The 117,237-nt window shown below is 47.6% G+C and overlaps 1 protein-coding gene and 1 long non-coding RNA gene across 14 annotated transcripts; both read left to right on the plus strand.

Moving 5' to 3' along the window:
- The first annotated feature begins 2,282 nt into the window (after window positions 1-2,282).
- PAPOLA (poly(A) polymerase alpha) lies at window positions 2,283-68,380 on the plus strand. 13 transcript variants are annotated; one of them, XM_070065625.1, is made up of 23 exons: window positions 2,940-3,158; window positions 4,238-4,442; window positions 22,090-22,263; window positions 22,684-22,750; window positions 24,535-24,616; window positions 26,482-26,591; window positions 27,008-27,061; window positions 28,375-28,486; window positions 29,140-29,229; window positions 29,319-29,457; window positions 30,974-31,046; window positions 32,329-32,449; window positions 33,394-33,478; window positions 38,901-38,954; window positions 39,993-40,112; window positions 42,853-42,962; window positions 47,416-47,537; window positions 54,188-54,330; window positions 58,351-58,451; window positions 58,684-58,904; window positions 62,324-62,386; window positions 64,161-64,235; window positions 66,261-68,380. In XM_070065625.1, exons 10-23 carry the CDS (start codon window positions 29,372-29,374, stop codon window positions 66,354-66,356), a joined length of 1,470 nt encoding a protein of 489 aa, XP_069921726.1. In that variant the 5' UTR covers window positions 2,940-3,158; window positions 4,238-4,442; window positions 22,090-22,263; window positions 22,684-22,750; window positions 24,535-24,616; window positions 26,482-26,591; window positions 27,008-27,061; window positions 28,375-28,486; window positions 29,140-29,229; window positions 29,319-29,371; the 3' UTR covers window positions 66,357-68,380. The 13 variants fall into 13 exon arrangements, with proteins under 13 accessions (XP_051691885.1, XP_051691888.1, XP_051691883.1 ...); XM_051835923.2 differs by lacking the exons at window positions 2,940-3,158; window positions 4,238-4,442 and adding an exon at window positions 2,284-2,546 and having other exon boundaries at window positions 58,354-58,451; XM_017338077.3 differs by lacking the exons at window positions 2,940-3,158; window positions 4,238-4,442 and adding an exon at window positions 2,285-2,546.
- On the plus strand, window positions 55,788-58,239 carry LOC138847285 (uncharacterized). The gene is made up of 2 exons (XR_011385044.1): window positions 55,788-56,705; window positions 58,189-58,239. It is a non-coding gene; the product is annotated as an uncharacterized lncRNA (long non-coding RNA).
- Window positions 68,381-117,237: the final 48,857 nt, after the last annotated feature.

Raw genomic sequence — 117,237 nt, forward strand, 5'->3', positions numbered from 1 at the left:
GCCCTTGACCTGTCCATTTACTAAACCCTAACTTTTTTTTTTTTTTTTTTACAGGCAGAGTGGACAGTTGGAGAGAGAGACAGAGAGAAAGGTCTTCCTTTGCCATTGGTTCACTCTCCAATGGCCGCCGCGGCCGGTGCACTGTGCTGATCCGATGGCAGGAGCCAGGTGCTTCTCCTGGTCTCCCATGGGGTGCAGGGCCCAAGCACTTGGGCCATCCTCCACTGCACTCCTGGGCCACAGCAGAGAGCTGGCCTGGAAGAGGGGCAACCGGAACAGAATCCGGCGCCCCGACCGGGACTAGAACCCGTGTGCCGGCGCCACAAGGCAGAGGATTAGCCTGGTGAGCCGCGGCGCTGGCCTAAACCTTAACTTTCTAACAGGACACATCTCAAGCCACCTCTTACATGAAGTCTACCTTGACCGCATCTGCAAATACACTGTAGTTCCTTTTAAGTGCTTTCAGCAAGTAGCATGATGCCACCCAGAATTCTGTGTATCATATAAATGCTCCTCACTATGCCGTCCAGCTGTCTCACCCTATGGAGGGCAGAGATAAAGAAGGGATGGAGAAACTAGAGACTGAAAGCTTGGAGCTTCACTGTCCATCTCTTCATCACTGCCTTCTCACATGCCCGACACAGGCATGGACTGGGAAATCATCATTCTTTAATTTGTAAATTTCATCATCAGTGCAAATCTTTATAAGTTTTCTTTTGAAAATGTCATGTAAAAATGGCTTTCTCTGTCTCTCTAAAGATTTATTTAATTATTTGAAAGGCAGAATTAGAGAAAGAAGGAGGTGGGGGGGGGAGAGAGAGAGAGAGAGAGAGAGAGAGAGAGAAAGGTCTTCCATCAGCTACTTTGCTCTCCAAATGGCCACAAGGGTTGAAGCTGGGCCACTCTGAAGCCAACAGCCAGGATCCTCCTCCTGGTCTCCTACGTGTGTGCAGGGGCCTAAGAGCTTGGGCCATCTTCCACTGCTTTTCCAGACACATTAGCAGGGAGCTGGTTCGGAAGTGGAGCAGCCGAGGCTCAAACCCAAGCCCACATGGGATGCCGACGCTACAGGCGGCAGCTTTACCTGCTACACCACAGCGCCAGTCCCCATGAGTAAATGGGATGGGTGTTGTCCCTGCCCCCATGGGAGATCAGGATAAGTACCTGGCTCCTGCCATCGGATCAGCACGGTGCACTGCAGCGTGCCAGCCGTGGCGGCCATTGGAGGGTGAACCAATGGCAAAGGAAGACCTTTCTCTCTGTCTCTCTCTCTCTCACTGTCCACTCTGCCTGTCAAAAAAAAAAAAAAAAAAAAAAAAAGATACTGCTTGGGAAACCACACCCCATATTGGAGAGCCTGGGCTTGAGCCTCAGCTCCACTTCCCATATCAGTTTCTTGCTGATGCACGCGCTGGCTGAAGTCCTTGAATCGCTGCCAAGCACGTGGGAGACCCAGGTGGAGTGGAGTTCAGCCTGGCCCAGCCCTGACTGTTGCAGACATGGAGGGAATGAACCAGCAGTTGGGAGTGCTCTTTCGGTCTCTCTGCCTCTCAGATAAAAATTTAAAAAAAAATTCCACACTCGATGCGATATCGATTTCTCTGAATCCCAGGTTTGCTGCAACCTTCTGAAGATGCCCTTGTTTCCAGGGTCCCAGGAGCCTCGGCGGCAAAAGGATCAGGGACCAAGGGGACCACCGGGGCGTCACACCGGAGTCTTCCGGATCTTGGCGCGAATAGAAACGATGCTGTATACTACAGCTTCATGTAGAAAGATGAAAAGCGGGTGAAATTATTTTATTAATACGCTTTCTTTGATGCGTAACAGAAGCAGGATTTCCACACAGAATTTACAGATTTCGTGCTTTTTTGGTGCGAGGAGCTCGGGACTCCGCGTGTCCCGCGCCCACAGCCCGTCTGACGCTCGCGGCCCTATGGGGGCTTTATTTTTCTCTGAGTTCCTTTTCCTCCGGCCAGGTGTTGGACTCGCCTCATTTCCAGGCTGGGTGGCCACCGGCGGCCACGGCTCTCACCTCGGGGCTGCGCACACGCTCGCGCTTCGCCCCGCGCCCTTGAACTCGGGAAAGCCCCGGCGCGACCCCCGAGCCCCGGCCCCGGCCCCGCGGGCGGCTTCCCCGCCTTCGTCCGGCCCCCGCCCCCACGGCCTTCCGCGCCGCACTTAGAACTCGGGGCGCGTTCTGATTCCGAGAGGAGGGGGCGTCCGAGGCGCGGCCCCAGGCTCGCTCTCCGACTCTTTACCGCGGGGCTGGGGCCACAGCCCGGGGAAGCTATGACTCGCACGGCCCTGCCGAGAGCCCCCCGGGCCGCCGCCGCCCCGACTGTCACAGGGCAGAATTAGCTCGCGTTCCAGACCCCCTGGCCCCCCAGGCCCACCCTGGTGCAGGCCCCCGGGATGCGGGAGCGGACGAACCCGACAAAAGCTCGGGCTCGGCGCGCCCGGGCAGCCGGGCGTTGTGCTAACGTTTTTCGCGCCTCGGAGCCGGGCTCGCTCGCGCCCCGTCACGGGACAGTCGCCACACCCTTCAGGTAGGCGTCCCTCCTACCGAGCCGGAAACTAGAAAAGCGGCCCGAGGAACTTGTGCGAACCCGGGCCGCGCAAGGTGCACGGCGAGCGCCTCAGCCTCCGGGACGCGCCGCCCCGGAGACGCCCTCGGGAGCCGAGCGGCCGCTGCAACCGCGGGCAGAGACGAAGGCGGAACCTCCCCCGAGCCGTCTCCTGCCGCCCGCCGCCCAGGGCCTGCCCGATCGCGCCCACCCACCCACCACCCCGCACCCGCCGCCCGGAAAGCGAGAGGGACCCGCCAGGCATCCCGGGGCTGCCGCCGATCCCGCGAACTACACTTCCCGTGAGGCCTCGCGGCGCCGGGTCGGGCTGCTGCGCAGGCGCGCGCCGGCGTGCGTGGCGGCGTCAGCGGTTCTAGAACGTTGCTGTGGTAGCGCTCGGGCGCCATGTTAGGACGAAGGGGAAGGAGGAGAAGCGCTTAAAGCGGCGGGAGCGGGTGCGGGAGTGGGGTTGGACCCAGGGCTGAGGCAGGCCCCCCCTCCCTCCCGCCTCAGTGGATCATGCCCAGGGCGGCAGCGGCGGCGGTTGCGGGGGGGAAGTGACTGGGCGGTGCCGGCGCAGGAGACGATGCCGTTGTAAGTGATTTGTGTTCTGTTTTCTCTCGCACGCCGGCTGGGCCTCGGGGGCGTCGGGGGAGCGGGAAGCGGGTGGCGCGCGAGCCGGACGCCGGCCCCGTGGGAAGGCGGGCGGGACCGAGGCCCTTCCTGTGAGCTCGGCCGCTCGCCGCCGCACTTCCCGGCTCGCTCGCTCCTCGGGCCCCTCGCTCGTGCCCGGCTGGGTCTGCAGCCGTCGGGCCGGGGGCCTCCCCCTTCCGGGAGAGCCGGAGGCGCCCCTGGCCCGATCACTCCCGCTTCTCCGCCGGGGCCGGGGGTTTGGGATGGGGGGGGGACCCAAACAAAACAATGCCCGGCGGCGGGGACCGGGCGGCCCAGCTCTCAGGGTCTGCACCGGGTTCGGGTCCGCCTCCGCCTGGCCCCTGTGCTCCCGTCTTCAGGCTGTGCAGAGCGTGCGCCCGAGTTCCCCTGGCCCGCTCGGCGTGTCCGCGAGTTACAGGCCCGCTGCCCGGGCCCGCACGGCCGCCGCCGGCCTCCCGCGCCGCCAGGCCCGCCCCCGACACGCGTGTGCGCGGCGGTGCTCCCGCGTGCCGGCGTCCGGGGGGGAGCCGGCTCGCCTGCCGCTCCCTCCTCCGGCCTTTTGTTTTGGGTTTCTGGCCGAAGCCCTGAAGCCGGCCCGTCCTGCCTCCGGATCCCACCAGGCCTGCGTCTTAGGGCCTCTGCCCCTGGGGAGGCTGTTGGGAAAGTTTTCTCTCCCTGCCCTCCTGCTCCGAGTGAGGTGCAGCTGGGGCGCCCGCTGTTAGATCGGGGCGAGGCTGGCTTTTCCCGGGGGGCCCAGCCGGTGGAACTCTTAGATCTTGGAGCAGAGAGGCCTCGCGAGTGCCCCGTGGACGCGGGGGCCGGCCGCGCCGCCCCTTTGTGGCGCTGGGCAGGTATGCAGTTTAGACTCAAAGTTGCGCTCCAGGTGACCCCAAGATGCGGGTTTCAGGGTCCCAGCATCTCGTGCAGCGCTCAGATTGAGTGTCTTTTTGAAGGCTTCCGCAGATCGCGCACTCGTGGTTTCGCGATTTGTCTGTGTCCACGTGTGTGTCTGCTAACAGGTGAGAGCCTGACTGGTGCAGACCCTCGAGCCGGCCGGTGCGCTTTGCAGTTTGAAAGGCTGCTTGAGGGCGCTCCTCAGACGCCAGCCCCCTCAGCTGCTGCTGTCCCAGGGCTGCCGCGTCGGGGTTTCTGCGACGGGAACGGTGGTTAGGCTTCACTGCAGCGTGTGGACCTGAAGTCGTAGGATTCGCAAGGCGCTTCTAAGTGAGTCATCTCCCGTGGAATGTTGAAAAGAGGGCTAGGATAACTTAGTTTGAACAAGAATTTTGGGACATTTTCAGTACATGTTGCAGCGGTGTTGTGGTCACGTTGTGTTAGCTCATATTTTATTGCTGTTTTTAGAGACGACTTCTGATAATAATGTCAGTATTGAAAGTGATAGGAAATGTACACCTTAAAGAAAAGTCTCAACTGAAGAAATACCATAGGTAATTCGTGTCTTATTTTTAGGACCTAAAAGTTCCTCTGTTCCTCCTTTTGCCTCCATTCTTCGAGAAAGGAAGGTATAATATGCATTAAAGACCTTAATTTCTTCACATGTCTTTGTTCAAATGAAAAAATGGAAGAGTCAGGATGGCCAATTTGTACATAGATAGTTCCTTTACACTGTGTTTCTTGAAATTTGAACTCTGGCCAGTTTTTCATTAGCTATTCCTTTCATTTTAGCTAAGTATACTGTAGTTCTTCTCTAGTAAATAGATCAGAGATTTCCTAGTTGATGAAAATAGCTTTCTTTCTCATTAATTTACTTGGTTTTTCATGTTCTGGAATTGCACTGTCTTTGATTTTGTTTCTCTGATGTGTTGAGTTGTGACTTCCTAGCTGTATTGTGCTTACTTCTGTAAGCCCGTGCTGCCATTGGTGTAGGTGGACGTGCAGGACTGGGGTGTGGACCATAGGTGGATATCAGAGGGGGCTGAATCAGTTACTTCCCAGTCACTTCAACAGCTTCCTGTGAATGTGCATGAATGCTAGGTCATGGATGCTGACTTCTCTTAATGCCTTTCTTTCTTTTTTTTAAGTCTTTCTCATCTACTTGAAAGGCAGAGTGATGGACGGTGGGAGAGATCTTCCATCTGCTGGTTCGCTTTCTAAGTGCCTCCAGCAGCCGGGCTTGGCCTGGGCAGAAGCCAGGAGCCTAGAGCTCAGTCTGCGTCTCCCACCTTGGTGGCGGGGAGCTGGCTGGGAAGTGGGGTAGCTGGGACGCAAGCTGGCCCAGGTGTGGGACCTGTGTGCCCCAGCCTAGAGGACAGAGGCCTGCTGCAGCACAAGGCCCACCCCTCCTCTGTGTCTTTTATTATAGGGGTGCTAGAACTCAGCTGATGCAAGTGAGGATCTGACCAGAACAGATATGTCGGAACTAGGAATACAGTTTCCTTAAGAGTAGATTAAATAAAAACCATTACAGTTAGGTCATTACAAAACGTTGCGATCAAGTGGCCATATTTTGTCCAAACCTAATAGGTAAGTATTCACCTGGGTTTTTTTTTTTTTTAATATTTATTTTATTTATTTGAAAGACAAAGTTACACAGAGAGAGATTTTCCATCTGTTAGTTCACTCCCCAAATGGCCACAACTGCTGAAGCTGAGCGGATCTGAAGCCAGGAGTTTCTTCTGGGTCTCCTGAGTACATTACCAGGGAGCTGGATGGGAAGTGGAGCAGCCAGGACTCAAACCAGTGCCCATATGGGATGCTGGTGCTGCAGGCCAGGACTTTAACCCACTGTGCTACAGCGCTGGCCTCATTACCTAATTTTATTTTTTTTTAAATAGATATATTTACTATTTATATTTACTTCTTCTGGGTCTCCCACATGAGTGCAGAGGCCTAAGGACTTGGGCCATCTTCTACTGCTTTCTCAGGCCATACCAGAGAGCTGGATTGGAAGTGGAGCAGTCAGAACTTGAACCGGCATCCATATGGATGCTGGACCTGCAGGTGGCAGCTTATCCCACTGTGCTGTAGTGCTGGCTCAGTATACAGTTTTAAAGACAAAGCCTTGGTAAAGCATTAGAAAATAATTTTATTAAATCTTGATCCTTCTTTGTCTTGTTTTTAAAGGTTTATTTATTTATTTGAAAGGCAGACACACACACACACACACACACAGATCTTTTGTTAACTGGTTCACTCCCCAAATGGCTGCTACAGCTAGGTCTGGACCAGGCCAAGCCACAAGCCAGGAACTCTACTATACGGGTAGCAGGGGCCCAGTTACTTGGGCTGCCTTCTGCCTTCCCAGGTGCATTAGCAGGGAGTTGGCTGGAACTGGAATAGCTGGGACTGGCACTCTGATACGCGATGCCTTAATCCTGTGTGCCACAACACTGCAGGGTTTGTCTTTTTAATATGCTGTGATAGTGGAAAATAGAATTATTTTGAGAAGAGCATTTGGATAGCTAAAATGGTGCTTTTTTCATTTGCATCTAAAAGAATTTGTTTTTTTAGGGCCGGCGCCGTGGCTCAATAGGCTAATCCTCCACCTTGCGGCGCCGGCACACCGGGTTCTAGTCCCGGTCAGGGCGCCGGATTCTGTCCCGGTTGCCCCTCTTCCAGGCCAGCTCTCTGCTATGGCCAGGGAGTGCAGTGGAGGATGGCCCAGGTGCTTGGGCCCTGCACCCCATGGGAGACCAGGAGAAGCACCTGGCTCCTGGCTCCTGCCATCGGATCAGCGCGGTGCGCCGGCTGCAGCGGCGGCCATTGGAGGGTGAACCAACGGCAAAGGAAGACCTTTCTCTCTGTCTCTCTCTCTCACTGTCCACTCTGCCTGTCAAAAATAAAAAAAAAAAAAAATAATAGAATTTGTTTTTTTAAATCATAAAATACTGGAGGCAGCCTAACTGTATTAAAGGAGAAGTTTTGTTTGAGCGCATGGTTTTGGAGAATCACAGTTGAAGGACCAGCAGCTCCTGGCGGCGGTCTTGTTGATGGCAGGGCCCAGGTGTTGCAGTGCATCACACAGAAACACAGCGCGTAGGCGGTGCAGCGCGTCACCTAGAAACATGGACACCGGAGCTTGTCTGTGTGGTCTCTTGTCGAGCAAGAAGGATTTCATCATGGAGGCTCCACTCTAACCTCCAGATGCCACAATTAGAACCATCAGCGTAAGATTTTGGGGACCAAACCTTTAAGACATGGGCCTTTGAGGGATAGTCAGCATACAAATTAATATCCAAACCGTAGTGATGAACTATAAGTATTTGTACTTGAGGGTTCAGACATTTACTTGAGAATGAAGTGAGCCTGTCAGTTTAAAGAAAGTAACTGCTAATATTTGCAGCCAGTGAAAAACTCAAGTTTTCAGGGCAGGTGTTATAGTGCAGTGGGATAAGCTACCACTTGGGGATACCTGCGTCTCACAAGGGATTACCTGGTTCAAGTCCCTGCTACTCTGCTTTTCACCCAGCATTCTTGCTAATGCTTACACTGGGAGGCAGCACATGATGGCTCAAGTACTTGGGTTCTTGCCACGCACGGAAAACCCAGATTGAGTTCTGGACTCCCGGCTTTGTCCTGGCCCAGGCCTAGCTGTTGGGGTTTTAGGGAGTGATGCAGCAGTTGGAAAATTCGCTTCTCACTCATATTCTTGCTTGGTCACACTACCTTTTAAATAAAAAAAAAACACAGTTTTTTTTTTTTTTTTTTTTTTTTTTTTTTTTTTTTGACAGGCAGAGTGGACAGTGAGAGAGAGAGACAGAGAGAAAGGTCTTCCTTTGCCGCTGGTTCACCCTCCAATGGCCGCCGCTGCAGCCGGCGCACCGCGCTGATCCTGGCAGGAGCCAGGAGCCAGGTGCTTTTCCTGGTCTCCCATGGGGTGCAGGGCCCAAGCACCTGGGCCATCCTCCACTGCACTCCCTGGCCATAGCAGAGAGCTGGCCTGGAAGAGGGGCAACCGGGACAGAATCCGGCGCCCCAACCGGGACTAGAACCCGGTTTGCCGGCGCCGCAAGGTGGAGGATTAGCCTATTGAGCCACGGCGCCGGCTAAAAAAAAACACAGTTTTAAAAGCAAGTTTTCAAGTAAAAACTAGAATTTTGGAAAGCTTATTTCTGCCACTGTGAATCTGACAGCTTTCTACTACTTTAAGATATTTCTGATGGAGATCGATGATTATATTAATGAATATGGTTTTCTGATACTGTGTAATGTGTTCAAAAGGTGCACATAATTCAGTGAACCTGTATGTTCCAAATGATGAATCTTGATGTAATAAAATATGCAGGTGAAAAGTGCATTCAAAATACACAAGGTACACAAGATTTTAATGCATTATAGTTTAAGGTTTTAAGTTGTAACTTTTTTTCTAAGATATTATTTATGTATTTGAGAGGTAGATTTACAGAAGGGTCTTCCATCCACTGGCTCACTCCCAAGTGGCCACACCTGAGCTGATCCGAAGCCAGGAGCTGCTTCTGGGTCTCCCACGTGGGTGCCAGAGCCCAAGTTCTTGAGCCATCTTCTGCCAGAAGCAGAGAACTGGATAAAAGGAGACGCAGCCGGGACATGAACTGGCACCCATTTGGGATGCTGGTGCTGTAAGTGGAGGCTTTAGCCCACTACGCCACAGTGCTGGCCCTTGCATTAAACTTGTGCAGCTTTGGTGTAATGTCAAAGCTGTCCGTCCATAATTATTTGAGAAAGGCTATAAAATACACTCTTTTCTAACTTTAGTGTTGATATGATACCAGGTTATTTTCATATGTTTTAACCAGAGCAATTTTGTTTTGCAACAGATTGAATGTAGGAGCAGAGAGGCCATCATTGTTTTAGCCTGATTTAAAAAGCTGTGCAAAATTGCAAAACGGTGATTTTTTTACTAAATTTTTTGAAGTTAACATATAATGAGTTTCTTGTTACTTAAATGAATAAATGCTTCAAAATTTCTGTTATAATATTCAATGCAATAAATATTGGCAGCCATAATCCATGTAAATACATTTTTTTTGGTGTGCTCAATAAATTTTCAAGAGTTGATAAGGGCTTCTGAGACCAAAAAGTTTGTGAACTGCTGCCGTCTGTCTGTTGCCAGGGTGAATGGACTTTTGCAGCAGTGACGCAAATAGCTCAAGTAGCTCGTGGTGGGTTTTTGAACACAGGCTGGAGGGAAAGGACACACATGCCCACTCTTGAGGTGGGTTTTGTTTGTTGTTACTGAAAAGCAGTGTGTTAGATCACCTTTAGGAGGTGACATCAAACCAGATTTTGATTCTCAGATTTTATTTATTTTTTAATGTATTATTATTATTTATTTGAAAGTCAGAGTTAGAGAGAGAGAGGAGGAGAGGCAGAGAGAGAAAGAGAGAGAGAGATCTTGCATCTGCTGGTTCACTCCCCAGTTGGCTGGAATGGCTGGAGCTGTGCTGATCCAAAGCCAGGAGCCAGCAGCTTCCTCTGGGTGTTCCCATGTGGGTGCAGAGGCCCAAGGACTTGGGCCATCTTCTGCTTTCCCAGGCTATATCAAGGAGCTGGGTCAGAAGTGAAGCAGCCTGGACTGGAACTGGCACCCACATGGAGCTTGCCCACTACACCATAGTGCTGGCCCCGATTCTCAGATTTTAATATACAGAGAATTTTTTTTTAAGTGAATTGCTTGCCGCTCAGTAAATATTTCTGGTTTTGGAATGTGGTGTTAGACCTGGAGTATGTTTTGTATTCATGCTTTTTTTGACAGAAGTTGGGAGGGAAGACACAGGTTGGCTAAGTTATAGGCATATTTAGTTCCTATTCCTGGATTCCCACACCCCAAGACAAATGTCTTCTTGCTTGATAACATAACTTTAGCATCTTCTTGTTCATCAGAACATTCCATTCCTTCATAACTAAGTCAGCTCCAAGTTAACATTGCAGTTGCACATGTGGTTGCGTCTAGGCAAGTTTATAAAAGCTTCTGGTGAGACGAAGTAAGACCATTTGGATTGTTAGCTCTTATTTGTGTGTGTGTGTCTTTATGTTAGGTGTTCTAATTGTCTAGCAGTTTTTAAACAATTGTACAATCTCAGTTTAAGATTTACAAGGCAGCAGCATTGCAGGAGGCGTTGGTTCCTCTTAAAGTTGGTTAAATTGAGACTCAACGTAGTTCCTTGACTAAGGTGTTCAAGTTGCTGAACTGTCGGATGGAGCTTAAATCAGCTCTAGATCCCATGTTTTGTTTTCCTTCCTGGCTGTACTATCTCCTGTGGACTCTGTTGAGTTTGTTCACATGTAGAGTAGAGTTAATTTCTTTTTTTAAGATTATTTATTTATTTGAAAGGCAGAGTTAGGAGAGACAGATCTTCCATCTGCTGGTTCACTCCCCAAATGGCTGCAGTGGCTGGGGCTGGGCCAGGCTGAAGCCAGGAGACCATCCAGGGCTCCTGTCAAGCACCTGGTTCGCCTGCTTTACCAGGCACATTAGCAGGGAGCTGGATCAGAAATGGAGCAGGTGGTGGCTCAACCCGCCGTACTATGATGCCAGCCACTGAGTAGGATTTTTTTTAAACTCAATTTTTTTTGTACATAGAGCATTTAAATCTTCCATTATTTACTGGTAACATAAACACGTATGCACTATGTAGTTGTAATATATAGAGTGTTTAATATACTGTAGCAACTAATATACTCTAGAAACGAGGCCTTAGTATGTGTTTTTGGTGACTTTGTTGACTTAGTTAAAATCATGTGCAGATTTGCCACTTACCTAGCTTGTGGCCACTACTTTCAAGTCTTTGGGTTGTAGGCCTGCAGAAATGTGTAGCATTGACATTTGTGGAAATTTGAGAAAAAAGTGGAAGTGTATTTCATAATGAAAAATATGTTGAGATTTTGTTGGGTATCTTCCTTTTCTATAACAGGATTGTCTTCAGTGTATATTCTGTCTTTTCTAGAAATTGGCTTCTTATATTTAATGGCAATTTTCATCGTTTTTGGGTGGTTCAAGAATAATGTTTCTGTTATTTTGGTAATCAGAAACATTTAAATTGCATTTTCTACAGGTAATATACATAATATGATTTAATACATTTTTGACCATTTTTATGACACATATTTATACTTTTTCAGTTCTCTGCTTTTCCTTCATTTTCAAATTGATGCAGGAGTAGGTGATTTTTTTCCTAGATTTTCTTTTCTTTTTTTCTTTTTTTAAAATATTTATTTTATTTATTTGAAAGAGTTAGAGAGAGAGAGAGAGAGGTCTTCCATCCTCTGGTTTACTCCCCAGATGGCACAACAACAGGAGCTGAGCCATTTCAATCCAAAGCCAGGAACCAGGGCCTTCTTTTGGGTCTCCCACATGGGTGCAGGGGCCCAAGGACTTGGGCCATCTTCTGCTTTCCCAGGCCATAGCAGAGAACTGCATCAGAACTGGAGCAGCCGGGACTTGAACTGGTGCTCATATGGATTGCCAGTGCTGCAGGCCGGGGCCTTAATCCCCTGCGCCACAGCTCTGGCCCCCACACTCTCCTTTTTCTAACTTCTCCCCACTGATCAGTAGAGAGAGGCAAGGGAGCAGTTGAAATACCCCTAGGAAGGGAAGAAAAAAAAGAAGCCTGGCCATTGTAGTAACTGAATAACACCCTTTCGCTGCGTGATGAACCCTGCAGTCCCAAAGTTTGACCTTGGCCTTCATCATGCTTTATTCTTCTTGAGCATAAATTATTACATCATCTATGTTTGACCTTGTGCTGCTGTTTCCCAAATACTGGCTAGTTCATTCACCTGAATACATTTTTTTTTTTTTAAAAAAGATTTATTTATTTTTTCATTTATCTGCCAGACAAAGGGAGAGACAAGGAGAGAGACATCTTAATCCTCTGATTCTCTCCCCAAATGGCCCCAACAGCCAGGGCTGGACGAGGCAGAAGCCAGGAGCCTGCAGTTTCATCTAGGCCTTCCTTCTTGGATGGTAGGGGGCCACACCAATTGGGCCATCCTCTGCTGCCTTCCCAGGAATATTAGCAGGGAGCTGGATTGGAAGCACAGCGGTCGGAATTCAGACTGGCACTCAGATATGGGATGCTGGCCTTGCAGGCTGCAGCTTGGAGCTTAACCCACTGCCCCACAAGTCAGTCCCAGAAATACATTTTAAAGAATGTAGGAAGGGCCAGTGTTGTGGCACAGCGGGTAAAGCCTCCGCCTGCGGTGCCTTTATCGCATGCAGGTCCTGCTTTCGGGTCCTGCTCGAGACCTGGCTGCTTCACTTCCATCTAGCTCCTTGCTAATAATGTGCCTGGGAAAGCAGTGGAAGATGCCCCAAGTGCTTGGACCCCTGCATCCACGTGGGATGCCCTGAAGATCCTGGTTTCTAGCTTCTGCTTGACCAGCCCATTGCTGCCATTTGGGGAAGTGAACCAGCGGGTGGAAGACAAACACTGGTCTCTATCTTTCTCTCTCTCTCTTTTTAACTCTGCCTTTAAAAAAAAATGTGGGATATTCACTGAATGCGTTTTGGTGGGCCAATTAGCTGTTCTTAGAATAATTTCTTAATGCACAGACACATTATCTTGGGTATGTGCTTTCCTCTAAGGTACTGTCATTATATACTAAGCACCTGTAAAAGAGATTATATTAGTTCTGCTAGGAATTAATATTTAATATGCATTGAGATACTGTAGAGAGATCCATTGTTTTTTTTTTCTGTCCATATCTTTTTCTGTGCTAAAGACCCTTAGACAGCAAATTATGTATACTTACACTGAGTAAGTGACTATAGTGTGTCTGATGGCTTCTAATGTTCATCTAGCAAGTTAAGCCTTCAGTTTTGACCTTATAGGAATCATAAAACATTTTCTGTTGGGTAATGGTTTTTGGGGAGTTGACTGTTAATAGCATGAGACACAGTTTGTTCAAAATACCCAATACTAGTAGGCAGGGATTTATCAGTGGTCTGAGCTTTGTATGAGTTGGTATGCAAAGGACAGATGTTAACTTTGGGAAACAGTGCTGGTATGTGATGTCTCTACTGTGTTAGCCATCTGCATAGACCTCCTTTCTGTCTCCTTGACAGTCATTTAGTGTGTACACCTCATTAACGTTGTTTGTCCTTCTAGCAAAGTCAGGATTCTGGTTTATTTCAGTAATACATTCTTCAAGCTTTTACAAACTTGGATGTACATGTTGTTAAGGATCTGACCCTCATACTAAATTTGAGATTGCCATTAAGAACTGAGACTATCTTAACATCTCGGCATTTCTGATTTTAGTTTTGTCTTTCAGATATATTTGGTGGCTTGGTAAAGTTCAGAGTAATAAATACTTTGTTTTTTCTGTTTTATTAAACACTTTTTTTTTTTTTTTTTTGACAGGTAGAGTTATAGACAGTGATAAAGAGAGCCAGAGAAAGGTTTTCCTTCCTTTGGTTCACTCCCCAAATGGCCCCTTTGGCCGGTGCTGTGCCAATCCGAAGCCAGGAGCCAGGTGCTTCCTCCTGGTCTCCCGTGCGGGTGCAGGGGTCCAAACACTTGGGCCATCCTCCACTTAAACACTTTTTAACACTAAAAAAAATTTATTGAAAGGTAAGCAGACAAACACCCACCCACACACCTATTGCATCCACTGATTTATTCCCCAGATGCCTGCACTGGCAAGTGTTGGGCTAAGTGGAAGCCAGGAACCGAGAACTTGGTCTGACTCTCCCATGTGGGTGGCAGAGACTGAACTACTTGAACCATCACCTTCTGCCTTCAAGGGTAGGCATTCGCAGGAAGCTGGAATCAGGAGTGTTGTAGAACCAGCGGGAATGTGAGCATACCATAAATACTATACTTTCAGATAAATATAAATTGGATGACAAAAATGTGCTTTTAGAAAAATTATGGGGGCTGGTGCTGTGGCGCAGCGGTTTACTGCCTTGGCCTGAAGCGCCGGTATCCCATATGGGTGCCGATTCTAGTCCCGGCTGCTCCTCTTCCAATCCAGCTCTGCTATGGCCTGGGAAAGCAGTAGAAGATGGCCCAAGTCTTTGGGCCCCTGCACCCACGTGGGAGACCTGGAAGAAGTTCCTGGCTCCTGGCTTTGGATTGGTGCAGCTCCAGCCATTGCGGCCAGTTGGGGAGTGAATCAACAGATGGAAGACCTCTCTTTCTCTCTCTCTGCCATGCTTTGCTTTGAATTTACTGGTTTTTTTTAGGATTTTTATTTTAATTATTTGAAAGTCAGAGTTGCCCAGAGAGAGGTTTTCTATCCACTGATTCACTCCCCAGTTGGCTGCAATGGCTGGAGCTGTGCCGATCCGAAGCCAGGAGCCAGGAGCTTCCTCCAGGTCTCCCATGTGGGTGCAGGGGCCCAAGGATTTGGGTGATCTGCTTTCCTGGAAAAGTAGAGAGCCGGACAGGAAGTGGAGCAACCAGGACTCGAACTGGTGCCCGTATGGGATGCTGGTACTGCAGGCGGTGGTTTTACCTGCTATGCCACAGTGCCGGCCCCTGAATTTACTATTTCTAACTGCAGACTATTGCACTCAAAAATTCACTTACAATTTTTGGTTTATTTTACTTCTTTATACTAATAAAAACACTATTTTAAACTTTTTAAGCTAATAATCAAAGGCTAATTACTATTTTTAATTGCGGAATTGTTTGTTGCTTCTGCTGCCCAGGACTTTTTGTAGTGTTGGTGGGTTTTACTATCATTGTCTGAATTTATTGGTGAATGAATAGCAGAACTAGTTGATCTTCAACTTTTGTTTGATCATTAATATTTACTTTAAACGTAATCTAACAAATTGAAAACATTTATAATAGATGAAATGAAATTCTTCCATCTCAATTCTACTTGGTGGTGTTTTTAATCACACATAAATATAACATGCAAATAGTTTAATGTAACGCTACATATTGTGAAGTATGTACAGAGGTGCCCGTACCTCTGTATGTATGAAACATGTACAGAGGTGGTGATTAGAGGCCATGGAGTCAAATACCTAGGTTCATGTCTTGACCCAGTAAACTTAGGCAAGTCTGTTTTCTCCTCTCTTCTGTAAGATAAAATAGCAGAATTGTTAGGACCAGTTGGGAATAATATAGAGTGCTTGACTCACTACTTGGAATATGTTGACTTCAGTAAATGCTAGTACCATGATTATATTCTGCAGCTTTTTTTAATTTGGTGCATTTTGGGCATCTTTTCTATTATGTCTACTATGTACTTAATTCTTTTCATACGGCATAGGAAGCATGTGCTGTAATTAACCAGCACACGCTTACTGTGTCTTCTATTCATGGACTTTTAGGTGATTGCCAGTTTGTTTTACTGTGTTGCATCTAACATTACAGTGAGCAACCTTGAGTATCTTTTTGTGTTATTTCCATTGTGAAGGTCACATTCCAGATACTGTCAGGTCATGAGAGAATGGAGTGGGTCCCAAGCATGCTGCCTTCCCCCTTTTCTTCTGTGGATAGCTCTGGGGTACACACTGCTCATTAAATCTTATGCTCATTTAAAGCTTATTGTTGACCCATGTATTGGCCTGTTTTCTTTTTTTATGATTTATTTATTATTTGAAAGGTAGAGTTACAGAGAGAGAGAGGGAGAGAGGGAGAGAGAGAGGGAGGGAGGGAGGGAGGGAGAGAGAGAGAGAGAGAGAGAGAGAGAGAGAGAGAGAGGTAGGTCTTCAATCCACTTGTTCACTCCCCAAATGGCCGCAACAACTGGAGCTGGGTTGATCCAAAGCCTGGAGCCAGGAGCTTCTTCCAGGTCTTCCACACAAATGCAGAGGTGCAAGGACTTAGGCCATCCTTCACTCCTTTCCCAGGCCATAGCAGAGAGCTGGATCAGAAGTGGAACAGCCAGGACTTGAACTGGTGCTCATATGGGATACCAGCACTGCAGGTGGTGGCTTTACCCCCTAAGCCACAGTGCTTGGCCCCTGGCCTGTTTTCTAATTCTGTGTTACCTATAACCCAGGAGTGACCAAAAATGTGTATTTTTATGTAGTTTTTATATTTTAAAAATGTGTTGTCAAAAAAAAAAAAATGTGTTGTCGATTAAAGAGAGTATGCTTTCCAGCTTCAAGGAATCTTCTTTTCTTGTATTTTTAAATTTTCTTTTTAAAAATAATATTTATTATCTGAAAGGCAGAGTTATGAGAGAGAGAGAGAGAGAGAGAGATATCTTCATATGGTGGTTCACTTCCCAAGTAGCTGCAATGGCTGGAGCTGGGAGGGTCCAAAGCCAGGAGCCAAGTGCTTCCTCTGGCTCTCCCATGTGAGTGTCGGGCCCAAGGACTTGGGCCATCTTTCTCTGGTGTCCAAGCATTTTTGTGAGGTTGATTGCTGGAGGCGAAGATGCTACAGATAAACTTTTAAAATTGATGTATGCATTTTTAACTTTGAATATTGCTGGATTACTTTTTTAAATGATGCACCTGGTTCACTTCCATTGTAAGAGAAAGAGTGCTGATTTTCTTACACCTTGGCCAGCATTGGAAGTTTATAATAAATATTTTGTTTTTACCAGATGTTTGTCATTTTTGCATTTTCCAATCTGATTGTCTGAATTTGTTTCCCTGAGTTGCAGTGAAACTATTTTTTAGTGATTTCAGAATTCTGAATGTATTAAGACCTGTTTTGGCATTAGGTAATACATTTTTTCTTTTATTTGCTTTATTTTTCCTTATGTATTTTTGCTATTAAAAGTTAGAGCTTTTTATATAAGCAAATGTTTTTGTGCATGGCTTTTGTGTTTTGTGTCTTACTTAAATATGGTTCTGAAAATAGTGCTCATTTTTTAAAGGTTTGGTTGTTTGTTTATTTGAAAGGCAGTTAGAGGGTTTTTTTTTTTTTTTACTTTGTTAGTATGCCAGTAAACATTGATTTTCAAGAGTTAAACCAGCTTTGCATTCTGTAATAAAATCCATTTTGTCATAACACATGATTTTTTTAAAAGATTTTATTTATATGAGAGAGTTACAGAGAGGGAGAGACAGAGATCTTCTGTCCATTGGTCAGATCTGTAGTCAGGAGCCAGGAGCTTCATCCAAGTCTCCCATGTGGGTGCAGGGTTTCTCAGGCTCATTAGTAAGGAGCTGAATCAGAAGTGGAGTAGCCAGGGCTCACGCTGGCCCCCATACTCATTTGCTTTTACTACCTCTGTAATTCTCAAATATTTGGAAATCATGGCATGATTTAAATTTTACTGTAATAGCTGACATTATTTGAATATTCCATCTTTTCCTCATTGACTTGTTATTTGCAAACATTCATAATTTGATTATTTGGGTATATGGCTTCTAAACTAGCTAACAAATCGTAGGAGTTTGTACTATTTCAGTTAATTTCATATTTATACCAAGATTTTTTTAAAGATATCAGACACTTTTAATGAAGTTGTTTTGCAGCATGCCCACCCCTACCCCAACTTGTGAGTGCAGAGCGTACATGTTGGTAAACTTGGATGCCTAAACTTTCAAACAAATTATCTACCCAAAATAAATAGCCAGCAGTCATATACTGATTTTACAAAAATGTTACATTTTTTTTTTTAAAGATTTACTTATTTGAGAGGCAGAATTACAGAGAGTGAGGAAGAGATCTTCCCTCCACTGGTTCATTCCTGATACGGTCACAAAGGCTGGGGCTGAGCCAGCCGTCAGCCAGGAGCCTGAAATGCCATCCAGTCTCCCACATGGGAGCAGCCATCTTCCACTGCTTTCCCAGGCACATGAGCAGCGAGCTGGATTGGAAGTGGAGAAGCTGAGACTCAAACCAGCAGCCACATGGAATGCTGGCATTGTAGATTTTGGTTTAACCTGCTGGCTCCTGTCACTATTCTTTCTCAGGAACTAAATATCCTAGTTAGATTCAAGTCCTGGACCAAAAACTTTCCATGCTTGCAAACTGCTCTTTATTGTTACAATTATATTATAGTTTAAAATTCTTAGTCTGTGATCTAGAGTAGAGATGCAATAAATTCTAAGGTAAATCCATAGATATACAACTTACCAAGAGTCACATGACTAGTGACAAGTGAAACCAGAGTTGTCTGACTAGTAGCAGAAGTAAAATCAGGCCTCCTCCTCTGTTTATTACATTCCTTCTGAATTGAGACCAGACCTTGTAGACAAAATCTTGACGGCCATTACCAGAATTTAGAGTTTTAGGGAGATAACTTGCTAGTTGTTTGCATGGTGGATCTGTGTAAAGAGAATAGAAGGAAGGAGTTGAGCCAGGATGTCCAAGAGCCAGAACTTGTAGTGGGATTGGAATTGTTACATAGAATGTTGTTAAAGATTACAAGGAAAGGTGGGTGTTGTCTTGTGCAAGTGTTGCCTCGATGAAAGTATAAAGGAATCGCTCCATATTCTATGGAGAGAAGAGTTCTGAAAATACACTTTACACATGAGAAGAAAAAGGGTGGGGCACAGAGGGTTTGACTGTCTTATGATGGCGGGTTATGTACTGTATGTGTTTATAAATATATTACCTGATCCAGAAGTGATGCAGACTTCTAAGAGTGCTTCAGTCAATCTGTATATGTAGCAAGATGTTTACATTAGAGAAAGGTGGAAAGGGAAATACAGAAATCAGCAAGAACCTTGGACACTAAAAATAGTTCAGTGAAAATGTGAGAATACTTTTAAAAAGTTTGTGGAAAATAGAATTAAAAGGTAAACTCTATTTGGTGCAAACATTTTGAAACCCGTGGCATAGTTATGTTTATTTTTTTCCATAATTTTCTATGCACTTTTGGGAGATCCTTTTTTTATTTTTGTAAAGAAGATGGCCACCAGTTTCACTCTGGGAATGCTGGCAATATCCTAAATGTACATACAAATCATATTCATGAGATTAAGGTAAATTAATGGCTCAGGAAAAACATGAGTTTTTTTTTTTGTTTTTTGTTTTTTGTTTTTTTTTTTAAGATTTATTTATTTGAAAGAGAGAGAAAGAAACCTTCATTTGATGGTTCACTCCCCAGATGACCACAGCAAACCAGGTGTGGACCAGGCCTAAGCAGGAGCCTGGAACTCTGTACAGGTCTCTCACATGGGAGGAGCTGAAGTACTTGGTCCATATTTTGCTGCTTTACCATGGGCATTAACTGGGAGCTGGATCAGAAGTGGAGCAGCAGGGACTTGAACTGGCACTCATTTGGAATGACAGCATCACATGCGATGGCTTCATTCATTATGCCACAGTGCTGGCCCCAACACAGTGTTCCGTATATTGAAAATTGGAAGGGGTCTGCACTGTGGCGCAGTGCCAGCATCCATATGAGTCCGGCTGCTCCACTTCCGATCCTGCTCTCTGCTGTGGCCTGAGAAAGCAGTGAAAGATGGTCCAAGAGCATGGGCCCCTGCACCCGCATGGGAGACCCAGAAGAGGCTCCTGACTCCTGGCTTTGGATGGGCATAGCTCTGCCCATTGCACCACTTGGGGAGTGAACCAGCTGATGGATGACCTCTCTCTCTGCCTCTGCCTCTGCCTCTCTGTAACTTTGCCTTTCAAATAAATAGATAAATCTTTAAAAAAAAAAAAAGCCAGAAAAAAATGTTTTTGAATCAAAAATACTGTAACGCTACTATTCTTTTCTTACTGTCTTGTATGAGTTGTAGAAGTTTCCTAAAGGAAGTCGGTGCCGCGGCTCAATAGGCTAATCTTCCGCCTGTGGTGCCGGCACACTGGGTTCTAGTCCTGATCGGGGCACCGGATTCTGTCCCGGTTGCTCCTCTTGCAGTGCAGCTCTCTGCTGTGGCTCAGGAGTGCAGTGGAGGATGGCCCAAGTGCTTGGACCCTGCACCCGCATGGGAGACCAGGAGAAGCTCCTGGCTTCGGATCAGCGTGGTGCACCGGCCACAGCTGCCATTGGGGGGTAAACCCACGGCAAAGGAAACCTTTCTCTCTGTTTCTCTCTCACTGTCCACTCTGCCTGTCAAAAAAAAAAAAAAAAGTTTCCTCAAGGAGAATAATGTCTGAAGAAAATTAAATATAACAAAAATATTTCTAGAAAGTGGGCAGATATCTAATATTAGTTTTCAAGAATGGGAGGCAGAGCTTTGCATTCGAGATCTCGTGTATGGTGTTCCAATAGATTGTGTATGTAAAGAATCCTTACTCATCTGAAGTTTGTGTTCCATACTGCCCAATATTGGAGTATATATTTTTGTTAAAATGGCAACAAAGTTTCTTTTTTAATATTTTAAAGGCTCAACTCTTAATTTTTAAAAATATTTATTTATTTATTTGAAAGAGTTACATGGAGCGAGAAGGAGAGGCGGGGAAGGGGGTCTTCCGCCAGCACTGTAGGTGGCAGCTTTGCCCGCTGCACCACAGCTCCGGCCCCCGATTTTTTTTTTTTAAGATTAATTTATTTGAAAGGCAGAGTTACGGAAAGAAACAGACAGCTCTTCCATCCACTGATTAAGTCCCCAAAGCCAGGCTGTGAGGAGTCTGGAACTCCAGCCAAATCTCCCTTGTGTGTTGCAAGGGCCCAAGTAATGGGGCTGTCTTTTGCTGCTTTCCCAGGCGCTTTTAGCAGAGTGCTGGACTGGAAATGTCGCAGCCCAGACTCATGGAAGCCTCTGTTGCAGGCTGCTGCCTAACCTGCTGCACCACAGTGCAGAGCCCAGCAACAAAGATCTTTGAATTGCTTTATTACTCTTACTTAATTTGTGCTGTTAAAAAGGAAAAACTTGACTTTCTTTAACATACCATAATGATTGATGTTTACTTGGGACATTATGGACATTGAAGGCACCTGAAAGCCATTCTTGTTTTTGGCAACCATTTTTATAGGAAGCACAAATATCTTCTTAGAAAATTATTTGGGGGCCGCCCCAGTGGCACAGTAGCTTAATCCTCCGCCTGCAGTGCTGGCATCCCATATGGGCGCCGGTTCTAGTCCCAGCTGCTCCACTTCCAATCCAGCTCTCTGCTATGGCCTGAGAAAGCAGTAGAAGATGGCCCAAGTCCTTGGGCCCCTGCACCCATGTGGGAGACCCAGAAGAAGCACTTGGCTCCTGGCTTCCGATTGGCACAGCTCCAGCCGTTGCAGCCATTTGGGGAGAGAACCAACGGAAGGAAGACCTTTCTGTCTTTTCCTCTCACTGTCTGTAACTCTCTCAAATAAAATAAATAGAACCTTAAAAAAATTATTTTATTGGAAAGAGAGATAAACAGGTCTCCTCTCTGCTGGTTCACTCACCATATGCTCAAGTCCATAAGCTAGGGCTGGGCCAGGTCAAAGCTCTGAACTCCATGCTGATAGGGGCCCAAACACTTGGGCCATCATTTCTGCCTTCCAGAATGCATTGGTAGGAAGGTTGGTTTAAAGAGGAGTTGCTGGGACTGGTGCTGTGGCGCAGCTGGTTAAAGCTCGTGGCCTGCAGTGCTGGCATCCCATATGGGTGCCAGTTCAAGTCCCGACTATTCCGTTGCTGATCCAGCTCCCTGCTAATGCGCCTGGAAAGCAGCGGAGGATGGCCCAGGTGCTTAGGTCCTTGCACCCACGTGGGAGACCCAGAGGAAGCTGCTGGCTCCTGGCTTTGGATCAGTTCAGCTCTGGCTGTTGCAGCCATTTGGAGAGTGAACCAGCAGATGGAAGACCCCTCTCTCTGAGTTGCTGCCTCTCTCTGTAATTCTTTCAAATAAATAAAATAAATCTTTAAAAAAAAATAAAGTGGAATTGCTGGGACTCAAGTCATCACTCCAACATGGGTCGCTGGTGTTGGAAACAGTGGCTTGACTGGTTGTACTGCAGTGCTGTGTCCTGCTTTTTGTTACTTTTAAGAAAATGTTTTTTGAAAATAAAAATTTGGGGTGTATGGCAGGGAACCAACTGCTTAGAATTGCATTTTACTAAAGTAGTTTTCTGGCCATGCTGGTTGTTTGAAATTAGATTGGGGGGCAGTAATTATATCCAATTCCATTTTTAGTCCAGTTACAACGCAGGGATCACAACAAACACAGCCGCCGCAGAAGCACTATGGCATTACTTCTCCCATCAGCTTAGCAGCCCCCAAGGAGACCGACTGCATACTCACACAGAAACTGGTTGAGACCCTGAAGCCCTTTGGGGTTTTTGAAGAGGAGGAGGAGCTGCAGCGCAGGTAAATAGATAGATGTATGTTTGTGTATATACTTTTTAATTTATGATTTTAATAATGTGGAAATTAACTTATTTTGAGGCCTTTTCTACTCAAATAAAAGTTCTGCGTTATTCTCCCAGATTTGTATGTATGTTCCAGCCGGGGGATAAACCTTTACTTTTTTCTACATAGAGTTCTAAAGCCTCTTAAGTTTGATTTTTGATGCTTTTGATTATTACCGTACAGAATTGTCAGGGGAACGGTGAATGCTGTACCCAGAGTAACAGGCCTTACAAGCTGACTAATTAAATACTGTGCTTCTGATCACTTAAAAACTTAGATTTTATGAACCACCTGTTAAACACATTTTTCATTTAATCAGTTTAACAATGTGGAGTAATAATCAACTTGATACTTGATTGGTAATTGCTTTATCAACAGGATTTTAATTTTGGGAAAATTAAATAACCTGGTTAAAGAGTGGATACGAGAAATCAGTGAAAGTAAGGTAAGGTAACTTTTTTGTATATGAAATAATTTGCCATCTATAGCCAGCTGATAAGATATATATGGCAGTTACCTTACGTGGCATCAGCTCTGATTTGACTGGATTTGGAGTCTTTAACATGTAATCATTTTAGACTGTTGATAACAGATACTATATTTTACTTATTTTGACAGCAAGAAAAACTGAACTGAGTTTAGTACTCATCGTAAGAACTTTTTGTTGTAGTATTTCAGAACTGAAACTCACTAGTAATAAACTGCCTGTATACTCTTCACAGAAATAGCAGATATTACCCTGAAAAGGTCCCCTAAAAATGTATACTTGCCTGAGAATCCTGCTGCTCTTTAAGGAATCCTGCAGTGAACCCCATTTAGGTTTTTAAGTATTAGACGCTCACATTGAATATCTTTGTTTAGTTTTTCATAAGAACATTCTCTGAGTTCCTAGTACTTCATTCTGAATACTTACAGAAACAACTCCTGCATCCTTGGCTGGGCTTCTGGTGAAGGAAATGTTTTCTGTATGTGGAGTTTATTTGACCTACTTTTGCAAACACCATAAATAGTGACAATTTTTCCAGAGTGGTACAGAATGTGTATTTACTCTCTAACACAACTGAACAACTGAGACAAAGAGAACCAAGGGTAGAAGAAAACCTCATGGGGTGCCAAGAGAGGGTATCCGCATAACAGGAAAGTTAAAAACCTTTTGGTTTTAGCCAAATTTATAAAAATCGCTTGCTTAAAACAACGTGTATATTGTTCAAACAACTGACTGAAACCTGAGCAACTAGGATATTCTGTAATTGACTTTATGAACCACATGTTTTTTATTAGAATTTTTGATGGAAAGGAATTTTTTGGAAAGGAAATGATTTTAGCTGAGCAGAGGATGTGTAAGCCTAACTATTTAAATCATTGTTTGAACTTGGTGTTCGCTCTGTATAGAAAACCGAGTTTTGTTAGTGGATGTCAAGTAGACAAAGCTTGATTTTTCATTTCGTTGTTGTGAGACGAGAGTGCTGCCCCGTTGACAGTTCCGTTTCAGGTACTTGCACTTGTAATTCTTGACAGTTTTTCCTTTTTTTTCCCCCCTGAGAGTAAGAAAAATTGTTGGGATTGACAGATTATGCTCATTCCTGTTAAAGTTTGCACTGCGCTATTGGCTGCAAGGTGATTGGAAAATGGGGATAAAGAGATTGTGCTTCACAAATTTTGATCTTCTATGGAGAGAATTTCTTACTAAATTGTTTAGTTTTAAAGTCTAATATAGGATTTCTTGACATTGGCACAATTGGTATTTTTGGATCTGGTAATTCTTACTTGTTAGGGCTTATCCTGTGCCTTGTAGGTTGTTAACCAGCATCCTTTACCCACTCGGTTCACTGCCTCTCCTCCCAGTGTGACAGATATCACTTGACGATGCCAAATCAATCTCTAGTTTAGAACTACAGATCTAAGAAGAATGTGTAATATTTTAGGGGCTGTCGGGGGGAAGAGAAGGAGTTACCACAGTCGTCTTGATAGCAGTTTCCAGAAATGTGAGAAAATTCTAAAATAGTATGAGCCTTCAACAAAGAACACTAAAAGTTGAAAATTGCTTTAATTTCAAATTAAATTGTACTGTTTCCTTAGAGCTTATTGAGCTTGAATACTGTATATAAATTTGCACTATAATCTTAGTTGGGCTTTTTGTGTTGCCTTGTTGTTGTTTTTAAAGGACAGTATCATTTGAAGTTATCCCTTGTGCTCCGCTGGCAAAATAACCATTTTATGTTTCAATAGAATCTTCCGCAATCTGTGATTGAAAACGTTGGAGGAAAAATTTTTACATTCGGATCTTACAGATTAGGAGTACATACAAAAGGTAAATTTGTAAAATTTAATGTTGAAGGGAATCTTTTTTTATTTCCTGAAGTTATAGTATTAGATCCATCTTAGTTACTTGTGTATCATATGTCTTAGATTTGCATGAAAGAGATAGTACTTCAAAGAGTGTAAATTTGTTAAGAAAAAGATACAAAATACGATGCCTTCTATACCTTTATTGTCCAGTGAAGAATTAAAAGTTAAGTAAAATTTAAAATGAGTTTCTTAGAAGTAGCTGCGTTTTGACTGCTGAATAGCTACCTACAGCTACTGGCCACTGCTTTGGGAAGTGCAGATATAGAACATTTTTCCCATTGAAGGTTTCTTTTAGACAGTGTTGCTTTCTTTATATCACTTTTTAAATCTTTCCTAAAAAAGATTATTTGGAAATAGAACAAAGGTGAATTAAAGCTCATAAGAAAACTTTGTGGATTTTCTTTTCCTCACACGTTTGTTATAGGCAAATTGTAAAATACAGCCAAGAAGAAAACAAGCAACAAAAATGTATGTCCATGACCATTGATAATCACTATGAATTTTCTCTTATTTTTGAGTGTAGTTATTTCCTTTATGCAAATGGAAACACAATCAAAATGTTATACCAAAGTATTCTTTTACTGGGCTCTGAGATAAGCTCTTATTTTTCATTATCTTATTTATTCCTCACAGTAACTAATAGTGAGGAATTTGTAAGGGACAGTTAAGCATAAGCAGTTTCTCCTCACCATCCGCTGGTAGAAGCTGCAGTGCTCAGGCAGTCTGAGGCTGTTCCCTAACCATTAGGCACTGACCTCTTAGGGATGGAACATGTTCGCCACGGGCCAGGTGTTGTGGCACAGCTGGTTAAGCCTCTGCTTGGGGCACCCTCATCCCACTTGGTGTGCTCAGTCAAGTCCTGGCTGTTCCACTTCTGATCTGGCTCCCTGCTGATGTGCCTGGGAAGCAGCAGATGACTGCTCGAGTTCTTGCCACTTACATGCAAGACCCGGATAGAGTTCTGGGCTACTGACTTCCGCCCAGCCCAGCCCCAGCTGTTGGGGTTCTTTAGGGAATGAACCCGCAGGTGGAAGATCACTCTCTCTGCCTCTTCCTTTCTGTCACTGTGCCTTTCAAATAAATTGATGGATAGATAAATCTCTAGAGTATTTACCAGAAAACTGTTCTCTGTTTTGATACCCATACCTCCCCGTTTCCCATTACTCTATCCTCGGTAGTAGTAGTGTAATTGCTTTTGATATACTCTTCTCCTCTTCATAAATAATACTAAATAAACAGCCTTTAGGGTAATGCCTTAGCATCTCATCTTTCAGGAAAATAACTATGTGAACCTGATTCCATACTTATCTCTCCCTTTTATGATCCTAGTTAATGATTTTAATCCTTTTTGTGTTCTTTCATATACTCCATACTGGCCTCCTATCAAGTGCTACATAATGACCTGTCTTAGCATGGTCTGTCTCTTTAGATTCTTGTTACTACTTGAAGTTTATTTTCTGCATCTCACATATGGGTTTGCATACATAGAGGAAAAAAAAATTTTGTTTGACTAATGAGCATGGCTGTGACTACTGACATCAAGACATTAAGTAGAAATAATCCCTCTCTTCCAAAGAAGTCCTTTATTTGGACTCAGGTTTAATGGCCATTATAAGTAGAGGATTCTGTAGAAAGAAACATACCCTATCCATTTCAACTGGTGTTTTCCATCTATTGACTGATAATTTTTATTAAGGAATGGAACACTTTTAAGAGGCTCACCAGTATAATGTTAAACAGATTCTCACCATCAAATACTGCTGTCATAAGATGAACAATAATTCTGTTGTAATATTAATTAGTGGTTGATGGGATTTTTATCTTTAGGTGCCGATATTGATGCGTTGTGTGTTGCACCAAGACATGTTGATCGAAGTGACTTTTTCACCTCATTCTATGATAAGTTGAAATTACAAGAAGAAGTAAAAGATTTAAGAGTACGTAAATGTTTGGAGTGAAAGGGGAGAACTTAACAAATAAATCGTATAGTCAGTTGAGTTAATTTTACAGTGTAGCTGTCATTTATTAAACTCTTGTAGCTTGCCAGATCCTCTGAACACTTAATTAACATGGGCTTGCATTTTACTCTGTCCAGCAAGCTTGAAATCATAAATCTGTAAACTCACTCACAGATTAGGAAGTGGAGGCAGACAAAAGAAGTATCAAGTATCTGGCTGCGATCATGTGAGAGCCCACGTCTTAAAGCTTGTTGCTGAGAGCCTTTTTGTGTCAGGCGTGATGCTAAATTATATTTAACCAATTTCAGGTTTCACTTCCATTTTAAAAAGACTAAAGCTAGTAGAGGCCTAATACATAGTTTCAAGGACACTAAACATGTTTACCTTTCTTACAGGCTGTTGAAGAGGCATTTGTACCAGTTATCAAACTCTGTTTTGATGGGATAGAGGTGAGTTCAATGGATGATTCTTTTTTGTTTGTTTTCATTTGAAAGGCAGAGTTACAGAGAGAGAGAGAGAGGTCTTCCCTCTGCTGGCTCACTCCCCAAATGGCCACAACGGCCAGGGCTGGGCCAGACCAAAGCCAGGAGCCAGGAGTATCCTTAGGGTCTCTGATATTGGTACAGGGGCCCAAGCACTTGAGCCATCATTTGCTGCTTTTCCCAGGCCATTAACAGGGAGCTGGGTCAGAAGTGGAGCAGCTGGTACATGAACCAGCATCCTTATGGGATGCTGATGTTGCTGGTGGAGGCTTTACCTGCTACGCCACAGTGCCAGCCCCTTAAAATACTGCCTTTTAAAGTGATCTTAAAAAGGCTTGTTTGTGACCACAATCAGGTTTTTGAAATCATACCTTCAGGTATAATTAGGAAATTTGTTCTAAGTTTCTTTGCACTCTCATCTTTCTTTAAAAAAAAAAAAAATTGTCAGTTGAATTCCATAGACCTTCAAAATTGACTGAACTGTAGTGGTTTAGGGCTGTGTTTTCCCCACAGTGTATTTTAAAATTTCTTTCTTTATTTGAAAGGCAAAGTGACACACAGAGAGGGACACACAGAGATTTTCTATCCACTGGTTGACTCCCCAAATGTCTGCAATAGCCATGTCTGGGCCAGGCCCAAGCCAGGGGCCAGGAACTCTATCTGGGTCTTCCATGTGGGTGGCAGGGAGCCCAACGCTTGGGCCATCTGCAGCCTACCAAGCATATTAGTAGGAAGCTGAACCAGGAGCAGCTTAGCCAGGACTCAAGTCAGCACTGCAGAGCAGCTGGACTCCACTGTACCATGATGTTCTCGACTTGCGCCACCCCCCCCCCCCCCCCCCAGTATTTGTTTCTTTTTACTCAAAACTAAATTGGAAAGGCATAGTATAATACAGTTATCTAAATTCTCATATATACAGAGCTCCCTGGTTACTGAGATGTACTTCTGCACCAAGTGTAATAAGAATACTTGCCTTGTATTTGGACACCTTAAACTTAAAACTTTAACTTGTTATATTCATTTAGCACATCTTGTAAATCAAACTTACTAAGTATGATTAAAATATAAATAGATATTTATTTTTACAACTGTTTCACATTGCCATCTTTTAAAGCTCTCTGATTAAAGTATATCATATGAATTAGCTTGAAATTTTAATGGGGGCATTGTCATGTTTGTAGTTCATGAGAAGATCCTGGCTTTCAGAAGAATGTTTTATTTTTTATAGAAATGTCTTAAAAATAGTTTTTTTGGTAAGGAATGTTATGTTTTATTTTTAGATTGATATTTTGTTTGCACGATTAGCACTGCAGACTATTCCAGAAGATTTGGACCTACGAGATGATAGTCTGCTTAAAAATTTAGATATAAGATGCATAAGAAGTCTTAACGGTATGTAGAAGTCTACTTCCTTTTGCATAGTTGCAGTTTTTGTCAGCTACTAAATCTTTGTTTTTAATGTTTTACGATGAAGCTTTTTATAGCCATGTTAATCTATAGTGAGTCAAAACCCAGTAGACTACAGAAGAATATCCACGGGCTTATTTTGCTCCTTAGTGTGTTACACCATTATTTCTTTCCTGTCATTAATGGTACTTGGGACTCTGTTATACTATTCTGTTGCTAGTGATTTAGGTTGTAGAGTTCTAAATTTGATCTTCATTCTTTTGTAATGCAATCAGTTAAGTTAAAAGGGTTAGGTTTGAATAAATTTGTATTAGCATTACTTGTTACTGTGATTTTGAACAATTCTTAAAAATTTTAAGTGAATTGAACCCTCCTTAGCGTATTTGGAGGGAGAAACATTTTGTTTATGAGTTGAAAGTTTGAAACTAGGAAGGTTCCTGTTGGGTATTTTTGATTTAGGGTGGTGCTTGTAAAAGGAGGTAAATGCATTAGATGTTTTTTTCCCTTGTCAGTGAGTTACCAGTATTGATTCTACTAAAAAAATTTTTGTTCAATTTGATGTCAATCACAAAATTTATAATTACTGTCGTTAAATTTTTGATGATTTAATGTTTTATTTTTTCATTCCTATTGATCAGGTTGCAGGGTAACCGATGAAATTTTACATCTAGTACCAAACATTGACAACTTCAGGTTAACTCTGAGAGCTATCAAACTGTGGGCCAAACGTGAGTTCAGAATTTGTTGGCTAGCTTATTTACAAAGTTCAAACTTTTGTTCCACACTGACTTATCTTTTTGCTTTTCCTTATCAACAGGCCACAACATCTATTCCAATATATTAGGTTTCCTCGGTGGTGTTTCCTGGGCTATGCTAGTAGCAAGAACTTGCCAGCTTTACCCAAATGCAATAGCATCAACTCTTGTACATAAATTTTTCTTGGTATTTTCTAAATGGTATGTGTTTAGATTATATTAAAATAAAATTGATTGTAGACACTGAAGTTTAGTCTTATTTCTATGGCATTTCTGCAGCTGCTTTCAGATTCAAATTTTAGTTCCTGATGTAGCCATTTAGGTAGCCTTGGGAAGATCACATTGTATATAAAAAGGCAGATCTAAACTTCATTCCCTTTCATTAGTTTTTCCAGGGTAGTAAGGCAGGGTCTATTTTTACTTCCTCATATAAGTCTACCCTCCAGATAAAACCTGCATTGTAGCTGTAATGTCTGCTAAAATCCAACTTACTGATATGTTGGGTTATTAGTTACTTTTGTATAGAACTTGTACACATCCCACTTTAACTCATTGAATTCTTCCAGTGGTTTTTCATGCTTGCTTTTCAATTGCTTTTTGCCATTTGTCTATCTTTGGTAAATATTAAAGATGTACATTTTATAAAAATATTAAAGAATAAACAAACACTAAGTAGGGAAAACAAAAGCCATTGAGATGGTTATCATTAACCCAGGAGAGGTGCGCTCTCCTCCCAAAAAAGCACCCTCATTTCAGGAAGACCACAATTGTCAACTGTGATTTCTTTTAAGAAACGATTCTTGTAGTTTTCTGTTATAGTTTCTTTGGCCCAAAAAGATGAGGGTTCTTGGTTCTTACTAGAATTTAGCTTAATGATTTAAGTCTTCCCTGCCTGTTTCTGCTCCTACCCCTCTTCCCTCTGCAAACAGAATTTTAGTAGTTTTATAAAATTAGTTATTAAAGACGACTAAGAACCATGTCACACTTTTCAGTACACATTCTGCTGTTTTGGGATTTAAAATGATAGCACATTTTAATCAGAAATAATCAGATATGGTAAGAATTCCCTCTAAGATACACGTACACATACCACATAAGCAAATAATTTTAAAGAGCTAACTTTAAAGCTCAGGGTAGCAAATGTTTTCCATTTTTTCTCTCTTCTATAAAGGACTGAAGTAGCTAATTTATAAAATGCGTCTTAAAAACAGTGTGTTCATGCCACATAGGTTTGCTACACTTTTTCACCTTACAACCTTTTTAAGTCATGAAATAGAGAAAAAAATTTCCTGATTTTTGTAATTATTCATATACCCTTGTAATCAGAAGTAACTTTTTTCTCAATTATCTTTGGATGGAACTAGTATAAAGGCAGGATTTTTGTCTTTCAAGGGGTTTTATCTTATTCAGATTGAGTTGAACACATCATATGTCTTGGGGTGGTGCTTTGTTTAAATAGTGCTTTATCATTTCTTTAAGAGACAGTAAAGATGTTTGACTTCAATCTGAGAAAACTGCCAAATGGTTTAGGTTAATTTCATAGAGGAAAAATATTTCGAGTATTCTAACCTCAACAGAAAGGAATAAAAGTTTATATATACCAGCAGGGCAAAATGAATGAAGAAGGATCACATTCACAAATGCTGTATGTTTAACAAAATACGTTTAGATGATAATGTCCAGTAGTCTTATCAAGTGCTACAATCTTTTTAAACAGGGAATGGCCAAATCCAGTGCTATTGAAACAGCCTGAAGAATGCAATCTTAATTTGCCTGTATGGGACCCAAGGGTTAGTGTATTATTTTTTCCCCTACAAATTCACACTGTGCAATAACAAGTAAAAATCTGCGTAAACTCCAGGGTGACTTCCCAGCCTTTTACCTATCATTGGACATGTCCATATTACACGCTCTTTTAGTAACTTCATCTATAGTTGTCTTCTGATGTGAGAAGCATAAATATGTACCCTGTAAAACCATTTGTTTGTACAAAGTTTTTTAATTCAGATTTCACTAGCAGTTTATATAGAACTACCTTGTAAGTCAAAGTTGTTTGGGCGTTTGTTCTTTAAAAACAAAACAAAAAAAATAAAAGGATACTAAAAATCCCTGTATTTTTTTATTTGATCTAAATTTTTGTTGAAATTGGGTTGTTGTAGGAAAGCTATTGCTTAATGTTTACATGTGGCAGGTGACTTCTAAGCAATATCACTTTAATTACCATGGTGTAATTGTAAAAATTGGTTTCAGTATTTCAGAGATTATGAAAACATGGTTGAACTAAAGAAGAGCTTCCATCTGTCTATTGGAAAGTTACAGCATTTATTGCTTACTCATTTTAAATGTTAGTAATGTGCATTTTGTTAATTGATAAAAGAATTCTAGATTAGAATAAGATTTTAAATTTCTATAGTATTATAACATCAAAAACTTTGTTTTAAATCCTGTTGCAGTACATTAAGCTGTGTATTTTCAAGTTTTCCAAGGCATTTAATTTTGGAGGATATGAGTTTACAGTTTCCTTTGTGGAAATAGGCCACTTAGCATTAGTAGACAGATTAAGGTTAAAGTTAATTCTATTATCTCTTAAAAATATCAACATGGTAATGTAGTTTCACCATTTATTAATAGGCTTAAACTCTTATAACTTAAGGGTGTGTTGAAAACTTAGTTTCCATCTTGTTTGAAGCTAGTTTTACATGGAACATATTGTAGCATGACATTTCTCTACAGTGTAATTGTGTGTGCATCCCTATTTCTGTTGTTGAATAAAGAAAAACTGTCAATTGATTCCCAAGCAGAACGTTTTTTGCTCAGCAGGCACACTGTTTCTAGTGAGGTTGTCCAATAGTCATGCCCAAATGACTGAAACAGACCACTAGTTTAGATCAAATCTCTGATTCTCTGAATTCCTATAGAAACAATGTCTCCTTACGTGGTTTTTCTTTCTCAACTCCAGCTATGAATGAAATAAAAATATTTAATCATTGGTTCAATTTAACAAGGGGTAAAAAGTCCAAGTATCTGTTGAATATGTACTTGAAGAAACTGATTGGCTGTTGTTGTATGTAGGTAAACCCCAGTGATAGGTACCATCTTATGCCTATAATTACACCAGCATACCCACAACAGAACTCCACGTACAATGTGTCCGTTTCAACACGGATGGTCATGGTTGAGGAGTTTAAACAAGGTAAGTGTCTATCCTTGCACTCTCCTTTATACGCAAAGGGTTTACATACCATTGTAGGCCCAGTAGTCAGCTGTGCAATTTAAACTGAAGGAAGCATTCACTGAAGTGGATTTTGGTGATCGTTTATTGAGTACAGTATGTATTATGAGAATTGACTTGAAATTAATTCCTTTTAAGAAAATTTATTTTTGATTATATGTTGGTAGGTTAACCAACACTTAAAATAATTTCTTAGCTGGGCCATTGTGGGCTGGATTAGTGCTATATTATTTATATTATTGCTTTGTAAAATTTTAAGTGATAGCACGTGTCTGCATTCAGCGACATGAAGAAAACTAAACAGGCTGTATCCTCCTGGGAAAGGGCTGTGAGCAGAACTGGGGCCAAACTTCCCATTATTTTGGAAGAACTAATTGTTGTTGCATGCCAGTTTCTTGTTAGTTTGAAAGTATAGCTGTTATTTTGAGGGGAGTGAGTGGAATAGGATTGATTAGTTTGGACTGAAGACAGTCAAGGAAATAGAATCAGCTGTATCACTACCAGCTTGAAACTTAGAAGTTTAAAATTTTTTTCCTTTTGTCTGAAGAGATTCTTCATGGGAAGATTATTCCTTTAAAGACAACAGCTATCTTGTTTTTTTAGCAAGGCAAGAAATAAAGCACATGGGAATTTTTTCCTTAGTAAGGTAACTCCAATGCATCAGTTGTAAGAAATTCATTCTGTGAGCGTGGATGTTAGAGTAATGCTGCTTTACCAGGATGGGGCTCCGAATCCACCAGTGTTTTTGAAAAGTGTGTATGTGTGAAGCCATAAGCTAAAATGTGTGTTTGTTAAAATCATGGTTTTAGGATTATATAGTGAATGCATGTGGTATGTGTAAGGTTATTTAAAATGTAGTTGGTTAGACTGAAGAATGCAAACTATTTAATGTGTTTTTAATTTAGGTCTTGCTATCACAGATGAAATTTTGCTGAGTAAGGCAGAGTGGTCCAAACTTTTTGAAGCTCCAAACTTCTTTCAAAAGTACAAGTATGTATTTCAAGGCATGTTGGACATGTTGCTCTCTTAAGTGATGTTGAATGGTAGCATATGTGTCATCTTGTAGACAGTAGCAGTGTGAGATTTCTATACAGTTTTCCTTCCTGACGCAAAGGACAGTTCATAGGAAGCTCCTCCTCTTTTCCTTGTGAAGGTAATGTATAGTGCTTAGATGGGTTCCCGGTCTAACTCTAGTTCTGTAGGCATCTGTCAGTCATAACCAAAATAGGAAATACGAATACCTTGGCAGATGGGTCAACTGTTAAAATCTGTAGTTAGTATTCTTTGTTAAACTAAATATTTTCATCTAGTTCTGAAAACTTGCTTATGATTAAGATTCTTTACAATATAGACAAAGCTGCTAAAATGTCCATATATAGCCAGTTAGCTGTTCAGTAGTTAACACCTTATTGGCCTGCCATTTTGCCTCACTGTTAACAAAGCCCCATCAACTATTTCTACAGATAGTTTTGTTAGGATTGAAGTGGGTATGATATAACATTTTTACTGATGGTTTTAATATAATGGCTTAATACCAAAGTACAGATTAAAAGCCTCAATTGTGTTCGTTTTTTATGAAAACTGGACATTACCATAAATCTTACTGAGAGACTAAAACAAAAACAAAACTGTGGACTTGCACTTTTATTTGCCCTGGGCTGAAAATTTGCCAGAGTCCTTCTTAATTTTCAAGCATGAAAAAAATTTTTTCTGACCATTTGATCTTGTGCTGGATTGTGTTTTGTAATAATCTAAGCAAGATTGCTTTATACTATTTCCCCAATTAAAAATAAGAATGATGACCTTCATGATGTCTCTGTGTTTTGTTTCTGTATTGCATGAAAAAACAGTAGTGGAACTAGCTGTTAAGTGTTGTATTCTGGGAATACCATGCTGTCAGTTTAAGTAGTGTAATATTGAATTCACTTGCTCCATTTTTTTCCATAAATTGTGCTTTCCATTTGAGAGATAATTTTTCTTTGGTTTTCATTTTAACCAATGAGAGGAAGTATTTTTGAACATTTAAACTTATAGGTGTACATTGATTCAGTAGAAAAGAGTATGTTACATGTAAGGGGAGAGTAAAGTCTTGCAGAAAAATGTCAGCGTCTCAGTTCCTGAGAATCACCCAGACTGCTTAACCACTTCCTTGTAGGTAAGAGTTAGTGGTGGGTAGAATGAAGAGTCTTGAAAATACTTTGCTCACCTTAGGAAAGATTAATTGTTGAAATTGACCAAACTTTCACATTGTCATTTCACTTGAATAATTATGCTTAGAACCATGATGCTGTTTTTAAAACATTAGTTTTTTGAAAGTTTTAACTATGCTTCAGTCTTTGCCAGATATAAGTTTTTTAAAAATAAAAAATTAACTTATTTATTTGAAAGGCAAAGTGACAGATTGAGAGCGAGCGAGCGCTCTTCCACCCTCTGGTTCATTCCCCAAATGGCCACAGAGGCTACAGCTGGGCCAGGTCAAATTCAGCAACTCCGTTCGGGTATCCTACATGGGTGTTTGGGATCCATATAGGGACCCAAGTACTTGGGCCATATCTGTTGCTTTCTCCGGCGGATTAGCAGGGAGCTAGGTTGGAAACAGAGCAGCCAGAACTCCAGCCTGACTGGAATCACAGGTGACAGCTTAATTGTCTGTGCCACAATGTGAGGCCCAAATGCAGGGTCTTAGATGGACTAAGAAATTAATATCTTTACTGAATTCTGAAGCAAAAACGATTTTAAACTTACAAGGAAGGTAGCAACAAACAGAGGAGATATGTCAGGAGAATTTATATTTTAGCCTGTCTTAAAAATTGAGCATTGAAAATAGGACAATAGTTTATGGGTACCAAATGCATGTATTTAAGTCTTCTCCGGAGACTTCCCTCTCAGTACAGTGGTGCTAGTCATTAGACTTTTGTAGTCACAGATTTGAATATTGTAAAATGTATTCTTATATGAAATATCCCGAAGACTAACTGTACAACTAAACTAAAATCCTTATTCTTCCCTTTATTGAAAGTTGGCTAAGTATCCTGAAAGTGTTCCTATCTGGTATGTGCAGAATTTTAAATTGTGTTAAAAATCCCTACATTTCTTGGAAGGAAGGGAACCAAGTAGAAAACTTCTTTTGTCCTAAGAAGCGGGCATAGTTTTCTAGAAAGATGTTAGTGTATCTTGATAAAATAGGTAATACTGGATTATGAAACATTAAAGAATTTGAAGAAAATGCTTTTTGTATTCTTGAGATAATCAAGTTGGTACTTCCAGTAAGGAGCAATAAAAAAAAATATTGACATTAGGAAATACGAGTATTTAGGCATTAGATTTCACTGTGAAATAAGGAAAAAGGGTATTAGGAAAGCCAGAATGTTTTCCAAGGTGTAAGATGATAATTTCAAATTATAATGTCAAGTATGTGTAAAATAAATTAGCATTAAATTTTATTTAAAAGCTTTTCAAATAGTGAACTATAACTCTCAATCCTGAATTTCTTAAAGATGACAATTACAACGAATTTTAAAAGATAATTAGTTTTTTTATATGTAGTTAAGCTGTGATTGACCCAGGTGAAATACTGAGATGAAATGACTAGAAAAGCCTATTTGTGGAGCAGGGGTACAGGGAACCTATGTTCTGTCAAGGACCATTTGGATGTTTGTAACATCATCTGGGCCATACAGAATTATCCACTTAAAAATTAGTCTGCTGTAGATTTACTGAATTTTGAGTCCTGCCTGCTGTTATGTAGGCAGGGCCAGACCAAATGATTTCACAGGCCTAATATGACCTGTGGCCGGCTGTTCTCCACCCCCGTTGGAATAACTCTGGCACTGTCATAGTTCCTGTTACAACATCTAAATAATGTGTAACTTAGAAATGTTCCTAATTTTATGTTCTCATAAGAACCTTACAGTATAAATTCTGGGTTTTAAAAGTTAAAAATTATTTTTTATAACATGAAGTTGGAATTTTATTTTTATTTTTGAATTTTTTATTTATTTGAAAGGCACAGTGACAAAGGGAGAGAGAGAGAGAGAGAGAGAGAGAGAGAGAAATCTTATGTCTACTAGTTCACTACTAGAACTGGGCAAGGCCTAAGTCAGGAGCCCAGAACTCCATCTGAGTTTCCTGTGTGGGTGGCAGGGATCAAGTCCTTGGGCTATCCTCTGCTGCTTTCCCAGGCGCATTTGCAGGGAGCTGGATGGGAAGTGGAACAGCTTGGGCTCTGTTGGCGCTTGGATATGGGACACTGATGTCCCAAGCAGCAGCCTAACCCCGTGGTGCTCCAACGCTGGCCCCAACCAAGTCTTTGTTTTATAAATTAATTTTATATTTCATTCACATCTGCTTAATTGTGGCTGAGTGAAGGACATTTAACCTTACCAGAAATACTTGTTAAGAGTTATTTAACCTGAAGAAAAGCATTTGTCCAAAAGCAGTATACAGAAAAAATACTTAGTGCTCTCCCTCACTGCCTTTGGATTTCGGGAAGAATCAGAGTAGAACTGTTTAGACTTCTAGATGTTAAACTTGCTGAAAGAGTTTTGTTCAAATGGATTGTATACTTTGCCTTTGAAGAATGAAAAACATTGCGCATCATTTACATTGTGTACCATTTAAGCTCTTCTTGAAGATTCAGGTGATCATTAAAAATACCCATTTTAATAGTGGTAAAAGCGTTTAAAAACTGGGGATGTCTCTGTGCTAGATGAATCCAGGCAACTTTGCATTTCTGAGTTTTTATGTGCATGCTTGATTTCATAATTTATTGTCTGCTTTTATAAGTTGCTGTATCAGTGTACCCTTGTTAATGTCTCAGGGACCGAAAAATCAGGTTCCTGAGCTTGTTAGGATTCTGTGTAGTTTAGGGCTCTGAGTACAGGTTTCTCTGTAAATGTTTGAGCTTTGGGTGCTATCATGTGACTTAATGACTTTATTTGGGCCATCTTTGCTTTGTCTATGTATTTGCCCTGTTCTGAATATATTAAACTGATAAAGGAAGTATTAGTATATATGGATTTGGTCTGCATATACCTATATATCTGTTTTCACATAAATAGATAAGCACTCCTCATTTTTAGTTATTGATGACTGTTACCTTAAGTTGATAAATACTTTGATGTTAATTCGGCTGAAATCGACAGTAAAACAAATACTGTTATCTTGTGTTACAGATGTACACAAGTTTTAGAACTGTCTAGGTTTATATAGCTATTAGAACTGTTATTCAAAGGCTCTGTAAATGTAATTAATAAATAATCAATAGGGCTATTTTAAGCAAAGTATGAAACAGTTTCAAAAAGTTCATGGAAAATTGAATTAGATGTATCGCCCATGAATATTTTGGTATTCCCATGTGATTGAAAAATGCTTAAATTAGCCAGACCTTTAGTACCTTTCCCTAAAATGTCCTGTTTATTTTTGTTTGTTGTTTTTTATTTTTGCTTTAAAAAACAAATGTGTCCTCTTTTGAAACTGTGGCTGCTAGGTTTTTTTTTTTTGGCTGTAGCTTAGAATTTTTTTTTGCTTTTGGATCAAAACCTAACTTGTAAAATGTGAGAAGAAACAAAGTTTTCAGACTTTTAAAGTAAGAATAAAATAATTTCAAATTTTGGGTCATATTGTCACTTTCTTAACTAGTATCTATACTAGAGTATTAGTTCAGTAGTTCAGTTTGTTTTTTGGGGTAAAGTTTTTGGTTTGAAATTTGGCTCCCAGCACTTCTAAAATGGACTGAACTTTGTTAGTCTTAGAAAATTGAATTATAGTAATTACATTTTAGTTGTAAATAGGTTGTTTGAAAAAAGACTTAAAAATTAGATATTTGGTCATGATGGTATTTTCAGAATTAAAAACTCTATTTTCAGTGAGATTGAACTCTGAACAGAAACCATATTTCTTTATTTCTGTCACAACAGTGATGTCTTTTTGTCACAGTTTATACTGGGAAGAATCACTGGGCTTAATTTCAGCATTCAGTTTAATTTCAAATTCCTGTTGTGATGTGTATATGAAGTGTTTTGGTTTTGCGGGCAAAGCCCTGGTGTTTTGTTGCCATTAAAATATTTTTATGTTACTAGATTATATTTCAGTGAGCTGTTCTTTAATATTATGTGTAGAGTACTCCATCTGAGTCATTGAACAAAAATTACCAGTTATTGCTTATTCATCTTTTTTGAACTAAGCTTCTGTTTAGTAATTATTTATGAAATCACTTTCAGAAGAATTAAATTCATCACTAGTTAGGAAAAAATGTGAAATCCAGTTTATATGATTTGATGTGTATAGTGCAGTTTCTTGTGTGAAATTGATGTTGATCTATAAATGTAAAAATGCTTACTACATTATGGTTTTAATATCCAGCACAAAGCATGTAAATAAAATAAATAGCATGTTGTCTTTATCTTCAAAGGCATTATATTGTACTTCTAGCAAGTGCACCAACAGAAAAACAGCGCCTAGAATGGTGAGTATTAAGATGAGACTTAAAAAATAAACTTCAAAATGAATAAGAATGCACTAGGAGATGTGAGGAAGCCCTTAAAACATACAGCTTGATTTCGTTTGTTATAAAAGGAGCTGTCCTACTTGGAACTATAATTAGGGGATCCATATGCGGACTTTTCATTTGCTCTATAGAAATCCATATTACAGAGAGAGGGAGAGACAGAAAAAGAGATCTACCCTTTGGTTCTGCCCAAATGGCCACAACAGCTGGGACTGCACCAGGCTGGAGCCAGGAGTCTGGGTTCCATACTGGTCTCTCAACATGGTAGGGGCCCAAGGACCTGGGCCATCTGCTGGTTTCCCAGGCACATTAGCAGGGAGCAGATGGGAAGTGGAGCAGAACCAGGACTAGAGCCAGTGCTCGCGTGGGATGTTGGCATCACAGGTGGTAGCTAAACTTGCCGTGCCACAACTTCAGCCCCCTTGTATTTTTTATTTATTTGAAAGGTGGAGTTAGAGAGAGAGAGAGAGAGAGAGGTCTTCTACCTGCTGGTTCACTCCCCAGATGGCCACAATGCCCAGGGCTGGGCCAGGCCAAAGCCAGGGGCTTCTGGTGGGTTTCGCACATGGGTGCAGGAGCCTAAGCACTTGGATCATCCTCTGCTGCTTTCCCAAACACATTAGCAGGGAGCTGGATCAAAGTAGAGTAACCTGGACTTGAACTGGCGCCCATATGTATTATTTCTTAACTGTAGATTGAAGGGGCCTTTTTTTTTTAAGATGCTGAATTATCTTTAAATATTTGTAACCTTCTTGGCTTGAATGAAGTTTGACATGGTCCCCAGTGCCCCCGCCCCCCATCCCCCAGGCAGTTCAGTGTTTTGGGTAGGTCTTCAGGCTCTTAGGTTTATCTCTGGCAGTTCAGCCACTTGAACTGCCCTGGTATTTTTTAAGTTACTTAGAGTCTTCATTTTCCATGAACTTGGTTTTGTGTATTTGAGGTCTTTTTTTAAGAGTTAACCAAAACTTGTATTAATACTAAGTGGAATTTGTTCAGGGTGGGCTTGGTGGAATCAAAAATCCGCATCCTGGTTGGAAGCTTGGAGAAGAATGAATTTATTACCCTGGCCCATGTGAACCCCCAGTCATTTCCAGCACCCAAAGAAAATCCTGACAAGTGAGTGTTCTTCCATCTGATCCAACTTCCTCCTCCCTTCCTCCCTTAACCGCTTACTTGGAAGCATCTGTGTGTAGCTTTTGTAATTGGTATCATTGTTTTGTTGGTTGCATGTGGTTCAAAACCAATTTGGAATTTACAATTTGGTTTTTCCTGATCAGAAACATTGAAGAGAAAGACTGTCTTGAGAAAATCATAACTGGATTAAGTTATTTTTTGGTAATATTTCTAATAATGAGGTGTCCATTAATTAGAGTTTATGTTGGCAGGTATGCTGGATACTGAATTTAGCATTTCTTCCTAGCATTGTTTTTTTCTCCCATTTGTGTAATGGTTGTTGGAACAGCTGGCTGCATCAGAAATTAGTATTTGCTTTGTGTTGTATTTTTTTTAACAAAAGGTAAGATATTTTGATTTAACCTTGGAGGATTCTGATTTGTGTTGGAGTCTGGACCATTACAAAGATTAGTAAATAAAAAACAGACTTACTTTGTCCTTTGAAGGGTATTTTATATAGGTCAGTTGCTCCTTTTATTACTTAATATGAGACTCTATTGTATTTGGAAGGTTAGGAGAATATTGTTATTATTTTTTTAAGATTTATTTATTTATTTGAAAGGCAGAGAGAGAGGTCTTCCATCGGCTGGGCTGATCCGAAGCAAGGAGCCAAGAGCTTTTTGGGTCTCCTAGGCGGGTGCAAGGGCCCAGTGACTTGTGTCATCCTCTACTGCTCTCCCAGGCCATAGCAGAGAGCTGGATCAGAAGTGGAGCGGCCGGGACTTGCTGGTGCCCAAATGGGATGCTGGCACTGCAGGTGGTAGCTTTACCCAGTATGCCACAGCACTGGCCCCTTATTATAAAGATTTAATTTATTTGAAAAAGTTATATATAGAGAGATCTTCCATCTGCTGGTTTATTACTCAGATGGCCATAACGGCCATGGCTGGGCCAGGATGAAACCCCGAGCCAGGAGCTTCATCTGGGTGTCTCATGGTGGCTTGAAAACTTGGGCTATTTCTTCTGCCTTCCCAGGCCATTAGCAGGGAGCTGAGTTGGAAATGGAGCCGGTAGGACATGAACCCGCACCCATTTGAGATGCTGGCATCATAGATGGCGGCTTTACCCACGTTGCCACATTGTTGGCCCAAAAGACAGTATTATTAATGAGCTTTTAAGAAAATCAAGATTAAAGAAAGACTGAAAAATAGCAGATGAAAATCACTTGAGATTGTGCAGTGATATAATAATTCTGATAGATTTTCTTCCCTTTTGGAAAAATCATAAGTTTGAGCTTTTCAGAATTTTTTGGTTATTGCAGACTTAATTTATTAAGATTGTAGTGCTTCATTCAGTAGATCATGAAATATCCAAAAGTAAACTAATCACTAATTGCAAATTTCCAGTTATGTAGTCTTTTTTTTAAAAAAAAAAAAAGATTTATTTATTTATTTATTTATTGACAGGCAGAGTTAGACAGTGAGAGAGAGAGACATAAAGAAAGGTCTTCCTTCCATTAGTTCACCCCCCAAATGGCCATTATGGCCGGCGTGCTGCGCCGATCCGAAGCCAGGAGCCAGGTGCTTCCTCCTGGTCGCCCATGCGAGTGCAGGGCCTAAGCACTTGGGCCATCCTCCACTGCCTTCCCGGGCCACAGCAGAGAGCTGGACTGGAAGAGGAGCAACTGGGACTAGAACCTGGGGTGCCAGCGCCGCAGGTGGAGGATTAGCCTAGTGAGCTGCAGCGCTGGCCTATTTATTTATTTGAAAGAGTTAGAGAGGCAGAGGCGGAGAGAGAGAGGTCTTCCATCTGCTGGTTCACTCCCCAGATGGCTACAACAGCTGGAGCTGGGATGATCCAAAGCCAGGAGCCAGGAGCTTCTTCTGGGTCTCCCACGTAGATGTAGGGTCCCAAGGACCTGGGCCATCTTCTGCTTTCTCAGGCCACAGCAGAGAGCTAGATTGGAAATGGAGCAGCTGGGACTCGAACCGGCGCCCATATGCTATGCTGGCACTGTAGGCAGTAGCTTAACCTACTGCACCGCAGTAGCACTCCTTCTTTCTGACATTTGGTTTAGCTTCATTTTGTTTCTTTCCTTTTTTTCCCCCCTCTAAGATTTTATTTGAGAGGTAGAATTACAGACAGAGAGAGGGAGACAGAAGAAGGTCTTCCATCTGCTGGTTCACTCCCCAAATGGCCGCAACGCCTGGAGCGGGGCCAGTCTAAAACCAGGAGCTTCTTCAGGGTGTCCCACATGAGTGCAGGGGCCCAAGTATTTGGGCCATCTTCCACTGTTTTCCCAGGCCGTAAGTAGAGAGCTGGATTGGAAGAAGAGCAGCTGAGACTTGAAACTGCACCCTTACAGGATGCCAGTGCCACAGGCGGAGGTTTAGTCCAGTATGCCATAGCGCCAATCCTCTTTTCAACATTACTGAAAAGCACTTTTCTTTATCCCTTGTTAGTTTGGATAGAACTTTGATTTCAGTGCCTTTGATACCTTGCAGTTATTTAAAATACTGTATCAATAGAGTATTTGTTCTAGAGCTCTGATTGTTTCTATAATAATAGGAACACAGATGGTAGTGCGGGGAGGGCTTTGGATTTTGATGTCACTTGGTTTTAGAGCTGCGTTCACTCGTACGTTTGTAATGCAGGTTTTTCTACATACCTCAGGTTGTCAGCCATGTTGATAGCTGCATTTTCATGGAAGTGTGATAAATTACAGTATTGTTTTTCTTTGCAGGGAAGAATTTCGAACGATGTGGGTGATTGGGTTAGTGTTTAAAAAAACAGAGAACTCTGAAAATCTCAGTGTTGATCTCACCTATGATATTCAGTCTTTCACAGATACAGGTATGTCTTTACTTGGATAATTAGAGTTGCTTGTATATGGAATTTGCTTTCATGTACACCATGGGTTAATGATATTTGCAATAATTTTTCAGATTACTTGAGAATAGTAAACAGTAGTCATCAAAATAATTTTTAAAAATTTTTATTTATTAATTTGAGAGAACATGCTTGTATCCTCTGATTCACTCTCCAAATGCCCAGACTGGTTGGGTGATGAGAACTGGGAGCTAGGAACACCCACGTGGGTGACAGGAGCTCAACTACTTGAGCCATCACCTCCTCCTTTGCCGGGTCACCATTAGCAGGAGGCTGGCAGGTACTTGGGTAGGAAATAAAACCCAGGCACTTCGATATTGGATGTGGGTATCTTAACCTCTAGGCCAAATGTCCATCCCCAAAATAATCTTAAATGGTTTTTGTATTAGTTACTAGTTTTAGTGATGTCTAATATATGTGATTTTTTTCTGTTGTGAAGGCCTTTTAAAGTTAAGTTGAACATTTTTAAATTTTGTCTATCGTTCTGACCTGTACCCTGAAGTAAAAGGTAGTGTGCTTTACCTAAGACCAGATGGTGAGTATCATCGATAGGATCTAAGGCTGTTGTGTACAAGCACAACCTTTTAGGTAGTGGTGAATATGCTTAGGGACAGCTGTGTGTCTCTGCATCTCACGTAAGGGCTAATTATATTCTTTCTTAAACGTCTCTCCCTTCCATTTTAAAGCATTTTAGTAAGTGACTTTTTTAATCTGTCGACTGAAGAGTTTCCCCTGAGAACATTCAGTTTTAACATTAAAATTTATTTTTTACCTTGAGGAGAGAAAATATTGATGACTACTTGTTAAAAGGTCAGTATTTAAGTATACTAATTATAATACAAAGAGAATGAAAGAAAAAGGGCATAGCAGTGCCTCCACCCTCTTACCCAGAGACTCAGCCTCCCATGGTTTCACTTACTGGAGTCTGAAAGTATTACATGAAAAGTACAGAGATAAGCAATTAACAGGTTGTAAGTTGCATGCATCATGCATCTGAGTAGCATGATGGGATCTGGCCCCATCCTTCCCGGGTTGTGAATCATCCCTTTGTCCAGCATATCCGTGCTAGCTGTGCAGGGATCACTCAGTAGCCCTCTCAGTGTTTAGACTGTCATTGAATCTGAGCACTGTGTTCAAGTCACCCTTATGTAACAGCCTAATGCTGAGTCACTGTGCTCATCTGATTCACCTCACTTCATTTCATCGTGGAGGCTTTCTATTGTCTCACGTCATCACAAGAATAGTGTGCTACAGTATTTTTAGTGAGACCATAAGCATAAAAGGTTGTTACAGTACATTGTTACAACTATTACTGTTGTTAATCTTACTGTACCTAATTTATAAATTAAGTTGTATCATAGGTATATGTATTGGAAAGTATGTATATGGTTTGCTACTCTCTGGTTTCCAGCATCCATGGGGGGTTTTATAGTGTATCCCCCATAGATGCAGTAGAGACTGCTGTATGTGTTTCAGTCTCTATCTGCTCAGGTAAATAGGGGCACTAGAAGACGTACTTCAGTAGTACCCTTACGTAGAAATCACGAGCACCGGTAACATCTTTGAATTCACACTGAGGTATTTTCTGTGGTGATTCTGATAACCATCACTGCCAGTGTTGCTGTAAAAGTTGCAAATAAAACAAAAAGTGTTCTAGTTTTATATTCCTGTCGTTGTGCTATTGGAAATTTCAAATTAAAATACTTTGTTTTTATGTAAAATTGAATGGAGTTTTTGGTTCAGATTGCTGAGTAGGTTTTTCATCTTGAGGAATATAGGTAGGATATGGTATACTTCTTTTTTGGGTGGAACTGTCCACATTGAAGGATGTCTAGCACCTTTAGCCAGTAGCAACCTTGAATCATAGGGACATCAAAAACACTTCTACAGATTTTTTAGGAAGTCATATGTAGGGTAATACTCTCCCTGCTGGACAGCATAGAAGAAAATCTGATATCATCTTAATCCGTTTTGAACTAGCAAGTCATGAAGAAATACTTGTGAATTAGGAAATTAATTTTGTATATTGTATCCAATTGGAGCTGTTTACTAGAGATTATATTAATGAACCATCAAGATTTTGAAGAATCTTTTAGGTATTTTGCAAAGTAGGTTTTGCTTTGTTACCTTTTTTTTTTTAGCTTTGTTATCTTGAAAGATTTTAATGGAATATGTTATGAGATTTTTAAATAAAATAAATTTAACATTTTTGTAACATGAAGTTTCACCCCTAGCCCCTTTCAGCTGTTTTTTGGGTTGTTCAAGATAGAAATCTTGGTTTCATCTTTGCCCATTTCTCTGCTACTTGGTTTTAATCCATGATGACTGTCTTTTTTTGCCTCTTTCTGTATACATTGAGATCCCTGCCAAGTGTTACTGCTTGCTCTGCTGTCTCCCTAGCCTTAGCCACTCCTGTTGCTCTGTTGGATACTGTCCTGTCCACAGCTTTTCTGTTTCGTCTTTCCCACCTTCAGCTCTTCTCATCCAACATCCAAATGGCATTTTTAAAGTTTATTTATTTCAAGTGAACAGATTTCCTATGCGCAGTTTTAAGAACATAATGATGTTTCCCACCCTTCTCCCTCCCTCCTTTCTTAATTTTTGAGATGACATATTTTCAGTTTGCTTTACCATCACAAGCTTAACCCTCCACTAAATATAGACTTCAACAAGTAAGTAAGTAGAAAAACAAATTTCTTAGGAATACATACAAGGGGTATAAACGATGATCAAATAGTATTTTTACGCCAAATTGGGTCCCAACTGCTTAAAACCTGTATGACCGCCCCTGAGAATCGAAGTCCTAGTCCTTCCTGTCGTTTGCAAGGTTTTCCTGGTCTGCCTCATTGTTCTCATCTTCTTGGACCTTGTTCCTCTTGTAAGTTGTAATGATGTTTCATGTGTATGTCTTGGGGACAGAAAGGTGGTACATTAGTAGGATGCCCTACAGGGCCTGAGGCAGCATTTATTTGGTAATCAAGACATTTCTGCAGGGAACCATTGATATTCACAAGAAGCAAAAGTTAAAGACCGCCGGCGCCGTGGCTCAATAGGCTAATCCTCCACCTTGCGGCACCGGCACACCGGGTTCTAGTCCCGGTCGGGGCGCCGGATTCTGTCCCGGTTGCCCCTCTTCCAGGCCAGCTCTCTGCTATGGCCAGGGAGTGCAGTGGAGGATGGCCCAGGTGCTTGGGCCCTGCACCCCATGGGAGACCAGGAAAAGCACCTGGATCCTGGCTCCTGCCATCGGATCAGCGCGGTGCGCCGGCTGCAGCGGCGGCCATTGGAGGGTGAACCAACGGCAAAGGAAGACCTTTCTCTCTCTGTCTCTCTCTCTCACTGTCCACTCTGCCTGTCAAAAATAAAAAAAAAAAAAAAAAAAAAAAAGTTAAAGACCAAATATCCACAGGTAGTTTAGATCAGGGTTTATTGCTAGATGAGTTCTGGTGTCAATTTCAGCAAAATCCCATGTATCGGGAGCTTCTGGGGTTTTAGATCTGCAGATGAAGCCTTGTGGAGTTTTGCTTTTCTCCTCTCTCTTGTTATAGGCGTGATCTTCTGGGCAGGGCTTCTGTCCGTGATCCTGCTCTTCCTGGAGTGCCATTCCATGGTTGTACGTTTAAATCTTTCATTCACTTTCCTGGCTGAGCTTCCTGTCATGTTAGCTACTTAGTTTTCCTCCATACTTCCGTCACCATCTGATAATGGAGTAAATTTTACTTCCTTTCTCTTTGTTCTGTTCTCCCTACTAAAATGCAGCCTCTGTGAGGCTCCTTGGCTATCCTTCGTTCACAGCTGTGTCTTCAGTGTGTTTACAGATAGGTATATGAAAATCTTTGTTGTATGACTAGATTTTCCCGGTTCAGGGTCTTTGGATCTAAATAATTGGAATTTATTGTGGCATTTTTTTTTTTGTTCCTGTGACCTCTTTTATTTGAGTTATTTTAATAATAGGTAATGTGTCATTACTTTAAAACTTTATCTTGCAGATTCTTGTAAAGGTATCTTTAGGTGTAGTTTTATAAGTTGACTGTTTTTGCTGCATGTGTTGCATACTTGGGTAAAACTTTAAATTTACTAGGTAGCATTTAAAGATATAGGTTTAAGAAACTCTGTTCTTCCAATTGTGATATTTCATCAAGTTATTCCTTTACTACCTAGAGCTACTTAAGGAGTTTCTATATTGAAAGAATTAATATGCTTTGTGCTTTTATGCATTATGTATACCTTGTGGTAAAAGTACTTTGTTCCAGGCAATGAATTATGTCAGATAAGGGGGTAGGTCTTGACCTTATAATTTTATAGGTGTGCAGTATTGATTGGGAAAGAATCTCCTTTTGTAATAGTTTCTCCTTAGTGAGCTTAACTGCCTTTATTAAACTGTTTCTATTTTTTGTAACAATTTCTAATTGTGTAGTTTATAGGCAAGCAATAAACAGCAAGATGTTTGAGGTGGATATGAAAATTGCTGCCATGCATGTAAAAAGAAAGCAACTCCATCAACTGCTACCTAATCATGTGCTTCAGAAAAAGAAAAAGGTAAATTTAGAAAGTACTTATGAAAGCAGTACTAGCTCAGTGTGTGTGTGCATCCAGCCTGTGAGCATTTCAGAACTCAGGCTCAGTTAACACATGTGTTTGAAACAGATGAAAGCATTTTAAAAAGTCTCTGAATCAGTTTTCTTGAACACACTTCCTTCAGACTTAAGAAAGAGGCCCGTGAGAGGTGATGCTGTATGTACCTACTTTGTATACACTCATAGTCTCTTTTAAAAGCCTTTTATTAACACAGTATCCAGTATCCACATCAGTGTCTGGTTTCCTTTAAGTTAATTTATCAAAATTCACTGAGGTAATAGGTGAAAGAGTAAATTATGTAAGTTGCTTTTTCTGTTAGTGACAATGACTTTTTTTTGCTTAGACATAGGAAAATATCCATATATTAATTCACAATTAAATGGTGTATGAAGGAGATTCCCACTAGAAGTTACCAAAGTTGAGAGTTTGCAGTACATTTGGTGTTAATACTTTTTGGGGGGATGGTGAGGGGCTAGCTTAGAGCCATTTTCCTTATTTGAATTTTTATAGTGGACATATGGAATTTTAGTGCAAAATGACAATTTTTTTTCTCTAAGTGGTTTGAAGAATAGATGTCTTCTTCCTATAATTGAATACCTTATGGCATGCAGCAGTGAAAATAAGTTAATTAGAACTGCACATACTAATATTTTGAGTAGAGATAAAATGCAGATGAATATATACCATTTGATGCTTTTATATAAAAAATTTAAAACTTGCAAAACAGTACATTTAGGAGAGAATATGAAATAAAAGTATATATTATGTTAGAGAATGGTGACCACTGTTTTGAGGATAATGGTTATGTGGGGCTGGAGTTGGGAAAAGAATGAAATTTACATACAAAGGGCTTCAGCATTATAATATCTTGTTTCTCAAAAACATAGAAAATATTATGGTAGGAAATAAGGTTAGGCAAAATGAGACTGCTTGGTTCAAATTCAGGCTCTACTGATTGCTAACTGTAACTCTTAGACAAGTTGTGTATCAGACATCTGGTTCTTGATTGATGTCATGACTGAAAAATTGGAATAATAATTTCACCTATCAAGTATTTCATGAGGTTTAAATGAGTCCATGCATACGAAGGGTGGTTTAGACTAATGCCGGCACACATTAATGCTCATTTATGTATCACCATCATCATTATGACTTCTATGGGTATGTAGATTAATTTTGCAGGGTCTAAAATAAAATTATTAAGGACTTAAATATGATGTTCTTTAGGAAGTGATTTTTTTCTTTAGGGATCCCTGAATTAACAAAGTAATCCAGAAAGTACCAAAAATGTATCAGTCTTTTCTCAAGCAGTTTTACTTAACAGCAAATACATAGCATAAAAATTTATCAAGCAGTGGGGCTGGTGCTGTGGCTGCCACTTGCAGTGCTGGCATCAAGTCCTGGCTGTTCCATTTCTGATCCAGCTCTCTTCTGTGGTCTGGATAAGCAGTGGAAGATGGCCCGACTCCTTGGGCCCCTGTACCTGCATGGGAGACTTGGAAGAAGCTCCAGGCTCCTGGCTCCGGTTCGGCACAGTTCCAGCCATTGTAGCCATCTGGGAAGTGAACCAGCGGTTTAAAGACCTCTCTTTCTCTGCCTCTGCCTCTCTTGAAACTCTGCCTTTCAAATAAATAAATAAATCTTTAAAAATAATTTATCAAGCAATTTTATTTTTAAACAAAAACATTATACAAACATTTATCTTCTAAGTGCCTTTTGATGTGATATTGTTAGTGGATTAAAGCAGTTCTACTTAAGCATAAATTTATTATGTATAGAAATATGTTAACATTTTGTGTTTTTTGAAGTTAGTATAAGTAGAATGCGTTCTTTAACACCTAGTTGTTTGTCTAATTAAAGCAGTTACTTATAACTTATTAGATTTTTCCATAATTCTAGATTCATATTGACTTTTAAACTCTTACTGTTTACATGACAGACTTAATACTTGGCACAGCTGTCATATAGTTAAGTAAATTTTTATACAGTATGTTTTTTTATTTTATTATTTTTTAAGGCTTTATTTATTTTTTTGAAAGACAGAGTTTGAGGCAGAGGCAGGGAGAAGGCGGTCTTTTATCCGCCAATTCCCTCCCCAGATGACCGCAACAGCTGTGGCTGGGCCGATCTGAAGCCAGGAGCTTCTTCTGGGTCTCCTGTGTGGGTGCAGGGGCCAAAGGGCTTGGGCCATCTTCCACTGTTTCCCCAGGGCGCAGCAGAGAGCTGGATCAGAAGTGGAGCAGCCGGGTCTCGAACCGGCGTCCATATAGAATGCCAGCACTGCAGCCAGCAGCTTTACCCACTATGCCACAGCACCAGCTCCCAGTTTATTTTTACTCTTTTTTTAAAAGAGGGTAATGTTTTTCTAGACCCTATCTAGAAAATAAAGAGAAAATTAAAAATGTATTATTAAATAAAAATCTATCCAATGAAGTAACTACATTTTCATCTGATAACTCTTTTAACATTGTGGGGTTTTTTTTCTACACAGACTATTCTTCAGTGTATATTAACACATACTATGTGCGTTTTTATTTATATATTTTAAAAATTGATTTACTTATTTGGAAGAGTAACAGAGAAAGTGAGACACAGAGAGATATCTTATCCACTGATTCACTCCCCAGATAGCTTCAGCGGTCAGTGCTAGACCAGGCTGAAGGCAGAAGCCAGGAGCCAGCAGCATCATCAGGATCTCCCACATGGGTGGCAGGGCCCCGACACTTGGGCCATCTTCTGCTGCTTTTCCTAGGCCCTTAAACAGGGAACTGGTTTGGAAGTGGAGTAGCTGGTACGTGAACTAGTGCCATATATTGCTGGCGGCACAGGTGGCGGCTTTTCATGCTGTGTCACAATGCTGGACCCTATTTTTATCTTTAAAAATTATTTATTTGAGAAAGAGATCTTCATCTACTGGTTGACTTCCAAAATGCCTGCAGCAGCCAGGCTGGGCCAGGCCAAAGGCAGGGGCCCATAAATCAGTCCAGATCTCCAACATGGGTGGCAGGTCCCCAAGTAATTGAGTCATCATGTGCTGCCTCCCAGGCTAATCCATTTTGCAGGAAGCAGAAATTAGAGGAGGTACTGGGGGGCTGGCACCGTGGCACAGAGGGTTAATGCCCTGACCTGAAGCGCTGGTATCCTATATGGGCACTGGTTCAAGACCCAACTGCTCCACTTCCGATCCAGCTCTCTGCTGTGGCCTGGGAAAGCAGTAGAAGATGGCCCAAGTGCTTGGGCTCTTGAACCCACATGGGAGACCTGGAGGAAGCTCTTGGCTCCTGGCTTCATATCTGCGGAGCTCCGGCCGTTGCGGCCAACTGGGGAGTGAACTGTTGGATGGAAGACTTTCTCTCTCTCTCTCTCTCTCTCTCTGCCTCTCCTCTCTCTTTGTGTAACTCTGACTTTCAAATAAATGTATCTTAAAAAAAAAAGAGGTACTGGGACTTGAACCCAGGCATTGTGATACGGGATGTGAGTGCCCCAAGATTTTTTGACAAAACTTTAATGTGTGAACTGTCTTATTTTATGCCTGGTATAGCCAAATTATATTTTTGGTGATTGCTCAATATTCATTCTATGGCTTTTGTATGATCAAATTTTTTTCTGTTGATATCATTTATAGATTTTTTTCAAAGTTTTGGTAAAGTAACACTTGTTTTTATAGGCAACAAGTGTCTAGGAGTCTAAACCCATGAATGTTTTTATTGGACTCTTTTTAATAACTTTCTTTTATTTACTACTATTTGCAAAGCACTGTACTAGTTTTTTTTCTATATTTAGTGTTCCAGCAACCCATAGGCATTGTGTCGTATAGAAGAAGTGGAATGGTTTAGAAACTTGCCTGAGGTCATGTACCATGAGTGGTGAATTGAATCTGGGTCTGATTGCAAGTAATGTGTTTTTTTTTCCTCTCTGTAGTATGCTCTTTATTGTATTTTATTCGATAATTTTGATAGACTTTTTTTTAAAGATTTATTATTTATTTGAAAGTCAGAGTTGCACAGAGAGTGAAGGAGAGGCAGAGAGAGAGAGAAGAGGTCTTCCATCTGCTGGTTCACTCCCCAGTTGGCTGCAACTGCTGGAGCTGCGCTGATCCAAAGCCAGAAGCTTCTTCTGGGTCTCCCACACAGGTGCAGGGACCCAAGAACTTGGGCCATCTTCTACTGCTTACCCAGGCCATAGCAAAGAGCTGGATTGGAAGTGGAGCAGCCAGGACTCGAACCGGTGCCCATATGGGTTGCCGGAACTGCAGGCAGTGGCTTTACCCACTACGCCACAGCACTGGCCCCAGATAGACTGTTTATGATTATTTGGCTTTGAGGTCTTTTGAGACTAGATAGATACAGAGCCAAAGCAGATGAGCTTAATGGTGCTTTGTGTTCAGACCAACCAGTTAAAAACCTTCAAATTCACATATTACCCACAGCAGTGGTCTGTTCTTTCTTAAGATTTATTTATTTATTTATTTGAAAGGCAGAGAAAGGTTTTCCATTCATTGATTCACTCCCCAGATGGCCTCAATAGGGAGGCTAGGCTGAATACAGGAGCCAGGAACTGTTCTTCCAGGTCTCCCACCTGGGTGCAGAGGCCCAAGCAGTTGGGCCATCTCCTTCTGCTTTCTCAGGCCATTAGCAGGGAGCTGATTGGAAGTGGAATAACTGAGACTGAACCAGTGCCCACATGGGATGCCAGTGTCACAGGCAGCTGCTTTACCTGCTGTGCCACAATTGCAGCCCCTGGTTTGTTTCCTTATAGGTGTCTGGTCACCTGGTCAGGCAGGTAACTGTAGAATTGAATATAATTTACTTACTGACACTTTGTTCTCATGTCTGGTAGAAAAATAAGATTGGTAGCATCTTGGACTAGGAAAGTTACTCATTTAGAATATTTTGTTTTACAACTGACTGCATAAGCAAATATTATTCTCTCCTCTTTTCTACTGAATCTTATCTTCCCCATTTAATAAATTTTGATTTATGTATACAAGTGGCATCTCTGGTGCTAAGTCAGAGATGAGATAGCTTGTCATTTGGGGAACTGGAGAGTGGAACACACACGTACACCCATGGAGTGGATTTTGTCAACAACCTGAGTTACTTCCATTAAAATGTTTCTATAGGAAATGAACACTGAGGCTGAACCTATAAGAAAGATAAAGATGAAGGAATCAGTGTGATTTTTTTTTTTTTAAGAGATTTAATTATTTGAAAACATGACAAAGGTAGGGACTGAGAAAGGGATCTTCCATCCTCTGGTTCACTCCCGAAGTGCTCGCAATAGCCAAAGCTAGGTCAAATGGAAGCCAGAAGCCAGGAACTCCATCCAGGTCTCCCAAGTGGGAGGCAAGGATCCAAGCACTTGGACCATCATCGAGGGAAGCTGAATTGAGTGGAGCAGTCGGGACTTGAATCGGGTGCTTGATAGGGTATGCAGGGATCCCAAATACTGGCTTAACCGACTGTGCAGCCACACCCCATCCCCAGGAATCAATTTAACATTACAAAACTTAAAACTTAATCACTATAGAAGTGAACTTTAGTCCCATAAAACTGTTCATAGGTTTTTGGTTTTCCTGCATTATTTATTTTGGAGCACTTTGATTTTTAAGAAGCAGGGCCAACATTAGGTTCTATACTGGGAAGTTAAAATTATTTCTGCTTTTATTTTCATATAATTTATACTACCAAATATACCATGTTAAAATCTTCAATTGCAGTAAGAGCACTAGAAATTTTGCTTCTGAGAGTCTCATTTATTGACAAATAATGATGAGTGGCAATGAGTTACACTTGGTAAAGTTTTTTGAAATGACTTAATTTTTTTAAAAGATTTTATTTATTTGAGAGGTAGAGTTACGGAGAGAGACAGGGAAAGAGGAAGAGAGAGGTCTTCCAACCACTGGTTCACTCCTCAAATGGCTGCAGCAACTAGAGCTGAGCCAGTCTGCAGCCAGGAGCTTCTTCTGGGTTTCCCACTTGGGTGCATGGGCCCAAACACTTGGGCCATCTCTTCTACTGCTTTCCCAGACCATCATCAGGGGGCTGGATTGGAAGTAGAGCAGCTGGGACCCAGACCGGCGCCCATATGGAATGCTGGCACCACAGGCAGAGGCTTAGCCCACTGTGCCACAGCACTGGACCTGAAATGACTTAATTTTTATCTTCATTGTAGGATAGTTAGAAATCTGTAAACAAAAATAATCACTTCTAATCTCACTAACTAAAGATTATCAGTTAATGTGATGTAAATTGTTGACTTTTTCTTGGATATTTGTGTGTGTGTGTTTATACTCCTGATTGAAGATTCATGGAATTTCATAGTACATTTCAATTTGCAGTGTCTTAGCAATCAGCGTGTATGTTTAATGTAGCATTCCTTCTTCCTTTTTTCCCTGCGTAAGAATTGTCAAGTTGAAGGCCTCTTTAGAAGCCTGGAAGTACATGACTCAAATTTTTACCTTTTACAATCAGCACGGCACTAATGATTTTCATCCTAGTGATTTATGCTTTTTAGTAGAAATCATAGAAGTTATATATACAAAGTTTTCTTATTTCAAAGGTCTGGGTGACATAGATACATATATGTAATTAAATATTTTTTGGTTACAGCATTCAACAGAAGGTGTCAAATTGACAGCTCTGAATGACAGCAGCCTCGACTTGTCTATGGACAGTGATAACAGCATGTCTGTGCCTTCACCCACTAGTGCTATGAAGACCAGTCCATTGAACAGTTCTGGCAGCTCTCAGGGGTAAGGAAAAGGAAGGGAAGGGAAGCGGAGTGACAACATTGTTGGCCTCTGAAGTCAGCGATTTAGAATGTTATTTATATTCCATTTTCTGATTTTTTTAAGATAGCAATTTAACTCCTAGTTTTGGGGACATTTGTTTTAGGTTTTATCCTAATGAATATATTTGGAAAATTTGGGGACTGAGATGTCTCGATTGAAATATGAATGAGGCCGGCGCCGTGACTCACTTGGCTAATCCTCCTCCTGCAGCACTGGCACCCCAGGTTCTAGTCCCGGTTGGGGCGCCGGTTCTGTCCCGGTTGCTCCTCTTCCAGTCCAGCTCTCTGCTGTGGCCCGGGAAGGCAGTGGAGGATGGCCCAAGTGTTTGGGCCCTGCACCCGCATGGGAGACCAGGAGGAAGTACCTGGCTCCTGGCTTCGGATCGGCACAGCGCGCCGGCTATGTCGGCCATTTGGGGGGTGAACCAACAGAAAAAGGAAGACCTTTCTCTCTGTCTCTCTCTTACTGTCTAACTCTGCCTGTCAAAAAACAAAACAAAAAAAGAAATATGAATGAATGCTATCACTGTAATCCCTCCACATTTATATATTTAGAAATTATTGCTGCAGTAGATTATTTGGTGTGTTGAGGAGAACAGACTCAAAGAACAAAACCCACCTTTGTGTCCTAGAGCTGCTTACACTTGGAGCAGGGAGCGTATCTGTGAAAGCATTAGGGATTTTCTAAAGAAGGTAAAGATGTAGCTGGGTGGTTTTAGTTAGGGAATTCCTGTTTTTGAACTCCGTATCCCATTATAAACATTTAAAGCAGCTTTCAAATTTTTATTATGAAAGAAAGATGGCATATTTTTGTCTGTGGTGGTAAAAATCAGAACATAGTAATGTTGTATTTATATTTGATTACTGAACATGTTTATGTTGGATCCTTCTAGAATTCCATGTATCTACTACCATATTTTCAAAGAGCGCTATTTACAGAGACTTATGGGGTACTTGTAGTATTTTCCAATGTGGTGGTTATACTGATCACTTTCTAAATGAATGGATGCTTAAAAATTTGAGCACTTTTATGAATATGTGGTGTAGTTTAACTTTTTAAAAAATTTTTAATATTTGGGTTAGCAGTGTCTAACCCAATGGCAAAGATGTAGTTTGAGGATTGGAGGAGTTTACTTTTCTTCTTCTTGGACTTTCCGTGTGTGGTGTGTTTTTAAGTTAATCAAGCACAAGCTGGACTTCAGGCCTCACTGTGTCCTGTGTTTCTTCCAGTTTTGAAAATAGTTCTTAGATGTTGAGCATTAACTTTTACATGTTTGTTTTGTGTTTCATTGGTTGTTTGCTTGTTTTCTGAAGAAGACATTTTAGATAAGGAGTTTTCCCCTTGTTTGCGTTGAGTTGGTGCGTGTGTGTGTGTGTGTGTGTATATATATATATATATATAAAATGTGTAGTCATGCTATGCAGTTTTGCAAGTTTAGTGTTGAAATTTAATTTCTTCACAACTAATATAAAATAACAAAGTCTTTTGGATTTTAAGTATAGCATTGTGTGTTTGACAAATGCTCTTTATAATTAGACACTGTGCTAGCTATTTCAGGTTTTCTCGTGCATCTGCGGCTTTGGCTGGCGTTTGTTATTCGATCATTAAATGCTTGTGTAATGCCAGGGCTCTCTTCAGGTCTCATTATCGCATCCTGATGGTGTCTCCACTCACCTTCAGTACTAGTGAGCGCCCCCCTCACACTTTCAGAGCATGAGGTGTAGCTGAAGGAGAGTAGAGGACCAGAAGACTTTGTGCTTTAGTTTTCCTTTCAGGAGATGAAAACTCGATCTTAATTTAGATGCAAATATGTAGGATATATTTTAGATAGAAAAGTTGAAGAGTTAGGAGAATAAAGGAATTTGAGTTTCTTGAGGTGATAGGAGGTATAGGGATCTAGAACATGAAAAAGGGATTGGGCTTTGGTTATGATAAGTGGAGGGGAGAAGAGGTTAATGAAAGAAGGAGGTGCAGCTTTTTTATATATTTATCTCAAAATTTGGAATACGTCCTGGCTGCTGGCTGTCTTTGTCTGTGAAGTAGGAAGTAAAGTTGGCTGAGTTTGGCATGTGAAATGGAAGGAAAAGGGGAAGTTTTTTCAGGGGTGGGGAAGGAGCTTTAGAAAACATTTCTAGAGTGAAATATTACAGTATCCCTGAAACGTAGAGTCATGGCCATTTGGCCCATTTGTAGATGGACTTCTAGGTTTTTATGTACCCTTGGACTTTGTATGCATAAAATTATTTCTATGTCTCAGACTACTTTTCCATAATTTTTTATAGAATTTTGTTCTGTCCCAAACCAGTTGTCTCTTATCCCGAATCAATTAAGAAAAGGTCTTTCAAGGGGACTCCAATTTAATCCCATCAAGGTGGCATGTACCAATGCCATCTCACTAGTCCAAGTGATCAATTTCAGTTCGCAATTGATCATAATGAAAGGACTAAGAGTCAAAGGGAGCACATAAGCAAGTCTAGTACCTGCTAACACTAACCGATAGAATAAATAAAGGGGAGAGTGATCCAACATGGGAAGTGAGATACTCAGCAGACTCATAGAATGGCAGATGCCCTAAATAGCACTCTGGCCTCAGAATCAGCCCTAAAGGCATTCAGATCTGGCTGAAAAGCCCATGAGAGTATTTCAGGCATGGAAAGCCAAGACACTCTGGCAAAAGATCTCTGTGAGTGAGATCCCAGTGGAAAGAACAGGTCTTCAAAGAAGGAGGTACCTTTCTCTGAAGGGAGGAGAGAACCTCCACTTTGACTATGACCTTGTCTAAACAAGATAAGAGTCGGAGAACTCAAGGGGCTTCCATAGCCTTGGAAACTCATGACTGGAGCATAGGGAGATTACTGATGCCATAGACAGGAGTGTCAATTGGTAAAGTCAACAACAGGAGTCACTGTGCACTTACTCCTCATGTAGGATCTCTGTCCTTAATGTGCTGTGCATTGAGATTTAATGCTATAATGAGTACTCAAATAATATATTTCACTTTGTGTTTCTATGGGGGTGCAAACTGTTGAAATCTTTACTTAATGCATACTAAACTGATCCTCTGTAAAAAAAAAAAAAAAAAAAAAAAAAAAAAGAAAAGAAAAGAAAAGAAAAGAAACTATCAACTCCCAACTTGACTCTCACTGGGATTAAACATGACAATAGGTCTGATCTGATTTCATCATCATTAAAAAAAATCATCTATTATTTTTCACTTTATGTTTCTGTGTGGGAGCAAACTGTTGAAATCCTTACTTAATGTATACTAAGCTGATCTTCTGTATATTAAGATAATCGAAAATGAATCTTGATGTGAATGGAAGGGGAGAGGGAGTGGGAAAGGGGAGGGTTGTGGGTGGGACGGTATGGGGGGGAAGCCATAGTAATCCATTATTCGTACTTTGGAAACGTATATTCATTAAATAAAAGTTAAAAAAAAATAAAAAAGCCGGCGCCGTGGCTCAATAGGCTAATCCTCCACCTTGCGGCGCCGGCACACCGGGTTCTAGTCCCGGTTGGGGCACCGGATTCTGTCCCGGTTGCCCCTCTTCCAGGCCAGCTCTCTGCTATGGCCAGGGAGTGCAGTGGAGGATGGCCCAGGTGCTTGGGCCCTGCACCCCATGGGAGACCAGGAAAAGCACCTGGCTCCTGGCTCCTGCCAGGATCAGCGCGGTGCGCCGGCTGCAGCGGCGGCCATTGGAGGGTGAACCAGCGGCAAAGGAAGACCTTTCTCTCTCTGTCTCTCTCTCTCACTGTCCACTCTGCCTGTCAAAAAAAAAAAAAAAAAAAAAAAAAAAAAAAAAAAAAAAAAAAGAAAAGGTCTTTCAGAGCCATTATCAGGTGAAGTCAGTAGTTGAAAGGTATAGGAAATGGAAATTAAGAAATTGTTCACTGAAGATCAGTGATGTTAAAGTACTGAGTTTTATTTCATACTTCTTATTTTTTTGTTTTTTTTTTAAAGTTAATTTTTGTTCTTTTTAGCAGAAACAGTCCTGCTCCAGCTGTGACAGCAGCATCTGTGACCAACACACAGGCTACTGAAGTTTCTGTGCCACAAGTAAATTCCAGTGAAAGCTCAGGGGGTAAGGAAATTGGTTTGATAGGTTTGACCATTCTTGCTTTTATAATTGGTATTAACCTTCATTGTGAAAAATGGGTTTGTTGATTAATTCTGTAGTTTGAAATCAATTTTTTGATGCCATTTTATTATTTGCATGTGAAGTTATTTGTGAAATTAAATTTAGAGAAATAAAAGCTTGCAATTTAATGTTGATATTCTTTTGATTTGTACATGTTCATATTTTTACTGCTTAGGTACATCGAGTGAAAGCATTCCTCAAACTGCCACACAACCAGCCATTTCTCCACCACCAAAGCCTACAGTCTCCAGAGTTGTTTCCTCAACACGTCTGGTAAACCCACCACCTAGACATTCAGGAAGTGCACCAACAAAAGTACCTAATCCTATAGCAGGAGTCAAGAGGACATCCTCCCCTCATAAAGAAGAGAGTCCCAAGAAAACCAAAACAGAAGAGGTATATATATGCCAAATATGTTGGTTAGCCGTGGCTGTGCCACTTTGCCTATTTTCAAATCCAGTGGAACAAAGTCTGTTGAGCCAGAATGTAGCAGGATCAAGGAGGAGCGTTTTCGGGAAGTTTGTGAGTGAGTCTGCTGCTGTTAGTGCCATAAGTGCTTTCACCTCTCCTGCTCTCCTGAGTAGCTACCTCTTCTGTAGAATTGGGCTTCTCTTTGAAACTTCTTTGCAGTGTAGTCTGTGACTCAGTTTAGCTCAGAAATGCATGTGATCTTGATTTATTATTCTCTAATGCTGGTGCCTTTTATTTGTACCGATTCTTTGATGGGCTCCTTTGGACAAGTTTTGGCCTCCGTGATCCAGCTGTAGTTGTGGGGCTTTTGTACTGTACTTGGATTCTAGGATCACTAAGTCCCAAAGGTTCTCAGAGAATTCTTCCTGAAGGACTCCGCAAGATTGCAAAATCATATTAACTCAGGGGTCTGTCTGCAGGGAACTTCTAGCAGTACGTTCACTTTTTATAATTAAGTAGGCTTGTCTTGTCACAATTTCAAAATAGTTTTAGGAAAACCATTAAAAACATATGTTGATTTGGTGTGAAATAGAAATAGTCTTGTTACACAGTTTGATCTTTCTGTAGTTATTCTCATGTTGTTTTCTTGCTAGTGGGACATACACCTTTGCCCCAGAAATCAGTCTAAAAGCAACAATTTCATTGTGATTTTTGGCTGATAATTTATTAGGAACTTATCATTACACAAAAATTCTTTAGATCAGGGAGAAAAAATCCAGGATTCTCATGGAGTCTGTAGTCTTGATCAATTCTGGTGAAATTATGCCTCTTAATCTGTTTTTTAGTTTATTTTAAAGGCTTTTATTTTATTTCTTTTGTAAATAGTCAATATTAACTAAAAATGAATAAGCTGATGAATTTTTTTAGTCTTAAATGAGAATGAAAAATGAGTGTAGTGTGTCACACCATGCAAGATGTGTTCTGAAAACCCATCTATATCTGGGACTACCTAAGAAGGTGTTTGTCATTCTTGGTTGTGTGTCAGAATTGTTCTCTTACATTTTAGGGTCTCTTTCAGATAGACTGAGTCAGCGTCCTCTCAGGGGTTAGGCCTGAGAATCTTCTGAAAAGCCGCAACCTAGGAGTGTACTGCTTTTAGTGTACATTAGACATTCTGCCTACTGATTGTTCCAGGTTAGCAGAGCATTTCAGTGTTCACGTTTCTCTCTAACACAGGCAGGCATATGTAATTGTAACTCTAAATATTTGGTTTCTTTAATAAATGGGACCCTGAGAGCGCTAAGTAAATATATACCAGCACAGTGTTTTTAATTTTGTTTTCACTTACCTTAGTAGAATGGTAGTCATGTTTCTTATCTGGTTTAAAGAAGGAATAGAAATATATTTAGTATGGAAAATTAAAAATGTATATGAAAGTAAAGAACGTCACTTAATGTTTCTCTGTATCCATGACACAGCTTCAGTGATACTGAACTCTCAGCCAGTCTCTGTAGCCTTGATTCTGTCAGCCTCTTCCATCTCCTGTAGATTATTCAGTAGCAAGATCCAGACATCGTATCATTTCATCAGAGTTCTTAAAGTCATGTGCCTATAAAAGAAAATATAAATGAGCCAAAATCAGCCCACCAATAAAAATAATTTATTAACGTCATCAAATATCTTGCCAGTGCTAGTCCTGATTGACTCATTGACTTTTTAAAATTGTCTGTCTGTTTAGATATGCAACTGAAAAAGATCCCTGCACTGTAATTGTTTGATGTGTCTTCAGTATCCTACATGGGGGAGAACCTTTTTTTCTGCCCTGGGCCATTTGGGTATTTATTACATCATTAACAGGCCATACGAAATTATCAACTTAAAAATAAACCTATACATTTATTGAATATTGTGTCCTACCTGTGGTTGCCATGGCAGCATCAAACAGAATGATTTCATGTGCCCCATATGGTCCTGCCGGGTGGTTCCCACCACTACATACATCCCCCCACCCCTTTTTTTTTCTTTTTCTTTTTCTTTTTCTTTTTCTTTTTCTTTCTTTCTTTTTTTTTCTTTTTGACCTTGCAGTCTTTTTGTTTTGTGATTTCAGTCTGGATTTTGCTTATTCCATCTGCATGGAGTTGATTTACAGACATAGACTTTGAAGGTGGAAAGGGGATGTTAGGTTATTTTATAGGCTAATCTCACTTCCTAGTTGCATTTGCAGTTATAAAAACTATTGTAGTGAGAGGCAGTATTTGAACTCAGACCTGAAACTCTTCGTGCTTGTTATATAAGTACTCTGCTTTTGAATTCCCTCCTTAACTGAATCTTTTGGTCTCTGCTAATGAATACTTGATATTAGAAAAAATTCACTCAATAATACACTAACCTGCCTGTAGACAAGAGTTTTTAGATAACATGGTATTTTAGTTTTGTTTACTGTTCTTCATAACTTAATTTTCAAATACATATAAATGATAATAAAATAGAATAAAATGATAATAAAAATAGAAAACATTTGCTCTGTCTCCTGAATTATATGGCTAAATTAAGCTATATATTTTTAAGGCTTTAGTCTATGGAAAATTTCAAACATGTACAAAAGAGTAATGCAGTGTCCTTGTTTGTATCAGCCAGCTTCAGCGTTTAATAACCATGGTCCGTCCTGTTTGATTTGCACACTCATTCCTTCCCTGCTGTGTGGAGCAAGCTCGAGGCATGTCCTTTCCAGCGCAGATACTTCTGTGTGTTTCTGAAAATCAAGATGCAGTATATTTATCACACTAATTCCATAATGTCACACATCCAGTCAGTATTTGTTGTAACATAAATTGCCATTTTTAAAGTTTGTGTGTTTGCAGGAAGCAGATTAAGTCCTTATTAGAATTGGTTTCTATTGCCACAGTTAAAATTAAATTTCAGTTCTGCTTGGTAAATGAAGCCAAGAAAATAGTGTCAGAATAGTTTTTTAAGACCCACAGAGAGCGTATTTCAAACCTTGTGTTCTTGAGGATTTTCATAGTTCTCACTAAGGAAGGGTAGATTCTCTGGTTAAGTTTGAGAAAATGGTATTCTTCATAAAATTCTCAGAACCTTTTATATGCTAATGTGCATGTGAATCTTCCTAGAATGGGAGCAAGAGTACGCCAAGTTCCTGAGCTTGTTTGTTCAGGGAATTCTTTTTGTTTTTCCTTACAAAAAATTTATGAACTTAGTGGTTTGGGGAATGTACTTTAGATGGTGATCTGCAGTACTCATTTTTCGCATGTTCTTTTTAATTTTAGTAGTTGCTGAATTCAAATTATGTTTATAGTTTTGAAAAATTTTCATACATTAAAGCATTGATTGGCAAATAATCCAGATTCTTTCATTTTAGAGAATAAAGCTTTTTTTTTTAAAAACAGGATGAAACAAGTGAAGATGCTAACTGTCTTGCTTTGAGTGGACATGATAAAACTGAAACAAAGGTATATCAATTTAGCCTTTAGAATACATACACAATTAAGAGTACAAAAGATGTGATACAAATGTCTCTAGAGTATTGTACTGTATTTTGTAGCATAGGTTTTAGATTTTTGTCAGTACTGTCTTTAGACAAGTGTTTGTTCCTTTTTAATGTTAATTAATTTTGCTCAACACTGAAGGGAATGTAATAGTGAGACATGTTCCATACATTTAAAGGAGCTTACAATGAAGTAGAAAATATAAGATGTAGATATATGTAATTGCTACCCAATAAAGTCAGACTAATTGAGGACTGGAGACTGAGGACAGGGAGGAATAAGGTGTTACTTTTGGCTGCAGAGACCAGTAAAAGGCTTCACAGAGCGGGAAGTAGCATTTGAAGTCGTCTTTGAAGGATACATGGGAGTTTTGGCAGTCGGAGATGAAAAGATCATCTCACTGTTCGGTTCAGATTATGGTTTGGTTAGGGAACTAGTTTTTGACAGAAGGGTTTGGTTAAAATGTAGGGTATATGGGGTTTGAATAAGGTAGATGGAGTGGAAGAGATTGGTTTTGTCTACATTGTAAAAGACATTGAATGAATGAACTTTGAACTTGATTCCCCTTTGTTGTAGAAAAATTAGAAGTCCTCCCCCCTTCTCCTTAATTATTCAGATTTCTGTGATGGATACTTTAACAAGTATTCTTTTGGTGTGTTTCTAGATTTTATGTGTACCCTCACATGTACTACATAGCAATTCCTTTTTGCTTTCCTATTAATTTACATTGTAAACCAAGAAAACATGTTGGTGTCATTAAGTAATCTACAGCATTATTAACATACAGAATCCCATCTTAAGGCTGTTACTATATTGTATTCAACCAGTGCCCAGTCATTAACAGTTTCCATTAAAAAAAGCAGGTTGTACTTTCCTAGTGTAGTCTTGACTGTTGTTAAATTCCTGCTGTGCATTCTCGTTTGCTTAGATTAATGAAAGAGAAATCCTGAGACGAATAATATGGTTAATTTTTGAAACTTTATGAACACAGCCAAGGTGTCTTCCAGGAAAGCTACACTTCTTCCATTCCTACTCCTTACACCTTGTTTACCCTTTGTAATTTCATAGGAGAAAATCTATGTTTCGTTATTTTAATTTAAAAAGAAATTGAGGCTTTTAATATGGTTATTTTCATTTTTTGTGTATATGTGTATTAATTTTGAGCGTTTTCGCACTGTTTTCCAAAAATTTAAAGCAGTGGAATGAGATGGGTTACTTTGTATTTTCTGATTATGCTTAGAGGAGAATAAGGGAGGGGAGGAGGGACCTTAAAGAGGAAGAAATCTTTCAAATTTTAGAATTAAAGGCCTGGAGCAATGTTTGTGCTTCTGGGTAATTTTATTTAATATTTAATTTTTTTTGTTTGTTTCATTTAAGAGCCTTCCTTGGGTTTGTATTCTGTTAATTATTGTCTGGGCAACATTTCATTATGTGCCTATGTGTGTTGTTAATTACTGTTTGCTTAAAACGTCCAAGTTGGAGCCAGTTGGAAAGTCATGAGATATTTTAACCATGCATTGTAAGATTTGTAGGTAAATAGGAATTTTTGAATATCTGAAGTGGTAAAATAACTTAACAATGAGGCTTAATAAATGATTTTGTAATTTAGTTGCATCTCTCTCTTGATCCCTTCTGTCTTCCAGTTTTTTGTCTTCTTTATTAGCCGCCAAACCCAGTTATGTTCTTTTATTCTTTTTTAAGTCTCTTTTCCCCCCTCCCCATCCTCTTTGTCTCACAGGAACAACTTGATACAGAGACAAGTACAACCCAATCAGAAACTATTCAGACAGCGGCTTCTCTGTTGGCCTCTCAGGTACTAAGAGCAAAAAGCAAGGAGAGATTTGTAAATGTTCTTAAGATCAGTGTGGTGTATCATAGAAGACTGCTAAAATTATCTTTGTGAAAGTAATTATTTGCTAACCTATATGTGTGTATTCATTGTAGTTTAAAAGCAGGGCCATTGGATTTGATGGAACTGTTTTGTGTTGTGTTGTCTGGATGCTAACTTGTCATTGATACCTTATTTGATAGTGCAAATCACGCAAATTTTCACTAGTCCTATACACGGGCCACATAGAGGCTTTATTTATAGGTCAGGGTGAAATTTAAATTTGGAAAGCACTGAAAACCATCCTTTTAGATTTTTTTGTGAGGTTAATACTTGTTTGACCTTTTTGTTTTTAAGATTGATTTCTGCCTCATTTTCCCTACAGATTTTCAGTTAGTTAATTAGTATATAATCCATAATTCTCTGGATTTTTTTTTTTATTCCTGTTAGCTTGTGACAGTTTGTTAGATACAGTAGACCTATGGGATCTTTTTCCATGTATTTGCAAACCTTCACTTTGCTTGGAAAACAGTTGTTTACTTTTTGGATCCTTTCGAATGGAATCAACCCTAAAGTCTAAATCAAACTCTGATACAAAGTAAATCTTTTTCTGTAAATTGATATTAAAGTGATCAATCTCTACAAAGTGAGATAACACTGCCTAGTGTGGTTCCTAGTGGTGTTGATTAACTGATACTCTGATGTTTTTGCTACTTTGTGGTTTGGAGTTATTTTAAAGTGATTATTTATAAAAATATGCTTTTGTAGGATATTAACTTTGATAGTCTTTAAGGATATATAAATCATATTTTTTGCTTCTGAAGTTTCTTTTGTTTCCCTAATTTTTATCTAGTGAAACATTTGGGGCATAATCACATCAGGAAAGCGCGTGTGTAATATTGGTCCATGGGCAGACTGGTTTTTATCAGACCTCCGCTGACCCGTGATGATGATTGATGTGTGCCATGCTGCTTTTGAAGGCACCGTTTTCATAGCTTTGTCTTACTGAGCCCATTCCTATAGTAATTAGTATTGGCCTCTTGGATATTTTTATGAGTAGGATTTTCTACTAAAAGCCAGTGAGAGTAAAACCACCCAGTTATCAAAAACGTAGTTGTGCTTAAAAATTACATTCCTGTTTGGTGAAATTAAGGACACATCTGTTTCTAGGGGGTAATAACACCGTGGCTGTGTATAACAAAGTGTCCTTACTGCTTTGAGGTAAATCTTGAGGTTCTACAGATGAAGTGATAGGCTCTCTGGGATTTGCTTCAGAATAATCCAGGGAAAAGGCGGTAGGAGATTGGATTGGCTTTATATGGTAGTTGATGAAGCTGCGTAATGAATACATGGAAGTTCTGTAATGCGCTCTACTTTTGTGTATGTTTGGAATTTTCCACAATAAGACACTTAAAAATCATCGCTGTATTTCTGAATATTAAAGAAGGCTTTAATTTAATGAAAACTTTTCTAAACTTTAGAATAATTAGATTATTGCTCAGAGTTGTATATCTAATTTTATAATTTAGTGTAAGAAAGTAATGAATTTACTGACAGCTACTGCTTCTGTGTCTAAGGGTGAACTTAAATATTCTCCCACATGGGGGTGCTCCAGTACCAGTTAATATCACAGCTGTTAGTGTTGTAATACGTAAAAACAGTTTAATGTTAACATGGTAATTATATGATAGGTAATGCTTGGGGATCACATTTTTTAAAGCTGTATTTCAAATTACTTAGGGGTTTTCTATATATTGCTAAAATATTGTTAAAATAATTTGTGCTTAATTATTTTAAAATTTCTTTAAGTGTAGAACAAATAATGTGCTAAAAGTAGGCATGTTTATTTGCATTCTATTTGAACAATTCAGAATATTTTTCTTTAATTTCACAGTGGTTTTCTTATGGTAAAGTTCCATCAATTCTTAGAAAGTAAAGCAGTGGAAAGTGCGTCTCATTTTTAAACTGCAGTGCTTTGAACGATGATGTGTTCTTTGCTTTCATTCTCAGAAAACATCCAGTACAGACCTTTCTGATATCCCCGCTCTCCCTGCAAATCCTATTCCTGTTATCAAGAATTCAATAAAACTGAGATTGAATCGGTAAAAACAACCTCAGGGGTCCATAAACAATATCTGCCAACTCAACCTGTTGTCTTCAAATGCTAAAAAAGGAAAATGGAGGGTACAAGACTAGACATGACTGAAAATGGATTTAGGTTTTTTTGGTGACCTCCCTTACTGGGCTAATCAGCACTTGATCGGAAGTCCAGGTTAGTATGTGAAGCCAGGAGTACTATTATTATTGTGTTAGCAACAGTTGCATTAACTATTTCAAAAATTACTGCCTTTAAATGAAAAAAAAAAAAAAACCTCAAGCTATATTTGTATCCATAATTGACATCTGAATTGGGTTTATGTTTGATGCATTGTTTGGAAAACTTGCAATACAAACTGGCATAAGATTTCCTTATTCTGATGATGCACTTTTATGTATTTTTTTATTAGGAAGTAGAACTAATTTAGGTTTTCAGCTTGATGGATTTCTTTCTTTCCTGAAGAATTTCCTTTGCCATTAGCTTCCAGTTGGGTACCATTGTGCAGTGGTGTACGGTCACACTCAGAGAGGATGTGAGCACGTCTAGTGTAGTCTCCCTAGGAGGTAGCATAACCCTTGAGGATGAAGTGGCAACTCTAGGGTATACCTTTGACATTGAAAGAATAATTAAGACATACTTGGTTTTGATGGGGTCGCGATTAAGAAATGATATATTGGTTTTATTTATAGAATTGTTTTATAGTGCATACAAATCAACAATCAGCAAGTATTTTTCTTCAGGCTTATCAAAGTTCGATATTCTTTTGCCTTCAATCTGTTGTCTTCAAAACAAAAACAAGAAAAGCTTTTTGCACTCCCTACCCTTTTTTTCTTATTTTCCTTTGCTTGTGTGCACGAGGTAGGAAGTACTTCACAGAAAACAAAATGCCAGTATTTTCTTAAGCCATGATGTGAAACCAGTAAGACCCTGTGGCTACATGACACAGAACACTAAATTTTGGTCCCATGGCTGAAACCTTTAGAGTGACTAAAAATAATGTCTGTGAAACATGATAACTATCTTGGATGGCCATTTGATCTCTCAATAAAGAAGAATTTTGTACACTCCATGGAACTGCTCTCTATAGCAAATCGACTTTCAATTTTAAACATGTGGGCAAAAAGGCATTTTCTCCAAGATTTTTAGACTGATTTTTATTTTTAACTGGTTTACCAAAATTTGTCGGTGAATTTTACATACAGAAACATTTTAAAAATCATTTCTAGCAAGCACTTGACATCTAGTCAGCTTTCCTTTTTATTTTCTTTTATTCTATCAAAAGATTAGGAACTCCTTTCTTTAAAGAAAATAATTCCCATAATTAGGAAGAACATCCATCCTTACAGAGTGTGAGGGCTGCCAGACGTTGGTAACTCGGTCTTCATCTGGACAGAGCAAAGCTGACGCGCATGCTTGGAGTCTTCCCTTGTGCTTCATTCCGTCACACGTGCATTCTCATGTTCAACTTCCCTGTCCTCCTCAATTAATTTTCCAAAGTTGGAGTGTAGTCTCTCCCCTTAGGCTATGCATTAATTGAAGCTTTCTCTTCCACATGATTTATAATGTCTAGTATACAGTATTCTGCTTCCCACATCTTTGCTCTGCACAGTCACCTTGCCCTTCCTTCCACCACCTACAGAAAACAAGATGGTCATCCTAACAGGTGAAGTGTACAAGGTGTCTGTGTGTTTGTGTAGCTTCAGAGTTAGATTGAAATTGCCAGGCACAGATTTAGTCTTGTCATTTTGTTTACACATTGGGGAAAAAATTCAGTTTATTAAACGTTTCATGTAACTGCACCCAAGTTTTGCCAAGCTGGAAACTTGGACATTTTCTGTGTAGTGACTTTTTAATTCTAGTTTTCATAACCTGGAGATCAGACTGTTGCTTTCGCATGATGTATGTAGTGTCTCATGACTGGAGTTTGCTTTGTTTTATAGTATCTGTACTCCTTGTATTTTTCAAGAGCTATTTTGTAAACAGATGATGTATTTCTCCATTGAAAACACAATAAAAAAAAAAAACAGCACAATCCCACAGTTGCCTGATTTCTTTTGACTTACTTTTTTTTTTTCAGTATTTGAGTCTACTTAAAAAGTTTATAGAATGATATTAAGATTCGCAAAAAATTTGACTCTTTAATTTACACTCAATATTAATAAATAAATTACACTCAATTTATATCATAACAATCTTATTTTTATTTCTCATAATTGATCTTCAGGGAGAAAACCATGAACACACTCGATTCATGTTCAGTCATCTAAAATATTCTGTGTTTATTCTACACTTGCACACAGGATACTGGGCTCTCTTCCCACCTGTAGGTCCGTCATTTCTGACGTCAGCAGATGGCGCTGTTGTTCCTCAGGGAATGTAGAATTAGGACTGCCACTCGCCAGGATCCTGTTTCTTATTTGATTGAATCCAAACCAAGTGTGGCTTTTCTGAAACCCCCAAATGCTTAACATTCACACCTCACTGTTGGGTGAGGAATGGACTGCTCCCCGTGTTTGTGGTGACCAGTCTCGGGGTATGGTGCCTGTGCGCGTGCGTGTGTATTAGTGTTTATTTTCATCTGCTTGAAAGGCAGAGCGTGAGGGTGAGAAAGCCTCCATCTATCTGCTGCTTTGCTCCGGAATGCCGAGAGCCAGCACTACCCGAGGCGGAGGCCAGGAGCCCAGGACTCCGCGTTCCCCACGTGGTTTACAGCACTTGAGCCATCGTTTCTGCAGCCTCCCAGATGTGTCAGCAAGAAGCTGAACGGGAAGTGGTGTAGCCGGGGCTTGAGCCAGGCACGCTGATACAGGATGCGGCTGTCGCACGCAGCGGCTTAACCTGCTGTGCCGCAGCACCCACACCTGCTGAGGGTTTTGAGTAGAGGGATGGACTCTTTACATAAAAGCCATTATACTAAGGAACGTGCAGTTTTATGTATTTCACACCTAAAATTTCAAATTCTATATCCACTATATATATAAAAATAGTTGACTGCTATGTGGGATAACTGATTTAATGTGAAAAGTTTAACTTTTATGACAACTAGGCAAAAAGGAAAACATAAAAATTAGTTTTGATTACACTTAACACCTACAGAATTGAACTTGCTGAACTTCCTCTAACCTTGAAAGATACTTCGACATGAGGCTGAACATCACACTTTGAGGGTTTGGTTTTGTTTTTTAAGAATTATTTATTTGAAGGAGGACTTCTACCTGCTGGCTCACTCCCCAGGTGGCCGCAGTGACCAGGGCTGGGCCAGGCTGAGCAGGAGCCAGTGCTTTCTTCCAGGCCTCCCAAGCACTTGAGCCATCATGTGCTGCCTTCCCAGGCCGTTAGCAGGGAGCTGGTGGAGCAGCCAGAACATGAACTCGCGCCCACGTGGGATACCAGTGTCGCAGGTGGTGGCCTTACCTGCTGTGCCGTAACGCTGGCGCCATACTGACTGACAGATTCTGGACTAAGGTTTTAATTTTTCTGATTAGTACCAGTGATTGTTTTTTTCCTCTACACAGAAACATGTTTTAGAGCTCTGCATAGTAGTATTCTGGCTGTGTTCAGGGTGGTCAGCAGCTCCAAGTAATAACTGATACATGGAGGGGCCGGCGCTGTGGCGCAGTGGGTTAATCCTCTGCCTGCAGCGCCAGCATCCCATATAGGTGCCGGTTCTAGACCCGGCTGCTCCTCTTTCAGTCCAGCTCTCTGCTATGGCCCAAAAAAGCAGTAGAAGATGGCCCAAGTGCTTGGGCCCCTGCACCTACGTGGGAGACTCAGAGGAAGCTCCTGATTCCTGGCTTTGGATGAGCTCAGCTCCTTTCATTGGGGCCATTTGGGAAGCAGAAGGAAGACCTCTCTCTCTGTCTCTCCCTCTCACTGTCTGCAACTCCACCTCTCAAATAAACATTTAAAAAAGATAATTGATACATGGAAGGATAAGTCATTAATATGAACCAGCTTCATAGACCATGCCCTGGAAGTATCGTGCAGAGGCATTTAAAAAAAAAAGATAAAACTAAAAAGTCATTGAACAATTCCTTGGAAATATTTTTGCCTGTTTTGTTTCTAATATAAAAGAATAGTACAAAGGAAAATTAATAGCTTTTTAGCCTGAATCATGCTTTTGCTCCTGTTAGCTTTTCTTCAAGCCATAGTCACAATTGGATGCAGTCTTAGCTCTCAGACCTGACCTTGGTCAGTGAAGTATTACGTTCTGTGATACACAGTGACCGTAGTCACAGAGAGAGGTGGTCCTTTAATTCTGGGCACTGTTCTAATTGTGGCGTCAACTCATTCATTCTCTTCCTACTACCAATTTTACATATTTTGTTGCATTTTACATAGCTTTATTGACACCAGTAAAGAAGGTGGCATAAATGTTTCTGAGCCAGGTATTTCAGAATTGATTTTACTTCATCTAGAAGTAATTTCATATCCTTGGGAAATCATTGCAACATCTCCTTTTCTTCCTCTGAGATGTGCTTTTGTCTCAGTGTTGGGAATATCATTGCAGCTGATCAAACTACACAAGTATTTTGTTGGATGGGCTTTGTGTTTTTCTTCTCTTCATTTCCCTCGAATCATAAACCTTTCCTTAGAAAGGTAGAGTTGAGGTTCCACTCAAGTTCCCATCTCAGAAACCTCACATGTGGAAGAGTGTGATTGTAATTATTTTACTTCTTTCTCCAATTACCTTTTAGTATACATCTTTTCATCTTGGCAAACGTCGTATCTGTAAAGGGCATAGTATTTAGAGTTTAATCTTTTTCAAAATATTTCAAAGGCAGAGTACAGAGAGGCAGAAGCAGATAGATCATGCTCTGGTTCACTCCCCAGATGGCCACAACAGCTGGATCTGGGCCGATCAGGAGCCAGGAGTTTCCCTTGGGTCTCCCATGTGGGTGCAGGGGCCCAAGGACTCGGGCCGTCTTCTACTGCTTTCCCAGGCCATAGCAGAGAGCTGGATCGGAAGTGGAGCAGCCAGGACTTGAACCGGTGCCCATATGGGATGCCGGTGCTGCAGGCCGCAGCTCTTCCCACTACACCACAGCGCCGGCCCTTTAATAATCTTTTTAGAAGTGTGAGAATGAAACCTTCCTTCCTCACCGGGTCCCACATTTGACTTCAGAAGGCCGAATGGGGTGTCCTTTTTGTCTTACATTGTAGTAAGGGCCTGGAGGCCAGAGAGCTGGTTCATTCCGGGCTTGAAGCTGCCTCCACCACCTTAGTCCTGGTGGAGAGTTCCTTTTCCACCTGAGCCTGCACAGACATCACAGCTGGAAAACATCGTAGCAAGATGCATAATTGTGGGATGGCCTAAATTAAATAGTGGAGTCTAAACACCAAGTTTTCCCTGTAGTCATTGAGTACTAACTGTTCATGCTGGTGGGTTTTTTTGTTTGTTGTTTTTTGTTTTGTTTTGTTTTGTTTTGTTTTTTTGACAGAGTGGACAGTGAGAGAGAGAAAGGTCTTCCTTTGCCGTTGGTTCACCCTCCAATGGCCGCCGCGGATGGTGCGCTGTGGTGGCGCACCGCGCTGATCCGAAGGCAGGAGCCAGGTGCTTCTCCTGGTCTCCCATGGGGTGCAGGGCCCAAGCACTTGGGCCATCCTCCACTGCACTCCCTGGCCACAGCAGAGAGCTGGCCTGGAAGAGGGGCAACCGGGACAGAATCCGGCGCCCCGACCGGGACTAGAACCCGGTGTGCCCGCGCCGCTAGGTGGAGGATTAGCCTAGTGAGCCGCGGCGCCGGCCCATGCTGTTTTCAAACAATACAATCAACAGTTTGAAATGCTGAACGGACTAAAAGAGAAGTTCTAAGGATAAATGCTGACTTAGGGTAGGTCTGGTCTGCAAGTGTTAACATTGTAATGAACAGTAAAGTTTGACTTAGTGCAGTGTCAGCTCAGTAGCAGCTCTGGTACCTAGGTTCCACTTAACCTAGATGGACTTTGGTTCGTAGTTGTCACTTGGCTAAGACCTGATTTCTTTTTAAGATGTCTGTGTTTTTTAAAAATACTTTACAGGCTTTTTAGAAACATTTCCTTTAAGATACTATTTTTTGATCCATAATTTCATGCGGAAAATGTGTGTTTTGAATAATTCAGACATGGCAGTTTTACATGTCTCACAGCTCCTTGCAGACATCTCAGCCTTGTGTGTTTTCTAATAATGTCGTATAGTCCTAAAATAGTTAAAACTTTCCTGATGGGGGTACTGTAATTTTTGCTTTAAAAAATTCTGGGAATGCAAAATAACTGCTTGTGAGGAGAGCGGTGATCTCTGCCCTGGTGCCCCTCAGTGTCCTGTCCCCATGTTCCTAACCAGGTATCTGGGTTGCTTCTAGATTTCATGCATGAGAATGTAGGTGTGTGTGTTTTAATGAAATAATGTAAAACGTCCCAACTCTCTGTTTGCTCCTGCGGATGCTGTCTCTCTTGGCACAACACCCGCCTTACAAACTTTCACACTGTGTGGGGCCTGGTGCTATGTGAGTTCCAGAAATCTGGCATGAGAATTGGTCCTTGTTTGCGTTTTCTGACTGCAGTGGAGCTGTTAATAAAGAGATTGATGATAAAGTTGTCGGAAAGAGACAGTTGGGCAGAACTGCTCCCCGTGAGTGACAGAGGGCATGATCTGCCTTCACAGCCAAGAAAGCTGCCCCCAGCAGAGAACCGGCCGTGCCTGGACGCTTTGCCAAGACTGTTAGAAGGAGCGGTGCTGTTCCATTAGGCTATTGCATCTCTGTAATTGAGCCTTCACATTCCCATTTCCTGTGTAAGTTCATGTTCAGAACAAGTGTATTTGCAGCACACACTGTCCAACTGTAAAATTTTTTCCAATCCTTAGATGTTCTCGTAATTGTTTCTAATTTGGCCTGGTAAAATTAAGCTTTGTTTTGAACATATTACTGCAGTTTTATAGACTACATAGTCTGCATTTTTCCTAAACAGCAGCTTTTTTAGATTATTACTGTTTAAGATTTGTTTGAGAAGTAGTGAGACAGGGCCCCTGCCCATTGGCTCACTCCCCAAGTGCCCACGACAGCCTAGGCTGGGCCAGGTTAGAGCTGGGAGCCAGGAACTTAGTCTGGGTCTTCTGCGTGGGTGACAGAGTCTCAGGTACTTGAGCCCTCAGCTGCTGCCTCCAAGGGGGCACATTATTAGGAAGCTGAGAGTTAGCAGAGCCAGCACGTGGCCCAGGCATTCATGCAGGTATCACGTTTATAAAATCTCAAGAGGAGGAAACCTATCCCTGCTAGCTTCTACACAACCGCTTCCATGGAGAAAGGAGTCTATTAGATCGTTGCCAGCCCTGGGCGATGATTGACAGCTTGGTGTTGGGTCAAGATGCCTTCCTTGATCCCAGTAGTAGTGCAGTCTCGACACCAGGGTTCTCCAGGAACTGCACAAATGCAGGGGAGTAGAGTCCGGCATTATCTCGAGTGTGTATCAGGATAACTCCTTCCAAGGGAGTAGGACTTGGGGAGTAGTGTGGCAATGGGGCCTGCAGGATGGCGGGTTCTTGAGTAGGTGGTGTGGGGGTCATGGTGAGCAGGACCCCGTTGTCTGATAGAAGGCGGGAGAAGAGTGTGTTACACACCAGTGATTTACAGGAGGTGAAGAACTTGCTTAAGCAGTGTCAGGGCAGAGGCTTCCGTGGTGCCCCTGATGGGTTGTGCCCTGTGGCCAGTTTGTTCTTAGAAGTCTCTGGAAGCGTTTCCTTGGCCAGACTTCCAGGGCCGTTTTGAAAGTTGGTTTTAATCACAGACTTGAAGCCGTCATCTCTACAAAACAGACTTGCGACAGGTAGAAGGAAGAGGAGTTGCGAGGACTCCTTGTCGTCCTAGCTCCCCTTTGACCTTGTACTTTCATGAAGAACTTTATATTTGGCTGTTGCCAACCAGACAAACTGTGTGAAAGTGAAAATCTTAACTTGTTTTCGAAAAGGATTTGAAGTATGTTAGGATTTTGAAATACCAAGAATAGAACTTTTAGACGTAATTGTGATTGAAGAAGTACATGTTGTGGGTAAGGTAAGGCCAGATACCTAGAGACGGTCTCCAACGCCTCCCCCTGTATCTTAGAAACCACGTTTCTTTCTCGCCTGTCTCCCAGTGCTGAACAGGTCTTCTCCGGGGTTCATGTCTCCCAGTGTTGAACAGGTCTTCTCCGGGGTTCATGTCTCCCAGTGCCGAACAGGCCTTCCCCGGGGTTCATGTCTCCCAGTGCCGAACAGGCCTTCCCCGGGGTTCATGTCTCCCAGTGCCGAACAGGCCTTCTCCGGGGTTCATGTCTCCCAGGGCTGAACAGGCCTTCCCCGGGGTTCATGCTCGGTGCAGACCGCTCACTGCTGGGGCTCCTTGGGTGGCTGTTTCCACTGTGTCCCGGCGCCCTGAGAGTTTGCCTTCTAGTGCTCACTGGCCTCAGTTCTCACGTGAGTAAGCAAGCGATCTGTGGCCGTTGGAGCTTTGGTCTAAAGTAGAATTTAGGAAGCCCCAACCCTTAGCAGGGGTTGAAAGCTTGAATTGGCATTAAAATTTGAAGTTTAAACCAGCTCAGCTTCATGGTAGATTTTGCTTGTAAATCTTACATTAGCCAAATACCGTCGCCAGCTAATTTCTGGAAATGTTGGAGTGACCCAGTTGGAGTGAGCAGCCTAAAGCTGTCTGCGGAAGTTGCTCAGGTAGTAGGTGGGGCGGGGGGAGAAGAGACAGTTGTGGGGCAAAAAATGTGATAATGTGAGGAACCCCTTCCCTGCAGGATGTCAAGCCAGGAGGGGAAGAGAAAGATGCACAAGTCTAGAGGAGGCAGCTGGCGGCAGTGAGAGTCTAGTTGTACGTGACGACTGACACCCATGGGGTTGAGCCGTGTCTTAGGAATAGGCTGCATGTCGGGAAACCTGCCTTTTCAGGGAATTGCGCCCCACTTTGTATGAAGTCTTGAGGCCCACATCCACCCTGCCACTGTGTGATGTTGGGCTCAGGCTAAGCAGAGAAGCCTGTGCCAGCTGTTAGACCAGCCTGGCCTCTGGAAAGAACAAGTGCAGTGCCTCCCCCAGGGGTGTGGCCGGGGGGAGTTGTTTATTCTGTGCTTTAAAGATTTATCTGAAAGGCACAGTGAGAGGGAGAGACGGAGCAAGCGATCTTTCGTCCACTGGTTCACTCCCCAAATGGCGGAACAGCAGGAGCTGGGCCGATCCGGTGCCAGGAGCTGCTTCCAGGTCTCCCACGCAGGTGCAGGGGCCTGCCATTTGGGCAGGACCAGAGGAGGGGAGAAGCATGTTTGGGTCGGGCACAGCCCTCTTATTTCTAAATTAGTGTGAGTGATGTAGACTGACCTGTTCATCAGACAACTTCCTCTGTGTGATACCGAGACGGATGCAATGTGCGGCGTCCGTGGAGGCAGAGGGCATGCCCGCTGCTCTCTGAGGGTTCACACAGTGAAGGGACCTTTTATTGAGCACACCTGATTCGTGTCAGTAGGTCTAACGTAGCAGCCTACGAGGTGGGTATCGACGCAGTAAACTGTGTCACCATTTGCAGATGAGGAAATGGATCTAGTTTGGCAAAAATGAGTTTCCCAGGATGACACAGGAAAGTATTGGACCTGGTTCTGTTTTAGTGTGACGTTTGATCCCAAGTTAGGATGCAGTGCCTGTAAGTGATTCTCTTGAGAGATCACTGGTAAGCTCGGGGCCGTTGGCCCTTGTTCTCATACGCTTCTAGTTGTAGGACAGCAGACATCCTCCGCCGTATGGATGCCCTGAGAGCTGTCCTGCTGTGTGTGGAGGGCCGGGGTGGGGGGCCGGCAAAGACTGGTGGGGTCTGGTTGTGGGGAGACGGGCTTTGATTAGCGCTGGAAGGCTCAAGCCCTGGCAGCTTTGGGATAAACCAACCCATTCACACACAAAAATCATTGAATGACTTTGCTCTGAGAAGTTTTTATCTTAGAAATATGTTTATCACTTAAAAAGCATTTTTCCTTTATTTCATTATGTTTAAAAAGCAGACAGAAAGATCCACGCAGTGATGTGGGTGGCGGGGACATCTGCTGCCTCCCGGTGTGTGCTGGAGTGGAAGTGGAGTGCCCAGGGCTTGAGGCAGGCACTCATGGGATGCAGGAGTCCCGAGGGGCAGCCCAAGCCAGCACCCCAAACGCCCAGCCTGGAATATTTTTCTTTGGAAGCCAATTTGACAGCAGAGTCCCTGCAAGAAACACTAAGAATCTTTACTGAGAGTAGAACAATGGGGAGTGCCAGTGAAGAGAACTTGGAGGGTGCTTCACCTGCTCTCTCCTGTCTGAAGCTTGATACATTTTATTAAACACGAGGGCAGTAGTGCTTTAGAGGAGTTGGATGGAAACAGTAATTTTAGAAATCAAAATCTATCGAAAAGTGAATTTTGTGTGAGTTGGCTTCACCCACTCTGTTACATATAAAATGCCATAAAAGCAAATATTAAAAATGTGGGTTGTGGGGAGGTGGGTTAGGCAGCCACTTGGGGCACCAGCATCCTGTGTGAGATCTCTGGTTTGAGTCCCGGCTGCTCCCGTCCGGCTCCCTGCTATTGGCCTGGGAAGGCAGCGGGAGACGGCCCAAGTGCCTGGGCCTCTGCCACTCACGTGGGAGACCTGGATGGAGCTCCGGGCTCCTGCAGGAGTGAACCGGCAGGTGGAAGATCACAGTATTTGTCTCTGTCAGTCTGCCTTTCAGGTAAATAAATCTTTGAAAAGCCAAAATGGAAGGTGGGTTAAAGTCGTTTGGCAAAGTCACTATTGGGGTGACTTGGTTTTAAGCAAATTTGACCCTATCTTGAATTTGTTAGTGTTGATTTTTTTCCCTGATTATAGTTTTAATGCATATTCATTACACTTGGAAAACACAGAAAAGTATAAAGAAAATAAAAATAATTCTACTTCTCAGTTTTTAAAGTATGTGGGGGTTTTTTTGGTCTTCCATGCATTTTTTTTTAAAAAAACACAGTTTATACTAGTAAATAATTTTCTATTGGGCAATCTCCCTAGAAACTGTTGTGCTGTCGACTAGGAGAAGTGTGGCCTGGGGCTGATGTCATGGCGCAGCAGGTTAGGCCGCTGCTTGGGGCAGTGCCCGATTCCAGATCAGTGTGGACGATGACGGCCCAACTGCATGAGAGGTGGGGACAGAGTTCCTTGTCCTGACCTCAGCCTAGCCTGGCCCTGCCTGTTGAGGCCATTTCGGGAATGAACCAGTGGATGGACGATTCCCCTCCCCCTCTCCCTCATTCTTTCAAATAAATCTCTTAAAAAGGAAGAAGAGCGCAGAGCCCAAAAACCTGCGCCAGCTGAAGACGAATCCTCTGGGATGTGGCATGGAGAGGAGAGCAGGGGAGGGTTGGATTGTGGGAGCGCACTGTGGTGAGTGGTGTTAGGTTGACCTGAAGACTGTTCCGGGGTGTTGGAGAAAACAGAGACATAGCGCACCTCCAGTGAGAATTCACCTGTTCAACACATGGTCACTGATGCCCTGCCGTGTTCCAGTGCTGTCACAGGAAGAAAGAGCAAGGGGCTGGGGTCACCAGTCTTTCTGGTGAGCTGGGCACTGGGGACACTGGCCTCACACGTGGCTGCTGTGACATACGCTTGGTCATTAGAAGCGGGCGGAGCGGGGTGCTGTGGCTCAGCAGGTTCAGCCGCCACCTGCAGCACAGGCGCCCCGTATTGCAGTGCTGGTTCAAGTCCTAGCTGTTGGCTTCCGCCCAGCTCCCTGCTGCTAGTGCTCCTGGGACAGCCCAAGTGCTTGCTTGGGTCCCTGTCACCTACATGGGACATCCTGATGGGATTCCAGGCTCCTGGCTTCAGCCCGGTCCCACCCTGCCTGTGGGTGGCCATTCGGGGAATAAGCCAGAGGATGGAAGATCTCTGTCACTCCCTCTCTCTCTCTCTCTCTCTCTGCCTTTCAAATAAATAAGCCTTTTTTAAAAAGAAGAAGAAGAAATGGGGCCAGGCGTAAGTTGAAGCTGGCTGGTTCCGATGCTCAGACTCTTTGCATTTTGAGACACTGGTTCAGGGGCAGCTTAAGCTGCCTGGGACGCCAGCATCCCATGTAAGTCCAAGTCCCAGCTGCTCCACCTCCCTGCTAGTGTGCCCAGGAAAGCAAGGAAGGTGGCCGAAGTGCCCGGCACCTGCCGCCCACGTGAGCTGTGAATGGAGTTCTTGGCCGCTGGTTTTGCTGACACTGACCACTTGCAGTGTGAACCAGTGGATGGGAAAATCTCTCTGTCACTCTCCCTTCCAAATAGAATAACCCTCAGGAAAAAAAAAATGGTTCATTCGCTCAGCAATCATGAAGAGGCCCTCGTTGTTCTTGGAAAACACACGGGCAATAGCTGCTGGCCTTACGAAGACTCGTGGGGAGTGAGGGTGGCTGATGAAGGAATTAGTCACTGGCGTGCTCGGGACCAGTGTGTGCGGAGGGCCAGGTGTAGACTGACCTGAGAGTAAGGAGATGTTAGCCCGGTCCATGAGAAGTCGCGGCAGCACTTCCAGGAGCAGGAGGGGCTCGCTGGCTGCAGGGCCCAGGACCCAGGACCCATGGTGCTGGAGACACAGAAATGGTCAGATGCATCGCAGGCTGGCGGAGGAGAGCTGCGGCCGCTCGCAGCGTCCTGGTTGCCTTGGACGTTGTGTGGGGAAGCAGGTACCGTCTGAAAGGCCATTTGATGGTGATTGTGAACCGGCAGGATGGGGCATTCTGAGCAGGGCAGAGAGAGGGGCTTGTGCACAGAACGGAGGAGGGCAGGGTCAGGACGAGCAACAGCGAGCCTGGTTTTTGGTGCCGGCGGGAAGCAGAAGTGTAGGTTAACAAGGAGATGTTAGCGCTCTTTATGAAAAAGACGGTTTTCATTTTATTTGGGAAGCAGACAGGTCTTCCCCCCCTGCAGGCTTACTCCCCAGACATCCACTACAGGCAGCCCGAAACCAGGAGCCCAGAGCTCCATCCAGGTCTCCCACGTGGGTGGCAGGAACCCAAATACTTGAGTCGTCATAGACTGCCTCCCAGCGTGCGCCTTAGCAGGAAGCTGATTGGAAGCAGAGTAGCTGGGACTTGAACCAGGCACTCCCTTCTGGGACGTAGATGTCCCTGGGCACAGCCCTTAACCCGAACGGTGCTTGGGGAGAGCAGCTCAGTACCACCCCAACATGGCCCACGTCCTCAGAGATGCTGTAAGCTAAGCCAGGGAGAGGGGGGGCTCACTAGAATTACGAAGACTGTGGACCCCTCCCCCAAACCACTTGCTGGTGAAATCATCCCTCGCTGAGGGTCTCGCCACCGTAGCCCCGCTCTTTGTCCTTGTGTCCCAGGTCCGGCTGTGGGCCCTTTGTCACTTGCTTCCGGCTCAGTCCTGCTTGACCACGTTTAGTGCCTTTCTCCTGCCGTCTCAGCCTCCCTGAGACCGTGCGTCGGTGACAGGGATCCCCACCAGCCTTCGCCCTCGTGGAGGGGCAGACGCTGCAAACCCCACGGTCCTGCGGAAGAGGCTGCCTCCGGTGAGCTGGAGCACTTGCCGTCGGCGCGCGGGCAGGGCCAAGCCGAGGGCCGCTGTGCTGTCGCCGCCCCCAGCCCTGCGCCTCGCCCACTTGGCTCTGACCCCACCACTCATCTCTCCCGCCCGCCTGGGCCGGTTCCTGGAACAAGTGCATTCTCTGGCAAGGCGGCGGAGGCGGTGGTGAGAAGGCGGCGGAGGCTGTGAGCAGCGAGCGTGCCCTTTGCATTGAGACACTCGTGTCGGGGGCCCGACGTGACCCATGAAGTTGGGGCCCACGTGTCTGCAGAGCCCTCCCCCAGAAAGCCTTTAGTCCCTGACATCCATCATTGTGGGGCTCGGCTTTGCCGAGCTGAATATTGATGAGGCTTTAATTAAGGCGAGAAACAGCCTTTCATATCTTCGTTGACAAACGCAGTCAGCCTGCTCTTGGCCTCACCGCCACCTCCCAGCCACTCGCCCACGGGCAGCTTGGGGCCCAGACCCTGCCCCTCGCTCTCCTGCATGCTGCTGGCCGGCCTCCAATCCTGACGCCCGGGCCGGGGTTCTCCCAGAGCCCCCAGATCTCGCAGGCAGAGTGGAGGCCTTCGTGCTCAGGGGTGGTGGGAGGTGCCGCAGGTCTGGCTCAGGGCACCCCCGCCCCGGGCCTTTGGGCACGTGTAGGCGGCAAGGAAGACACTGGAGGAAGTACTCCAACAGGCCCCTGGGGACGCGCCCCTTGTCTTGGTGCTGCCTGTCTGGCTGCTGGTTCTAATTGCAGTCTGCACTGTGGGCGCGGCAGGGAACTCTGTCGGAGAGGAGCTGTAGGGGGCTAGGTCTGGGGGAAGAGGAGAGACAAGGACACGTCCTCGTCCTCGGGAACAGGCAGTAGGAGGGCGGCCCCCACCCGGCGGGAACACAGCGGGGGAGGGGCCTGCACCTTCTCCCCCAGCGCCTCAGCAGCCTCAGTTCCAAACCCCAGCTGCTCAGCGGCACTGCCTGGCGCCTCTTAAGGGCCTGGGAGCCGGGTCCCTGGACACCCACTGCTTTTCCATCGCAGCCTGGTCCGTGCAGTGACTGCCCAGTGCAGGCCGCCTCGCTCCGCGTGCTGCCCTGGTCCCTCGTGTCGGCTGTGCCCTCTTGCTGACGTCTGCCCCCCAGGGAGTAGGCGCCCCTTCCTGGAAGCCTGCAGCAGCAGGTGGGGGTGGCGCGGAGACGCTAACCGCGTGCGGTGGGCTTGTGAGCTCACACAGCGCCTGGCCTCCAGGCGTGAGTCTGGGTGTCGCGCGGCTGAGCCGGAGCACGCCCCGCTTCTGCGGGCCACCGTGCACTCTTGGATGTGCGTAGCTCAGCCAGCTCCCGCTGCCTGCCTGTTCCGTGGCTGGCTCTCTCAGCACTTTCTCTAACGTGTCATCGCTCTACCTGGAACCAGCTCTCGCACCACTGGGGCCTCGTCTTGGTTATGTCTGTAGTTGTGCGTGGTTCGTGGAAGATGCTTGTCCGGGGAGGTTCAGAGGACGAGGGACTGACCACGTTCTGCCCTGAGCCGCTCCCAGCATGCTGCGGGAACACCGGCTAACGTTATTAAGACGCTGTGTAGGGGAGGCGGCGTGGCGCAGCACGTTAAACTGCTGCTACAGACAGCTGCGTCCCATTTGCGAGTGCCGGTTAGGGTCCCGGCTCCTCTGCTTCTGGTCCAGCTTCCTAAGGCACGTGGGAGGGCAGCAGGTGATGGCCCAAGTACTTGGGTCCCTGCCACCCACCTGGAGAACCAGGTGGAGTTCCCGGCTCCTGGCTCGGACTGGCTCCAGCCCAGGTTGTTGCTGCCATGTGGGAGGTGAACCCCTGGATGGAACACTCTCTCTCTCATAGTCTGCCTTTCAAATAAATAAACAAATAAATGTGGGGTTTTTTTCATGTCACCTGCTAGGTGTGTGCTAAATGCTTATGTGAGTTTTCTCACTGATCCTTCAAGCAGATACTGTGGTTCCCATCTCCTAGATAAAGACACTGAGGCACAGGAGGTTAAGCGCCTGTCTACGTCGCATACCTTCTAGGACGCGGAGCCAAATGCTTAAGAGTGATGAAACAGAGAAGAGGGCGCCTGACTAGGGACGCGGCGCCGTGGAGCGTTTTCTACATCTCGTTCCATTCTCAGAACAGCCCCGTCGGAAGAGTGTCCTTATCTGGGGCGTAAGAATTCAGAGAAAGTGGGTGACTTGGTGGGAAGCAGTGAAGCCAAGGTTCAAACCCTCGCACTGTCGCTGAGAACACGCTCGAGAGAGGACCCTTGAGACCGGAGCTGCCCTGCCCTCCGGAAAGACGCACAACAGCTCTCACCGCCACGTCCGAGTGAGCCACAGGTAGGGCTCAGCTGCCGGGGGTGCGGTTGGCGGCTAGAAGGTCCGGCTAGACCTCAGGGTCATTGTCCAGGCCTTTTCCTTCTGCTAGGAGTGGCTGTACAACGGCTTCGGGGCCATCTCCCCCGACTGGTAGGTGTTGTGGGAGAAAATGGCAAAGAACAAGTGTGTGAGTGTGGCCAGAGCCCGCGTGACCTAGGGCTGGGCTGGGGTGGGTGAGAGAATTCAGTCCAACCACAGCCCGTGGCTCCAGGCTGGCAGAAAGTGGGCCTGGTGTCACTGCCCCGGCGCTCGTTTAAACGGATGCTGGGGGCCTTCGAGGGAGAGAAGGCTGATTCCCGGCCGGCCGGCCCGTCTGTCCGTCTGAAGCTGACTTGAGTTGTTCCTAGGAACGGCACAATGCAGTCAGCGTTCCAAAGAGCGAAAGAAAGTGCGGATCCAGAGGTCTGGCCCGCAGTGCTCTGTCCCTCGGCCCGCCTCTGAGTCTGAACCCGGCCGCAGTGGAAGAGCCGCCGCGGGCTGTGCCCTGTCCTCATCAGGTGCGCACCCCGCGTGCTCCTGGTGTCAGGGTCTGTGCTCCCGGCCCCCAGCCGATGCTCCTGGTGCCTTCACCTTCAGCCGGCTGTGCCATCGCGTCCCTGCTCCCCTTTGTCTGCAGGATGCGTGGCCTTGGCGCTGTGTTTGGCAGGTTAGGAAGCTGATTCAGGTAAGGGGTGGGTGTCTAGCTTGTAGGTTGCATGCATCTGGCCTAGACAGATGCTCTGCTGTTTACTAATTGTGCTGGGTGCAGGACCAGTGGAGAGCTGTGCTTTGGCCTCAGCTGGGTTTAGGGACCCACCCTTGGCGCCTCTGCAGACTTTCCCAGGAATCCCTAGAGGAGGGGGTTTGGGGAGGGAGCCAGGAGGGGAGCAGAGAGGGAGGCGAGCTGGTTGGTAGCACCACTGTCAGGTGCTGCGGACTCCACCGACCTTGGGGACGACAGTGCCCCGGGCCAGCGCCCAGGCAGGCCCTGTCCATCTCATATGACTCCCCTTTCAGCACACGGGGTGCGGGTGCTGTCTCCTTGATGTTCTTGCTGGGCGTTGCCTTGTGTTGTCAGCCAAGGGCTTTGTGCAGGAGCTGGTCTTGCGTTCCCAGTGTGTCTGTGCTGTGAAGGCGAGGAGCAGGCCTGGTCTTGTTCTCTTCTCCACGCCACGCTTAGCACCGTCACCGCAGCCTTGATGACGCTCAGCCAAGGACGCCCCACATCTTTCTGTGCTACAGGAAGGCGAGTTAAACGCAGCTGTATTTGCATAGGAACAGAAAACCTCATCTGGAGTATGTCCTTCAGCAAGTGAGGTGTGCTCTCTGGGCCTGTTTTTCCGTCGATAAGAAGGCTGGGTATGGATATTTTTCAGCCTAGCCGGTGAGAACACCTACATCCTGCATGTGGAGTGCCTGGGCTCGACTCCCGGCTCCAGCTTCCTGCTGACGCAGGCCCTGGGAGGCAGCGGTAATGGCTCAGGTCATCACGTTCTGCCGCCCACGTGGGAGACTGGAACCCACGTGGGTTCCTGGCTCCTGGCTCCTGGATTTGGCCTGGCCTAGCCATGACCGTTGGTGGGCATCTAGAGAATTTCTCTCTTTTTGTATCACTTTGTGTGTGTCTCGGCCTCTCAAACGTTTTTGAAAACAAACACTAGACATTAAGAAAAGAAAACACAGGACTTCTGGCTTTAAGCCTTTTGGGTTTTTCCCCCAGAAAACGGTGACTTGATAAAGTCTTGGCCTCTCCTCCCATCCCGGCATCCTCTTGCCCACCAGCCACGCCCCTCTGGCACGCCTGTGTCCACTTCCCTTTCTGGGAGAGAAGGACCCTGGCCTCTCCTGGCTTCCCGCAGAGAGTCCCGGTGAACAGAGACACGGTGTTACGTCATTGGCATGTCAGCACCAGTGCCAGGGTGAACCCAGCTGATGCCCCGGCCGGGCCACACTGCTCCCACGGCTAACGGGGATGCCTTCTGGGTGGGCCCCTTGGGCACTGGAACAGGTGGCAGTGACCTCTCGCTCTCCACTGTCTCTTTGGGCTGCTTTGGGTCCCCTCCAGGATGAACAAACTGTCTGGGCTTCACAGCAATCTGTGTCATGGGACCTCTGGGACTTGAGTCTCGAGCCCTAACCCAGCCCCCTGCCCACCCACTCACCTGGCAGCGACCCGAGGGGCCAGGGAGGGGTCTCCGTCACCTGCTGGATGAAGGGCAGGCTCCATGCTCGGAGTGGGAGCCCCTGCCCTCCCTGCCCCACGCCCCCCGGCCACCCAGGCTCCCTGCCCTTCCTTCTCCTAGACAGGCCAGGTGTCTGCGTGCCCCTGACTGCTTCCACCCCCTCCTGGCACTCCCTGGGGCATTCGGAGTCTGTCTCTGGCTCACATCTGCACTTGGAGCTCCCTGGGTCTCCTTGGGGCCCTGGCCCAGGGCCTGCACACACAGGCCCAGCAGAGAAGGCTCATGCTACGTGCTGCTGTTTTTTTTTTTTTTTTCCTTAAGATTGATTGATTGATTTGAAAGCAGAGTTATAGAGAAGCAGAGGCAGAGAGAGAAGTCTTCCATCCGCTGGTTGACGCCCCAGATAGCTGGAGCTGAGCCAATCCGAAGCTAAGAGCCAGGAGCTTATTCTGGGTCTCCCATGTGGGTCAGGGGCCCAAGCACTTGGGCCGTCTTCCACTGCTTTCCCAGGCCATAACAGGGAGCTGGATCGGAAGTGGAGCAGCCGGGACTTGAACCAGTGCCCATAGGGGATTCCAGCACTGCAGGCGGTGGCTTTACCCGCTACACCATGGCACCAGCCCATGATGTGCTTCTAACCCTCTTTGTCAAGAACCACTTTCAAAACTGGCCGCATGTTGCCTCAGGTTGGTTTCGTAAAAGCTGAGATTGGGAGAGGGCCAGTTTGAGGGGGTCCCCAGGCCCCCTTTAATGGAAACAGCGAGAGGGAGAAGAGGGGTTGCGAGTGCTGGTTCCTGTTGCAGCCAGGAACGAGGGCCCTCAGATCCCTGTAGATAGGGGGAGGTGCTGGGCTGCCTGCTCGCCAGGCCCCGGTCACAGGGAGGTGGCCCGTCCTGCTCACCCTCTGCTCCCTGCCTGGTCCCCTGGCACCGGATCCAGGGCTGGAGGGGCAGAGGGGCTGAACTTCCTTCTGTAGCTCCTCCGGTGTGTATTTAGAGATAAGCCGTGCATTCTTTTTTATTATTATTATTTTTTATTTTTATTTTTTGACAGCCAGAGTGGACAGTGAGAGAGACAGAGAGAAGGGTCTTCCTTTGCCGTTGGTTCACCCTCCAATGGCCGCTACAGCTGGCGCACTGTGGCCGGCACACCGCGCTGATCCGAAGCCAGGAGCCAGGTGCTTATCCTGGTCTCCCATGGGGTGCAGGGCCCAAGCACCTGGGCCATCCTCCACTGCACTCCCTGGCCACAGCAGAGAGCTGGCCTGGAAGGGGGGCAACCAGGACAGAATCCGGCGCCCTGACCGGGACTAGAACCTGGTGTGCTGGCGCCGCAAGGCGGAGGATTAGCCTAGTGAGCCGCGGCGCCGGCCAGCAGTGCATTCTTGTCTGTGCATCATTAGGCATGCCACATCTGCTACCGAGCCAGCAATCAGCCGAATATTGAGGATAGTTACAAAGAAATCTTTGCCTTGGTGCGTTCTGGTTCCCAACTCCCTGTGTCCTGGCTGTCGGATTCCTGCGAGTGAGGACAGGGAGGGAGTGGAACGGGGCAGTAGAAGCCAAGCCTCGGGACTAGGCCTGCATTCAGAGAACGGAAGGAAACCGACTCTGGCCTGTGCCTCCACGCAGTGTGCAGCTGTGCGTGTCCGTGTGCGCGTGGGCGTGGATGGATCAGGAGGTGTTGAGCCAGCCGGTGGATAGACTGCACGCGTGCCATCTGGTGGTGGCCGTGCTGGGAAGGGCACGTTGCCGGCTCTAGGGCTGAGCTCCAGTGCAGTCCTTATCGCTGGCTGGGGCTGCACACCAGGCTTCGGCACCATCGCTGGGGTCGCCCTGCCCACGCTGACTCCTCTCTGCCAGCCTCAGTCTCCTAGTCTGTAAAATGGGGCTGTCGGGCCAGGCAGTCTCTCCTTGCCGACGGGTGGAGAGGAGCGGGGAGCAGGTGAGAAGGCGCTGCCCGGGACAGGTGCTCAGCGAGTGGCGGCTGTCGCTCCTGCGGTGGCAGCCCACACGCTCGGCTTTCTCTGCTTGGGTTGTTTGGGAAGAGCCCGGTCCTGGGATCCGGAGGCTCGAGGCTGGAAACCAGGGGCCTGTGGACTCCTTCCAGAGTAGCAGGTATGTCTTCCACTAGACCCAGAGAGGAGTCCCCTCCCCTTCGCTGGGATAGACTGGGGAGCCAGGCCCATTTGGTCGCAGGGGCACCATGGCCGAGAGTGGCCCACGGCCCCCTAGCCCCTTGCCAGGGTGGCTGTCCCCATGTGCGACATGTGGTGGGTTAAACTGCAGGTGTCACTGTTAGCCCTGAAATGTGGGCTTGGCTCCACTGGCCCGTGGGTGGCCTAGAAAGGGTTCTTCCTGCTCAGCCTGGGCAGGGGCTCAGGGCACTGCCTCCCTGGCCGCACAGTCCCCGCCCTCCCGTGGAGAAAGTAAAGGTAACAGTGATCCATCCTGGCCCTGAAGGAAGCTGCGTGTTTGTGTTCGCACGGCCAGCAGGCGCCTCTCGGACACTGCTCCTGCTTAGGAGGAAAGCACCGAACCCTGTGGGCGGGTCGCTGGCCAGGAAGCAGGGGCGGGAGGCAGGGGCTCTGCAGGGGGAGGGGAAGTCCTAATTGGAGGTTGGGGTGAGCAGAGCCCACAGCGGGGACAGGAGGCCCAGGGTAGGAGCCTGTGAGGGCCCAGGGAGGGCACAGCCCCGCGTGGAGGAAACCACCCATTCTTTGGTTTGCAAGGGAGAGGAGACGCAGGTGAGCATGGTCCCTGCGCCGGGAATGGTGGGCCCTGCCCCCGCCCTGCACCCACACTGCCGCAGCTCAGAGGGTGCCCTGCACAGGTTTGTTTTACGAAGTGACCGGCGGGGTGCTGCTGGGCCTGAGAAACCACAGCCCTGCCTCCAGGCAGCCCCCTGGGACCCCGGGCACCGCGCCTCCTGCTGCTGCCAGGTGCGGGTGCACCCCACCCTGACTTCACTTCGGGAGGTGTGTGGCGGCCCAACATCAGCCGCCCCGTGTTTTGCTCCTTTTTGTGCGTTTCATTCTGGACCAGGTGGAAATGAGACAAGCACACCTGCTAGAAGCTGCTGTGGGAGGGGCCCCTCTCTGGGAGCTGTGGTCCCGTCCCACGCGGGGTGGAGGTGGGGGGCTGCCGCAGCTCTGGGCCCCCTCTCCATTTCTCACAGGGCGGCCGTGTGTGGGTGGAGGGCGAGGGGGCATGGAATATTCCAGGCCTTCAAAAAGAAGAAGAAGAGAAATAAATTTCTGAATAAGAATGGTCCGTGTACTGTGACCGCAGGGCAAATGCAAATGCGTGTTTTCAAACACAGACGCGTGAATTCTTATTAGGAGCCCCAGCCTGCGCCCCCAGGCAGGGCGCTCCATATTCATGAGGGTGAGGGCCCACTTCAGGTGTGGCTGCCCCTGCCCGCCCCGTGTCCCTTTCATCCTGGGGCAAGAGGAGGAAGACAACACCACCCTAAGGGTGGCCAGCCACACTGGGTCTGCTTTGTTCGGTCGCTGGAGTGCTAAGGGAATAGGAGATAAAAAGATGCGCGCGGACAAAGCAGCCGCACCACAAAGATCTTTTTAGTGTCAACTTAAATGTACACAAATAGCACATGATGATCCCTTTTATTGGGCTAACATTTATCCAGTAATATCCACACACTTTTAAAACCATCGAGGCCTCCTCTTCAGGTGTTCATTTGAATAGAAATAGCTGAATGAGTGTTTTTATAATTGCTCCCCTGAGAACGGCGTGTCTAGTGCTGCCTAACCAACATTTTCCCATCCTGGCTGGTTTTTTTTTTTTTTCCCAAATTGCCACTCTGCAAAATTGGGATTTTGTACAGTTTTGATAAGAGAATTAACCTCCCACGTGCCGAGCTCCCTGAGTCAAAGGGGCTCCCGTGGCGTGGGCCTGTGAGGGGTGGGCCTGTCCCCCACCAGGTCTCTGCTCTGGCCCAGCCGCGCCCCAGTGGTCTCAGGGAGAAAGCCCCAGAGCCTGGCGGGAGGTGGGAGGGGAGGAGGCTCCCTGGAATGCTGGCATCTGACTTCTGCACCCACCCGAAGCAGCCTGGTCCACTCTGGCCCGGACCTGGTGTCGGTGTGCGCTGGGCACCCCGGAGTGGAGGAACCTCACTGTCGACCTCTGCCCCGTGCTTGCTTTCGGTCCTCACTCTGGGTTTCAGGCAGAACCGCCGCACACCACTGCAGAGAGCGTCAGCGATCCGTGTGAGGAGCCGGAAATAAAGTGACCGGTTCTTCCCCCCCACCCCGGTGCGGGGGGATACAGCGCCTTCTCCTTTTTTCTTTATTGCACTTTCACACCGCTGTGTTTGCGTCCACTCTGTGTGTGGGTATTACACACACACCCCTGAAATTGACATCATACTGTATGCTTACATTTTTTTAAAAGATTTATTTATTTGAAAGGCAGAAAAGTACAGAGAGGCAGGCAGAGAAAAACAAAGAGAGAGGGCCGGCGCCGCGGCTCACTAGGCTAATCCTCCGCCTTGTGGCGCCGGCACACCGGGTTCTAGTCCCGTTCGGGGTGCCAGATTCTGTCCTGGTTGCCCCTCTTCCAGGCCAACTCTCTGCTGTGGCCAGGGAGTGCAGTGGAGGATGGCCCAGGTGCTTGGGCCCTGCACCCCATGGGAGACCAGGAGAAGCACCTGGCTCCTGCTTTCGGATCAGCGCGGTGCACTGGCCGCGGCGGCCATTGGAGGATGAACCAACGGCAAAGGAAGACCTTTCTCTCTGTCTCTCTCACTGTCCACTCTGCCTGTCATAAATAAATAAATAAATAAATAAATAAATAAATAAATAAAAAAGAGAAAGAGAGAGAGAGAGGTCTTCCATCTGCTTGTCCACTCCCCAAATGGTCACAATGGCTGGGGCTTGACTAGGCAGGAGCCAGGAGCCTCCTCCAGGTCTCCCACGTGGGTGCAGGGGCCCAAGGACGTGGGCCATCCTCCACCGCCTTCCCAGGCCACAGCGGAGAGCTGGATGGGAAGTGGAGCAGGCAGGACTCGAACTGGCGTCCATATGGGATGCAGCAGTGCAGTCTGAGGCTTTACCCGCTATGCCACAGCGCCGACTCTGTGCTTACAATTTTGTAACATGCTTTTTCCCCCATTTAATGGTGTAATGGCACCTTTTTTTAAAAAAAAAAAACTTATTTGAAAGAGAAGAGAGAGAAGGACCTTTTCCTCACTGTTTCGCTCCCCAGGTGGCCGCTGCACCCAGATCTGGGCCAGGCTGAAGCCAAGACCCAGGAGCCAAGAACTCCATCCGGGTCCCCACGTGGTGCAGGGCCCCACGCGCTTGGGCCACGTCCCACTCACTGCCTTCCCAGGGGCATCAGCAGGGGGCTGGATGGGAGGCAGAGCAGCTGGGACTCAAACCAGCGCCCATCCGGGATGGCAGCCTGGCAGGCGGTGGCTTCACCTGCTGCCCCACGGCGCAGGCCCCATGCCCGCTCCCGCTCACGTCAGCATCGGCTCGGGCTGCCCACGAGACCCTTGAGTGGCCGCAGTTGGGGGAGCTGAAACTCTCCTCCCTCCGATGGACACTTACAGGGGAGCTGGCTTTTTTGACGGAGTGAAAAGGAACATCAGCCTGCGGCCATTGTAACGGGAGGCTTATTTAAGCCAGGTACACAGTAGTAGAGGAAACACTCGCATCACAGCCTGGGAGTGATGGAAGGGTAGCTCCTTGCCCTGGGAGCTGGCCAGCAAACGTACCTTCCTCCTGGCCAGGGCGCAGAGAGGCTGCGGCTGGGACTCCACCACTCTCAGCTGCAGGGAGCAGGGCCGGCCCCGCCCGAGGTGGGCACTCAGGGTGCCTGATTCAGCACCTTGGCAGCATCACTGAGGACCTGGCTCCTCCTCGAGGCTGCAAATTGGTTGCCCCAGTCCAGGCTGCCTCCCACACACCATGGAGTCCCAAGGTAGAAAAGAGACTTCATTTCAGACAATTTTTAAAAATAATTTAGTTGATGGCCGGCGCCGTGGCTCACTTGGTTAATCCTTCACCTGTGGTGCCGGCATCCCATATGGGAGCCAGATTCTGTCCTGGCTGCTCCTCTTCCAGGCCAGCTCTCTGCTGTGGCTCGGGAGTGCAGTGGAGGATGGCCCAAGTGCTTGGGCCCTGCACCCCATGGGAGACCTGGAGGAAGCACCTGGCTCCTGGCTTCGGATTGGTGCAGCGCTGGCCGTAGCAGCCATTTGGGGAGTGAACCAACGGAAGGAAGACCTTTGTCTCTCTCTCTCACTGTCTAACTCTGCCTGTCAAATAAAAAAATAATAATAATTTAGTTGAGATGCATACACACACACACACACACACACACACACACACGGGGAGAGAGAGAAGGTTCCCATCCCCTTTCATTCCCCAAATGCCCACAGGCACCAGGGCTGGTCCTGGTCAAAGGTAGGAGCCTGGAACTCCATCCAGGTCTCCCACGTGGGTCATCTCCTGCTGCTTTCCCAGGCACATTAGCAGGGAGCTGGATCAGAAGTGGAGCAGCCAGAATTTGAACCAGCACCCATATGGGATGCCAGAGTCACAGGTGGCAGCTTGACCCTCTGTGCCACCATGCCGGCCCCTGGCGGTGGTCTTCCTGGATTCCACCAAGTGCCTGGGAGCTTCAATGGTAGCCCTGACTGCTTGGCTGGGTCCCACGTGGCTGCCACCTGTTGCCACTCCCTCCCCCACGCCCTCATGCTCTGTGGCCCCTGCTGTGTTTCTGCCCTCTGACTTTGGAAACAGAATGCTCTAGCTCTCCCATGGAGACCCCTCCTCCAGAAGCAGCTCCCTGGGAGTGAGAGGGGCTCACCCCACCCCACCCCCACTCTGTGGGTGGGCCCGAGTGCTGGATGGCCAATCACAGCATCAAGCCCCAGACCAAAGCTGCTGGTTACCGTGGGGATGGGGCTGGGGGCGGAGCTGGTTACCGTGGGGACGGGGCTGGGGGCGGGGCTGGTTACCTTGGGGACGGGGCTGGGGGCGGAGCTGGTTACCGTGGGGACAGGGCTGGGGGCGGAGCTGAGCAGCATGTCTGCTGGGATTCTTGCTTCCCTCTGCCGTGTCCAGGCATGAACTGGGACGTGGGGGCCATCACCTCCACCTGTGCTTGCCCCAGACATGCAGGGGAGAGCTGGCTGAGAATGCAGCCGGCACAGAGAGGCAGCCTCAGCGATGCAGAGGCCCGGTCCTGGGTCCAGCCAGGCCTGAAGCAGCCTCTGCCGTGATATTTATGGGAGCGATTTCCTTTCCAGGTTTCTGTGGCAAGCCGTCTGGACTAAGCCTCCCAGCCCATGGACTGCTTGTCTTAACCAGGATCCCGTGGCCACACTTTGATAACCAGCAGCACTGCCACGTGCCCAGGCCACCAGCGTGGACACCCCATCCCCCCGCTGGGTGTTGTAGGGGAGGGAGCCTGGCCTTACCACTGTCTGGGGCCACTTTGTGGGCCCACAGGGCCTCAGGGCAGGCCCTCCTCCCTCCCTCTCCACGCCCGCCTCTCCCTTCGACTCAGGCTCCCCGAACCCCAGGGGTCACTTCCGGAGGCTCAGGCTCTGTGGGCGGGGTGGCGATCTGGCCACGCTCGGCACCTTCCCGGGGCTCGTGCTTCTTTGTGCACACGGCACAGCCTGGGCAGTGACCGCGGGCAGAGGAGGCCAGCATTTGCAGGGCTCATGGCGCCGCAAGAGACGCAGCTATGCCACAAGTCTGTCTCTGTGTGGAAGTTCCCATTAAAAAAAATGCCAGCAACGCAATAAAGCTGTTTAAGTCTGTGAAGACCAAAGCTGCCTTTTGGACCACCAGACTGTGGCCTGTGTCCTGGTGGACTGACACGGTGACAGGACATTGGGCAGCCTTCTGGGTAGACGCCAGGCCGGGAACCTACAGGAACGCTGCGGGGCAGGTGCCAGCCTGGGCAAGTCCCCGGCTCACTGCGAGCACCCATGGGCCTCCACATTTCCATTTTACAGCAGGAAGCACTCGCCTCCGAGGGCGGAGGCTCTGCTCCTGGTGCTGGACTGCTGGGGGCCGCAGGGGTCAGGGGAGGCAGCCGAGCGTGGGCGGGAGGAGCCCGGCCAGGCAGCCGGTCCTCCCCAGGGGACAGGTGCTCCCCTGCCCACCCTCTCCTCTCTGTGCTCAGTGGAGTTTATTTTCCTGGCGCCGTTTCTCTCCTGTTCCTGGTTCTGAGTGTTGTCTCCAACACAGTCAGCACAGGGTCCCACATCTCATGAGGGAACTCAGAAACACTCCCAAGAAGGTGAGACGTGAGCATGGTCTCCCTGCCTCGTGCCTGGAGCAACAGCGGCACAGGGCTCATCACCAGACGGGCACAGGGCTCATCACCTGACGGGCACAGGGCTCATCACCGGACAGACACAGGGCTCAGCACCGGACGGGCACAGGGCTCATTATCAGATGGCTCCTGCCTCAATCCTTGCCCCAGGGGACCGACTTTTGCTGGCACTGTGGGGTAGTGGGTTAAGCTGCTGCCTGGGATGCCGGCATCTATGGGTGCCTGTTTGAGTCCCGGCTGCTCCACTTCTGATCCAGCTCCCTGCTGTGGCCTGGGAAAGCTTCAGAAGACGGCCCAGGTGCTTGGGTCCCTGCTACCCACATAGGAGACCCAAAGGAAGCTGCTGGCTCCTGTCTTCAGCCTGACCCAGCCTCATTTCCTCATTTGAGGAGTGAATCAGTAGATGGACGATCTCTCTTCCTCTCTCCCCCTACCTCCCACCCTCCCTCCCTCCCTCTCCCTCTTTCTCTCTCTCTCTCCTCTCTGTAACTCTGACTTCCAAATATATATATATATATGTATATTTATATTTATATTTATTGTATTTATTTTTTTAGAAGAGATTCTAAGGGACCGGCGCTGTGGAGTAGTGGGTAAAGCTGCCACCTGCAGTGCCGGCATCCCATATGGCACCAGTTCAAGTGCTGGCTGCTTCTCTTCCAATCCAGCTCTCTGCTGTGGCCTGGGAAAGCAGTAGAAGATGGCCCAAATGCTTGGGCCCCTGCACCCATGTGGGAGACCCAGAAGAAGCTCCTGGCTTCAGATTGGTGCAGCTCCAGTTGCAGCCAACTGGGGAGTGAACCATCAGATGAAAGACCTCTCTCTCTCTCTCTCTTTCCCTCTCTCTCTGCCTCTCCTTCTCTCTCTGTGTGTAACTCTGACTCTCAAAAAATAAATAAATCTTTTTTTTTTTAAAGAAGAGATTCCAAACTCAGCCACCAAGACCAACTGGCCCTTGGCACAGGCTGGTTTCATTTTTTCTCACCAACGGTGTGCAGTGGTCATCACGGTGACACGTGGAGTATTCCCTTGCTTGCCCAAGGCCATATACACACCCCGTTGGGAAGATCACGACAATTTGCAAGAAGTTCTGAGATTTGATTAAGTCAGAAAAGAGCAAGCTGTTTTTATGATCCCATTTTACAGAGAGGAAAACAGAGGCCATGCATCCTAAATAGCTCGCTCACTAAACCCACACAGCAAAGCATCAGGAAGAACCCCTTCAGGCATTATTTGTGTCCTAAGGTCAGGTCGATGTCCTCACCTGCCCCGCCGCTCTCTGCTGGGGCACATCAGCCCTCTGGATCCAGAGCAGAACGGAGATTTCCCAGACACTGCTGTGTGGCGCTTGCTCTCTGGTCTCCCTCCAGGAGCTCTTCCTCAGGACCGATCCGTGACCGCTGGCGTGCACACCCCAGGGACCAGCATCTGGTCCGCGGGTGAAGCCACAGCTTGCAACGCCAGCGTCCGGCATCAGAGCACCAGCACAAGTCCAGGTGCTCTCGGCTGAGCACCGGGAAGGCAGCGGAGGACAGCCAGGTGCCGGGGCCGCTGCGTCCGCGTGGGACCCGATGGGGCTCATGGCTCCTGCGCCCCGCGTCCCAGACGCGTTCCCAAGAGCAGAGCCTGCAGGGGGAGACCTCGCGGGGTCTAGCGGGGGCGCCCGACTGGCTTCACCCACACACGGGCTTCTCTGTTCTGGAATGAGAACATTTGGCAGGGCTGCTCTCGAAACCCTGCTGGAATCCCGCCAGAAGCCTCCCGTGGGTCACTCCCCAGTGCCCCCAGTGGCGGGGAGGCCTGGCCCCGAGCCATCTCTGTCTCCCTCTCCTCTCTTCTCGGTTTCCCCCTTCTCCTCTTCTGGGCGCCTTTGTCCACACCCCCCATCCTCCCCCACCACACACAGTGGACTCGGAGGCCCCTCCCCCGGCTGGAGGTGGCGGCAGGAGTCTACAGGCGTCCCCTCCCCCACGCTGAGCCGTCCTGGGGCAGCGGTGCTGTCCAGTCGCCTGCAAAGGGCTGAGAGCAGACGCAGCCCGGGTCGTGGGGCAGAGCAAGTCCCCAGCCAGCTGGCGAGGGGATGGGCTCGTGCCAGGTAATTATCGCCTGGTGCGCAGGTCAAGAGCGCAGAGCGGCTGAGGTACTGATGAAACACAAATGGGACATCTGCGTGCAGGAGTTCAGCACGCACAGAAACCCAACTTGGCCGTGAGGACATGCGCTGACACGGCCCCTCCCTGCAGGAAGGAGCAGTGGGCACCCAGGGCCCTTCCTGCCTCATGCACCTCTCTCTCTCCCTCTCCCTCCCTCCCTCCCTCCCTCCCTCTCCCTCTCTCCCTCTCTCTCTCCCTCTCTCTCTCTCTCTCTCCCTCTCCCCCCTTTCTCTCTCTCTCTCTCTCTCCCTCTCCCCCCTTTCTCTCTCTCTCTCTCTCTCCCTCTCCTTCTCTCTCTCTCTCTCTCTCCCTCGATCTCTCTCTCTCTCCCTCTCTCTCTCTCTCCCTCTCCCCCCTTTCTCTCTCTCTCTCTCTCCCTCTCCTTCTCTCTCTCTCTCTCTCTCCCTCTCCCCCCTTTCTCTCTCTCTCTCTCTCTCTCTCCCTCTCCCCCCTTTCTCTCTCTCTCTCTCTCTCTCCCTCTCCTTCTCTCTCTCTCTCTCTCTCCCTCGATCTCTCTCTCTCTCCCTCTCTCTCTCTCTCCCTCTCCCCCCTTTCTCTCTCTCTCTCTCTCCCTCTCCTTCTCTCTCTCTCTCTCTCTCCCTCGATCTCTCTCTCTCTCCCTCTCCTTCTTTCTCTCTTTCTTTCTCTCTCTCTCTCTCTCTCCCCCTCTCCCCCCCCCTCTCTCCCTCTCTCTCCCTCTCTCTCCCCCTCTCTCCCTCTCTCTCTTTCCATCTCCTCTCTCTCTCTCTCTCGGCCCAGCAATGCATCAGAGTCAGGGTGCGCTGGCTCATGGGGAACCCACCCTGGTGGCTCTGGAGGCTCTGTGGCTGGGGCCGGCGTTGTGGCGTACGCCAGCGAGTAAAGTCGGTAACACTGGCATCCCACGCTTCCAGGAGGACGGGGCACGAGGGGCCCTTGCTCTCCCTGTGGGGAGCAACTGGGAGCAACTCGGACTAGACTAAGTTACTGGAATTAAGACTTATTCTATGCATCTGCTCTCCCACAATATGGCGCTGGGAGAGGAGGAAACAGCTTCTACACAGCTGCCTCCAGTTCAACCAATAAACTGTAGGACTTGCTCCTGACTGGAGGAGAGCAGCGTACTCGGCGTGTGGGTAGCAGAGTTGGGATTGGTGGAGGAGGACTATAAAGGAGGAGAGAGACAACATGCACGAGGAACATCTAAGGGGAACATCTGAGGGAACACCTGTGCAGCCCCCGAGAGAGCCGGCCGGCGGTGTGCCGCTCCCCTGCGGAAGTGGGGAAAGTGGCAGGGGGAACCGCCCTTCCATGGAGGTGGAAGGGACGGCAGCCAACCCGGGAAGAACCAGCAGCAAACCCGGGGAGGGCCGAGCAGACAAAAGAACAGCGCAGGGTCCTGTGTCGTTCCTCCATGAAGAGGGGGAGCGACATAATGGTGCCGTGACTCAGATAGGAAACCTAGGAGGGAAGAAACGGGAAGAAGTGGGAAAATACCGGAGAGAGAGACTAGCAAAGAGCCTAGGGAAAAGCCGGACGGAAAAGGTGCCGGAAGAAGCTATTGAAAGCCTAGGCATAGACTCGGATACGGACTGTGGGAAAGAAGTTAGGATTGGACGTTAGGATTGAAAGTGAAAGTGAAAGCTGGGAGAAATCTCTAAGGTCGAAAGCGAAAGTGAAACCTAGAAGAAACTTAGACTTGGATATGGACTGTGGGGAGAAGCCAGGAGAAGTGAGAGGGGAATATTGTTGGAAGAAAACTTAGGGAAACATACCGGGTAGAGAAAAATGTTAGGGAGGATGAAGCCGCGGGGGCAGGCCGAGGCGGAGACGTAAGCCAGCTTGGAATTCTTCAAGTCAGCCCGGGGAGCAAAAGGCGAAAATCTGGAACCAGAGGCAGAGACGTGGGCCGCCAGGTTGGAATTCGCCAGGTTAGTCCGGGGAACTTGGACTGAGTGCCGGTGGCGGAAACGTGAGCTACGCTGTGTGATTCGCGGAAGCCGCCGCGTGCAGAGAGAGCACAGGGCGTGAATAGATAGGGAACGCGGGGCTGGTGCGAAGGCCGTGGTGTGGGCGCGAAGGGCGTGGAGACCGCGGAGTGCGCGAAGCCGAGCCGTGCAGAGCCGGGAGCCCGCTGCAGGGCGGGCGCCGGGAAGCCGCGCAGATGAGAAAAGCGCGGGCTGAAGCGGTGCAAAGCCGGGAAGCCGCCGCGGGGCGGCGAGGCGCCGAGAAGCAGCCTCGGGGCGGGCGCCGGGAAGCCGTGAAGAAACAGAAGTTTAGAAGTAAAATGAGAGAAATAGGAATGCTGGAAGATAGAAGTAAAATGGGAGAGATAGGAATGCCCGGAGATAGAGAAATAGAGAAAAATAAGGCCTCCCCTCAACATGGCAATGAGAGAGCTTGGATTCGGTCTGCCTGATTAGGGAGGTGGTGAGCACCTGCGGGCGGCTAGCAGCTTATGTGCCGCAGGTCACCGAAGACAGGCACGAATTAACATCAATAAGTCTCCCCACAATACCGCAATGAGAAGGCTTGGATTCGGTCTGCCTGATTAGGCGATAAGCACCAGTAGGCAGCTCGACCAGAGTATGAGCTGCAGGTCACCGAAGATAGGCACGAATCAACACCAATAAGTCTCCCCACAATACGGCAATGAGAAGGCTTGGATTCGGTTTGCCTGATTGCTAGGGCTTGTAAGCACCTGCAGGCAGTTCTAGCAGAGCAGAGCATGCGCTGCAGGGCACCGAACACAGGCACGCATCAGCGCCTAAAAACCTCCTCACAACATGGCGAAGAGAGGACCCGGATTCGGTTTGCCTGATTGGTAGGGCTTGTAAGCACCTGTGGGCAACTCTAGCAAGCAGAGCAGAGTGTGTGCCGTGGGGCACCGAAGACAGGCGCGTATCAACGCCAAAAAATAAAAAGAAAGGGGGATCTGTGGGGAGCAACTGGGAGCAACTCGGACTAGACTGAGTTACTGGAATTAAGACTTATTCTATGCATCTGCTCTCCCACAATATGGCGCTGAGAAGGGAGAAACAGCTTCTACACAGCTGCCTCCAGTTCAACCAATAAACAGCAGGACCTGCTCCTGATTGGAGGAGAGCAGCGTACTCGGCATGTGAGTAGCAGAGTTGGGATTGGTGAAGAGGACTATAAAGGAGGAGAGAGACAACATGCACCAGGAACATCTAAGGGGAACATCTATCTGAAGGAACACCTGTGCAGCCCCCGAGAGAGCCGGCCGGCGATGTGCCGCTCCCCTGCGGAAGTGGGGAAAGTGGCGGGGGGAACTGCCCTTCCACAGAGGTGGAAGGGACGGTAGCCAACCCGGGAAGAACCAGCAGCAAACCCGGGGAGGGCCGAGCAGATGAAAGAACAGTGCAGGGTCCTGTGTCGTTCCTCCACGAAGATGGGGAGCGACACTCCCCAAAGATCTCCACCCTGTTGTGGGACCAGGGCCACGGGGCCACAGGAAGGGCCGAGTCCCTCCAGTTAAGAGCTGTTGGGGAGTCAGAGCAGGGACGGTTCTGTGTCCACAGGAGGTTTGGCAAAGGCCCCTGTGGTCACTCACAAGCGACAGTGCCTTATCCAGCAGCAGACCATCTCCTGGCGGGAAACAAGGGAGTTTTGTGGAGTGGAAGGAGGCGCTGGTGCCGGAAGAACAGGAGGGAGGCAGCACTGGGGACGTGCAACATGAGGATGCAGGGACGTGACGTGGAGACGTGGGACATGTGGACGTGGTACATGTGGACGTGGTACATGTGGACGTGGTGCATGTGGACGTGGGACGTGGGGATGTGGGACATGGGATATGGGGACGTGGGCATATGGGACATGCGGACATGGGATGTGGGGACATGGGATGTGGGGACGTGGGAGCGTGGGACATGGGGACATGGGACGTGGGGACATGGTACATGTGGACGTGGGACGTGGGGGTGTGAGACATGGGACATGGGATATGGGGACGTGGGGATGTGGGACATGCGGACATGGGATGGGAGACGTGGGGGCGTGGGACATGGGGATGTGGGCATGTGGCAGTGGCCATCACCTGGCAGCCTGCTCACACTTGGCTCCATGCCAGCGCCCCCACCCAAGCCTTGGTGCTGCCAGTGTCAATTCTGAATGCTAAAGAGGGAACAGAGCCTCTGGGCCAGCCACCTGGGGGTCTTTTCCTGGAGTGTGGTGGGTGCTCAGGGTGCCCCTTCCTTGGGGGCTGCTTCTGGGGGAGGGGGATCCCGACGTGACCATCGCCCCTTGCGATGTGCAGTTATGCTCTGGGTGTGCCGGGGCCTGACCTGCCGTTCCCACGTGGCTCTTGGCTCCTGACGCTGGGCCTCATCTCAGCCGCTGGCTTGGCGTCAGGGGTGCAGCCCCACTGCCCTCAGAGCTGCTTCTGTGACCACGATGACCAAGGCTGTGTGGGACTTGCCGGGGGCCCAGGCTGCCAGCCGCCCGGGTTGTTTGCTGGCAGACTTGGGGCCCTCGCTGGCAGATGCTGGGGCTCATGGCAGTGGCTTCAGGACTGCCCCGCCGTGGGGTGAGGAGGGCTGCTCCCCCGACGCCTTCCCTGAGCACCCAAGATCCGCCGGCTGGGGGAGGCAGCTTCCTGAGATGTCTGAGACGCCTCCGAGGCCCGCAGCTTTGTGGCCAGGGCTTGGCCGGAGGCATGGGCATCCTGAGATGGCTGCCGCCGGGGTGGTGAGCAGCTGCGGCTGGGTGAGGGGCACCACAGACAGGTCTGTGCGTCTCTCCCGATCGCGGTGTGGCCGCTTCGGTGCCTATTTTCTGAGTGTCGTCGGGACTTGCTAAGACGCTTTAGGAGTGGGTGCAAGCAATCGTTGCAAATGTCCAAGTTCTCGCGTGAACAGCTCTGGCCCACACCCCTGTCCCCGCCCACCTCCTGCCCGGCTTGCAGGTTCTGGCTTGCTCAGCTTCTGCCTTCCTACACCTGGTCCTGGGTTCGGGGGAGCAAGCTCCACAGGCTGATTGTGATTGGTCGAAGGTTACCCTTGACTTTGAAGCTGGCCAGATAACTTACGCTCCTTTTTTTTCCTTTTTCTTAAGATGTATTTATTCATTTATCTGAAAGTTAGTTACAGAGAGCGAGAGAGTGACAGAGAGATCTTTATTTACTGGTTCACTCCCCAGATGTCCACAGCAACCAGGGCTGAGCCAGGCCGAAGCCAACAGCCAGGAGCTTCTTCCAGCTCTCCCATGTGGGTGCAGGGGCCCAAGCACTTGGGCCATCTTCCGCTGCTTTCCACTGGCCATTAGCAAGGAGCTGGATTGGAAGAGGAGCGGCCGGACTCCAACCAGCGTCCGTACGGGCTGCCGGCACTGCAGGTGGTGGCTTTACCTGCTGCGCCACGGCCCCGGCCCCCTTACTGGTCTTTCGTATGTGAGGAAGTGGAAGTCCTGCTGCCTCCTTGCAGCTCAAAGCATCCCCGTGATCCTGCCCAGGGAGAACGTTCCGCTTTGATGGCAGGTAACAGACAGGGTCTGGACCTGCAGCTCCGATGGGGGTGGGGTGGGGTGGGGGCTGCAGACAGCTCCACTCAGGAGAGCCAGGAAGGCTGAGAGCCAGAGCGCCCCCTGGAGGGCCGTGGAGGACAGCACAGGGTCATCCGTGACCTGACAGCACACCGGAGGCTGCACCTGAGCCGTGGTCAGCAGCCCCAGCCGCTCAGCATGAAGCCGGCGGGGAGGAGCCGCTCCCGTGGTAGCCACAGCCGCAGCATCTGTTCACTGCCCGCCTGGTACACGTATCCCCCTCTCTGTGTCCCTCGAGGAGGTTCTCTGTCACCCCCGTTCTCGGATGGGACGACTGAGACTCGGAAAGAGTAGAGGCCCGTGGCCTGGAGCTCAGGTCTGTGGGAGGCCTCGGTCCCTGTGCTGAGCCCATGGGGAAGACAAGCTAGCAAGGGTGGTGGCCCGGCCTCCAGGGGGCCGGAGGGCGACATGCAGGCGACTCCTGGGACTGGGGGCTGCTCCTGGCGGGACCTGGTCTCAATTGCTCCAGGACCTCCCAGTCTGGCGCGATGCCTGTTAAATGAATGAATGAGTGAGGGAGCGACAATACCGAGTTTAGGATGAGAAAATCCCAAGGTGGGGAGCTGTGTGGGGGAGGGAAGAAGCCAGCAGGGTCTGTGCCCCAGAGAGGCGGTGGCTGGGGCCTCTCTCCTTTGCAGGGCAACCCTGGGTCTGCTGAGCCCAGCCAGGCCTCACCTCCGGGCCAAGGCGAAGGGCGGCCACTGGGACGAGGAGTTGCTGTTGGGGACGGCCTCCCGGATTCACTGGGCTTCTGTTCTTCTCCACCATCCTGTAGCAGAGCAAGGTTCCCTGCCCGTCCTGCCTGAGGGTTGAGTGAGGGAGGCCTGGACAGCGGTCTGCGGGCTCTGCCTGCCCTGGGAGCCCGCGGCCCCTGTCGCAGCTGGCGGGACCGGCGCGGAGGGCTCCGTGGGGCTGACTGTGTCCCTCCAGCACTGAACTTGGCTCAAAAGTGCTCTGTAGGCAGAAAGAGGAGTAGCAAAAAGGCTTTCAGGATTGCTGGCCCCGAACATTTATCACTTACTGATGCATAGAATTTGCCTGATGACTCAGTTTCATATATTTTGGTTTCCAAAGATAAACAGTTTTTGTATAGTTCCTACAAATGGGGGTTATATTTAATAATCTCTGGGTAGAAGGATTGGATGCAAGGGACAGAGAGGAAGAGGAGGGAGAGGCACAGCGGTCCAGGTCTTGACGCATGCGGAGAGAGTGGGTGGGAGGTGGCCTCGGCCCTCCTGGCCTACAGGAAGAGGGAGACCGGCTGGGTATGGAGGTGACTGAATTGAATGGAGACAGAGTTGGTGCTGTCTTTGCGGTCTGTGGGGACCTGGGGGTCAGGGTGGAGCCCTAATGGTCTCAGGCCAGGCCGAGGGCTCACCTCCTGCCCACGCATCTCAGACCTGGCCAGGGTCCGCCCTGTCTCCAGCCCTGGTCCCTCCTGGGGCAGGGACATGACCCTCATCATCCTCCCCCCTCAGGAACATCAGAGCTCAGGAGGTGGCGTGGAAGTCCCAGCAGGCAGCTCCTTGTTAATGGCTTGAGACAGCAGTGGGAGATGGTCCTAGTGTTTGTGCCCCTGCCACCCACACTGGAGACCTGGAAGAAGCTCCTGGCTTTGGTCTAGCCCAGACCTGGCTGTTACAGCCGTCTGGGAGTGAACTAGTGGATGAAAGGTCCCCCCAACTCCCATAACTCCAACTTTCAAAGTAAATAAGCAAATCTTAAAATTTTTTTAAAAAAGCATGGCCTTGATCATATGCTTCCTTGTTTAAAATCCCTCAGCAGGGTCCCCACGGCCCCAGGGTCAAGTCCAGCCCCGCCCCCCTGCCCCGAGCATGGCCCCCATGGCCTGCTTGGACCTGTGCCATAGTCAGCTGTTGTATGTGTTGCTAAACCAAAATGCACGTTTCCTGGTACCCCAGGCAGGTCCACCACCAGCCCTCAGCTGAGCTGGGCAGTCAGTTCCTAATTCCGTGCACTGGCCTCCCCCGAGCCCACCCCATCCAGCCACCGTGACACCCCCAAACTGCCGGTCGCTCTGTCATCGTCCACGGCACCCTGGATACACCTACTAAAACCCACGTCCCTTGCTTGGGGCTTGGATTTCCCCAAACCACAGCCTGCTCTCCCTGTCGCTGTCCTGTGGATGGTCTGACCGGACTGGACTCTCCTCCCAGGGAGAGGAGGCCTCTGTCCCTCCCCTGGAATGTGTGGGGACCGAGCCTGTGGCGAGACCATTCTGTCGGCCGCTGGAGCCTAACTCAGGGCCCCGTCCTGGGAGGAAGCCTGAGCAGCTCACGCAGAAGCCAAGGCTGACCACGCCCAGCAGCCCCTGGCCCAGCCAAGCCTGGCCACGCCCAGGGAGGCAGCTGCTGCAGCCTGGAGGGAGAGGAGGGGAGGGAGAGGGCTGGGGTGGAGCTGAGCTCCCGGTGAGATCTGGCCACTTGAACACAGATGCCTGTCTTCAGGGGTGACTGAGGGTCCAAGAATAAAAGGAGCTGGTTCGTTAGTCTGCAGCCACTCACGTGGTCAGGCGACGTCAGGGCCGGGGTGGTGGAGAGAGACACCCAGATGAAGGTGGCCCCGCCCCCCACCGTCCCCTTCCCCGCGGAGCCCACTCAGCCAGCTCTCTGCTGACTCCGCATGGAGGACGAGGCCTGGCCCAAGCCCTCCGCTCCCCTGGGTCAGCGGACTTTCTTCTGGGGGTCTGTGCTAGCAGGGCCCCACGGGGAGAGGGCAGTGTGGAGGGCTAGTGTGTGTGGGGTGGCCTCTGTGTGTGCACGCGTGTGTGTGCATGTGTGCGTCTGTGTCTCTGTGTGTGCATGTGTCTGTGTGTGTGTGTCTCTGTGTCTGTGTGCGCATGTCTGTGTGCATGTGCATGCGGGTGTGTGTATGTGCGTGTGCGTGAGTGTGTGTGTGTCTGTGTGTGTCTGTGTGTGTCTGTGTGTGTCTCTGTGTGTGTGTCTGTGCGCATGTGTGTGTGTCTGTGTGTGTGAGTCTGTGTGTGTGTGTCTCTGTGTGTGTGTCTGTGCGCATGTGTGTGTGTATGTGAGTCTGTGTGTCTGTGTGTGTGTGTCTCTGTGTGTGTGTCTGTGCGCATGTGTGTGTGTATGTGAGTCTGTGTGTCTGTGTGTGTGTATGTGAGTCTGTGTGTGTGTGTGTCTCTGTGTGTGTGTCTGTGCGCATGTGTGTGTGTATGTGAGTCTGTGTGTTTGTGTCTGTGTGTGTGTCTCTGTGCGTGTATCTGTGTGTCTCTGTGTGTGTGTCTCTGTGTGTCTCTGTGTGTCTCTGTGTGTGTGTTTGTGTGTGTCTGTGTCTGTGTGTGTCTACTGGAACAGGCGCTGATTCCCAGACTGGAGCCGGTGGTGGAAGGTGAGGAAGATCCCAGGGCCCCAGCGGCTCTGAGATGGCCCTGCGGATCCCACGGGGACGGGAGCCTCGGCTCCCTCCTGAGGAATGCCGAGGGAGGATGGGTGCCCTGAGACAGGAAGGCGGGGCCTCTCGTCCCCTTTCCCATCATGTGCATCGTGGCCTCGCTCTTCACACCAACTTCTGTCTTTGGAGTTTTTTTACACTTTTTTTTTTTAAAAATTATTATTATTTATTTGACAGGCAAAGTTACAGAGAGGAGAAGAGACAGAGAGAGGTCTTCCATCTGCTGGTTGACTTACCAAAAGCTACAACGGCCCAGGCTGGGCCAGGCTGAAGCCAGGAGCCAGGAGCTTCTTCTGAGCCTCCCACATGGGTGCAAGGACCCAAGCACTTGGCCATCCTCCACTGTTTCCCCAAGGTGCACTAGCAGGGAGCTGCATCCGAAGTGGAGCAGCCGAGTCTTGAACCAGTGTCTGTATGGGATGCCGGTGCTGCAGGCGGAGGCTTAACCTGGAGCTTGTTCAATGCATGTTCACCCAGGAGCCCTGTCAGACCGGCCAGAGCCTCCCCCCGCCCCGCCGGGGCCCCCTGCCCTTGCAGTGGTGGGTGTGGGGCCAGGAGAACAGGTCTGGCCCAGTCTTCCTCTCTGCGGCCCAGGAGGCCCAATTTATCACTGCAAGCACAGGGCTAGCGGCAGCCTAGCAGGGGTCTGGCTGAGCCTTGGCGAGCGGAGTCGTAAACCACACGCTTCCAGAGCCGTGAGAGACACCGTGCTGTTCCCCACTCGCACCGAGGCACCACCAGGCCCTGCCCGCAGCAGCTCCCTGGGGTTTGTCTGCCACCCGTGGACAGGGACAAAAATGACCTCTCCAGGGGCCGGTGCTGTGGCGCAGCGGGTCAAGCTACCACTTGGGGTGCTGGCACCCCATACTGGCGCGCTGGGTTGAGTCCTGCTGTTCCGTTTTTATCCCCCTCCCTGCCAGTGCACACCCTAACAGGGCCGCAGGGATGGCTCAAGTCCTTGGCTCCTGCCTCTTGCGTGGGAGACCTGGATGGAGTTCCTGGCCTCTGGCTTCAGCCTGGCCCGGTCCAGAGCACCAGCAGATCTCTGTCTGTGCCTCCCCCCGACCCCTTCTGCCTTCTAAACAGGAACAAAGAAGTAAGACAGAAGAGTAACCCCTCTCCTCTAACTCCAGCCCTCCGCTCTGTCTCAGTCCCTGCCCAACTGGCAGCCCTATCCCACCCGGGCTCTGAGCCACAGAGGGTCTGTCCTGGGAACATTCTGGAAACTCCCTTCCTCTGCCATGTGGATTCCCAAAGGCCCTGCTTCTCCGAACCTGGGTCCCTGTGGAGAGCGAGGGGCCCACAGGCAGCCCCCTCCCCAGTCTTCCCCGCCCCCCGCGCCCAGCGGGCCGCCCGCGGCTCCTGACGATGTCATCTTTCTGTGTTTTCTTGACTGCCTATAAAATTAATATGAGTCCATTGAGGGAAATCTGGAAAACAACAAAATGACAAACAAGAGAGTGGCAGGGGCTGGATGGGGCCGCAGGGGTCTCCGCAGTGCTCGTTGTGTGTGGGGGGCTCTCCTGGGCGTGGCCCTCCTAGCTGTCTGCAGGGCTGTCTCTTGAAGCGCACTGGTCACTTCCGGCGCCCTTTGCCCGCCGCCCGGCTGCTCCTCGGCTGCTGCTGCTGTTGGAGCGCGCGGCGTTAAGCAGGTGCAGCGCTTTCTGCTGTTTCCGTGAAGCTTTCTCCCCTTCCGGTCTTTTTCTACTTCCTCCTGGGGGGGCGTCTCTCCAGGTCCGATGGAAGCGCCCGGTGGGCCTTGCTGTCCTTGTGCACATGGGAGAGAATCTCTGTGGCTGGTGCTTCCCATTAGGGGATGATTTCATGGCAACCTGGTCATTCTCTCGAGAGGGTCTCCCAAATGTCACTATCTGCAGGACTTTTCCCAAAGAGGGACCCCCAAGCCTCCTCCTGGGGGCAGAGGGTGGGAGGGAGAGGAGGGGTGAAACTGGCAGCTCCCCCATTCTGAAACAAATGAGGGCCACCACGTTCCCTGGGCAGATTCTCTCTCTCTCTCTTTCCCTCCCTCTCTCTCCCCAAAGGTTTACTTATTTATTTGAAAGGCAGAGTGATAGGGAGAGAGGGAGACGGGGTTGGGGGGAGATCTTCCATTGCTGGTCCACTCCCCAGTGCCTACAACAGCTGGGACTGAGCCAGGCCAAAGCCAGGAGGCCGGAACTCCGACTGGGTCTCCATGTGGGTGGCTGGGACCCACGAACTTGGCCCTCCTCCACTGTCTTCCTAGGTCCATTAGCAGGATGTTGGATCTGAAGCGCTCCGTAGCCAGGACCTGAACCGGGCACTGGGATACGGGATGTGGCTGTCCTGAGCGGTGGCCCAGCCTTCTGTGCCACAGTGCTGGCCCCACAGATTCTCTCCTAACCCCCTTGTTGTCCAGAGTTGGCAAATTTAAGATCTGGTTCATTTTCATCACAAAGGAAACGTTAGTCCAGACTTCCACCAGCGTGGAAGCACAGGGTCGGGTGGAGGGAGGAGACCTGGTAGTGGGGTGCCCAGCTTGTCCCTGATCGCCAGGGACTGTCCCAGTTTTGGCCCCCAGAGTCTGGCATCCCAAGAAGCAAGCCAAGATGCTTGGCCACTGTCTGCTGACGTGGCTGCTCCCCGCCAACTTCGCACCAAGCTGCCTATCTTCAGCGCCAGCTGCGCCCCAGCCGTCACAGGTTCCTGACCTTTGTGGCTCCTGAGCCTTCCAGCGGGCTATGTGGGGGAGGGGACCAGCTTCTGGTTGCCCGCCCTCGTCCCCACCCCTGGAAATCAGCTGAGGTCTAGCTCTCTCAGTCTGCTAAGTAGGTGACCACTGGTCCATTGGGTGCCCATCTTCCAAGGTTTGGCTGTCATCCGCACGTGCTGGGTCACCTTCCCTGCACTTGTCCTCATGATTGGCAGCTCCTTTGTCTATCAGCGGCTCTTGGGAGCCTTCCTGAGCCCAGCGAGGGCTGGGGGGATGGCTCTCCTCTCCCCTGCTTCCCTGGGCTGGGATTCCTCCTTCTCCCACCCCTGCTCCCCAGCCTGAGCCTCGGATAAAATGAAGACTCATAAAGCTGTAGCCCCACGGCTGCCGAATCTCCCTTCCATCCTGAAGCGGGCCGGACCCCCGGCCCTGGCCTGTAGCCACACTTCTTCCTCCAGAGCTTCCTCCTGGCACCTGGCCGCTCTCCAGGGCTGTGTTCTCGCGGTTTTTCGGGTTTCAAACCCTCTCTCTCTCAGGCTTATTTAATTAATTATTTATTTATAAATCAGATTTAGAGAGAGAGAGAGAGAGGCCTTCCATCCACTGGTTCACTTGCAAGGGCTGAGGCTGGGCTGGACCGAAGCCAGGGGCCAGGGGCTTCTTCCAGATCACAGGGATGCAGGGACCCAAGCACTTGGGCCATCTTCCACTGCTTTCCCAGGTGCGTTAGGAAGGAGCAGCCGGGACTCAAACCGGCACCCATATAGGATGCCAGCGCTGCCGGCAGTGGTTTAGCCTGCTGTGCCACAGCACCGGCCCAAAATCCCTCTCGTGTTATCATATACAAAGGACATTTCCTGGGTCCTGACTCCCTTGGCCACACTTGCAGTACTCTAGGACCCAGGCTACAGCCGTGGTCCTTCTGGGGGCTGAGCCGTCTTGGGCCAAGTGGAGATTCCCGCCCTGGGGATGATCGACCTTGCTTTCCCCTTGACTTTGAAAGAACTCCTTTCTGTCCCTAATGCTCTAGACTTGAACCAGGCAACATCTCAACACTTACAGCTCTGAGCTGTGTTTCTCTGGATCCCTAGACTCTTCGTCTGCTTGGTCCATTTCAGAAAAATCTTGCATTATTTACATCTCCCGTTCCAACTGTCGGCTTCAGTACTCCGGAGACTGAAAGCCCCTGTGTTGGGCCATGCCTGCGAGTTTTCTGTCTTGGCTTCTCTGCCTACTTTCACCTCCTGTCTCCACTCACCGACTTCCTCCAGCTTTTCCAGTGAGTCAGCAATCGTGGTTTTGAGAAAGTCTTCTGTTCCCGGTTTCTAAGGTGGTTGTTACTCGTGCGGCAGTGTGCTTGCTTTAATCTGTTCCCTTTACGGGCAGACGTGCGCTGTCTCCCTCCGCGTCTCTTCCCCTGCTGCCCTGTCTGGTCTCCACGCCCTTGTGTCACGCGTTGCCATTCTTCCTGGCCGGTCGGTAGCGCCGGATTTCTTCCGCTTCCTTGAGATGGTTTCCTTTCGGTCAGGAGCTCTGCTTCTCTCTGTCTCTGAGGGTTGCCTGTAAGCACGGGGCTGGACCTGGGTAGAGCCCGTGGTGCGTGGCTGCGTTCCAGATCCCTTTGTTTTCTTTCTCAGGGTCTGTGCCACTTGGTCGGCCGTCTGTGGCCGGGCAGGGCCAGGGCACGGGGCCTTTGTCAGGACACAGGGGCTTCATGCACCACCTCTCCGAGATGCTGTGGAATGTGTGCCCGAGTGTGCCCTTGGTCGTGGGGTGGACGCCTTCCCGTGGCAGCTTCCGACGCTCCCCAGTTTGGTGCAGCCCTAACTCCCTTCTGTTGGCTGTGAGGCCCCGTCCGACCCAGTTTGTTGGGGTTGTAAAGGATCAGGATGGAAGAGGTGGGTGGCAGGTGGGCTCTTGGTGGGGGGAGGGCTCAGGAAGAGGCTTGGGCAGGGGCAAAGGACTGGCAGGCTGGAAGCCTGGGCCCAGAGGTGATGCCCCGTTGACACGAAGCATGGATCAGTGTGTGTTTCCATCCTTGCCTGGCCCCCTCCTGGAGAAAGGGTGGTGTGTGCAGTGGCCGGGTGACAACAAATCCACTCCATGTGGGCATGTGAGTGAGGGGCAGCGTTTGAGAGCTTAGGAGCTGTGGGGCCGGGGGCGGTGTGCTGGGCCGGCAGTCCAAGACCCGAGACCTGGCCCCTGCAGGGCACTTGGCTCCACCACCCTGGCCACCCTGGGGGACAACGCTGGGAGCACCCAGGACTCCATGAGCCCGAGTGGGTCCAGAGGCCACCAGTGGGTTGCAAGGAAAGGATTGCCCATCCCCACCCCACCGGGCCGGGATGGAGGGACAGGTCCCCCAGCTGTGCCCAGGAGCAGACCCCAGCCGCCCGCAGTGAAGGGGCTCGGGGTAAACGCCCTTGGCCCCCTGAGCCAGACCCCGGGCTTGGGGGCTCCCACTGGGGATGGACGGCAGACTCTCGGCACGAAGGTCCTCGCCTCCTCCTCCCCGTTTTCATTCTCTTCACAGCTCTGGGCTGGAACTGCCCATCTGCACCTGACCCGTGAGCGTCTCCAGTGCAGGCCCCATATATCCCGTCACCCACATAGCAGGTGCTCGAGCCCTTCCAAAGTGAGCGGGTCGTCTGCCCTGCATGGCCCCCTGCCCCCCGCCAGAACCCACCTTCGGTGAGCGAGCACTCTTAACACTAACGGGATTCATTCGTAATCACACAGTTAAGTAAAATTTATGTTTGGCGGAATTAGCCGGGCTCCCCAGGGCTGCAGAAGTCCGTGGGGTGCTCCAAGGCCCGGCTCCCCGTTTCAAACGTCTGTCATTCTTTTGTGGAGGTGGCTGGGGGCTCCTGGAGGCACACGGGCGCCTATTCACTGATCCACAGATGACGGATGGTGCGTCCCGCCTTTGTTTGGAAGGGAGACTTGAACAGCTTGTCTGCACTTCTCCGCTCGGACATTAAATCAACATGGCTCTATTAGTGGCCTGGGGATGCCAGCTGAGCTGTCTCTGAGCCTGTCACCGTGATGTCTTCATCTGTAACCAGAGCAGACGTGAGCTCCTGGCAGCTTCAGGAGGTGACAACAAATCCAATTAGCTCCTCTCCACGGCGCCGCAGTACTACTGCGAACGGCCTGACAGCGAGGGTGGCTGCCGTACCCTGCACAGTGGGACCCGGCACTCGCAGGAACAGAGAGAGAGAGGGAGAGAGAGAGAGAGAGAGAGAGAGGGAGAGGGAGAAAGAGAGAGAGAGAGAGGGAGGGAGAGGGAGAGAGAGAGAGAGAGAAAGAGAGAGAGAGAGAAAGAGAGAGAAACAAAGGGACTGAGCTCAGTCGTTGGAGTGACTTTCTGCATGAGCGAGTGGAGACGCCTCTTGCCAGCTCGGCCTGACACAGGCCAGCCCCTCGGGTTCTTGGACAGCTGACGAGGCCGCCAGGAGCGCAGCTGAGAGGCGGTCCCAGCTCTGGAACCTGGCGTGACTTTGGTGGCGCCTGTCTTGGGGCGCGAGAAATACCCCATGCCTCTCTTCCTCTGCCTCCTTCCTGGCTCCTCTCCTTGTTTCTAAGGTCACGGCACAGCCCCCCAGTTTGGGCGCTGATGGGAGGTGAACTCTGGTCAGAGTGGAGCCAAATCTGGGCTCTGTCTCACCGTCGAGGGGGTGGCGAGGGTGGGGGTGGGGAGGCTGGGGCCAAAGGTGCAGGGGAGGGGAAGTTCACAGGTGCAGGCATCAGATGGAGGGCGGGGGAGGTAGAGGAGGAGGAGGACGGTGCCCGGTGCCGAGACGTGGCTGCGGCTCTGTGCTTGGGTATGACAGCGACAGGGCGGGGAGGGGGTGGAGAAGCAAAGAAGGAAGCGAGCAACCTCTGAGGGAAGCGAGACCCCAGGCCAGGCAGCTGGCAGCGCCCGTCCACTGCAGTATCCCGTGCGCCAGGCCTGGATCCCTTTCAGGATTCGGGAATTCTCTGTGCTCCAAGCATAGCCATGAAATGGGTGCGCAAGGGGGCACGAGCCAGGGCAGCCCCAAGGAAGGGGACCTGAGATTGCAGGAATTTGGACGTGGGTGTTGGTGGAGGGGGCTAAGAAAAGGGGGGAGTAGAGGAAGAGCATTGGGGTCTCCGCCAACTCTGAAGACCCCGGCCTGCAGGGCTCCTGTGCGCACCCACCCCACACGGAGGAACGGGGTGGCGGGGAGAGGCACAGCGCTGGGGGAGGGGAGGGTGGTCAGGAGGTCTTTGTGGGGGTCGCCGCCCAACGGGGTGGCCTTCACACCCCACCCACCCTCTCCGAGAAGGACACAGCCATCCTAAGGCTGCTGGGAGGGTGCAGGGGAGAGCGTGCCTCCCTCCTTCCTGCCCTACTCCAAGGGGCGCCAGGGAACAGGTGGCCCCCGTAGGAGCTGGGCCTCAAGAGCGCGACACGGACCAAAGCCACGTTCCAGGACGGGGCTCGGCGCAGGACTACGGCAGCAGCGAGCAGGATTTGCAGCCCTTGCCTGCTGGCGCCAGCGGGACTGCAGTCAACGGCTATTGGCTGCAGTGAGGGCTCTGTTGCCAGCTCGCCGGTGGGGCTGCCGCTTCCTGCCACAACCTGGTGCCGTCTACCTGGAGGGGCTGGCAGCAGCCGGGCCCGTGGGCTGAGTGCGGGAAGGGCCCAGGAAGCCCGTTCGTTGTCCTTTGAGCAGCAGCTTGCTTGGATGCGCCTTCTCTCGGTCCAACTCACACCAGATTAAGTGGGCAGGACGTGGAGGCATCTGGCCGCTGCACAGAGCAACCAAGGATTCCACGGGCACAGGATCGCCGGTCGGCGCTTGGAACCAGCCCCAGCGCTGCCAGGCACAATTATTTTCAGCAACGTCTTTTCTGCCACCGAAACTTAAAGCTGTGGACTTTGGCATGCGAGCTGAGTGCCGATGCGTGAGCTCACACATGGACACGCTCCCTGATGCAAATGTTGTACCAGAGCCGGAATGGCCGGGAGTGGCTCCCTGCTCTCACCATGGCGGGTGGACGTGTTGGGGGGCAGCTCTTTGCGAATGTGTGTGTGTGTGGGGGGGGTAGAACGAGGCTGAGCTAGCCAGAGGCCAGCTCACTGAGGGCCCCGGAAGCCAGCTGTACCCTGTGACGAGGGACTCTCCACTCGTCTGCACCATCATCCCTGCGAAAAGCCTTCGGTGGCTCCCTGAGTGTCTCTGGGGACCCCTCATGCTGCCCCTGTGCTATTTGCTGGCGACTCGCGGGTGTAACCTGCAGGGTGACGCATTTTTTCCTTGCTGTTAGCACAAGGCTTAGGGCTCCTTGCAAGAAGAACCACGGTTTGTCCTGTCGGCCACCCCCCATCCCCTAAACTCAGCACAGTGTGGACATGTGTAAGACACGCAGTCACTGTGCGAGGAACGGGTGGTCATGGGTGGGAGAAATATGACCGTTTGTCGGCTACAGTGTGGGGAGAAGTTGGGGACAGGGGAGCCTGGACTGGGGCCAGAAAGAAATGAGGGGCTCAAGCTTTGAGTCCCAGAGAGGAGAAAGGAAGGTGACAGGTGGAAGGGACACTGAGGCAGTCAAGTCAATAGGACCTGGCCGTTCTGGTGGGAAGACAGGTGGGGGGGCAGTGAGTGAGGGCTGGGGGTCCTGACCTGGGTCACTTATGGGACATCCTGGTGGGCAGGTGCCAGTGCTCTGTGGTTCCAGACTTCTAGAGAGGTGCCTGGGTTGGAGTAGTGTGGGTCACTAGCTGTGAGCAGGAGCAGTGTGGCCAGCACGCGGCGGGGAGGCTGGGAGTTGAGAAGGGACGTGGGTGGAAGGGCAGCCCCTCAGGCTGGGAGGAAGGTCCGTGGGGAATCCAACAAGTTTAGCCGCGGGCCCAGGAGGGGCAGGTGCATGGGGGTGACTCAGGGGCCAAGGCGGCAATGGGTTCGGCGAGCCAGGAATGGGAGAGGTTGGATAGCAACCTTTGAGGTTGGCCACAAGGTGGAACCTGGACGTGAGGCCAGGGGGGACACAGCCAGATGGCAGGGCACTGGGAAGCCCAGGGAGCCTCCTGCTTCCAACATGCTGCTACTTAGAACCATCCATCACAGCCCTGCTGCAGCCGGAGCGCTGCAGAGCCTGCCGGGGGCGGCCAGGGAGCTGGCCAGGGCCTTTCTTGGGACCTCCCTTGTCCAGAGCTGGGTCCAAATCCCGGCTCTCCCCCTGCTGGCTGGTGGCCTGGGTGCTGCCAGCTCACCTCTCGGAGCCTCAGTTTTGCTCGCGCTGGGAGTTGCACAGGGACGGAGTGAGACAGGCACAAAAAGCAAAAAGTCGGCGCTCCAGGGTGCGGGCTCTTACCCTCAGAACAGCCACTGGGGAGGGTGCCAGCTCCCAAACTCCCGCCTCGTCTGCTCCATAAAGAAAGACACCAGGGAAAGGAGGCCCCAGGCACCCTGGGTCCCAAGTGAGGGCTGAGCCTGACGGCCGTGGTGGCCCCTGGCAAGATGGGCTCGTCCACGAAATCAGAGTCGCGCCACCCCGGGAAGGGGTCCGGCCGGGCGCATGGAGGACTTGCCTTCCCCGCCTCCTCCGAGTGGGGACCCCAGGCCTGTGGCTGTTGGCTCAGCCCGGGAGAGGAAGTCACAGAACCACAGTGGTGGAGACGTCGGGAGAGGGAACGGGAGCTCAAAGAGAGCACGTTGCTGGGTGGGAGTGCTCCGTGCGTGATGGTGATGCCACCGTGATGGTGGCAGCCGGCTAGCGCCCCCTGCTAGTCGGACGCCAGGTGAGCTCGTGAGCAGGCTTAGCCATGGCCATGGAGGTCAGCTTCCACTGCGTTGTCCGGGAACTCTGCCCAGCTTCATCCAGGGAGTGGGGATGGCCTGGTCCCTCTGACGAAGGACAGCAGAGACGAGCAGCGATGCCTGTCCTAGCCCAGCGGAGCTTCCTGCATGGGGGGCCCTCCCATGGGGACGTGGTCCTACTCAGTAGCGTAGGGTTCCCCTTCAACTGCCCCCTTGCCCAGCCCCTACCCCTCCTTCATGGCCCCCCTTGTCAAGAGTACCCCATTGTCGAAGTCACTCGACGCCAGCTCTCGGGTTCATGAATGGCACCGAGCTGCCGACTCGTCCCCCTCACCAGGTGCCGGTGCTGGTGCTGGTGAAGATGCAGGTGCAGGTGCAAGATCGTCCCTGGTCCAGGGCAGCCCCGCCTCCTCACCTCATCAACAATGCCTTCGGCTTCCCTCCATGCTTGTCCATTCATGTGCATACGCACATAATAACATGGTGCTGTCTGTATTACAACTTTTCCTTAACATTTTATCCTTCCACATATTTATTTCTACAACTTTTTTTCCCCCTTACAATCAGCATGTTTGAAGTTGTAAATAGAGACCTGGCGCATTTTATAAATTGCTGTATAGGTTTCTAATGCACGAACCTGCTACTTCCCATCTGTACCTCCTGCCAATGATGGGCATTTTTGTTTTTGATTCTGCCATAACTAACGACGCCGTAATGAACATTCTTGTACCTGTCAGTTCGTATATGAGTTTCCCTGGGTCTGGGGTGTATGTGTAGAGATGCACTGCTGAGTGCCTGCATGGGGGACAGACACACATGGGCACCACATCTCCCAGCTCCTCTCACTGGGAGGTGAGGTCCGGCCCCCCCACCCCCCGGCCCTGTGACTTGTTGTGACGGACAGGATGTGGTGCCTTGTTATGGTGTCAACAGGATTTGGCTCCACAAATGTTTTGTGTGTGGATTGATGGATTAAAGCAGCATGTGGGAGGCGGGGCCAGTGGGAGGTCCTTTGGCCACTGGGAGCGTGTCCTCAGAAGCCGGTCCTGTCCAGCAGGTGGGTTGGATAGCAAAGCCTGCCCCTGCTTCCTGGCATCCCTGCCACATGAGCCTCCTTCACGCCACCCTCGTCGGATGCCAGACCACAGGGCCGCCTGACCGCAGACTGTGAATCTCCAGACTCAGAGCTGATTCAAGCCGTCTTCCCGCCCAAGGCTCCTCTTAGGTATTTTAGTTAGCACGACGAGAAGGAGACAAATCCAGGCTTGGAACCCAGGAGACCTCGCAGCTGCCACCTCTGCCCTTTAGGACATGGGCTGCACCCGCTCCTGAGAGCAGCTGGGTCAACCTGCGTGCCCCGCGGCACGCTACCAGCCTGGCCCCCCACCCCAGCCACCACTGGCTTCTTCCCCCCGTGGCTCAGAGCCACAGGCGCCTTCCAGGAGGAGCACTGTCCGTCCAGCAGTGTCTCCCTGGGCTGACCACGCAGGAGGGAGAACGTGAGGTAGGGAAGAAGAGGAAGGGCAGTGTCTTTGCAGCCCCGTCTTTCCTCCCACCCCAGGAGCACCTGTGACGGGGAAAGGCCTGGGGGGAGAGGTGGTCCCGTGGGGGTGGGGTGAGGTCCTGTTCTTGGGTGTGGGGGCTCTTGAGCCCTCTTTGCTAGTGAGTTCTTGCACCTGCTGTGTGCACTGCGCAGGTGCTGGGCCACCAGTCCCGGGGCAGCGGGGCGAGCGGGCAGGGAGCTCAAGGGCAGAAGTCAGGGGTCTCGCACAGGAGGTGCCCTTGGGGAACCCAATTTCTGACCTCCCCATGGTGCCTTAAAGCCCCCCTAGGTCCAGGTCACCATGAACTTCAGCCCTCTGGGGCTTCCATGAGTGGCCATTGGTGCCACCCCATAAGTCCCCATGACACACATTTAATTCAAAGCCCTGGGAGCCAGGTCCCCACCTCACCCCCCTCAGGCTGATGGGCACGGCCGCATCGCAGGCAGGAGGCCTTGGTGTCGCTGCTGCGCCCACTGCAGGGCCCCAGCACTCCATCATCGAGACCGCGAAAGGCCGACCTCCCAGCCTGACCTGTGCGCAGGTGCTCGGAGCTCTCGCAGGTTGAAGTGGGAGTGAGCTGCTTTTTGAGGTGGATTTGGAGAAATCAGCATCATGACACAGGGACAGAGTCCCGTCCTGTCCCCCTCGTCTTCATGCTGTGCCCAGCCAGGTCTGGCTAACCCTCCGTCAGAGCCTAGCGCTTCTCTTTCCCCTGTGAACCGAGGGCCAGGTGAGGGGTGAGGTCTGCTTCCCCCCAACCGCAAGTCCTAGGGGAGGGCGAGGCCAGAGCCCCACCAGAACCCCGGGTCTCACCTCTGCACAGCTCCCTGGCCACAGGCCCCTGGCAGCCGCACACTGGTTAATTATCAACCAGATCCCAGAGCCAAGAGGGCCCTGGCTGCGGCAGCCGATGGTCTCTGACAGCCCCTGGGAACCCAGTTCCCCTAAGCAGCGCAGTCCCACCCGTGGGCTTTAGGTGCAGCTGGGGCCACTTCTCAGCCAGGCACCGGCTTGGATTGCCTGCCCTGCTTGTTGGAAGGACCCCCCTCCCCCTGGGGCAAAGCCTACCCTCCCTGGGAAGCACTTGTTCTCCAGAGCAGGTGTATCTCGGTGGAGCTGGGGACTTCGTCAGCTGTAGCCTGAGGCTCCAAGTTCAGGCCAAGGTCCTGCTCACCAGCAGTGTCACTCCCTCTTTCCCCGTTCCCAGGCCTTTCTGCTTTCCTGGTGCTGGGATTTGGTGGGAGGGAGGGTCCCCACGTCCCCTTGGGAACAGGATACTCCACTGACTGCAGGCACTTGGCAAACCCGGATCAAGCCCCCAGCCCTCTCCACGGCCCACCCTAGCATGATCTCCCTGTGGGCTTTTGGGCCAGCTCTTCCCAGCCCTGGGGGGAAGCCCACTCATCACTCTGCCTCCAGACGGGCTTGGGCTCCTGCCTGCAGGGGGCGCCGTCTCCTCCATTCCCTCTGACCACCCTCCGGAGACCCAGAGAGAACCAGCCTCCTGCCTGCGCTTCCATTGTTTGCTGGCTCTTTCCCTTCCTGGAGTTCCTGTCTGGACGGCCAGCTACAAACCTTTACTCAGCCAAGGAGAAAGCTTCCGCCTGCGGAGCTGAGCCTGGTGCTGTCGCCCTCCTTTCTGCTTCCGTAGCTTTTGTGCTGATCGTAAGGGGGACCCTTGCCGCGTGCCCCTGGTTTCCAGGACTTGCAACACCAGCCGGCCTGTGCGGCCTGTGCGGTTTCGCTGGCCTGGCTGGACAGAGTCAAGGCGACACCCCTGCCCTCCCACTTGCCTTCTGAATCCCCTGCACCCCCATGTCTGCGCAGGCGAGATGCCCCAAGAACGTCTTGGGAGCCCGGGGACGAGGCAGGCCCGTGTGACCACCGCCCGGTCAGCCCAGAAGGGCTGCAAGGGCGTTTGGCTCCTGTGCCAGCAGGTGCAGGGGCGCCCAGGGTGGGGTTCGGGGGTGGGGTGGGCAGGCAGCGGGGCCCGATCTGTGTGGGAGGGCTTGGGCAGGCTGTCCTGTCTGCGTCAAGTCATCTACAGGCACTCGGGTCCCGACTACTCAGGTTCGGTCGCCTGAAGCCCACAGCTCCGGATCTCCAGCCGTCGGAGCTGGATCGGGAAAGAAAGAGGGGCTCTTGCCAGCCCTGTCTTCCCACTGACGGTTTTTGGCCCTGCCCCCTGGTGCTCACACAGCCGCCATCTGGCTCTCTCTGCTGTGGCCCAGCCCCCGCAGGCTGCGGGCCCTCCAGGAGGGGCTGTTTGTGCAAAGCCAGGGTCTGGGGGAGCAGCGTGTGCGATGCCAGGCTGCAATTTCTGAGATTCTGGGACCGGCTCCCCAGCCAGGTCCCGGC

This window comes from Oryctolagus cuniculus, chromosome 20 (assembly GCF_964237555.1).
Source record: "Oryctolagus cuniculus chromosome 20, mOryCun1.1, whole genome shotgun sequence".
NCBI classification, from domain to species: domain Eukaryota; kingdom Metazoa; phylum Chordata; class Mammalia; order Lagomorpha; family Leporidae; genus Oryctolagus; species Oryctolagus cuniculus.

Excerpts from the sequence above, each read along its gene's own strand:
- PAPOLA (XM_017338077.3), top strand. The coding sequence starts at position 2,413 with ATGCGGGAGCGGACGAACCCGACAAAAGCTCGGGCTCGGCGCGCCCGG. Across the intron at positions 40,113-42,852 it reads CCCAAAGAAAATCCTGACAA|GGAAGAATTTCGAACGATGT; the intron begins GTGAGTGTTCTT and ends TTTTCTTTGCAG. Across the intron at positions 42,963-47,415 it reads TCAGTCTTTCACAGATACAG|TTTATAGGCAAGCAATAAAC; the intron begins GTATGTCTTTAC and ends CTAATTGTGTAG.